Below are 143,541 nucleotides of genomic sequence, written 5' to 3'. Positions count from 1 at the left end.
CTGCATGTGTCAGACGCTGCGCTGACGCGGCCCCGGGGCTTACAGCCCGGGGGGACAGCTTGTTGTGCGAGCTGAGATCTGGGAGCCGGTGGCAGGCGGGGGCGGGGGGGGGGGTCGCGCAGACGGCTTGTTTACAGTTGCGCGGGCGGTGGCTGACACTGCTGCCGATCCCCGTCGGCTTCTCTCCGGCCCGGATAATGAGCTCTCGCTCCGCTCTTCCTCTTCCTCTCCTCATTGTTTCCCCCCTTCTCCAGTGAAAGTGGCTGTGGCTCCGTCACCGGCACAGATCCGCTCTCCGGCATCTGCTGGCCCCTTCTACCGCGGCTTCCTCTGCACACCAGTGTTCCGTTCTGCGATTGGCTGCCGGTGCCCCCCTTGCTTTTCAGTCCTGCTTCTTTATTCTGGCCCCCCCTGCCCTCGTGCTGCATCAGAGTGAGTCCCATTAGTCTGGAGGCTCGGCGGACTGTGACAGGCTCCAGCCACGCTGCTGCCATGCTGGGGGGGGGAGGCTTCCATTAAGGCTTCTAATATTGCGATGCCCGGCTCATACTGCCATTACGCTCCTACGCGGGCGAGCGACACCGCGCAGAGGAGGGAGTGCGTTCGGAGTCCGCCTGCGCTGTCAATCCCATCACAGGCTCACCCGCAAACTGTGTGTGTGTGTGTGTGTGTGTTTACGTGTATGTGTGTGTATGTGTTTGTGTGTAACAGGACACTTCATGTCAGTGTGCTTTCATGTGTGTGAGTGCAGATTGTGTATATAGTATGTGTGTATGAATGTGACAGGACAGAGTATGTATGTCACAGGAGAGAGTATGAGTGTAACAGGACAGAGTATGTGTGTAGCAGGACAGAGTATGTGTGTAACAGGACAGAGTATGAGTGTAACAGGACAGAGTATGTGTGTAACAGGACAGAGTATGAGTGTAACAGGACAGAGTATGTATGTCACAGGAGAGAGTATGAGTGTAACAGGACAGAGTATGTGTGTAACAGGACAGAGTATGAGTGTAACAGGACAGAGTATGTGTGTAGCAGGACAGAGTATGTGTGTAACAGGACAGAGTATGTGTGTAACAGGACAGAGTATGTGTGTATGAGTGTAGCAGGACAGAGTATGTGTGTAACAGGACAGAGTATGTGTGCTTGAGTGTAACATGACACTGTACGTGTGTGTGATTGTAATAGCAGTGTGTGCGTGTGTGTGTCACAGGAGAGTATATGCATGTAAGGTTCTGATTGGACTGTTTTCTTTCATAGGGTGTGATCATATGATTTACAGCCCACCCCCCCCGACCCATGCACTCACATCTCACAGGGAGTGTTTAAAGGTTTGTTGGAGGAAGATAAGATTCGAGGAGGGGGGGGGGGGGGGTGCCAAGTGAATTTCATCAAAGATCAGTCAAGCTGCTTCTTACTGCTGGTGACAGGAGCAAAGAAGCGCTTGTTTGGTGTGATCACAGACTACGAGCTCAACAGCTCTGCTACCCCCTGTGCATAGACGCAGCTTTAATTTGACACTGAAAAGCTTGTTAGGAGACATCACAACAGCCTATCTCAGGAGAGTCAACATTGTTCAAAGATGGGGCTTGAGAATCGTGTCAGGAAGCAGAACATGGTCTTTATGGTCAACAAGATGAATATGCAGCCAGTGGTAACTTTTAGGCTGGAGCGTAGCCTCGCTACATCATGGTCAGACACGTACACTGACAAGGTGGACACCTCTGGGGGAGAGCTGGGCAAACACAGTTACAGCTCAGCTCTGTGAAGCATGGTCTAGGAGACTGGGCTGTAGTAAATATCTCTGGGCCTGGACGGAATTCTGAGGATGAGCAATGAGAATAATCATAGAAAGAGCCAGAGCTGTGCTGAAAGCATAGAGAGGCAGTGTCAGAAGGTAAAATATCACATCCCAGTGCAGCTTCAGAGCAGACAGATTGATAACAGCCAGACTCTGTAGAGGAGAGAGGGGGCAAATGAGAGATGGCAATAAGCAGGACTGCAAGCGGCTCGGAGGGACCGGCCGCTAACCGGCTAGCGGGAATCGCTCCCAGCACTGCGATGAACATTCCCTGGAGGCCGCCATTCAGTCGCCCTGACGCCTTAAACAGAACATTTTCCAAATTAATTGAGAACATTTTTTCTGAGACAAAATGGCTCATGTTTCAAGTGAAGTGCCCTTGGAATGATGTTGGGGAAAAACGTCCCCATAGAGGATTTCTGACAGCCTGGAGACGGTCTCCGCGTGCGCTGTTCGCTGCGGTAACTAACCTACAGCATGGCCACCATGCGGTCTGCTTCCTGTCACCTAAATATAACCAGAAACAGAAAAAGCGCGAGCTACACTCCACTGCCACAAGGAAGACGGGTATAGGGTAGGGTGAGGAGCAGGCCGACTGGGGGTGGAGTTGGAGAGACAGCAGAACAGGTGGAGAGATGGGGAAGTGCGAAAGGGTCCAACAGAGAGAGAGACTGCAGGTCCCACAGGCCTTAGTGCTCGCGGGGTGATTATCATCCCCTGAGATGGCTGTTTGGACTGAAATACGGCGCTCAGCTCTAATAAGTGGATTTCAATTACATCTGTCATGGGCAAATAATATAATGATGTATTGTGGGATATTAAGCCTATGCTAATAATGTTGCCTTATTATTGTTTTTTTTTTGGGGGGGGGGTTATGAGAGAGGGAGAGGGCTTTCGAAGGCCCTACGGGGTGTGGACACACTTTCGCTCACAGTTTTGATTCTGATTTGGAATGTTAATGGGGAATTAAAGGTGCTAATTAGTGAGGTCTGCTAAAACTACCCTGTGATTGTCAGTTACTGCGCAGAGCTTTATTAGCAATCAGAGGTGGGCAAACAATTCCACTCCATTTTTATTTTATCTTTTCTGTTTCCTGGTAAACAGCAGATGTGAACAGCTGTTGTGAGTCAGGGCTGGATGTGTATCTGTACAGTCAGCACAGGGCCTGACAAGAGGTGATTCTGTCACTTTGACTTTAGGCTCCATGGAGGAAGGTGCTGTTTAGGAACGGGGGTGCGCAACAGAAAAGTTTCTTTTACTGTAAATTTGTCAAATAGCTGAGCACCAAGCACAGCATAACGGGTGTTTGATAACTTACAAAAACAGGCTGTCAAAGGGACCCCGGTAAATAATAGATAGTGGCTTTGCTGCTCTGCCTCTCTGTCAGCCGGTGCGTTTAAAAGCTGCCGCCCTTTTATCCTGCGCCTTATTGCCATCTCCTTTGTTCATGATACTCACTGTGTACTGTGTATCCTATTTTTACAGTATAGTAAACGGATGGAAATGCTGTACTGTACAGTATGTTCACCAGAACTCCTACACCCTCTAACATCCCGCACACATTCTCATACACTCCTACACCTTCCAACATCCCACATACATTCTCATACACTCCTACACCCTCTAACTTCCCGCACACATTCTCACACACTCCTATGCCTTCTAACATCCCACATAGATTCTCACACACTGCTACACCCTATAACATCCCACAAACATTCTGACACACTCCTACACCTTCTAACATCCCACACACATTCTCACACACTGCCACACCTTCTAACATCCGACAACCATTCTCACACACTCCTATACTCTCTAACATCCCACGCACATTCTCACACAGTGTTACACCTTCTAACATCCCACACACATTCTCACACAGTGTTACACCTTCTAACATCCCACACACATTCTCACACACTCCTACACCCTCTAACATCCCACACACATTCTCACACAGTGTTACACCTTCTAACATCCCACACACATTCTCACACAGTGTTACACCTTCTAACATCCCACACACATTCTCACACACTCCTACACCCTCTAACATCCCACACACATTCTCACACACTGCCACACCTTCTAACATCCCACAACCATTCTCACACACTCCTACACCCTCTAACATCCCACACACATTCTCACACACTTCTACACCCTCTAACATCCCACACACACACATTCTCACACAGTGTTACACCTTCTAACATCCCTCACACATTCTCACACACTCCTACACCCTCTAACATCCCACACACATTCTCACACACTGCCACACCCTCTAACATCCCACAAACATTCTCACACACTCCTATACTCTCTAACATCCCACACACATTCTCACACACTCCTACACCCTCTAACATCCCACACACATTCTCACAGTGTTACACCTTCTAACATCCCACACATATTTTCACACACTCCTACACCTTCTAACATCCCACACACATTTTCACACACTGCCACACCCTCTAACATCCCCCAAACATTCTCACACACTCCTATACTCTCTGACATCCCACACACATTCTCACACACTCATACACCCTCTAACATCCCACACACATTCTCACACACTCCTACACCCTCTAACATCCTGCACACATTCTCACACACTCCTACACCTTCTTATGATCCCTCACACACACAACTAGCATAATAAAACACACAATAGCACAGTCCTGTAAGTCACATCACATTATTCTCTGTTCATAGATATGTGACTCACCCTGAGTCACCCCGGTCAAAGGTGGAGGAGCATCGCAAGTTAACTGTGGGGGAGTGAACAGTGTGGGGGTGGGGGATATATCCTCCTTATACCCTTGTGCCAGTGGTGAGGCAGGTGGGGGGTGGCCAACCCCACTGCACGGCCTGGTGCTTCTCCAGCACCTACACCTACTCCAGCCATCCCCCATTCATCACCTGTGCACAGAGTGGCGGCCATGCACATCCGCCTATCATTACAGCCCCCGCAATGCGATCCGTGCGGCTGACCCTGCCTCGGCGCTCCGGATTAACAATATCTCTTTCAACCTTCACACTGTGATAAATAGGCGTGAGGGGAACAAAGGCAGAGGTGGGGGGGAGGGAGTGAGGGTCGGGACGCCTTTTTGGAACGACAGCTCGGGAAAGGAGCCGCGGCGGCTGTGCTGCGATTTCATCAGCCCCGCGCGTCCGTGGTATTTTTAACGAAAATAACGATGTGGCTTAGAGAAACATGCACTCACAAATACAAACCTGATGTCGAGTGCAGCACAGAAACAGAAAGAACATATGAACATATTTCACAGTCTACAGGGCAGCAAAGCCAGAGGAACAGTATCACACTGTACCAGAGCGTGTGACAGCTCTCATCTTAATATTCACTGACCTGTGGGGGCTTCACAGAAAGTGACGAGATGGTTCAAATGGACACAGCAATTAACACATGTTGACAGCATAACATTGGCAAGACACTGGACGTATGATTCCAAAGCTGTCATTAAGGGATATCAGGCTGTCCTTAGCCATGCCATTATTTGAATGAGAAATAGCGATTCAAGCATGGTGATTAAGATTACAGTGCAGGTCCAACGACAGCCAACAACCCACCAAAAACAGAGAGAAACACAGGCACAACCTCACATGATAATTTGCTAACAGACACAATGACCCCCTAAATATACCGACACAGGCCATCAGTGTGTTCCCTTTGCTGCCTGGGACCCTGAGCAGGATAAGTGGTTAGAAGATGGACGGATAGATTGACTGACATACACAACAACCCGAAATGATCCACACAAAACCTCACATGACTGTCTGCTAACAGCAAGAGAAAGACAGACAAAATGGAACTTGATAATGGACTAAAACACAGACACAACACCCCTCTATTAACACAGAGTGAAACACAGATACAACACCCCTCTATTAACACAGAGTGAAACACAGACACAACATCCCTCTAATAACACAGTGAAACACAGACACAACACCCCTCTATTAACACAGAGTGAAACACAGACACAACACCCCTCTATTAACAAAGAGTGAAACACAGACACAACAACTAAAAACCACAGACAATAACGCAAACACAGCCACCTCAAATCACCCTCCACTCATTATAAGTGGGAGATGATGGAGGGAGACTGTGATGGAGGTGTGGAGAGGATGGAGGGAGGCTGTGATGGAGGTGTGGAGAGGATGGAGGGAGACTAATAGAGGTGTGGAGAGGATAGAGGGAGGCTGTGATAGAGGTGTGGAGAGGATGGAGGGAGGCTGTGATGGAGGTGTGGAGAGGATGTAGGGAGGCTGTGATGGAGGTGTGGAGAGGATGGAGGGAGGCTGTGATAAAGATGTGGAGAAGATGGAGGGAGCCATGCCTCAATGGTGTCAGCAGCCGGCGCCTTGGGGCTGCCATACACGCTTCTTCCCGCTCTCTCCTCCTGTGTGATTTAAGAGTCACTCGCCCAGCTTTGACAGTAAGGCATTTCTATTGCAGCGATTATAACTCACTGCCTGTGATTATTCAGCTCCGATGGCCGCGGCCCCAACCGCATTTAGGCCAGGCGTAATATCCCTCATGCATACATTATCCGTCTTCCTTATTATCCAGATTCATTTCGGAATTAAATTCCAGCCTTCCAATATTGGCATGGAGAAGAAGCTGCTTTATAAGGTAGTCAAAGGTTAAAATACCAATCAAAATAACCCCGACAATGTAGCCAGACACTTTAATATTCGCAAAGCTGATAATTGTGAAAGGACATCATATTTTTTCTCCTTTCCGATGATTTTGCCAAAGGCAACATATACTTGGCCAGTGAAGAGAGCAACAGCAAGGGCAAATGGATTCCAGTGGGGCTGGATGGGTGCCAGTGAGTGTGGTCGTGTCCAGGTCGGTGTGGCCAGGTGAGGATGGGTGCCAGCAAGTGCCTTTGTGTACAGGTGGGTGTGGGCAGGTAAGTCAAGTGCAGGTGAATGCAGGTATGTGCAGGTGGGTGTGGGCAGGGGAGGACAAGTGCCAATGAGTGTTAGGCATGTGGAGGTGGGTGTGGGTGGGTGAAGACGAGTGCCAATGAGTGTTAGGCATGTGGAGGTGGGTGTGGGTGGCTGAAGACGAGTGTCAATGAGTGTTAGGCATGTGGAGGTGGGTTTGGGTGGGTGAAGACGAGTGTCAATGAGTGTTAGGCATGTGGAGGTGGGTGTGGGTGGGTGAAGACGAGTGTCAATGAGTGTTAAGCATGTGGAGGTAGGTGTGGGTGGGTGAAGACGAGTGTCAATGAGTGTTAGGCATGTGGAGGTGGGTTTGGGTGGGTGAAGACGAGTGCCAGTGAGTGTTAGGAATGTGCAGGTGGGTGTGGGTGGGTGAAGACAAGTGTCAATGTGTGTTAGGAATGTGGAGGTGGGTGTGGGTGGGTGAAGACGAGTGTCAATGTGTGTTAGGCATGTGGAGGTGGGTGTGGGTGGGTGAAGACGAGTGTCAATGTGTGTTAGGCATGTGGAGGTGGGTGTGGGTGGGTGAAGACGAGTGTCAATGAGTGTTAGGCATGTGGAGGTGGGTGTGGGTGGGTGAAGACGAGTGTCAATGTGTGTTAGGCATGTGGAGGTGGGTGTGGGTGGGTGAAGACGAGTGTCAATGAGTGTTAGGCATGTGGAGGTGGGTGTGGGTGGGTGAAGACGAGTGTCAATGAGTGTTAGGCATGTGGAGGTGGGTGTGGGTGGGTGAAGACGAGTGTCAATGTGTGTTAGGCATGTGGAGGTGGGTGTGGGTGGGTGAAGACGAGTGTCAATGTGTGTTAGGCATGTGGAGGTGGGTGTGGGTGGGTGAAGACGAGTGTCAATGTGTGTTAGGCATGTGGAGGTGGGTGTGGGTGGGTGAAGACGAGTGTCAATGAGTGTTAGGCATGTGGAGGTGGGTGTGGGTGGGTGAAGACGAGTGTCAATGAGTGTTAGGCATGTGGAGGTGGGTGTGGGTGGGTGAAGACGAGTGCCAATGAGTGTTAGGCATGTGGAGGTGGGTGTGGGTGGGGTGAAGACGAGTGCCAATGAGTGTTAGGCATGTGGAGGTGGGTGTGGGTGGGTGAAGACGAGTGCCAATGAGTGTTAGGCATGTGGAGGTGGGTGTGGGTGGTGAAGACGAGTGCCAATGAGTGTTAGGCATGTGGAGGTGGGTGTGGGTGGGTGAAGACGAGTGTCAATGTGTGTTAGGCATGTGGAGGTGGGTGTGGGTGGGTGAAGACGAGTGCCAATGAGTGTTAGGCATGTGGAGGTGGGTGTGGGTGGGTGAAGACGAGTGTCAATGTGTGTTAGGCATGTGGAGGTGGGTGTGGGTGGGTGAAGACGAGTGCCAATGAGTGTTAGGCATGTGGAGGTGGGTGTGGGCGGGTGAAGACGAGTATCATTGTGTGTTAGGCATGTGGAGGTGGGTGTGGGTGGGTGAAGACGAGTGCCAATGAGTGTTAGGAATGTGCAGGTGGGTGTGGGTGGGTGAAGACGAGTGCCAATGAGTGTTAGGCATGTGGAGGTGGGTGTGGGTGGGTGAAGACGAGTGTCAATGTGTGTTAGGCATGTGGAGGTGGGTGTGGGCGGGTGAAGACGAGTGTCAATGAGTGTTAGGCATGTGGAGGTGGGTGTGGGTGGGTGAAGACGAGTGTCAATGTGTGTTAGGCATGTGGAGGTGGGTGTGGGTGGGTGAAGACGAGTGCCAGTGAGTGTTAGGCATGTGGAGGTGGGTGTGGGTGGGTGAAGACGAGTGTCAATGTGTGTTAGGCATGTGGAGGTGGGTGTGGGTGGGTGAAGACGAGTGCCAATGAGTGTTAGGCATGTGGAGGTGGGTGTGGGTGGGTGAAGACGAGTGTCAATGTGTGTTAGGCATGTGGAGGTGGGTGTGGGCGGGTGCAGCTGGGTGTGATGGATGACAGTAAATTGGTATTGGTATAGGAAGGTGCATGAATGTTGATGCCTGGGATCTCATGGCTGAATGTGGCCATAAGTGCTGGGTGGAGGCTCGCACTGACAACCTGGGGCCACCATTCCTTCCCCAGAGGTGCAGCTTTTTAAAGGCTGAAACAAAAGTGATTCAAGCAGCATATCTGTGCTGAAGCTTCAGGCTACTTCCATAACTATCAAAGCTCCACAGCCGGACAGGGAAGACTAGCCCCCCCCCCCCGATCCTCCAAAGGCATCAGTCACAAGCTAAAATAGTAACAGTTAAAAGCGTAAGAATCTCCTCTTCCTTTATTTATGCATGGGCATGTTCTCGGTTTAGCAAATATCTGATTCCTAACTCAGACTTCATGGTGGTACATACTGTCTGCAGAATCTTGCATAATCTATGTCCCAATTTAATTAAATGCAACTGGTAATTTTCACATTTCTTAAACATCTCATTGATCATTCAAATATGAATTACTCAAGCCATAATCCTTCCCAGTAGGATAATTTAATATTTTCTATTGCTTTTAAATTACACTTTCTTTTCAGATAGAAGCAGTGAAATAATCAAATTAAATGTTTTTCTTCTGCAAAGACACCAAATATTTGGAAGCACATGAATACATGCAGATGATGCCACAATGACCAGGGACAGACTGTAGGGGTGCCGAGGAAGGCCGGCTTTCACCAGTGTTGAAGGGTTTGACATTGCAAGCCACAGCTCTGCCATGCGTTTAATTACAGCCTTGGTTAATTACTCACACCATTAGTTTATTGCTTTTATGTATTTGTTGGCTATTAGCTCTCAAGTCAAAGTAAAAATCCATGCAGAAGGTGCTTAATTACTGCAATCAGCCAGGGCTTTGATGGGACTGAGGGTTGATGGTAGGTGTGGGAAGATGTGGCAGCCAGAACCTTCTGCAGCAACTGTGTGTCATAAAGTCAAGATTGCCAGCATCCCCGAGCATCTCCTCCCGATGCTGAGGACTAGTGGGAGAAGGTGCTGACATGCCACATGGCCAGTCCTGACAAACTCACTACCACTTAAAGGATAATTGCGCTTAATAAAACTCTGGTGGTGGTCATATGTCTGGAATGCTGTTATAGCTCTATATATCTCTATATATATTACTATTATAATCATAGCCATTAAATATACGCTGCTTCTACACTTTGGTGTATTTATATTTGTGAGTGATATGGAGGACTGCTTCCTGCGCCTGCACCCTGTGCCTACTTCCTACGGCTGCACCCTGCACCTGCTTCCTGTGCCTGTACCCTGTGCCTGCTTCCTACAGCTGCACCCTGCACTTGCTTCCTGTGCCTGCACTCTGTGCCTGCTTCCTACGGCTGCACCCTGCACCTGCTTCCTGTGCCTGCACCCTGTGCCTGCTTCCTACGGCTGCACCCTGCACCTGCTTCCTGTGCCTGCACCCTGTGCCTGCTTCCTACGGCTGCACCCTGCACCTGCTTCCTGTGCCTGCTTCCTACGGCTGCACCCTGTGCCTGCTTCCTACGGCTGCACCCTGTGCCTGCTTCCTATGGCTGCACCCTGCACCTGCTTCCTGTGCCTGCACCCTGTGCCTGCTTCCTACGGCTGCACCCTGCACCTGCTTCCTGTGCCTGCTTCCTGTGCCTGCACCCTGTGCCTGCTTCCTACGGCTGCACCCTGCACCTGCTTCCTGAAGGTGCACCCAGCTGTACCCTGTGCCCCCACCAAGCTGCCCAGTGCCTGCCAAGGAGACACACCCGGCTGCATCCATTCCTTTATAAGATGCTTACATTTGGCCTAAATATTTCCCCTGTTGTCTCCGCTTCGATTTTTTTCAACTCCACAAGGACTTGTTGATAGGGAGCTTCTCAGGGTGTGAACCCCCATCTGCCTGATGCTTAGCATCTAGAGGCACCTTTTAGACCTGAAATAAAACTCCTGTTAATACCTCCAGTTTAATTACGCATGGGACATATTAACCGAGGCACATGAGAAAGCGGACATGTTTATGTTTAGGAATCGTAATTGGTGACATTACAGTGCAGCCTTCTGCCGCCCCCCTCCCCATGTCTGCTCCCAACTGTCCTTTTATTTTTGTATAATTGCAGCTGCAGAAACGACCCTGGCAGTCTGTGTGATGGGAGGAGGCTGCAGTTCGGGGCACTGGACAGAGTTGCTTAGGGTGCCCCCTCCCCACATTCTGACTGGCTGCAGAGGTGAGTTAGCAGCCTTTCCTGACCTCTGATGGAGGCAGCAGCTCCAGCCCAGCCTGCAACCCTCCTTATCAGCCAGTGCTGCTATCTACAAAAACACAAAGGCCACTCGCACCAAGAGCGGTAATAAAATGGCAGATTAGCGGGGAAACAAAGAGATCGCAATGCAAATCACACTGAGGTCCCACCGTGTGGTAAGGAGACAGTAAGCATCCTCTTTAGTTGTGCTGTGCTTCTGAGATGAACCTGTTGCGGGATGTGAGCAGCCAGCATCGACCTGTGTGCACCCAGGAACAGCGGACAAATAAAACAGGCTGACGGTTTTATCAAGTGACCAGAGGCCACATTTTTTATGAGACAGCTTTTATTGTTGGGGGGGGTGGGCCAGCTTCAGGGGAGATGTCAGGGAGGCCCTGATGCAGCCTGCCAGCACTTCTCAGGTCTCCCTCACGTGGGCCTGAAGCTGAGGCTTCCTGAGCTTCACACACGTTGTGCTCCACCTTGCTTCAGTGGTGCAGCTTTCTCTGCCGGTGTCTAGCCCACATGTCTGTGAAACACCTTCTGGATCTTTCTGGGCCGTTCTTCCAAGGCTGCAGACAGAACCAGAATGGTTTTCTACGGCAGCATATGATGTACAGTTAAGTGAATTGAGTTCTAAACTTCTCACAGCCTGTGTTCCGGTGGATGTGTGTGTATGTGTCCCACGATGGACGAGCATCCTATCAGAGGCTTATGTTCATACTATATCACCTGGGTATAGTATTCTATGGTGCCCCCTCACCTGGGTATAGTATTCTATGGTGCCCCCTCACCTGAGTATAGTATTCTATGGTGCCCCTCACCTGGGTATAGTATTCTATGGTGCCCCCTCACCTGAGTATAGTATTCTATGGTGCCCCCTCACCTGGGTATAGTATTCTAAGTTGCTGCATCACTTGGGTACAGTATTGCATGGGTCCCTATCACCTAGGTAGAGTATTCTGTGGGTCCCCTTCAGCTGAATTCAGTATTGTATGAGCCCCGTCACTTGAGTAGAATATTCCATGGATCGCCATCACCTGAGTACAGCTGAGTCATCTGCTGCCATTAAAATACCTCCGTAAAGAAGGATTCATGAAAAAAATTTTCAAATTCTTCTACTACAAAAACCTTTCTAAGCATACTAAGCAAGGATGTTTGCAGGCACCTGGTGCCACTGCTTAATTCTCATTCTGTCTTCTCACTTAGCCCTGTGTTTACTCTCATTTGGATGCATCTTAGTGGACCTGCTATCATTAAAAGGGGATAGAAATGAATTGTGCTGAAGATGCCTTTTCATCAAACAGATCTTTATCTTAGACTGTGGCTGCCACTAAACTGTGGTGCTTTGCAGACGGATGAAGACACTGTGTCCTCTGCTGCATCCTTAGCTCCGCCCACCGGCATGGTGCACGCGTATAGTACAGTGGTCGGGTTCGACGGATGCTATTTGATCTGCTATACCTTCGGCATGCTGTGAACACATTCTGTCTCATATATTCCATTGCATGTCTGGAGTCTCTGCTTTGAGATTATTCAGACAGGCCTGCTTAATTGTTTTCATTCTGGTTCTTAATAAAATTTCTACATTTTAGGCCATATAGTAAGAAAGTCATACAGTAAGAAATGTGAATTAAATATGAGTTGAAGGCAAAACAAATTCTCAGAATGCAAAGCTTGAAGAGTTTGCAGTCCTTTACACCACAACACTCTGAATCCACACACTGTAATCCCGAATAAGTTGGCAAAACTCAAAAAATTTGAGGTAATCAGTTACGTCAAATTGTTTAAGTTGTGAAATTATAATTTTAAGCAGAAAAATCTAGTTTTGAGTTTGTTGTACTCATGCAAAATAATTTGTTCTTACTTAAAATACCCAAGTTACCCTGTTTATACATTTTGAGATCAATTAACTTATTTTTTTCAATATCTCCCAACTTTAAATACTTAGTCACACTGCTTATACATTTTGATAGCATTTAACTTAATTCTTTTAATTTCTCCCAACTTTAAATACTTAGTCACCCAGCTTATACATTTTGATTGTAATAATTTTTTTAAATTAAATTTTCCATTTTGAGTTTCATAAATGAAATTAACCAAATTCTAAATCTGTAAACACTATAAATGTATGAAAACGCATCTGTAATTTCAAGCAAACACACAATACCATTTTTAACATTTATTTTTAAACAAAAAATGTCCAACAGGTAATACCAACATGAATGTTTACAGTAAACATGCCTTCTATAAACATACAAATTTCTCAAAACCTTTAAAACAGTTTGTCAGTAACAGATTTACAATAAACACTATTTTAAAATGAATAAAGTATGCCCAGAATGTTAATACAATGAAAAAGAATAACAATACTTTCTATGGTGTTCTATTTGATATAACAAATCAACATGACACCTGTAAAGTAACCCTTTAAAAGGGTGAAAATTCTCAGGGGAAAAAAACATTCAGGAAAAAGTAATGCATAAAACCCAGTATGACTTGTAACAAAAAAATATTTTTGAAGAATTATTTTGTAAAATATTTTTTAACAGAATTTTACATGACCAACTTTGTTTAAACATGAGCTTCAAAAAAAATGATTTAGTTTGACAAAATTAAATATCCTGATTTTTAAAACATACATTAAGTCATATAAAACTTAGTCTTGCGGCATTCATAAAAAGAAATAAAAATAGTGCATTCTGGTAAGTGACTCCTGTGTAGTTTAAACTACACGTACTGACATGTTTTTAAGTTACTGCCCCAGTGCCAGCCTTCATTAAACGAGAAAAAAAAAGTAGCTCTACATCAACTCATTCTTTAATGTTTGCACGCTAGGAGACAGTTTTCCGTCATCCATGCCGAGTAAAACTTTTTGCACAAATTCAAAAGTTTTGGCAAGTCCTTTAGGATATTTTAAGTGAAGAGCATACATGAATCCAAACAAGACAAGAAAGGCCTCTGGAAGTTGGCTATGGGTGGTGACCACTTCATTCTCCAGGACAACTGAGACCCTCACTGGATCGTAATGGATTGGAGCAGCAGCATTTTCATGAACAACTGTAAGCAGGGACACTGGAGCATCCTCAGTCAGTACTTCAGGATTATCAATCTAAAAAATATTATTCAGGGACATGTTATATTCATGTTAGAACATTATCAATATGACTGAGTCAATATTACATGATTCATCAACTAGTGATAATTACAAATATATTAGTAAGTAAAGGTTGCTCCTCAACCTTCACCTTTGCAATAGAACATGCATAATTGTAAAAACAATGAATGAAGGCTTACCAGGGTGGTCCTAAAAAATCCTATGTCTTTGTCACGCAGCAAAACTGGAAGACCTCTGATAACGGTAGTCCGTCGTGAATTTACATCATGCAGTTCCTGTAAAGATGAAAAACAAGAAGAAAAAAAACAACATCTAAATATCTGAAATAAAGAAAAATCTAATTACATTTTAAAGAATACTTCATCTTATGACAACAACCATACCTGCTCATCATGAACTTTCAAAAGATTAGCCAGGGCATCTGCTGTCTTGCCTGTCTTGGATGCTTTTTGCCTTAAAATGGTCATCAAACAAGGTAGGAGGTAGTCCAGTTGTGCATAGAATTTGTTGGGCAAATTCTCATTTGTAACACGTTGGTACTCTGCAAACAGCTAAATCGGACAAAAGAGAATTTTATAAAACAAACCCACATCAGAAAATATATAATAATCACTAGAAAACAATTATTATTATTATTATTATTTACCTCAGATGTTATACGCAGTGCAGGCCAGAGATTCAGAAACTCATTCACAGATGGGCTTCCGCTAACAATGTTCTGTCGTCGCAGAGCAAAAGTTCTCTCCATGTTCTTGTGGATGAGACTAGTATTTTTTTCTGTCTTCTGGACTTCAACAGCAATTTCCTGTCTAACTGTTTCAAGAGATGCTTCATCCTCACCTTGAGGAAAGTTTGGCAAATAATTAACCTCAGAACGTCTTGGTTTCTTGATTTTAGAATGTGATGGTTCATTCTCAGGATGGCCTTGACTTCTTTTCCCAGCATTAACAGTTACCTCAAGACATCCAATTTTCCTCATTTTGTTTCTCAAGTTGCCCATCTTGAACTTTAAACTGGTTTTCCACCCATTCCAACCTGTGTCAGAGCCTGGCTCCTTCAAACAAGGATGCTTTGTGACAAGGGCCTCTGCTACTTTTCCTATCTGTTTGTCGTCTGGGTACGCCTTAAAATCATACATGGTTGAGCCAAGCTTCTCCAGAATGTCATGCTTTTGGTCTCTTGTCAACTTTAGACCCTTTCCGCTCTTCTCAAATTCATCATTTCCCTGTCTAAGCCTTAGCTCAACATCATAGGAAAACTGTGGAATTGGAAAATCACGAGGCCACATCTTAGAACGTTCAGGATTCGGTTAATGTTAATGTTAATGATTAATGTTCGGTTAACGAACGGCGGTTGTCGGTTGGGAAAATTAACCGAGATGAACATCCCTAGTTATACATTAACTACGTAACGTTACTGAACAGCGTGTAACGAGTCCGATCCGCCATTGAAATTAATATTATATAAATAATATTACACCTTTCAGCTGAGAAGCCGCACAAACGAAGTATTTCAAAATAAAACTCCATGTTGTGGATAACGCAGTTTTAAAAATAAGTGCGGCATAAATGTTTTAATTTCAATTTTACCTGAATTTATAAACATTGTGCTGGTCAGTAACAGCTCCCAACACTGAACTAACGTTAAAAGTTTCTTATTGACCAACAAGCTACAGCGCGGGATGAGGAGCTTCCTCGCCTCAAGATTTAAACAGGGCTAAACGCGTACTCTGTAATGCAACACATCTAAACGCATCTACATTACTTTTAAATGTTACTGTGATTATATGGATTAAAACACTTGCTTAAGATTCATTGGATTTGTATATTTCAATATTTTACTTACTGTAGTGTCAAGCGAGGCCGATCCGCCATCTTGAAAAAAACGAACGAGGAATAAGCGCGGGCAAGACAGTTGACGTGAACCTGGATGACGTCATACGCAAAATCACAAGGCTGAAAGATTTTGAGTTAATAAAACTTTAAAGAGACATTTTGTTTAAATTAAACCAGCAAAATTTTCCATCTTACTTGAAAGGTTTAATTTTTACAAACTCATAAATAAGAAAAAGTTCTAAATACTCATAAAGGTTAATTAATATAAACTAATTGTAATTATTTAAGTTAATACAACTCAGTTCAATCAATTAGTTACAGCATTAGGGTTTACAGTGTACATGAACACTCTAATAACACTAAATATCTCTAATCTCAATGAAAACATAGAACGCCTAAACTTTCCATACATTAACACAAAATACATGTACAATCCATGCATAAAAACACTTGCTTGAATACATGAAAAAGCTGAATACCTGCACTGACCACATACAAACACACTGAATACCTGCACTGACCACATACAAACACACTGAATACCTGCACTGACCACATACAAACACATTGAATACCTGTACTAGCCTCATAAACACACTGAATACCTGCACGGGCCTCATAAACACTCTGAATACATGCACTGTGCACATGGAAGCACACTGAATACGTGCACTGGCCACCTGAACACGATGAATACCTACACTGTTCACATAGATTTTGGATACCTGCACTCCACGTAAACACACTGAATACCTGTACTATCCAAACATAATCACTCTGGTTTCTGCCTCAGGAGTTAGATACTATGGTGTACGTGGTACATGATGCACTTATTTGTTCAACTCTGTGGCCTCCAGCTGTCAGACGCTTCTGAAAAAGTGCGGGTTGGGTTTGGGGGGGCTACACCAATCCCCATGAAAATGTAAGTGTGTTCCAGTTAATTGGCCGACCCCTGGGGTCAAGCGAGTGATTCTCCACTCCTGCATAAATATTCCATGAACCCATCAAAGTCGTATGGCCATCCTGTCACCCCCCCGCCCCCCCCCCCCCCCCATCTCAGTGTGCAGTAAGGGAACACGCTCACTCTCATGAACATGTGCATGACGTGCACATAGATACAAGGCCAAGAAAACTGAATTCTGAAAATATGATGCAACTTAACGACGAAAAGAGGTTAGATCTTAATGATAATTGGAAGGCTTTGACTGAAGGAGATGCTCCGGTAGGTCTCCACAATATCTATTTTTCATGACTTATCCGTATGTTGACATTACAGAAGAACATGCATACACATACAGACAGGGAAATGAAACACAAATTGCACATGAATTATTTTGTAGACAGTCTGAATTTGTCGTACCATTAATATGTTTTTATTGTGTTTCACTCTGTTTCATGCCAATTTGTGAGTTCTGAAGGCAGGAGATACTCGCCTACAGAAGCATCCTTTTCTTACCCCTTGAGAGTTTCATTGTTGATCATTGGTGATTTATTTCCAAATAAACTACAACAAAATGTACTGTCCATTCCAACACCTAGTTGTTTTTGTGGGATTCACAGTCTGTTAAGAAGAGTTATGTACCAATGAGATTTTATACCCCATATCCTGGAAACAAGACATTTTTCTTCACTGACGTGTCAGAGACTTTTATAGAGGGTTTCAAACGTACATCCATATCATAGTTTCAGCTTTACCATGGGCGTCTTTGACCAGAAATGGTGGTGTTTTATTTTATTGACTGCTGGTTATTGTACCTGAATCAGCTAAGCAATTAGAGAGGGAGGCCTGTGCCAGACACAGCCACACTGACCAGAACTCTATGCCACACATGCACAGTGGCCAGCAGTCTGTGCCACAGCCAGAAGCACACAAGGACATGCACACACACACACATGCACACACATGCACACACACACATGCACACACGCACACACACACACACATGCACACACACACACACATGCACACACAGTGACCAGCAGCCTGTGTCAGGCACAGAAATGCACACACACAAGGTGACCAGAAGTTTCTACTAGACAAACACACACACAGTGACCAGCAGCCTGTGGCAGACACACACACACACACACTGACCAGCAGCCTGTGGCAGACACACACACACAGTGACCAGCAGCCTGTGGCAGACACACACACACACAGTGACCAGCAGCCTGTGGCAGACACACACACACACACACACACACAGTGACCAGCAGCCTGTGGCAGACACACACACACACACACAGTGACCAGCAGCCTGTGGCAGACACACACACACACACACACAGTGACCAGCAGCCTGTGGCAGACACACACACACACACACAGTGACCAGCAGCCTGTGGCAGACACACACACACAGTGACCAGCAGCCTGTGGCAGACACACACACACACACACACACAGTGACCAGCAGCCTGTGGCAGACACACACACACAGTGACCAGCAGCCTGTGGCAGACACACACACACACACAGTGACCAGCAGCCTGTGGCAGACACACACACACACAGTGACCAGCAGCCTGTGGCAGACACACACACACAGTGACCAGCAGCCTGTGGCAGACACACACACACACACACACACACACACACACACACAGTGACCAGCAGCCTGTGGCAGACACACACACACACACACAGTGACCAGCAGCCTGTGGCAGACACACACACACAGTGACCAGCAGCCTGTGGCAGACACACACACACACACACACAGTGACCAGCAGCCTGTGGCAGACACACACACACAGTGACCAGCAGCCTGTGGCAGACACACACACACACACAGTGACCAGCAGCCTGTGGCAGACACACACAGTGACCAGCAGCCTGTGGCAGACACACACACACAGTGACCAGCAGCCTGTGGCAGACACACACACACACAGTGACCAGCAGCCTGTGGCAGACACACACACACACACACACACACAGTGACCAGCAGCCTGTGGCAGACACACACACACAGTGACCAGCAGCCTGTGGCAGACACACACACACACACACACACACACAGTGACCAGCAGCCTGTGGCAGACACACACACGCACACACAGTGACCAGCAGCCTGTGGCAGACACAACCATACAATGACCAGAAGCCTGTGCCACACACACATACAGTGACCAACAGTCTGTGCAAGACACACAGATATGCACAGTGACCTGTAGCCTGTGGCACAACCAGAAACACACAAAGACACACAAACACACACACACACACACATACAGTTATCAGCAGCCTGTACCACACATGCAGATACACACCCAGACACACACATAGTGCCAGTGTAGACCGAGGTTTCGGGGCTGTACTCCAGGTATATGCTGGTCAGAACACTGGGGAGACACGCTGGTGATCACCTCCTCCCATCCGGATACTTTAACATACCAGCATCATAACCCCCCCACCACACACACACACCTCCAGCCGTCCCCAGCCAACCCCATTCTAATCAGGCCTGACAGATCATGGGGGGGTCAGGCTGTTTGCAGTCAGCACTGTTTTTGTTTCATAATTATTTTAAGAGTGTCACACCAGTGTCAACCCCCCCGGCTCGCTGGCGACAGGCTGCCTGGGGGGGGGCTCGGGCTGTCACCACGCTTCAGCGTTAGCCACTTTGCTCAGCTGCTCCCCCTTTGTGCTGAATGATAGTGGGGGGCAAGCTTTACAAGGCTTTCTGAGCCCCCACCTGCCTGTAAACACAGGTGAGTCTCCATCGTCAGTCACACGCACCTCGACCTGACAGCCTGAACAGCAAAACAGCAAATAATAAGGACCCAGGCCTTATGTTATTAAAATGTGAGTCCACATCTCAGTGGCCCCCGCCTACCTAAAAACATCAGGGCATCAGTCAGTAGCCACCCGTCTTACATGACTAGGGTACGCCCCAGACAGGACACCGGTCCATCACAGGCGATGGGAGAGGGGGCACCCCGGACAGGACACCGGTCCATCACAGGCGATGGGAGAGGGGGCACCCCGGACAGGACACCGGTCCATCACAGGCGACGGGAGAGGGGGCACCCCGGACAGGACACCGGTCCATCACAGGCGACGGGAGAGGGGGCACCCCGGACAGGACACCGGTCCATCACAGGCGATGGGAGAGGGGGCACCCCGGACAGGACACCGGTCCATCACAGGCGACGGGAGAGGGGGCACCCCGGACAGGACACCGGTCCATCACAGGCGATGGGAGAGGGGGCACCCCGGACAGGACACCGGTCCATCACAGGCGATGGGAGAGGGGGCACCCCGGACAGGACACCGGTCCATCACAGGCGACGGGAGAGGGGGCACCCCGGACAGGACACCGGTCCATCACAGGCGACGGGAGAGGGGGCACCCCGGACAGGACACCGGTCCATCACAGGCGATGGGAGAGGGGGCACCCCGGACAGGACACCGGTCCATCACAGGCGATGGGAGAGGGGGCACCCAGGACAGGATTCCTGTCAGTCTATCAAAGAGCACCGCACAGTGGACGCAGGTATGATAGTTTGCTCTGGGTGTTGAAGCATCACAAGCTGAGCAGAATCTCTAGATGACAAGAGGATTGATGTCCGCATGTTGTTTTTTAATGTGATGTTTTATCTACAGAATTCTGACTCATCAGATGTGTAACAAAGAATCTGCTGGTAGTGCAACAGGAAGAGGTCATGTGACAAAATAGATTGATGCATATATACTCTCCTGCACCTCCAAACCCCTGGAAACCCTAAATGCCCCCCCCCCCACTTACACACACACCCAAGGAGCACATGCTTTTGGAGTCGGTACCCTAAATAGTATTGATATACTATATAAAAATAAATACTATGTTGAAAATTGTAGCATAAGTGCTGGGACTTGTCGGAGGTGGGGGGAGTCAGCCCTCAGTGGACCTCTGACAGGCCCCCCAGCCCCGTCTGCCGAGAACGTGCTCCTGAACAGCAGCAGCATGGCTATGAGCAGCCCAGCGGTGCGCAAGGTCAGTCATGCAACATGCTGCTCTGCTGATTACCTGTGTTTTCCTCACTTTGGGGTGGGGCAGCTTGCCCGTGTGTCTCATGTTTACCCCTGATGGGTGCCGTGAAACACTCAGCACGCTCGCTTAATGACAGCCATGTAAGAAAGGATAGGTTAAGCCAATGAGAGAATAGGGGCGTGGGGTCATGTGACAGGGAGATGTCGGCCGGGACAGCCCTCTCCAGGACGTGGTTGTCATCCTCACCGAAGCAGCATTTACATCCTTCTCCAGGGTCACATTTTATCAGTTAAATTTCAAAGCACAGTCTTGATATTTCAGTGCCTGAAGATCAGCCCTACACATTCCCCACCTAAAAGTTAATTGCCCCCTGAAACGGTTAATGTTTCACACTTGTCTGGAGCCATTATGGATGCCCGAGTGTGGTGGGGGTGTGGGGCTACATGCTACTCGGTGAAAGCTAAAGAGGAGCGTGACAGCTCCGAGCATTTCCACGGAGCCGGCTGGGCGGTATAGGCACCAGAGCCTGTTGTCATTCTCTGCGGTGTCTGTGCTTGGGGGGGGGGGGGCAGGGAAGCAATCAATGATTTAGACAATAATGTGCCTCTCTGTATTCGGCGTCACACTCCTGCCTGTGCCACTCCGGAGAGTGTCACGCACTGTCACCACAGCTGGCTCCCCACCACTGCTGCACCTCACCGCTGACGGAGGGGGGCCCCCCGGGTCGCCCCATGTCAGTACCTGCCCTCCCGCTCCACCTTGCCACTGTTGGAGGGGGGCCCCACCAGGTCACCCCATGTCAGTACCTGCCCTCCCGCTCCACCTTGCCGCTGTTGGAGGGGGGCCCCCCTGGGTCGCCCCATGTCCTGGGCAGGTGTGAGAGTTAGGGTGTCTTGGAGTACCTCCACCCAGCTGTTTCTTTCTGCTCCACACTTGGGCCCCCAAAAGTGGTTCCTGTCCCAGGACCACCCAAGCACGCCCCTCTGGCAGGGGGGGTTTTACTGGGGTCGCTCCCGTAAACGCCGTTCCTCCTGGGTACAGTAGCAGGGCCTGTCTAGCCTGCCAGGGTGCCAATAAAACAGACTGTGATTCTCAGGAGCCATAAAGCACAGTGAGGGCATTATTGAGTCATGTTACACTGTAAATTACACACAGCCACAGACGGGGAGGGGCTCGCATTTGTTAAATATGACACGAGGCAGAAAGGAAGCAATGGACACATAACATCACCCACACTCCTCCGCTGGCTGTCCCATGTCCCAATGACAAAAGTGGCTTATTGCTGGTGTCACAAGGCCATAGGGTCAGAGGTGAAAGGTCAGTCCTGCATTGCCCAACATAATAGGGCAGACATGTAAACAGCACACCAACTTCATATGTGCTTCTCAAATTATTTAGTAACAGAAAAAAATTATTTTATCATTAGAATAGACTTTTAATTATGAATACATGAATATGCTGAAGCTGCTCGTTAGGAAGTTAAGCTCTGGCGCTTCAGGTTCACTGCAGGTGTTTCATGCAGCTACTGGATTACAGTGGGCGCAGAAAGAGGTGACAGGTGAAAGGTGGAAGGGTGGCTGCATTCTTATGAATAGCTCAACATATGCGACTTTGGCCATTTATAGACAGAACTCACTCCAGCATCAGCCTAACAAGCTTCATTCCTTCTGCCTACTTAACCCAGTGGTGTGTGCTGCATGATACCCCCTCTCAAAGACATTAAAGTCAGCAATTAAACTCCAATTACATGTAATGACTATCTGGAACTTCATGCACTAATTAAGTTTTCTGTTTGCGCTGAAAATGAGCCGGCTTCCCATTGAAATCAGTTGATGTACCTGTTGGGCAAAAATTAACATTTCAGAGAGTTAATATATTGCAGGGTGAGGGCAGTATTTACTTTTTTATTTTTTAATTTACCTACGGTAATTAGCAGGCACGAATGCCAAAGTACTGCAGGAATTCTTCCTGAAAGCTAATATTAAAATACTGAACTGTAGCTGAAGGACATTGTGAAACAGATACAGCGTCAGACAGATAAACGCTCGCCAAAAATGCAGGCCTCGTACGCAGATAAAGAATCAGACAGATAAACGCTTGCTAAAACACAAGCCTCGTATGCAGATACAAAGTCAGACAGCTAAACACACGCCAAAATGCAGGCCTCACACACAGATACAGTCACACAGCCAAACATTCGCTAAAAAGCAGGCCTCACACACAGATAGTCACACAGCCAAACATTCGCTAAAAAGCAGGCCTCACACACAGATACAGTCACACAGCCAAACATTTGCTAAAAAGCAGGCCTCACACACAGATACAGTCACACAGCCAAACATTCGCTAAAAAGCAGGCCTCACACACAGATACAGTCACACAGCCAAACATTCGCTAATAAGCAGGCCTAACACACAGATACAGTCACACAGCCAAACATTCGCTAAAAAGCAGGCCTCACACACAGATACAGTCACACAGCCAAACATTCGCTAAAAAGCAGGCCTCACACACAGATACAGTCACACAGCCAAACATTAGCTAAAAAGCAGGCCTCACACACAGATACAGAGTCAGACAGCTAAACGCTCGCTAAAACGCAGGCCGCCTGCGCTGACATAGAGTCAGACAGCTAAACGTTCACTCGGATGAGCCCCCCCTCCCCACTCTTGGTGTTCACCCCTTCGTTGCCCAGCCTAACGGTGTTACAGTTTTGAAATGAAACGTGCTCCAGTCATAAATCCTGGGTGCGAAAGGCGTAGGCTCCCCTGGGCCACAGTGGGGCCATGTTTAGCCCACCGGGTAGACATCCTTTTGATTGTGGAGCCTGACCAGTGTGGCCTTCGCCATGCCATCTCATACCTGTTACTTATCTCATACCTGTTACTTATCTCATACCTGTCACTTATCTCATACCTATCACTTGTCACACCACATAGGGAACATCTTGTTTTCAGCAGTATGGCAAATGACACTTTCTGGTGTTCCTGACATAGACAATTCAATGGATAGATTCCTGATGACAGGTTGGTGGCCATATCCTGGACCATCGCCGTGTTTGAGTGCCCTCGCCTCTCCTATCTGCCGTCCTCTGCTCCCCTGCAGTTTGCTGTGATGCCTGTAGGGGGCACTTCATGGCAGAATTCATTGTGCTTTCAGTAAGTCCATGATTTGAGCCAATGGGATGAAAAGAATGAGCCAGTGAGGAGCGAGCTGTCTGCTTGGTGATCCCGCCCTCTCAGGCCAACCAGGAGACCAAGCTAAGACTGGCAATTCTAGTTGGTTACAGACTAATTTTCCATATGGGAGAATGAGGCTGCACGTCCCAGGACATCCCGCATTTCTGCACCCGCCTGGAGGTGCCTGCAGTGTGGCCCTCATGTGGGGGGCATCTCCCAGCTGGCAGAGAGGTTTGATGGCCTGCTTTCAGCAGCTGAAGCCTAGATCAGCATCAGCGCGGTTGATTCAGCTTCCCGGTTGGGCATGAGGACATGCTGAGAGTGGAGCGGGCCGGGGATCGGAGAGGGGGGGACGGCCGGTGCCTCTCTGTCACATTACATATTAAAAACGAGAAATAAAAATCATTAAGCCGCATCGTTAAACAGATCACCACTCAAGGAGCTTCAGAAACATCTTTGGGGGAAAAGACGTCCATTTGCAAGGACAAACTCCGCTCCCAGACATCAATCTCGCCGGATCAATTTTCCACAGAGGGCTTTTTGGAACCAGGAATAATGGTTATGGGAGGTTAATATAAAGGGATTCTTTCATCATTAATTATAATTTTTCTAAAACCCAACACCTGTTAAAGACTTACTAAAACGCTAATCAAAACTGATGGCGGTCCAATGTAAAATAATTCATTATGGCATTTCAAAGCACGTTATTCCCGTATGTTGGAGCTTTAAAGACAGATTATGTCTCATATGTGAGATATTAGTGAAAACAGTGCAGAGCGTAACATGTATGTCAGTACAGGGAGGGATGCATCCTGCAGCGTAAACCCCATGTTTCTGATGCATTAAAAGCCATTTAAAACTGCGGTTAATTTCTTTAAGTAAGTGAGACCGATGTTCATTGATATGTCCTGCAGAATTTCACTGTAAATCATTATTGCACATTTGTGCTTAAAACTTCTTATTAGCAGTTGCAATATCCAGTGTAATGTGACATTGTGTTAATGTCGCTGCAAACTGTACCTGTCAGTAATAATCAGCACAGCTGACATCTCTCAGTATGGACGTCCCAGGGGTGGGGGTGGGGGACAGCTGTGAGGGGCTTCTGCAGGCAGTCACACTCTTTTCCTGATGACACGGCAGATCACGATTCATCTTTCTCACTGGAAATTCACGTCATTAAAAGAAAAATACCAGAGGAGCCATTAGAAAGAGACATTAGAGGGGTCTGCCTTCAAATCTGACCACAGTGTATTAAAGCTGATCAGTGTTAAATATATGACTGTGAAAATGGCACTATGCTGGTCTTTAATGCAGCAAAAGGATGTGAAATCCTGGACTTTAAAAACAGAGAAAGGATGTGAAAATGCTGGGCTTTAATGCAATAAAAGGATGAGAAAATGTTGGGCTTTAAAACAGAAAGAATGTGAAAATGCTGAACTTTAAATGGCAGATGGACACACAAACCTGTGGTAGTGGGGGTGGGGGTGGGGGTGGGCAGCACACACATGTCACTTTCTGGGAACCATAAGGGGATGACAGCCGCCATTGCATCCGATTGGATCATCTTCATGCTCATAGCAGACCTGTGACTGTGTACTTGACCTGACTCTCCAGCTTGGTGGGGGGGGAGATCATCTACTCTGAACAAGAATGGGCCCCCACCTGGTCAGTCACACACACACATACATGCTGCCTGTGCAAATCCCAGAATAAGAAGGAAGAACAAAACCAAACCCAATCTGTGTGTTGAAATCCCAAAATAATTTGGAAGAACAGAACCGAACCTGACCTATGTGCAGCTTAGGCATCGAACACTGGCTTATTGCAGTATTCCCAGTCCAGCTCTGCCAGTATTCAGTGCCTTCTGGTTTATCCCAGTGCACCCAGTCCAGGTGCTTTTGCCAAGGTTCCCATGAACGTGTAACATTCGTAACGTTAAACAGAACCTCTTTGGTTGCCTCAAACAGACATTCAGGAAAGTAACAGGAAAATAGATAGTGGAAATATCTGAAAATGGTGTGATCCGAGATCACTCCTCAGACAAACGACAGTGATTTTGATTTAAACCTGGGGTCACTGTATAATTTATAGGTGGATGAATTTATGGCTGTGCTGAGAAGCACTGCAAGATCTGAATGGCCAAATAATTAGATTTTAGTGCAAAGCTTATGAATTATCTCCTGGTCGCTGAGGCCTGTTTGTTAGCCGTCTTGAGCTTCAGGTCATCGGTGGCATTTTCCTGTTCGCCTTTTAATTGTTGAGTTACATTTAGACAGATGAGCTTTGATGCCCAGCATGTGTCTGTCTGTGTGTGTGTGTGTGCGTGTGCGTGTGTGTGTCTGTGTGTGTGTGTGTGTGTCTGTGTGTCTGTGTGTGTGTCTGTGCATGTCTGTGCGTGTGCATGTGTGTGTGTCTGTGCATCTGTGAGTGTGCATGTGTGTGTGTCTGTGCATGTCTGTGTCTGTGTGTGTGCATGTGTGCGTCTGTGTGTGTCTGTGTGTGTGCATGCGTGAGTCTGTGTGTGTCTGTACGTGTGCATGTGTGCGTCTGTGTGTGTGCATGTGTGCGTCTGTGTGTGTCTGTACGTGTGCATGTGTGCGTCTGTGTGTGTGCATGTGTGCGTCTGTGTGTGTCTGTGTGTGTGCATGTGTGCGTCTGTGTGTGTGTTCCTCAAGAAGACGACATCAGCATACTCACAGGCAGTATGGTAAGAGACTTGCAGTCACATGACTGCTCACACAAAGCTTGGTGCCTTTGCCCCTGTTCACAAAGCAGCTGCTGTTTACCAAATGAAGATGCTGGTTTGTTACATCTGCTGGCTATGCAGACCTTCTTAACGAGGAGATCAGCCCTGGTGGACAGGCATCCAACCCTAAGGAATGCACACATATTCTGTGTATTACTGCAGTGTCCTTTGGACTGCTGCAGCACCTTGTACATAAAGCATCATTCAAACGGCACCCCCTGCCTGTCCTTTTACATAAAGCATCATTCAAACGGCCCCCCTGACCATCCTTTCACTTGCCTTGCAGTGTGATGCCATTCTGTCAGGTTAAATCCGCGGTGATGTGAAAGGCCCGCAGTCTCTAGCTTTGAACCCAGGCCTGGGCAGGCAGTGTAGCTGTCTGGCTGTCTGTAGACAGGCGGGATGTGCTGTACACCGGCTGTGCTTACATGCTCTGACTGGAACACGCCGATCCGCGTGTGTGTTCACGGTAAAAGCAGGCGGACAGCTCAGGTCAGCCACCTATTTTTAGCTGGAGAAGATGCCTGTGTGTGTGGACTTTGAAGGAGAGCTGAACACGACCACAGACAGCAGGATCCCTAAGACCCAAGGCCAAGCCCACCCTGTAAAGCACCATTTATCCTATACAGGCAGGGACAGCCAGGAGAAGGGCCATGAAGGACCGTGAAGGACTATGGGGGACTGTGAAGGACCCTGAGGGACCCTGATGGACTGTGAATGACTGTTAAGGGACTGCTAAGGACCATGTGGTCAGGCATCAGCGAGGCTTAGCATGTTCTACACACATTTCATTTTAAACCTTTAAATTTACCATGCTTTCATCATGAATGACTTGCAAATAGTTGCAGACACGGTTGGTTTCAGCAGGATCCGCTCAGCCTGCTGGCATCGCCTAGCGCAATGTCTCTGACGTTTTGCTTCTGCAGGATCTGCATGGTCTGCTTGCATCGCCTAGCGCAGTGTCCCGCACGCTCTGCTTCTGCAGGATCTGCATGGTCTGCTCGCATCGCTTAGTGCAGTGTCCATCACTATCTGCTTCTGCAGGATCTGTACGGTCTGCTTGCATCGTCTAGCGCAGTGTCCCTCACGCTCTGCTTCTGCAGGATCTGCACGGTCCGCTCGCATCGCTTAGTGCAGTGTCCATCACTATCTGCTTCTGCAGGATCTGCACAACCTGCTTGCATCGCCTAGCGCAGTGTCCCTCATGCTCTGCTTCTGCAGGATCTGCATGGTCTGCTGGCATCGCCTAGCGCAGTGTCCCTCATGCTCTACTTCTGCAGGATCTGCATGGTCTTCTGGCATCGCCTAGCGCAGTGTCCCTCATGCTCTGCTTCTGCAGGATCTGCATGGTCTGCTTGCATCGCCTAGCGCAGTGTCCCTCATGCTCTGCTTCTGCAGGATCTGCATGGTCTGCTGGCATCGCCTAGCGCAGTGTCCCTCATACTCTGCTTCTGCAGGATCTGCATGGTCTGCTTGCATCGCCTAGCGCAGTGTCCCTCATGCTCTGCTTCTGCAGGATCTACACGCTCTTTTCTGGATGCACTCATATTCCGGCAGCATCACCTGCCAGCCCAAATGATCCTCAGCTACAGCATAACTGCTCTGCATGGCTAGGACTGGGCTGCAGGTTCTCACACCTTCTCATACTCATGATGGAAAGGTTATGAAGATGTTACACATGCCCCTGGTTACACACCCCTCACAATGGGTTCCTGTCCAGACTCAAAATTGCAGAAAGCCTGGACCCTTCTTCTGTGACATTCACAAGCTCTTCTGTGAATGACCTGATTCATGTAATTAATAGCTGATTGAATCTGTAATTGTCCTGGGCGACATTCTGACCCGAGCTAAGCTGAGCAGTTTGTTGTTTTGCCGTCTCACTGTGTTTATTTATAGATGTTTTCACCGTACATGTGAAGTCTTGGTAACCAAAACCACAGCAGTAACTGAGCTGCCAATTTAGCTGAGCTCACATAAATCTTCGACACGTTAGATACGGTGAGGGGTGCGCCGGCCTCTCACTGTGGGTGGGGGCTGGGGGTCAGGTGGGCTTTTTCATTATACGTTAGCCCCCCCGCTGTCCTGGGAGCAGTTAAGAGCTGGTGAGGCAGACCGTTTGATGTGGGCACCTGTGGAGACGCCTGTGAATCCGCACTGTGCCTGTGCATGATGACTGCACTCACGTGGGCTTTATGTTGCCACGTATGTAATGAAACACCTTTGCCAGGCTTCCCGTGGCCAGCATGTTCCCAGCAGCCGCCTGCACAAGTACCCAGGTAGCGGCACCTAGGCGGAGTACCTCCCTAATGAGCGGTGCCCCCAATTCCCGCAGGAATACTATACATGTGGACTGGATTAGTGGCACTTTAAACACCACCCCGATGAGCCAATACCAGAACCCAGCTAACTGGGAATCCGTTTGCGAGCCGTTCTTCAGGACTCCCACTTCCCTGGACCACCAAAAAACAAAAACGAATCTGTTGGGGACGATCTCCTACAGGCTGTAATGAAGTGTCCTGATACGGAAAGCCAGTGACGGAGTGACTGGGGCAGGATGAGCGGCATCCATACTCACTCCGGCCAGCGGCCTCGCCGAGCGCCATCCGTCGTCCCTGCCGCCGTGTCGCAGAATACTGATCACAGCCTCTTCCGCCTCTGCCGTCCCACTTGGGCGTTTCTCATTTTTCTCGCTGGTCCATCTCTCTGTTTTGCTTTCCAGACGTATGTGGCTGCATTTTACAAACTCACTTTATACTCGTGTGCAGCAGAAATAGTGACACGTCCGTAACTGACATGGGAATACCAGATCTATCACCTGTGTTTATTGTGCAGAGTATCTCCTATCGATGAGCCCCCCCCCGCCCCACCCTGCACATAGCTTCCCTTCTCACTGGTGACTGTAATGACGTGTCCATTAATATTTCCCAAAGCTGCCTGCGGATGCGAAGGTGATTAAAAGTCAGACACCGTGTCATGGGCTGTCTTCCGGCATGTTCCGTCGCGCCGTTCTCGGTAGCGCACTTCCAAAGATAAATGACGCCAGGGGGTGTCACCTTAAACACAGGCCTGCCGGCGTCTTTCACGGCATTAAACAGGGCCTGGGAATATATTGTCTGTTACGCTGCTGTTGTGCACAGTCCCCTGGTGTGCGTTTAACTGTGTCAATATCTAAAACGCTGTGAAAAGTAATTATTCAGCTGCAGTGACATCAGTAAATTGCGTTTACACTGTCATATTAGCTGGGGTACTTGACAGGAGAGTAAGGACATGAAGAGATGGATAAAACCTGGGTGGAGAGATGGGGAAGACACAGGTGGAGAGATGGATAAATGGTGGGGGCAGAGATGCAGGAAACGCAGGTGGAGGAATGGATAAAAAGAGGGTGAAAAGATGGATAAAAGGCAGGTGAAGAGATGAATAAAATGTGACTGGAGAGATGACGAAAATGCAGGTGGAGAAATGGATAATGGGTGGGGAGAGAGATGGATACAATTCAGGTTGAAAGATGTATAAAATATAGGCAGAGAAAATGGATAAAACACAGGTGGGTACAGAGATGGATAAAATGCAGGTGGAGAAATGGATACAATGTGGGCTAAGAGATGGCTAGAAGGCAAGTGCACAGAAGGATAAGAGGTGGGTGGAGAGATGGATAAAAACCGGGTGGAGGGCTTTGACTCCTTGGTCAGGAATTCTCCTACAGTGTGAATGACATAATTGAGGCCAGCTTGGAGTCAGATCAATAAAGGCGTGGAGGGAAAACAAAAAACATCAAAGAGGCAAAAACAAGCAGAGAGGGCAAATTTCAGTTCATCCACAGATGGCCAGCTCTGACGCAGCGCCTCCCGTGGCCCGTGTGGGTATTGCAGGTCTGCACTAACCATTCCGTGACAATAACCCATCCTTCACCTTTCACACCATATCTGATCGGCAAGTATTCTGCTGATTTATGTGAGTTTTGGCCCAGTGAGTAGATGAACAAACACATCTCTTCAGAGGAAAGTAAATGATTTTATCCTATTCTGCATCCACGCAGCTTTCTTTTCCATACATTTTTATTGATTCTACAGTTGACACAAACTGTTGCCGTTTACCATGTAATGCAATGTTTTCACTGCCTTTGAAATGAAAAAGCTGAAATTTAATGTAGAATAATAAAAAGCAAGAGTAGAACCTCTCCAAATGGTGGGTAAAAACAGCACTGTAGGCTGCAGTAGCTTAAGAGGGGGCCACACTGAGGGGCTACACCTGGTCGGGCCTAAGCCTGCATGTCCGGGAGGGACACAGCTTCTTCATGGAGATGTGTGCAGGCAGCCTGCCTGTCTCCTCGCCTCACACACAGACTATTGGAGACCTTGTGTCTCGCCCCAGCTCTGCGTGCACAGTGTTTATGTGAACTGTCCCTAGTCTTTGTCCTGGACTCTGAATGGACAATGGATGCAGTGTGTCAATGCTGAGGGTGGGGGCCTAGATGGACTGTGGGCATGATGTGTTGGTGCTAAGGGCGTGTGTCTGGATGTACTGAGGGTGGGTGTCAGAATGGACCCTGGACGTGGCGTCTCAGGGCTGAGGGTGGGTGTCAGAATGGACCCTGGACGTGGCGTCTCAGGGCTGAGGTGGGTGTCAGAATGGACCCTGGACGTGGCGTCTCAGGGCTGAGGGTGGGTGTCAGAATGGACCCTGGACGTGGCGTCTCAGGGCTGAGGGTGGGTGTCAGAATGGACCCTGGACGTGGCGTCTCAGGGCTGAGGGTGGGTGTCAGAATGGACCCTGGACGTGGCGTCTCAGGGCTGAGGGTGGGTGTCAGAATGGACCCTGGACGTGGCGTCTCAGGGCTGAGGGTGGGTGTCAGAATGGACCCTGGACGTGGCGTCTCAGGGCTGAGGGTGGGTGTCAGAATGGACCCTGGACGTGGCGTCTCAGGGCTGAGGGTGGGTGTCAGAATGGACCCTGGACGTGGCGTCTCAGGGCTGAGGGTGGGTGCCCAAATGCCCCCCCCCCCATTGTCACATTAGTCACTGTGGAAATCCTGATATATTTGCACTTGCCATTGTTGTTATTATTTACACCAATCAGCATAATTTAATACTGCAACCTCTGACCTGATGCACAGAGTGACCTTTCCCTGTTGTGGGGCCCCATTGATGTCCCTGTCATGTCAAAGTACTTCTGTACAGAGTAATTAGCAACTGGTCCGGTTATCTTTGTGTGATTCGATCAGGTGGTCAATTACAGCACATCACAACAACAGACGGGGTACCTAGGCAACAGTGACATGGACCGTCCCTCCTGCGCACGGCAGGCAGACACAAAGCCGAGCGTATCCACGGTGACATGGTCTCAGCACCTTATCAACAGTAAAAAAAGGGCCGCAGGCAGCTCTGATGGCAGGTGACCCTTCCTTATTGGCTATACGTGCGCTTTCCTCTCTGCTCTCCTCGCTCTATGGGTATCACATCAATCTGGGGAATCACATCTGACCGTAACCCACATAAAGCCATGTGCCGTGCGTTCAAAACCCCCAGCTTCCATCCAGAAGTCTTTATAGGCATGACACGATTGTGTGAAGTGGTGTTGGGAGGATGATTAGCGGAGAATAGCAGCACAGGCAGTAACGGGAGCAGCGTCAGGAACACTAGCGGATTGTCCGTCTTTTGTTTAACACCGGAAAAGGCTTCACCTCTGCGTTTCCAGGCGTGAGATTGCAATGAGATCGAGCCGTGGATTCGGCCTCCCAAACATGGTCATTTTCCTATTTATGGTGAAAATTGTATTTAATGTTTTTGTGTGTAACACGGAAACTGTTAAACATGCCCTAACTGGTATTAATTGGCTGGGAACATATGTTTCTTTGTTCTTGAACAGGCTGGCAGTGTGGATGAAGGCTTCAGCGCGGTCATCATCTGTGCGATGGAAATTGCACGTCACATTAGATTATTGCTGAGGAGCCTTCGGACTAGCTGGGGGGAGAGAGAAATTACATTAATGAAAAATTGGAAGTTTTACAAAGAACTTTAATAAAAATAAATGATTTGATCCATATATCTGAATCACTCAACGTGTGCTACATGGCAGGAAATTTGCTTAGCAAAACAAATGTGTTTGTTCTGCTTAAAATACCACTAGTAGCTTTTACACAATTTTACTGCAGAATAACAGCAAAATTGTTCATGCAGGTTAGCTAAAGCAGAGGGTGTCGTCATACATGCGTATAATGAGTCGCATGCCAAAGATGATCATCTTAGGGTAGTCAGGGAACATCTCAGTCCCTGTGAGGTGGAAGACACGTTGAGCATCATGCGATGTGCAAGAAATGCTTAACTTCCTATTATATGTAAGAAACGCTTAACTTCCTGGCATGTGGCAGTGGGGGGCATGGTGATGCGTTGGTTAGTGCTGTCACCTCACACCTCTGCGACCAGGGTTCAAGGGTTCCATGTGTGTGGAGTTTGCATGCTTTCCCTGTGTTGTCATGGGGTTCCCTGTGGGTACCTCAGTTTCCCCCCACAGTCTAAAAACATGCTGAGGTTATTTGGAGTTTCCAAATGGCATGTAAGTGTGTCCTGTGATGGGTTGGTACCCCATCCTGGGTTGTTCCCTGCCTTGTGCCCTGTGATGGGTTGGCGCCCCTCCTGGGTTGTTCCCTGCCTTGTGCCCTGTGATGGGTTGGTGCCCCATCCTGGGTTGTTCCCTGCCTTGTGCCCTGTGATGGGTTGGCGCCCCATCCTGGGTTGTTCCCTGCCTTGTGCCCTGTGATGGGTTGGTGCCCCATCCAGGGTTGTTCCCTGCCTTGTGCCCTGTGATGGGTTGGTGCCCCATCCTGGGTTGTTCCCTGCCTTGTGCCCTGTGATGGGTTGGTGCCCCATCCTGGGTTGTTCCCTGCCTTGTGCCCTGTGATGGGTTGGTGCCCCATCCTGGGTTGTTCCCTGCCTTGTGCCCTGCGATGGGTTGGTGCCCCATCCTGGGTTGTTCCCTGCCTTGCTCATGTACTTTCTAGGATGGGCTCTGGACCCCCTGCAACCCAGAATAGGACAGGTGGTTACTGAGAATGGGTGGATGACGTGTAAGAAACATTTAACTTCCTCTGATGTGCTAGAAGCCACTACTGGTTATGAGGCATTGGGCTTTCAGTACCATTCCGGCTGTACCTGAGTGTGATAGATCAGCGGCCTTCTGTTCCACACCAACCTAATGAAGTTATAATGTAGTTGAATCTGTAATTGTCCTGGGCGACATCCTGACCCGAGCTAAGCTGAGCAGTTTGTTGTTTTGCCATCTCACTGTGTTTATTTATAGATGTTTTCACCATACATGTGAAGTCTTGGTAACCAAAACGAGCTCCCGTAAATCTCCGACACGGTGGACATGGTGGGGGAGTGACGGCCTGGGTCTAGACCGGCCGGGCTGGGCCAGGGGGTTCACTGCCACAATGAAAGAGAGAGGGACCACCGATGGCCCGGTTCCATTTCAATGAGATACAAACAAGCAAATTAGCAAGACAAGGGGTGATAATGGCTTTGTCATCATACTGAGATCCACCAGTAGTGCCCCCGACCCCCAGCAACTTGAAGCAGCAGCTATCAAAGGCACATGCCTTCCATGGTTCTGGTTCTGCTGGCCTGGCACTGGCCTGGCACTGCCTGCCACGCTTTCGCTGCATTCCTGTTTGCCCTTTTTGGGCTTAATTCTCAATGTGAAATGACAGCTACTCTCTTGTTCTCCTTGCTTTCTCTGTGTTCCTGTGCATTTCTGCATTAGCCAGAAGGTAAAAGAGGTGGTGAGATTCAGCAGCCAATCACGGCTTTTCTCTATGGTCCCACTTAGGCGAGCAATAAGAAAGGCGGGAACCTCTGGCAGGAAGAGTAGCCTTCCTCAGAAAGAGGCCTTGCTGGCTGCTCGCTGCTGCTCATGCATCATAATCACACATATTGCTGCTCATGCGATCACTTGCTGCCAGACAGATTCTCACTGTGCGTGACTGAACCTGTTTCGCACAACAGTGTTTAAGCGAATCTCTGTGCAGAAACTGAATTCAGCAACAACAGCCAAAATCGCTCAGACAAGCATAAACATATACAACATGATTAATTAATGACAAACTAGGATCAGGTCACCCTGAACAAATATGATTTTTTAAAGGGGAAGCCCAATTCATGTAGTTATATTGTTTAAAATAGTAACGGGCCTTTTGGATTCCAGGTGGTCCAGGAGCAGGATGACAACACAAGCATTTCCCTTTAAGGAGGTCATGCTCCTGTTATTAGTCATGCTGTTCAGATCCATAATGAAAGTGAGATCTAGATATCATGAGTGACACTCGAGACCTTGTTGGAGACCAACTGTGATGCTGGTGCATCCAGACCTCCTGTCATTTCACAAAAACAGACCACCTGCTGTTTCACAACAACAGACCACTGGGATGACCCCTGACTATAACACAGTTGTGTTGCATCTGTCTGGTGTGAGTAAAGGCCACCTGTCATTTTACAAATGTAGACTGCCTGTTATTTCACAAACATAGGCCTCCTGTTATTTCAGAAACACAGACTACCAGTCATTTCACAAAAACAGACCACCTGTTATTTCAGAAACACACACCACCTATTATTGCACAAACACAGACCACCTGTAATTTCACAAGCACAATCACGCCCCCTGTTTCTGTAACATGGTTTGGATATAGACCACCTGTTATGTCCCTAAACACAGGTATCATAAAGTATGAATTGACTTTGGTTTTTCCATCTGTGACCCATTTCTGAGTTTCCCCACAATGACTGTGTTATGCATAACAAACAAATGAGTACGCAGGGAAACCTCGATCCAACGCATGGCCCTGCACTGTTCTATAGTAAGAAAATAACTATTGATTGGCCCCAGGTCCAGTGGGAAGAACACTGAACAAACGTGGGATCTGGTGCATTTGGGCTGCCTTGGAGAACAAAGGCCTTGGGCCACTGGCCTGACACATTGGCAATCGCTGGGGCAGGCTCACCCTGCGAACACTGTGATCGACATCAAGGAAATGTTTCAGTGCTACAATTTATATTTGCTCTAAAGAAATAACCTCTGCATTAAATGTGTCTGTGCTGTATTATGCCTTGAAAACTGGCAAGGAAAAAAAAACAAGATTTAGGAAACATATAGTGTGCACTTGAAATTATATTGGAAAATCCCTTTATTTTTTATTTTTAATATGTATATATGAACGTCTGTTATTATTAATATTATTGTTATTGATAATAATAATCATGATGATGACGCTGATGCTGATGATGTTGATGATGGGGAGCAGCAGCGGCGCGTGGCCGTTTAAGAGATGACGTCTCCTGCAGCTCCGTCGTTCCTCGCAGGCGGCCGTCAGCTCTAAGCGGAGGTGGCAGAGCCGGAGCTGTGGGCTGGGCTGTAATTTGACTGGCCCTCAAACACTCCTTGTTGCTCTTTGGTAAACATTAATTGCTGTCAACCCCTATGGACTCTACCGAGCTGAAGAGATGTTATCATCAAAGGGAGTAAATCCCATTTGCTCCATCTTCTTAAGCTGAGACAACACAATAAAGACATACTTGGGCCATAGGCCGAGCGATAGACGGCTATACTAAGTGTTATTGTTTACTACAGTGGCTGAGTGACCAAACTCGGGATGTTAATCCGGACAAAACCTCCTTCAAAAGATATGAACAACCGAGTCATTAAATTTCGCCGGAATGAGCACCGCGCTGCGATTCAACGGCTGTCCAATAGGGGGTGTAGCACGGACCTGCCCGGACCAGTGGTAGCTTAAACATCACCGCTGGGGCACAGCCGTCAGTGTGCTTCATAACGGCAGGGCACCGCAGCATAGGTGCATGTTTGCTCACCCTAAATCACTTTCAGTTTTACTTTCGGCCAGCTCGAAGGACGTGAATGTTTTGGGGGTAAAAACGGATTTATGTTGGTGTTTTTGGGAAGTGCCTTGCGGGACTAAAGCTAAATAAACTTGTCTGAAACAAACATCGCTTGCAATCTGCTTTAAAAAGTTGTTTTTCCCCCTTTATCCGTCAGTGTTTCCACCTAAAGCGCTACACACAGCACTACTTGTTTATTTATGCTTATTAGCATCCGTACGTCGTAATATTAACGACGCTTCGCTTAAGGTTTCTTCGTTAAAGGGTAACTCCTCAGGTCAAGTATAACATTATCCACCGGTCAGGGGTTTATAAATCGCAGGCAAAAAATATAAAATGTTTTTAAGGTGAGATGTTTTGCGTTGTTTTGCCGACACATTATTTTCCCTGAGAGCATTGGCTGGGTTTTCACAAAGCGACAGAAAGCCCCGAAGGGAAAGCCAAAGGTGGGAAGGCGCAGAGGACGGGGGGAGCGTGTCAGTCAATGAGCGGATCCGGCGCTGAGCGGCAGCACTGCGCCTCACACGCACCTCCGAGCTCAACATCCCATCTCTCTCCTTTTCTTCGCTTTTCTGCTTCTCGACAAAAATTCCTCCTCATCGGTGAATGCCGCTGATAGCGGGTCCGGCACACAGGCAAGGCACAGCCTGATCTAGCGCACAGTCAGAGCACAGCCTGATCCGGCACGGCGGCGTCCAGAGCCGGGCTCTCACTCTGCTCCGTGTGCGCCAGGATCAGGGGCATCCGGGGACGTCCGGAGGGACTGCTTTTTAACACAGTAAGTGCTCCAGAAAGGCTTCACATGGGCTACATTTTCAACTGTTACCGCTTAACTTCTATGGTGATTTTAATGTGCAAGCCGCAGTTTTACTCAACCCCGTTACACAAATAAACGCGTTTTGCGTGTTTCGCCATTAAGTTTAATTCAAACTGGCAGTTGAACTATATCTTTAATTAGCGTTTTCATTTTCGTATGGATAGGTTGTCGATAGTTGTTACTTTTGATCATTGATCCGTATTGATACATTTAGATGTTCGCTCGCCGCACAAAGCTTTGTGACACATCTGGAATATTTAAATCCTCGAGAAGTACTTTCAGTATTTGGCATATAAAAGCTTTCGTCCACTTTCCTCGCCTCTGCCTGTGTGTGTGTTGAGTATTTCGGTTGCTATGGATGTGTCTTCGGAAACTTTGGCAGAGTTTTCAACTCTGCGTTTCCCCCAAACTTTCATCACGCGCGTCTGACAGTCGAGCTTAGGCGCTTAGTCTTTTAGGCAAATGTAACTTTCACACGTGTTTCCATCTACATAAACGGGAATTCTTTTGTGCTGTCATAGTGCACCGCAAAATTAAACTAGTAAATGACAACAAACATCGAAGTAAAACATACCGTAAATTTTAAACATGGAGATCACTATTATTTTTTGTGTACATTTAAATAGTAACAACAATATTCCATGATTTATGGCTAATTCTCTTTCTTTCTGTAGGCTAACTATAGTAGTGATGTAATTTATAAATCCACACATCTAAATAAATCCACGCATTTAAATAAACCCAGTCACATATTATGAGTCACAGTATAAAACTGGAATCGGTGTTTTGTTTTAATGGCACTAAAGCTTTGCAAGCGGTTTAACTTAGATTTGATTCTAATTCAAAGGGTCTGTACATTTGGGAGAGATTTTCTTGATGAAATGATGCCTAAACCCTTATACATTTTCACTATATTTAATATATAATATTATATACATGTGGAATTTGTAGCATATATGGATTATGTTTAATACAAACTGGACGAATAATTAATTATCTCCTCTGATTTTTTTTTGATTGATTCTCGTTTGTTCTGTTTTTCACCGATTGTTCGTGTGTCTTATCTAAGTGCCTCACATCTCCATATTCAAAGGACTTAATATTTGTAAATGTAAGGTGCAGGTGTCAATGTGCAGTTTTGATTTCCTCGGGTGACTGTTGTCCTGCAGTTGCGGAAACACCTGTTTAGTGCGGCTGAGTACAGTTTACATCCGGCCTGCAGTCACTGGACATGATTTAGCCGTTTTCCGCTGAAGTGAAGTTAAGGAAGCGGATCCCAGACGCAGGCTATTCGGCAAAAGCGGGCAAATATTACGCCGGGAACAATGAGCAAGTTGCTTAAACGAAGAGATTAACCGCACACGAGTTGTTCTGCTGCTCGATGTTGTCGGCAAAGTAAGAACGCTATTTAGAATTGTATTGTAACCGATTAATTATTATAACTGATATTTTTGGACAAGAAGCGTAATTAAACGGCCGTGTTTGAAATTGCCATAGTATCCGATTCTGCTTAATATATTGGAAGTGACTTTTTAGACTGGATCGTTTTAAAGTTCAAACATTTCTTTGCACGCAGATTGAAGCTCTTGTGAACTTGTGAACATTTAATCTTTTTTATCGCACGTCGCTGCTTCCCGTCCTCAAGTTTTTATCGCGCACGTTGTTTCCGTAAAGCTCACGAGCTTAATTCCCCTTTGTCACACGCGTAGTTGGTACAGGATGTTATCTTGTTGCATGTCTAATTTTAATTTGTGTAAATGAATGAACAATATTGCTTCTTACATGTTCAGAATTTCCCATGGAAATTAAGAGCTCTTGTAAGGGTACAGAAACGTTATATACTTTAAATTATTCGAAATTATTTAGATTTTAAGAGTAAAACGTGTTTAAGATTATTAAATATTTGAAAGGCTGATATCCGAGTATTAGCCATTACACACATAGAAATATATATTGTCTGGTCTATTCAATTATGAAGAAAATAGTTATGATATAAACGAATCTGCTCTTGGATGGTTTAAAATATCTCTAAAATCCCTAAATAAAAATATAATAACCGCTAAAATATTAATATATTTGATCAGATACCTGTAGGACTTTTCCAAAATATCATTTGACTCCGGTTTTGTAGAAACTGTGGGGAGTCGGTCTAGGTGTCGATTTTTGATTAAATATTGGCTTATGAACAATGTTTTATTTCTCATAATTATATTTTTACAGTCTGATCTGAGTAATTTTTGTATGAAACCGCACAGAAATACTATTGCATTCTGTCGCCTTATTTTTATTAAGGAAGTGCGTTTTATTTGTAGCGCCGAACCATTAATTTAAGCTTTACATTCTGTGACTGTAGCAACTACCGAATAGTATTTTTTATACACGACACATATTGTTCATTGAAATATCCCCCCTTTGGTGTGGTATATAGCGTTTAATCACAGGCCAGCAAAACCACTAAATTATTGCCTGTCAAACGTTTGGTAAGAGTTAAGCACATGTGTTAATTGAGAATTATTATTGGAAGGATCAAGCCAACGTGAATTATAACATAATTATGGGAAGATGAACGACAATAGTGGACTTGAGGTATTACAAAATTATTAGTCAATAGAACCGTTTTTATTTGTAACAAACTGCATTTATCAACTGATGATCCGTGGCGCAAAGTGTTTTATGGGGCCTGTCATGGAAGGAATTTCAAGTTATTTTTTACTCGTAGAAAAAAAAGAAAAAAACCTTGCAGCTGATTACTTAATTGAAGTAAGATGCATGTGATTTATTCGAGGAGAGAATCCTCTCTGAATCCTCCCTTTCTACGCGTTGCAGAACAGCGGTCGCGCCTGTTTGCTGTGTCTGTTTTTCCCCTCAGCTCCGGATCATGGCCACCGAGGTCTGTTTGTACACATCCTCCAGCACCTGATCACACAAAGTCTGCTCTTCAATTTGTTTCCTCCTGATAGATTTCCCCACCGATGGCCTTATAGCAGGAAGAGACTACTCGTCTTTTGGTTTCGGGTTCCCGGTTTCTGGCTGCGAAAAGACCAACAAGAAACTGGAGGGCGAAAGAAAAGTAACATGATTTATTTGGCGGCGTTTCGATTTCCACGCCGTTCTTTCCTTTCTGCTCTTTTCAGTAGCGATGTCGGCTGTTATTGGTCCCCATTGATCCCCGCGCGAAGTGAGAAGTGAACTAAAATTAATGTCGATTCCAGTCTCTGGATCAATTGCCAGAGTTATTTTAATCTGGATTTGTGCAGAATTAAAAATCGGAGAGCGAGGACTGGGACCTGAACGTTTTCTTTTCTGCAGAACAATTAGAAAGGCTGTGGATGGTGTTCAAATGTGAGCAATGGACGCGTGCATAGGAAATTAAAACTGTATTGACGTACTAGCTTTAACTTACAGTAGCTTTATGCCCGCACACAAACCCAACAGGCACTTTGACGCTCACAGTAAGTGTACATGTGCACGCGGATATTCCCGTGCGCTTGTGCGCTGTCGATGCGCCAGCGAGCACTTCACTTAAAGCGCATTTGTCATGCAGATGAAGCGGAATAACAATTCAAACGCTAATAAGAAAGTCATGTTTAACTTTACATATTTTACATATGCAGAGAAAATGCGTAAGGTTACTTATGTATGATTTCGTCCTGAAGTTTTTATTGACGTAAACCGGCAGTCGGGTGTTTGCGTCCGGTTTGACGTGCGGCTGCTGCCCACACCTGTCACCCGACGCCCCGGCTTTTAATCAAGCTGACTGTGCGCTGCTCGTCGGCACCCGTCTCCTGGCTACTACCTATAATCACCCGGCAGGACACTCTAGTCTTTTTACTGCTTTTAATGCAATATTTTAAAATGCAGTGCGTCGCATTTGTATTGTTTAAATATTCATATTTGAATACGACATACATAAGACTAGGCATTATTTTAAAATAACATTTAAACAGTACATTATATTTGAATCTTTTTTTTCTATTTTCCGAAAAAAATTAAAGGGTGCAGGTAGAAAATAAAGATGAGAATAAACATTTTTTTTTATTACACAATGTGTCCGATATAAGCTTGATCGTTTTGCTTATACTCCAGTAAGCGAATGCATCCTGTATTTAAGAATAGCCTTTCAATGTATAAAATGATTTAGGCAATATAATAAAACAATGAACAACATTTTGTCAAACAAATGTGAAATATTTGATATGTCAAACAAATATGAAAATTCATATTTGTTTGGTATATGTTATTTTGCCGTTAGTTCACGGCTGTTCGACGGGCCACGTTAGAGGAAATGCAATGCCACGACGCGGCATCTTTGCTAACCCTTATTTTACTGTAAAAACTTTTTTTAAAACAAACAAATTAAAATTCAATCCAAAAAAAGTATTTAACTTTGTATTTGACATAGTATTTTACTTTTAAGGAAATAATATTTTTTAAGCACGAGGAGATCAAGGAGGTTGTGTAGTTTTGATTTACTGTGTATTGCATTACAAACTTCTCGAATAGGCATATTTCTTACTACGTGTGTGTGTGTGTATATATATATATATATATATATATATATATATATATATATATATATATATATATATAAATTCATTAGGGCTATAATTTCATCAGAATACATCGTATTTTATAGTAAATTTTAAGGTGTAATTGTATAATTTAAGGAATCTGAAATATATTGGACCTGCACCAAAGCCTCAAGGAAGAGCTGCCATTCTTTTCGTTCCATAAATCGTGTATTTGTAAAGTGTAAAATGGACTGGTTTCATTTTCACTGTTTCCGGGCGGCGCAATCAGCGCGTTGGCAGCTAATTCCGCGTTACTAGGGGAATGTGCGACGAGTGCAGCATTTCCCACCTTTTTCTGCGGCTTCACGTCAATTCGGCATTTTATCATTTGAGGAAAACAAACTCCAAAGGATTTGTTTGTCTTGTTACAGTATCTTTTCCTATATCTTTACACACGGTATGAGTTTGCCGTTAGCTGTTTGTGTTGAATGTCTTGTATTTCGTGAATCGTTTAGCATAAAGGAGCAGCTTGAGTAACGAACCCCCCTCTCCATTTACATAGGCAAACAGAGTGAAAGCTGCTCGCTCCTAACTTTCTTCCCGCACATGAATATTAAACGGAAGCGCTGTGACTCGCGCTGTCCGGGCTGCAGCGCTCCTGAACCGGTCTATGCGCTCCGGGCCAGCAGGTCGCCGCTAAAGATGCAATGGTTTGCCAAACGGTTCAGTCTGGGAGCTCGGAGGAGAACGGGAGATATCTCGCTTCCCCCCCGTTTCGCAGAGTGATGATCCTGTATGAGGCCGAGAGGTGGTGGTGGTGGTGGTGGGGGGGGCTTCTGTAGTGTCTGCTGCCTTTGAGCTCCAGAAGCCAGACACCTTACAAATAATCTGTGCTTAGCCTGGAATTAGGCCGGCTCAGGTGCGCCGCTGTGCAGCGCCTGGAATGCGGAACCGGAGCAGGTTAGCAAACTCTGATAATGATTTAGTCTGCAATGAATCAATTTGCTCGCCCGCTTTGCCTGTTTCTGTATCGTTCGATATCGTTCCCATTGGCTGCTGAAGCTGACAGTCTCAGCGTGGCGCTGTGAGGGGAGGTGGAGATGGTGCCACTGTGCCGCTTCTGCGTCTTCCCCCACCTCTTTCTGGCCGTGATATGCCGGTACTGGCGTCATGTCATTGGCTGCTGCGTGGTCAGCGATTCGGGGTCTTTGCTGGGTGATGACCGCACCCCTGTCCCCATCCTGTAAGTAGCCACGCCCTTTACACAAGTGTCAGCGATTCGGGGTCTTTGCTGGGTGATGACCACACCCCCGTCCCCATCCTGTAAGTAGCCACGCCCTTTACACAAGTGTCAAGGATTCGGGGTCTTTGGTGGGCGATGACCGTACCCCGTCCCCATCCTGTAAGTAGCCACGCCCTTTACACAAGTGTCAGCGATTCGGGGTCTTTGCTGGGTGATGACCACACCCCCGTCCCCATCCTGTAAGTAGCCACGCCCTTTACACAAGTGTCAAGGATTCGGGGTCTTTGCTGGGGGTTGACCACACCCCCGTCCCCGTCCTGTAAGTGGCCACGCCCTTTACACAAGTGTCAGGGATTCGGGGTCTTTGCTGGGGGTTGACCACACCCCCGTCCCCGTCCTGTAAGTGGCCACGCCCTTTACACAAGTGTCAGGGATTCGGGGTCTTTGCTGGGGGTTGACCACACCCCCGTCCCCGTCCTGTAAGTGGCCACGCCCTTTACACAAGTGTCAGGGATTCGGGGTCTTTGCTGGGGGTTGACCACACCCCCGTCCCCGTCCTGTAAGTGGCCACGCCCATTACAAGAGCATCAGCTATCTGGGGTCTTTGTCACACTGCCGTGTGGGGCTAGGAGGTGTTTAAACCACATCGATGCCTGTCAGGAATCAGTAAGAACCTGACAAGCGGCAAAAAGCCTTGTGACAGTCACACACTGGCGTGTGATACCCGGGTCACGTGACAGGCTGTCAGGCAGCTCTGACAGAGTCCATTTGTTCTCCAGCTGACACTGGCCCTTCAGAACAGGAATATTTGGCTTACATCATGCAGGGGGCACATAACGCCTCAGGAATTACAGATGTCACAGCAGTCATACTCAGAAAAAATGTACGCTGTGAAAATACATGTGCACATTTCTGTAACATCTCAGATGGGGATGCATTAAACTGTCTCGTTGCATGTAAAACTGCCAGGACAGTGTGGGGCCTGCGGGCCTGTGGGCGAGGGGTCTGCTCTGGGGCGCCTCCTGGAGAGTGGGTTCCCAATAAGCACGTCCTGCCGGCTCCCGCTTCCCCGCGAGGGGAGATCCGGTAGCCTTTTATTGGATTGTCAGTTTCATGTGGACTCAGTGTCCCAATGGCGACTGTAATACCACTGAAATATCTGGGCACTTATTACTGTGTTTGCTGTCTGTCAGCAGCTGCCCAGCTCGTATCTGACTGGCTATCTGCTCATCACATGGTCACGATGAGCATGACCATGCCTTTTATTATTCGCGGTGATTTTCCAGCTTCTAGTTCTGGGGCCGCGGCGAAGGCCGGGGGGCCGTCTAGTGATGCACTGATTCTGCCGGGTCACGCTGCACTGTGACAGTTTGTTTTGGACAGATGGGGCAGCATGTGTTCACATTTCCTGCTGGATTTATTCCAAGGTTATATTCCCAGGTATTAGGATGCTGGGCCAGGATTTCAGGTAATTAGGGAATTTTCTTTTATTCTGAGCACGTGACTTGAAGGCCTGACAGGAAGGCACACCCTTACCATGGCTCTCAGATGATCCTCACTGATCGGACTGGTCCACAGTCCTGGAGTTCCAGCTGTGTGCGAGGTCCGCCTGATCTGGCAGGGTTTGGACGCAGGCCTTTCACAAACCCGCCTCCCTCCAGCTGTTTCAGGCCCTGAGTGGTCAAAGGTGAAACGTGGCTTATTTACTCATCCAGTCTGGTTTGCCGTGCAGATGTTGGTTGGCAAAGCCATCATGCTGTATTCAGGGACGGGATACATAAACACTCACATGAATTGTCTCAGACTCTTTTCTGATGTGGGATGGTGCCGTTCATCTGTGGGCTCGGCCTCGGCTGAGGGACGCCGGTGGCTTTGCACTCCTTACTTAATTGCGCCCCTTGTCCCTGCAGAGCACACCCTCCTGAGGATGAGCCAGCTGTGAGCTGTGAACCTCTCCAAGCTGTGTGGACCATTCCCAGGATCGGCAAGGCCGCCTCGCCGGAGCTGCCTCGCTGCCTCACTGGAGCTGCCCTGCTCCCGTCTTCTCTCTGTTGCAGGAGGCTTCCCTCAGCAGCTCATGGACCTGCACCGCGCCGCCTTTAAGATGGAGAGCTCCTCCTACCTGCCCAATCCACTGGCATCGCCTGCCCTCATGGTGCTGGCCTCCACGGCTGAGGCCAGCCGCGACGCCTCCATCCCTTGCCAGCAGCCGCGCCCCTTTGGTGTGCCTGTATCCGTGGAGAAGGAGGTGCACCTCCCCTTCACCAATGGCTCCTACACATTCGCCTCCATGTACCACCGGCAGGGTGCCGTGCCGGGTGGATTTCCCAGCCGGGACTTTCCACCCTCCCTGCTCCACCTGCACCACCAGTTTGCCCCTCCCAACCTGGACTGCACCCCTATCAGCATGCTGAACCACAGTGGTGTGGGTGCCTTCCGGCCCTTTGCGTCGCCCCCAGAGGAGCGTGATGGTGCCGCCGCCGGCTACCAGTCAGCTTTCACGCCCGCCAAGCGCCTGAAGGGCTGCCTGGAGGCAGAGGCCTCCCCCCACCTGCGTTATTCGGATGCTGAGGGGAAGGAGTATGACTACGCGGGTACACAGATTCCATCCAGCTCGCCGGGAGCCCTGAAAGCTGTGGAGGACGCTGGAAAGAAGATCTTCGCAGTGTCGGGTCTGCTGTCTGACCGCGAGGCCTCGTCTAGCCCAGAGGACCGCATCGAGCGCTGTAAGTAGCCCATATCCCGGCCGCCCACAGTGAACACTGTAAGTTATCCATATCCCGGCCGCCCACAGCGAACGCTGTAAGTAGCCCGTATCTCGGCCGCCCACAGCGAGCGCTGTAAGTAGCCCGTATCCCGGCCACCCACAGTGAGCGCTGTAAGTAGCCCGTATCCCGGCCGCCCACAGCGAACGCTGTAAGTAGCCCGTATCCCGGCCACCCACAGTGAGCGCTGTAAGTAGCCTGTATCCCGGCCGCCCACAGCGAACGCTGTAAGTAGCCCGTATCCCGGCCGCCCACAGCTAACGCTGTAAGTAGCCCGTATCCCGGCCGCCCACAGCGAACGCTGTAAGTAGCCCATATCCCGGCCGCCCACAGCGAACGCTGTAAGTAGCCCGTATCCCGGCCGCCCACAGCGAGCGCTGCAAGTAGCCCTTATCCCGGCCGCCCACAGCGAACGCTGTAAGTAGCCCGTATCCCGGCCGCCTACAGCGAGCGCTGTAAATAGCCCATATCCCGGCCGCCCACAGCGAACGCTATAAGTAGCCCGTATCCCGGCCGCCCACAGCAAACGCTGTAAGTAGCTCGTATCCCGGCCGCCCACAGCGAGCACTGCAAGTAGCCCTTATCCCGGCCGCCCACAGCGAACGCTGTAAGTAGCCCGTATCCCGACCGCCCACAGCGAACGCTGTAAGTAGCCCGTATCCCGACCGCCCACAGCGAACGCTGTAAGTAGCCCGTATCCCGGCCGCCACACAGCGAACGCTGTAAGTAGCCCGTATCCCGGCCGCCCACAGCGAGCGCTGTAAGTGGCCCGTATCCCGGCTGCCCACAGTGAACGCTGTAAGTAGCCCATATCACGCATAGGCCGCGTGTCAGGTGTTTCCAATGGCCTGCAGTGATCACTCATGCCACCTAATTGTATACAGAGAATGAGAGCCTCAGGAGGACACAAATGCTCAGCCTGTAATACTCATAGCACGCTTATGCCAAGACTGTGTCCTCTGTGGTCGTGCCATGCTGCTGTGCTGGAGGTCACATGACCTTATCCTTTGTGCTGATTGGGAACTGGTGTGTGGGAAGACTGGAGGGGTGTCACATGACAGTGGGGTGACAGGAGCAGTCAAACGTTTTTAGCTGCCATACCTGACTTACGACACTGCCCCCCCCAAGATACTTGTGCCTTGCCTGTGGCCCTTACACTGCTCACCCCCCCCCCCCGCTGTTCCCTCCCTACACTCCTCTGCCCCCACTGCTCCACCCCTCGCCACCACTCTGCCCCCACTGCTCCGCCCCTTGCCACCACTCTGCCCCCACTGCTCCGCCCCTTGCCACCACTCTGCCCCCACTGCCCCCCCCCTTGCCACCACTCTGCCCCCACTGCTCCGCCTCTCAGCACCGCTCTGCCTCCACTGCTCCGCCCCTTGCCACCACTCTGCCCCCACTGCTCCGCCCCTTGCCACCACTCTGCCCCCACTGCTCCGCCTCTCAGCACCTCTCTGCCCCCACTGCTCCGCCCCTTGCCACCACTCTGCCCCCACTGCACCGCCTCTCAGCACCGCTCTGCCTCCACTGCTCCGCCCCTTGCCACCACTCTGCCCCCACTGCTCCGCCTCTCAGCACCGCTCTGCCTCCACTGCTCCGCCCCTTGCCACCACTCTGCCCCTACTGCTCCGCCCCTTGCCACCACTCTGCCCCCACTGCAGACCATCAGAGCTGCAGGTGGAGTCTCTTTGCTAATGGAATGTTAGGACAGGTCATCCCGAAAGTCACACATGGCAGTATCATGGTCATCTGCAGCCCATGTCCTGTCCCCACGGCTCCCCGGCAGACCTGGGGGGGATTGAGGTGTGGGCCCGGTGGGTTTCTGGCCTCGTGCACACTCTCACTGGATCTGGGGGAGCAGGATTTTAAGGCTGGAGCTGCTTTCTCCCTTTCAGAGCTGGATCTAATTAGATTAAAGCCCAGCCCACAGAGCCTTTAATGCAATTGAATTTCACCACTTCTGTGTAAGAGACTTAACGGGTTCCTCTCCACTGGCTCCGGCTGAGTAACAGCGTCTCTCCCGTCCTGCCTGGGCCACACCAGGCATGCCTGGCCTCCAGCCCCCTAAGCCGCCTCCCCAAGGCCCGTCGTCATGACGAAATATTACTCTGTGTGTGTGTGTGTGTGTGTGTGTGTGTGTGTGTGTTAATACGGAGACTAAGAGCATCTAGTCTGTGGGGGCAAGTAAGGGGCGGCAGGGAGAGATAAAAGCAATAATGAAAGCAGGGATGAGTGTGTCGCTGCTTTTGAGTTGAAATGCAGAGACCCACTGCCTTCCTGAGCAGCCGGAATAAAACAGAAAACCCTCAAGACAACAGATTGCGTCCACGCGCGCTTCCTTCCTCCATAAATCCCCGCTGATTTACGCCACCCCCCCCTAACCCCCACGGCCCTGTGAGGCCCGGCTGCTGGCATGCTGGCCGGGGGGGGGGGGGGGGGGAGTTTGGTGCTGCCCTTTGGTGAGACTTGGAGCTGTCGTCGTAATGACCTTTCAGGGACAAGGGGGCCTGCGGGTTGCTTGCTCTCCGGACAAGACAAGGGGCTCTACAGCCAGTTCTCTGATGTCACTTCTGGCTGTTTACCGGGGGAACAGCAGGGTCTGTGTGCAGCTCTACGAGATTATGCTCCCTCTGCCTGTCTCTCTGTATGTCTGTCTGTCTTTCAAGGTGTGTATCCGTCCATTTATTTGCACCCCTAATTATCTGCTGGCTTTGTGCAGGACGTCAGTGTGAGTAACTCTGTATGCCGTGTTTTCAGTGGCGTCTCACAGATGTGTCAAAGCCAGGCCGGCTCACTGCGCTGTTCCTTGTGTCTGCTGCTGCAAGGCGCAGTGCGATCTGACAGCTGTTTAAACATGCCGTCTTTTTCAAAGAGCAGATGTCTTCAGCTGAGGCCACACCGTGCTTGTTTTTCTTTGGGGAGATACTGGAAACTTCGGGGAGCAGTTATGGAGAAGAGAAACAATCGCAACGCTGGGCGGTGAACCCTGATCCTTAAGGTCTGCAGACAGACTGTGGGGGAGGGGGAGGAGGAGAGGAGGAAGAAAGAGAGGGGGAAAGAGGGAGGGGAAGAGAAGAAGAGGCCAAGTCAGAGAGACAGACAGAGTAACAGAGAGACAGAGAGAGAGATGGCGAGTGAGACAGGCAGAGAGAAGGAAAGAGAGACAGACAGAGTGACAAAGAAACAGAGAGAGAGACAGGCAGAGAGATGGCGAGTGAGACCGGCAGAGAGTTGGAGAGGGAGACAGGCAGAGAGAAGGAAAGAGAGATGGAGAGAGAGACAGAGAGATGGAGACAGGCAAAGAGATGGACAGTGATGACATTTTTTTTAATTACACTGTTAACACTTCCAAACAGAATGAAAGTTATTTTGAAATGTACTGAGGGAATGAGGAATGTCTGAAAACGTCTGTACATGTCTAGAGCTTTGGGGCCAGTGCTGACCATAGCCTTGTCCAATCAAGTGCAGCAGAGCCGGTCACAGTGCTCCGGCTTGCATCTACAGAAAGTGGACGATCCCTCACAGTGAAACAGGTCGAGTGAGATTTTTCACTACAACATTATCAATGGCCAAATGCTGCTGTAACATTTATCCTGCACTGGGAGGCAAGGAGTTAAACAGAGAACGCCTCCAAGGAGACAGACACCGTCATCCTCAGCCCCCCCCAAGCCCCCGTTACGGTCTGGTGGCGAGGTTAAGTTAAGTGAGAGTGTTCTAATGATTACGCAGCCTCTGTGGAGCAAGGCTGTGCACCCCCAGATGTTAAAAGGCTTGCCCCCCGCCCCCCCAGCCGCTTGTCCCAGCATGGCTGCCTCTGCCTGCCTCCCTGCCTCTCAGTCGCCCTCGTGGGCCTCGGAGACTGATCCTCTATTCAAGCAGATTTTACTTTCTCTCTGTGGCCTTTGCCTACAGCTACAGATGCCACCCTTTTCTGGAAGCTTCCTGTTTTTCACTTGGACTGTTTCGAGTTTGTTTCCTGATGCTCGTCCTCTATCTTCAGCACAGTTGGTGTGGCAGCAGGTGGCTATGAAATGGTTAAGGGCTAGCAGGCCGCCCCATTGTGACCGATTAACGCTTCCTGTCTGCTCTTTGTTGCCTGGGCCCCTTGCCCTGGATACCGATTGGTGGGCGACTCTGACGACTGAAATGCACCACGGGATCCACTGTTAGGCAAATGAGTGGCGAGTCACATGAGCACCACGGCTTGCGGAGTGACGGGGACGCAGACGTGTCTGCGAGGGGAGAGGGCCACCCGGAGACGTAGGGATACCCGCAATGCCAACCTGTCTGGGGCGCTGTTAGAACACCAGTAAACAAAGACGTGTTCAGGCAAACTACTGGTCCTGAGCACAGAGCCTCACAGCAGCCCCTCACTCCATCCAACTGCGGCGCCCGGGGCACCTTCCCCCTCCTGAGCCGCGGGTCACAGTTACCCCAGTGGCCTGACAGACAGGCGGACAGACAGACAGACAGACACTTTCAGTAGTGATTGGGGCCCTGAAGAGCGTAATTACAGTTTAATCACTAGCCTTATGGCTTCCGGACAGCCGGTCTGCACATGCTCAGTGAGGCTGCGTGTCTCTGCGTGGTCGGGGTGGGGGGAGGGGGACTCTGACACACGTTTTAAAGTGTTGCTACTTCCCCTGCCTGCGTGTCACTGGCTGCCCAAATCCTCGCAGTCCAATTAATAATTTAGCAGCTTGTATCATCTGTTTACCTTAGTAATCTATCTGTCAGCTCGTCCATCGATCCAGGCCTGCTTCCTAATCAGCCACCCTCACCCCCCCCCCCCCCCGCCCCCGGCTCATATTTAAATTCAATATCTGTCACTCCCTCTCTGCACATTAAGGCACGTTTGTTCCATTCTGCAGTCCCTGGACCTTGCCGGAACCCTGGGGGGGGGGGGGGGGGGTTATGTTGTTGGCTACTCCATAAGATCCCTCTATCTATCTATCTATCTATCTATCTATCTATCTATCTATCTATCTATCTATCTATCTATCTATCTATCTATCTATCTATCTATCTATCTATCTATCTATGTTGCATATAAAGGCATTAGTTCTGTTGCAGTAGATTTCATACCTTTTGAGGGGAACCCGGGTTCTGGGGGCTGGGATATCTTACTGCGGGCCTGGAGGGTTCCGTATGTGTCCGACACAGCGTGGCTGTGCTGCTATTATCATCTTAACTATTATAAGCTACCTTATTGTCTAAGGGTGCTGCTAATGGCCCTCATGGGATTAATACTGAACTTTGAGATAGCATGCAGTCAAACACTGTGTGTGTGTGTGTGTGTGTGTGTGTGTGTGCGAGAGCAGGTATACCCTTGATGAATACCCTTATGGGGACAAGTATCCTGAGAAAACTCAATTTAATAAAAATCTGTGACTGCAATGAAAAACTAAAAATGCAAAAACTCTTTCTTTCTTTTTCTGTTTTGCTTGGGTACTAATGGTCAGGGCGGGATGGGGGTTAAGGTTGTCATAGTTAGCGTTAGCATTTTTCCCATTGAAATGAATGAGCGGTCCCCATAAGGATATGCCTACGTGACGTGTGTGTGTGTTTGTGTGTGTGTGTGTGCTTGGGTGGGTGGGTGGTTGTCTGTTGCTGCTGCAGATGTTCAGCGATCTGTTGGCTCTGCTGGTGAAATGGGTTGGGGCTGCGATCAGTAAACACTCAGCGAGTTAATGGCATCAATCAATGACCTCTTAAAGCAGCAATTTGATAATTAGAGTGATGAGGGTGCAGCACGGCGAGCATGACTGGGCCCCATCCGCCACACACCCTGACCGCCTCACACTTTGCCTTGGCTTGTACCCCTACTGCCTCAAGCCATGCCCTACATCGTACCCTGCCCTGCCTTGTACCCCACACCCCACCTGCCCTGTACCCCACCCTGCCTCGCACCCCACTCCTCTCTCGCTTCTTACCCCACCTTGCACTCTGCCCTGCCTGCCTCGTACCCCAACTGCCTCTCATCTTGCCCCACCTCACACCCTGCTCAACCTCGTACCGCACACCCCACCCTCCTCTTATCCCACCCCACCTTGTACCCCGACTGCCTACATCTTACCCCACCTCACACTCTGCCCTGCTTTGTACCCCACACCCCACTCTACAATGCTGCTCCACCTCACACCATACCTCAGCACTCAACCCTCCTCGCACCCTGCCCTGCCTTACACCCCGCACTGCCTCGCACCCTGCCCTGCCTTACACCCCGCACTGCCTTGCACCCTGCCCTGCCATACACCCCGCACTGCCTTGCACCCTGCCCTGCCATACACCCTGCACTGCCTTGCACCCTGCCCTGCCTTACACCCTGCACTGCCTCGCACCCTGCCCTGCCTTACACCCCACACTGCCTCGCACCTTGCCCTGCCTTGCACCCCGCACTGCCTCGCACCCTGCCCTGCCTTACACCCCGCACTGCCTTGCACCCCGCCCTGCCTCGCACCCTGCCCTGCCTTACACCCCACACTGCCTCGTGCCCTGCCTTGCACCCTGCCCTGCCTTACACCCCGCACTGCCTCACACCCTGCCCTGCCTTGCACCCTGCCCTGCCTTACACCCCGCACTGCCTCGCACCCTGCCCTGCCTTACACCCCACACTGCCTCACACCCTGCCCTGCCTCACACCCTGCCCTGCCTTGCACCCTGCCCTGCCTTACACCCCACACTGCCTCACACCCTGCCCTGCCTTGCACCCTGCCCTGCCTTACACCCTGCATTGCCTCGTACCCTGCCCTGCCTTACACCCGACACTGCCTCGCACCCTGCCTGTGAGCCTCGTCACCCCTCGTCATGGGATCCTTATGAAACATTGCCAGTCTGTAACTGTCTGCTCAGAAACGACCCCTCAGAAGAGCTCACAGAGACTGCAGCTGATGGTTGGTGGCCCGCGTGTGGGGGGCGGGGTTCACTTCCATGTGAGTTGTCTAATATCGCATCCTGGTGGCAAAATGCATGGAATTCACCTCAGCCGGGGGGAGGGGCACTTGAAGAGGAAATCTGTCACTTCTCCCCAAGCTGGCGCCCTTGTGACCTCCATTCAGAGAGACATTGATTTCAGGCGCCCTTTTTAAAGTGTGTGGGGGGGGCAGCTTTACTTAAACACATATCCCAGTGTCCTGTGGGGCGAATCAAACACAGTAACAATCTGAGAAATGCACTGTGATGTCAGCAGAAAGCCGTGCGTGCCCGTTCCTTCCCTCAGGCACCTCTTGTTTTTATGTGCTGCTTCTGCTTCTGGTTCTGGTTCTGCTTCTCGGCCGTAGTGTACTGGGTCCATGGGTCGCCCAGTTCTGGTGTGGAGTTAAGCAGACACCCTGAAGAAGTGTACAGTCTGCCTTTCATAGCCGTCGTGGTGGGGCTTTCTCTCTCCCTCTATCTCCCCCTCTCTCTGTTTTTCTCTCTCCCCCTCTCTCTTTCCCTCTCTCTCACTCTTTCTCCCTTTGTCCTGCTTTCTTCATCCCTCTCACTTTCCCCCTCTCCCTCTCTCTTTCTCTCTCTCTCCCTCGCTCTCCCCCTTATTCAGCCTGTCCATCAGGACCTTTATAAATAATTCATTGCCCTTTCCCTAGTGCCTTGTCACCTTGCCCTCTCATTTGCCACCTAGGCTTCTTCCTGCCCCCCACCCCCCTACCACCATCCTTGGTGTGATGGACCCCTACAAGAGTTTCTGCCCCCCCAGGACCACACAGTGGCAGCCTCTCACGAACCCCCCACCCCACCTGGGCTTCCCCTGTCTGCCACATTTGGCCTGTAAATCTTCTGAAGTCATTAAGCCCTTTTTACGTTGAGTCGGCTCTCCTTGCGAGGCGCTCTCCCCTTCTCTGGGTGGAAGTGTGCGGCAGGCAGGCCTCATTCCGTGCCTCCTGCCTGTCTTCACGGCCATCCGTCTCCGTGTTTTGTCCTCTGGCTTCTTCAGCATAGTAAAGTTTATTTGATGCTGCATAGAGAATGTAATCCATTAAACAAATGAGGGTAAACTGATTGTTATTGGTCTCGGGAGGGCCCGCCTGCCTCTCGACACAGACGTGTTTCGCAGCGAACCCAGACTTACGGGCTCTTCCCTCCGCCCTCTCCGCTGAGCCAGCAGGGCCTTATGGGTAATCCACTTCAGAGCCACAGAGAGCTTCCTGCAGTGGAGCTCAGATGCTCACAGAGCGACACTTCAGGCTGTCGTCAAGCGGGAGGTTTCTTAATATTCAGTCGATTTTATTCAGTTGTGTCACTTCGCAGTGACTCAGTAAGGAGTGAATTGTGGGTCAGTGATGAATATTATTAGAGAACAAGGTCACAACAAACAGGTCGACTCGTCCTGAACACACAGCGCTGTCCCCAGCCCCCTTGGCCCTTGGCGCTCCCTCTGCTGGTACCCGTGCCCCACCCTCCCTCTGCGCGATTGATAGATTTTAGAGATGCCCCCCCCATCTCTGCCTGGCTTGTGGCACCAGCTGAAATCAGCAGCAGTCTTGGAGAAATAAGAAGAAGATCAATCAGGGAGGAGCATGATGAATTAAAAGCTTCAGCAGAGGGGAGGGTCCAGGAGTGCCTCATGCAGCCTGGGCACGTCCACTCATATAGGACACCCCCGCCCTGCCCTCCCTCTGCTGGTACCCGTGCTCCACCCTCCCTCTGCTGGTATCCGTGCTCCACCCTCCCTCTGCTGATACCCGTGCTCCACCCTCCCTCTGTTGGTACCCCCGCCCTGCCCTCCCTCTGCTGGTACCCGTGCTCCACCCTCCCTCTGCTGATACCCGTGCTACACCCTCCCTCTGCTGGTACCCGTGCCCCACCCTCCCTCTGCTGATACCTGTGCTCCACCCTCCCTCTGTTGGTACCCGTGCTCCACCCTCCCTCTGTTGGTACCCGTGCTCCACCCTCCCTCTGTTGGTACCCCCGCCCTGCCCTCCCTCTGCTGGTACCCGTGCTCCACCCTCCCTCTGCTGATACCCGTGCTTCACCCTCCCTCTGCTGGTACCTGTGCCCCACCCTCCCTCTGCTGATACCCGTGCTCCACCCTCCCTCTGTTGGTACCCGTGCTACACCCTCCCTCTGCTGGTACCCGTGCCCCACCCTCCCTCTGCTGATACCTGTGCTCCACCCTCCCTCTGCTGATACCCGTGCTCCACCCTCCCTCTGCTGATATCCGTGCTCCACCCTCCCTCTGTTGGTACCCGTGCCCCACCCTCCCTCTGCTGATACCCGCGCCCTGGCTTCCCTCCGTGGTCAGCCGCTCCCCGCCTTTTGCGGGACACCCATGCCCCCCCTTCTCACCCAGCCCTCCTCTCCCCCCTTCTATGGGACACCCACACCCCAGCTGGGCACATCATCTGTCTGGGATTTTCGTCCTTTGGTAACAAAAATGCAGATGGTGGGCAGTGCACCTGCACATCAGGGCAGCATGCTGACCCCTTAAACTGCCCCCCCCCCCATTTTACAGTTTGCACAGCTGGACCATCTCGCTGACATAACCCCTCCAGCTTAACATCCTATGCTAATGATTGCTGCTTACAAGTGGAGCAGTTTGGGCATCTAGCCAATCCCTTAACCACTGCGCCATCTGCTGCCACATGCAAAGCACAGCAGGCTGTCTGCAGGCTGGAGTGCAGCTTTCCCCGACACTGCTTGGCTGCCCTCCCCCCAGCCTCCCTCTCGACACAGTGGGCTCCACTGGCTGGCTGACATTAATTCAAGGCCCTCCTCGTTCACCGGCTCCTGTGATAAATTAATCGTAACGATGACGGCCTCGTTATGGGCCGGCCGCCTTGTTTGCTTGTAATCTGTGCGACAGTTTTAGGACCTGTATTATTTAAGGCATCCGGTAATTACGTGGGTGTTAGCATATGTAGGAGGAGAGATATGATTCATTCACCAAGTGGGAACCGGGAAGGAAAAGAAAGCGATGGAGAGAGAGAGGGAGGGAGAGAGAGAGGGAGGGAGGGAGGGAGAGACAGATAGCGAGAAAGCGGCAGCAGATAAAATAGGAGCAGCGGGTAGCTACAAAATCGCGCCCTTATTAGAGCTCATTAAGGCGGTGGTGAGATAAGGCGCCGTCGCCGTGAAGAAGATCTACGGCCCGCGTTCGGCCGCAGCCCCCGCTGCTACTGTGAGAACTTGTTAGGTGCTTTTTGTAACTCTGAGAAAAATAATGTCTCCTTCTCCATGGTGACCCCCCCAGCACCAGGAGCGGTGCGCCTGAACGATAGCAGATAGTGACGAGCCCCCCTACACTAATTAGGGGACCTTTTAACAAGAACAAAAGGAGAGCGGCAGAGTGGGAAAGTGACAACCCTTGTTAATCTCTGTCCATTGTTTGAGCAGCAGGGCGGCGCTGTTGAACAGTCACATGGGAGACTGCAGTAAATCTCCCGGTGGGGGCTGATTCCACCGCCCCCCCCCCCCCCAGCTAGGCCTGGAGGTGCTCATTTTACTCTGCATGTGAGAATCACACATCATGCCATCGTTCCCCTCGGGTTCAGGGGTCCACGGGTCCCTCAGACCCCCCTGGGTGACACTGGATTCTGGCCTGATGCAGCAGGTTCACAGGCTTGTTTGCAGAGGGAAACCTCCCACCAGCGGGGGCAGATTAGCTGGGCAGGACACAGTCTGGCATCTTTGTACTCAGATAAATGACTTAGTGTCCACATGATTCACTGGGGTGGCCTCCTGACAATCGGTAATTTGCTGAAATTAAAACTTAATCAAGCATGCGGTGCTCCTGGTAGGGAGCAGCTTCATGTAGATGGTAGGACAAGAATGGGGAGGGAAACAGCAGCAAAAGGAACAGCTCAGTATGGATGGCAGGACGGGGACTGGGACAGCAGCAAAGGGAACAGCTCAGTGCGGATGGCAGGACAGGGACTGGGGATAGCAGCAAAGGGAACAGCTCAGTGCGGAAGGCAGGACAGGGACTGGAGATAGCGGTAAAGGGGACAGCTCAGTGTCTAAGGCAGGACGGGGACTGGGGACAGCAGCAAAGGGAACAGCTCAATGCAGAAGGCAGGACGGGGACTGGGACAGCAGTAAAGGGAACAGCTCAATGCAGATGGCAGAACAGGGACGGGGACTGGGGACAGCAGTAAAGGGAACAGCTCAGTATAGATGGCAGGATTGGGACTGGGGACAGCAGCAAAGGGAACAGCTCAATGCAGAAGGCAGGACGGGGACTGGGACAGCAGTAAAGGGAACAGCTCAATGCAGATGACAGAACAGGGACGGGGACTGGGGACAGCAGCAAAGGGAACAGCTCAGTATGGATGGCAGAACAGGGATGGGGATTGGAGACAGCAGCAAAGGGAACAGCTCAGTATAGATGGCAGGATGGGGACTGGGGACAGCAGCAAAGGGAACAGCTCAGTATAGATGGCAGGATGGGGACTGGAGACAGCAGCAAAGGGAACAGCTCAGTATAGATGGCAGGATGGGGACTGGGGACAGCAGCAAAGGAAACAGCTCAGTATGGATGACAGAACAGGGATGGGGACTGGGGACAGCAGCAAAGGGAACAGCTTAGTATGGATGGCAGGATGGGGACAGGGACAGCAGCAAAGGGAACAGCTCAGTATGGATGGCAGAACCGGGACGGGGACTGGGGACAGCAGCAAAGGGAACAGCTCAGTGCGGAAGGCAGGACGGGGACTGGGGACAGCAGCAAAGGGAACAGCTCAGTGCGGATGGCAGGACGAGGATGGGAAGGGTCTTTGTGTGTTACACTGTGTGAATGCAACCAAAAAACTAAAAATGCCAAAAGTCTTGTATTTAGTTTGGTTACTTATGGGTAAGGTTAGGGCTGGGTAGGGGTTAAGGTCGTCATGTTGGTATTAGGGTTATGCCCTTAGAAATGAATGGAGAGTCCCCACAAAGATAGAGGTACCTAATCTGACTGTGTGTATGTGTGTTATAGTTTGTTCGTATATCTGTGTATATATTTGTTCATAGGCAATGAATACATGCTCAGGTTACAGGGTGAATAGTTCTGGCGTTAAATAATTTTAACTTTAATTAAAATTTGATAATGAGGACAAACAAGGTGGAGGACGTGGCTGAGCATGCCGCTTGCACACCGCAGCCTCTCCAGCTCTGCACTGTGGTGGAGAGCCGTCCTGGTCACTTCGCTATCTGCACTTTGTGGACACAGCTGTAAGCCGGCCTCGTCCTGGTCGGCCCACTCTCCCGGCCCTCGGCATCCCTGCTCTCCCAGCCCCTGGCCCCCCGGCTCGGTGCAGCCGTGCCTGTCCGGCAATTCCTGTGAAAGCCGGGTCCTCTCTCATGCTAATGAGAACGGCTGACGCGAAGCACTCCTTTGTGGGGGCCGCAGACTCACATTTTATTAAGTACTCCTTAGAGAGGGAGTGAAAAGTCACCAGACTGCATATTAACGAAGGTGCGGGGGGGGGGGGGGGGGCGGGGGACCGTGAGAGAGGGGAACATGTCCAGCCCTTCTCAGGATGCCGTGTTCATACTGTGTTCGGACGTCACACCAAAGCCACGTATTCCGTCGAAAGGGACTCCTTGCCTTCAGGGACTGTGGGTTGCTGGCATGAGTGGTTCTGTAGACTCTGAGCGAAAATGACAGTTGTGAGATGAGCTAACCATGGTGGGGACCTGCAAGTTGGGCCACATTCTGCTCAATTCAATTCAATTTCTTTTTATATAGCACCTTCCACAACAGAGTCCTCCCAAGACGCTTTACATGGATGTGTTCTGATGCATTACATCATTAGAGAGAGTAATACAAAAGGTCTTACTACAGCTGGATCTCTCTGCCATGATTCAGCTATGAATTTGCTATAACTCTGCCGTGACTTGGCTGTGACTTGGCCGTGATTCAGCCATAACTCCACCAGAACTCGGTTATGACTCCTCGGTGACTCGGCTGTAACTCTGCTGTGACTCAGCTAAATCTCCACCTTGCCTAGGCTGTAACTCTGCTGTGACTCAGCTATAGCTCCACCTTGCCTAGGCTGCAAATCTGCTGTGACTCAGCTATAGCTCCACCTTGCCTAGGCTGTAACTCTGCTGTGACTCAGCTATAGCTCCACCTTGACTAGGCAGTAACTCTGCCGTGACTTGACCATAAATCCTTAGTGACTCGGCTCTGACTCTGCAGTGACTCCTCAGTGACACCCAGTGATGCTCTCACGCTCCACGTCTGCAGGACTAGCAGAGTGATGCAGGGCTCAGGCGCATGTGAAAAGTGGTACATGTAGAACATTGATGTGGAAACAGAGGGAGATTTATGATAGGAAGAGCATGGGCTCTGGGTGGGCTCTCGCCACCCGCCCAACGGTCTCCATTCTGCTACCGCGCTTCCTGAGCTGTGAGATGCAGTTGTGTAACCCCTGTTCGTTTAACGGTATCCTCCTGATCCAACTCAAAGAAGTGAGTCTCCATCATGTGGTGCGTTGTGGCGTCTCGGCCTGGGCCAGTCTGGACCGGCCACTTCATTTTCCCGGTGCCGAGGTGCGGCAGGGAAGTGGGCTGTCAGCAGCCTTTACACTTAAATAACATTTTTTCTTTTTTGCCCGTTCTGGGAAAAAGCCATTGCGGAACGACATAAAGGTTAGGAAATTTACTTTGACTCGGGGATCGTTAAGAAGGCTACCATCACTCAGGTCTGCCGTCAGTGGGCCAATTACCCCCCCTGGATGGATTTCAGGACTTTGTCTTAATCGGAACAGTCTTAGGCGGAAGATGACTGTGGCATGAAGTCACCAGGGAAGCTGACAGGGAAGCAGCCTGTGGACGCTCCTCGCTGGTGGGGGTGGGGGGCACTGACATATGTGTGTTAGTGTGTGTTTGTGTGTGTGGGAGGGAGAGCAGGGGAGGGGGGGGGCATCAGGGGACCTTGGGAAAGAATGTCGGGGGCGGGCTGCTCAGCTGAAGGGGCGGGCAGCTCAACAGTGCCACCCAGTCTGCCGTGAAATCACAGATGCCAAATCGACAAGGGCCCTCCCCCAGCCACCAAAGCTGTCCTCGCCATTCCCAGAAGGCGCGGCCTAGGCACTCTCTGAAGGGCGTGGCTTAGGCACTCTCTGAAGGGCGTGGCTTAGGCTCTCCCACAAGGTGTGGCCTAGGCACTCTCTGAAGGGCGTGGCTTAGGCTCTCCCACAAGGTGTGGCCTAGGCACTCTCTGAAGGGCGTGGCTTAGGCTCTCCCACAAGGTGTGGCCTAGGCACTCTCTGAAGGGCGTGGCTTAGGCTCTCCCACAAGGTGTGGCCTAGGCACTCTCTGAAGGGCGTGGCTTAGGCTCTCCCACAAGGTGTGGCCTAGGCACTCTCTGAAGGGCGTGGCTTAGGCTCTCCCACAAGGTGTGGCCTAGGCACTCTCTGAAGGGCATGGCTTAGGCTCTCCCACAAGGTGTGGCCTAGGCACTCTCTGAAGGGCGTGGCTTAGGCTCTCCCAGAAGGCGCGGCCTAGGCACTCTCTGAAGGGTGTGGCTTAGGCTCTCCCAGAAGGCGCGGCCTAGGCACTCTCTGAAGGGCGTGGCTTAGGCTCTCCCACAAGGCGCGGCCTAGGCACTCTCTGAAGGGCGTGGCTTAGGCTCTCCCACAAGGTGCGGCCTAGGCACTCTCTGAAGGGCGTGGCTTAGGCTCTCCCACAAGGTGTGGCCTAGGCACTCTCTGAAGGGCGTGGCTTAGGCACTCTCTGAAGGGCGTGGCTTAGGCTCTCCCACAAGGTGTGGCCTAGGCACTCTCTGAAGGGCGTGGCTTAGGCTCTCCCACAAGGTGTGGCCTAGGCACTCTCTGAAGGGCGTGGCTTAGGCTCTCCCACAAGGTGTGGCCTAGGCACTCTCTGAAGGGCGTGGCTTAGGCTCTCCCACAAGGTGTGGCCTAGGCACTCTCTGAAGGGCGTGGCTTAGGCTCTCCCACAAGGTGTGGCCTAGGCACTCTCTGAAGGGCGTGGCTTAGGCTCTCCCACAAGGTGTGGCCTAGGCACTCTCTGAAGGGCATGGCTTAGGCTCTCCCACAAGGTGTGGCCTAGGCACTCTCTGAAGGGCGTGGCTTAGGCTCTCCCAGAAGGCGCGGCCTAGGCACTCTCTGAAGGGTGTGGCTTAGGCTCTCCCAGAAGGCGCGGCCTAGGCACTCTCTGAAGGGCGTGGCTTAGGCTCTCCCACAAGGCGCGGCCTAGGCACTCTCTGAAGGGCGTGGCTTAGGCTCTCCCACAAGGTGCGGCCTAGGCACTCTCTGAAGGGCGTGGCTTAGGCTCTCCCACAAGGTGTGGCCTAGGCACTCCCAGAAGATGTAGAAGACATTGTCTAGGCACTCCCCGAAGGGTGTGGTCTAAGCACTCCTGAAGGATACAGGCAGTAGTGTGAGGGCAATGGCAGCCATGTTGCTCTGTGGGGTGCCCTCTTTGGCAGGGAGAGCAGTCCAGCAGTGTGACATCCCTTGATGGGGTAGACTCCGTTAGCCCACCTTTCTGCCAGCAGTGGAGTGATTGAGAGAGTGTTTGACTGTGTGTGTGAGTGTGTGAGAGAGAGAGACAGAGAGAGAGAGAGATGTGGCGGGGGGGTCCAGTCAGTTTGTATTACAGCAGGGTGGGTCTGAGCCCAGGGAGGTCAAGTGACTTGGCCCCCGCTTGGGTGACACCCCGCCTCTGGCCGGGACACCCCCCCCCCCCCACTCCTCCTTATACTTCCCTTTTCATGCATTCTGCACATTGTTCCTGTAAAGAATTTAGTGTTCGGCAAACGGATTGGCTGCATAATGCCCCTGGGCATTCTGCTTAGCGTGCCTTGCCCGCGGCCGCTTCCCGCAGCCTCTGCACGGCTGCAGCGCCGGTGTGTACAAGCCGCTATCACGCCCTTTCAAATACCGCTGCTCTTTTCTTTCTTTGTGAAAATTCAGGGTAAAATGCAGGCTTGTGCAGGGACATATTTCAAATTTGCACATAGAAACAACTGCCATGTACCACGATGTAGCAAAATCCACCCATCCATCAATCTTCCATTCACTTAGCCTCTCTAGCAATTGGTCGCTAGACACAAGTGAAATTTAGACATTTTAATGAAGTTTAACTTTGCCTGCAACAAACATTTCACTGTTAACCTTAATTGGGAGGTCGCGGTAATTCTATAAACACGATTTAATCGTGCGTAACACACGTGTGGAATGTAATACAGGATTAAAATTTTAAAAATCGCATAATTGCTGGCGCCGAGGGAAAACGCAGACATGGGATTTACGGTCCTTCAGGTGGTCCGCGTTTTCGGTGAAACTATTATAACCTGATAGCCTTTTGCTATTAATCTTTATGAAATTGCGAAGAAACTTTTTTAAAAGACCAATATCAGATCAACTTTGTAAACTTGAGGAGCTGGTGAAACATAAGTATGCATGTTAATTATAGCGAAGTATATCGGAAGCAAAGATAAATCGTTTGGAAAGTAGAGGCATAAAACATGCAGTGTCATAATAAACGTCCATGGTGTGGCACAGAAACGGAGCAGGGCCGGTGCTGCGCGCGGGTATCCGGCAAGCCGCGCACGCGCCAGCTCCGCGCCACACAATAAAACATTCGCTCCTTAATTAAAAGCCATTGGCTTCTCTTTTAGTCGTTGACCTTGGTGATATTTTTTGGAATTACACCATAAGGCGGAGTTTTTAATGGCTAAAAATCGAACATATGCCTTGATTTAATTAAATTAAACTAATATAAATGTTCCGGCATCCGTCCAAATTTTAAGAACGGTAATACCAATGTAAGTTGATAGAAATATGCTAAACTGCGCATTATTTAACGTTATGTTTTTAAATTGATGCATGGCTCTCTCGTTATGCCAATATTATTCCTTAATGAATTCATTAAGTTCCGTAAAGGACGGATAATAAACTAACCGAATCAGATATGATCGGTATAAATGAATTTTAAAAGATGGCAGTCAGATTGGCACTTTCTTGCAGACTAATAATTAAGTTAATACGGTTTGCATCCGTTATTGCATTTCATGCTTTCGCTTTGAGATTTTATTCTGTCTGTTCGTAATACACGAATGATGCTCGCTGAGGGGGCTGATAAGGGCAATATCAGTATTATAATGACAATGTGGTATTTTATTTATTCCGACGACCGCTGGAGGCCGGTAATCCCGGCGCTGCAAACGGCCGCCACTTCAAGATTTATTAGCCTATAATAATAATAATTATTATTATTATTTTGTTATTATTATTATTATTATTATGTTGCGGCAGTAAAGATTAGCGCGGCACCCCCTCGTTTGTTACGAATACGGACCTCCTCAAAGCGCCACATAAAGGTACCTCATTAACACTCAATTAAATTACACTGGATGCAAATTAACGCTGTTAACGACGAAGCATGTTAAATAGAATATGGCGAATTGTGAAACAAGACTACTAATGCATATTTATCTCATGCTAATTGGTTTGTGAGAATAAAGGAAGAAGTTTAATTAATTGACAAGGATGGTATGTAAATGAAAGCTGCACTCGATGTGAAGTGGGAACAGGCGAGGGCCGCAAAGTCACGGATAAACGGCGCAGCAGACAGTAGGAGGCTTCAAAGTACGAGTCAGAAACTTGCCATTTTCACCGTCGGTTTTATTAAGAAATCAGGGCGCCGAGTTGCTGTGTGTGCTAAAGCGTGGTAGGTGATGATGCACGTTAGCTATGGATGCATCATATATCACCGTATATCACCGAGTGATTCGTACGCCACCCGAAACACACGGAACTTCTTCCAGTGCCACGTCTTCCGGGCATAACAGCAGTTTAAACAAATACTTGATTTCTGCCTGAAATGTATTCAAATGATCGTGTCCCCTGCAGTGTAAATGGATGTCACTTGGAAAATAATGCATTTTTAATGGCTCGCTCCAGTGCTGAAGTGGGCGTGTTCCTGGTACAAGAAGAATTTCTCTAGGCGATCAATATGAAGGGAATTTGCTACCCCGGACACGGTGACCCTGAGTAAATGGCAACCGCGAGTCCGCGGCCGCCCTAACATTGTTTCAGATCAACAGAATCGAGACGGTTTCGCTGTAATGTCGCTTCCTGAGTAAGGACAAATTTTACCTGGAAAGTCGAAATTAAATATGGGCTTAAAAAAATCTATTAAGTGACTTTTTCTTTGCATATTTTTTATAAGATTGTTGTTGGTCTGTCCTTCACTCGTTTTATATTATTCCCAAAAGCAACACAATTAGCGTAACCGACAATGAATAAAAATGGTTTAAATAGACACCCTCTGCAATCATATAACAAAATTAACAGAGCTAATGTATATTTTTAACGTATACATTTTAATATTATAAATTTAATGCATTAAAATGCTTATATATTTGAATGCTTTTCAAAATATATTAATCCAAGCAAAAGGATATAGAGATGTTGCGTTTATGTGCGCATCTTAGTATGTTATCCAGTAATTAATTTTTATGGTGTGTATTTTTTTTTGTTTTTAATAATTGTTACTATTATTTTCGGGCGGGTTACATTCGTGTTGGGGCTTTAATGACGCACTAATAGCTAAAAGTTCGTTTTAATTTTCTCGGCGGCTAATTCCATTTCTTTTTAAAACGTTTTGTTACTCAAATTTCTATGTCATGCCAGTTTAGCCCGTGTAATTTGTCTTATGTGCGGCCGATTGAGAGTGTAGGATCTTTTCACGTTTATTTGTTTATGGCCTTTATAAATTACTGTTAGGTTTATACCCATTCAGCGCGACTACCGTTTTGTGAAAAATGTAGGAGCTACAAACCCCTCATCTATTTAAAGCACAGATGGCGTTTTCAATGAGCAGGGGCTGCGACTCGCGGGGGTGAGCGCGCTACTTCTCCCTCTTTGTGTCTGCACTTTCTTTGTGATGAACTTTCTTTTGACTCCTCTGCCGGGGGCCGAGTCCGCTCCCCTCGGCTGTTTTCCGCCTGCCGCCTCTGAGAGATGGAGTCCGATGAAGACCTCAGACGCCGATGTGTTTAGCAGGTAAAGGATGGATGCTGCCTCCACCGAATCAAATAAAGGAATAAATCCGGCCCGGGAATACACGTTTGTTAAAGCGTGCCTTTAATTAAAGACGTTTATCCGACGGACACCAACGATAATTATAATTATTTAAAAATTACCTATCTATATCAACAGTATGTTGCAATATTATTATTATTTATTATTAGTAGTATTTTTATGATTGATAATAATAAATAGCAATTTGTTATTATTATTATTAATATTATTATTATTATTATATATTATTATTATTTGCTTTAACGGTAGTTTTACGCTGCCTGGCCCAGCTGTGGATTTGATGCACGTAGTCATAATTTGTCTTAATTTACAAGCTGTAAAATTAGGATCTGTTGCTAAAAAATCACGATGTAGCGCACAAACGGTGCTGGGTTACTTAACATGGGGCGTTTTCAAAACGAATGGATAAAAGAAACATCAATCAAAATAAGGCGTTTTGGCCGTATTGACGAGTTAAGATTACATTTAAGTTATTAGGATGCGGAGCAGGAACTGCACATATGCGCAGGCGCCAGATGGGAGGCCAGCATTGTGCTCCGCTAAACAAAAGTTTAGTTTATCTGCTTGTACGCCTTGTAATGACGCTTCTCTTCAATGACCTTTAGTGAACTGTATCCTGGAGAGAAATTATACGCAGAGATCTTTTAAACTAAAGCAGGAAACGCGGATCGCAACGACAGGCTACCGTTTAACTGCTGTCTGCCTGCAGCACGAAGGTGCAAATTATAAAATGTCACGTATTTCCTTCCGAAAAAATAAAATGCAATACGTTTATTGTAAATATATCATCACAAACATAACTTATTAGATTTTTTTCTTTTAAATTCCCGAATGAATTCGGGAACATGAAATCGTGCAACAAGCCGTATTTTGGATTTCTTTTCTTTTTTTTTTTTTTTTTTTACAAAAAAAAGTCTAATTTTTGCCGTGCGTTAAGAAAATATTTTTTTGAGTTCTGGGAAATTGTGGCAAATTGTATGACTTAGTACTAACAATTTAAGAGACTTTTTATGGTTGGTGGTTTATTACAGCTACCCATTTAAAACACTTCTTTTGTTTCTACTACCCTGTGTGGTCTAATTTGTGTCTGGCGGTTGGTGTGGGTTACACTGCGCCCAGGACGGTAACTGCATCATTAAACGTGAGGCCGGCAGCTTGCCTACGCCGCCCCGTGTTCTGTCGCTGGGTGCCTGAGTGTCGGGGGCCAGGCTGCTGTTGGGGCCCCATGCGGTCGTTGGCCCTTTACCAGCTTTTTCAGCTTGTCCGCCATTGCTGGCCAGTGTAGCCGTGTTAATGTCTTGTAGCGTAAAAATCGCTGCCGCTATGGCTATTAGGTGCGGTGCTGAGGGCCGGCGCTCTGTCAGGGCGCAGGGCTGCTTGTCGGGCCACGGCACTGCTGGCTGGCGGCTGCCATCAAACGCCGCCGTAATTGCTTGGCTGTGAAGGGCTGGCCTCCTCTCTTTGCTGGGCTCTCCCTGTTTTGTGTGCATGATTTGTCCCTTAAGCCGGCGTGACCGTGTGGAGAGGCTGCAGAATGTGAGAGCAAATTGGAGGCAGAGCGTGAACAATGCAACATGAGGAGTGCGGGGGATTCCACAGGAGGGGGACGGGGGCTCTGCCGCACCCTGCCCGCCGCCATCCCCTACCTACTGCACCCCGCCCCGCCGCCGCCTCCTACCTACTGCACTCTGCCCGCCCCCTGCCCACTGCACCCTGTCCCGCTTCTGCTCCTTACCCACTGCACCCTGCCCCTGCACTCTGCCTGCTGTAGCTCCCTACCCACTGCACCCTGCCCACCGTTGTTCCCTACCCACTGCACTCTGCCTGCCGCTGATGCTCCCTACCCACTGCACCCTACCCACTGCACTCTGCCTGCTGCCCACTGCACCCTACCCCACCGCCGCTCCCTACCCACTGCACTCTGCCCATTGCACTCTGCCTGCTGCTGATGCTCCCTACCCACTGCATCTACCCACTGCACTCTGCCCACTGCACTCTGCCCCGCCGCTGCTCCCTACCCACTGCACTCTGCCCACTGCACCCTGCCCACTGCATCCTGCCTGCCGCTGCTTCCTATCCACTGCACCCTGCCCACTGCACCCTGCCTACTGTCGCTCCCTAGCCATTGTAACTCTGCCTGCCGCTGCCGCTCCCTACTCACTGCAGCACCCTGCCTGTGAAAGGGGAGATCCTAAAAGTCGTGTCCAAACGTTGTCTGGTTGTCTGGGAGGCAGAGGATGCACGGCTTCCCCAAAAACAGCACGCAGACGTGACCAGGAGCGGGGCTGCACTGCTTGTATCACTTACAGAAAGGCAGCGGCTTAGGAGGGACAAGGCTCGGCTTCTTTTTGATGTTTAGGGGGCTAATTTGATTTTTCACCTCCCATTGTTTCAGTGTTTTGCCCCCTAATCCACTTTAAAGTGGATGCAGCTTTCATCTTGGCAGGGGGGGCTAGCAGCAATCGCTGCTGTTCCCCCCTCCCCAGCTCAGAGGGAAAGTGTGAGTAAAGGGTAGCTGTACTCCTGGGCCCCCCCTCCCCACCCCCCGGCCCCCGCTTCTCCCTTCCCATTTTGTAGTTAAGTACTCAGGGGTCTCAATAATAGCTGGGGTGCCTTAGAGCCTCTTGCGAAGACCTGTTAGACCCTGGTGGCACATTAAAAGGAAAGAAAGGCAGGAGGAAGAGAGAAAGAGAAGCTGGAAATCACCAGCGGAGTCTGCAGCAGAATGAGCAGCTTGGTGTGAGGCTTAATGTGCCCTCGCCTGTGACCCCAGAAAGGGCCACACAAAACTGGGAGCTGCTGTTATCTGGGCGTCTTCAAAAGAGCCACGCAGAAATGAGCCCTTTGTGTTAATTCCTTCTCCAAACCATTGACTGCGTCTGTTTTCACCCCTTAAATCTGCTCGAGACCCTGGAGAAAGAAAGAACGTGTGAGAGAGAGGAGCTCAGAGGGGCAGAGCCGTGATGTCCTGGGTGTGGCATTTCGGGGCCATCTGTGGCGGAGCTGGGGCAAGACGGGGCAGTTGGAGGGGGAGAGAGAAACAGAGAGATGGAAGGAGAGCGAGACAGAAGGAGGGAGAAAAACAAGAGAGAAAACAGAGGTAGAAAAACAGATGGATAAAGAGATAGGAGAGAGAAAATGGAGAGAGAAAAAGATGGAAAAAGAGCAATAGGAGGAGGGAGAAAAACAGACAGAAAAACAGAAAGAAGAAGAGAAAATGGAGAGAGGGGAGAGTGAAAAACAGATAGGAGACAAATAGAGATATTAGAGAATACAGACAGAAAAAAACAAAGAGATAAGAGAGAGACTAGCAGAAGGAGAGAAAAACTGAGATGAAAAAACTGATGGAAAAAACAGGGGAGAGAAAAACAAAGAGAAGCGGACAGAGACGCAAAAAGATAGGAGAAAGAAAAGCGGAGCGATATAATGAGAGAAAACAGATAGGAGAGAGACAAGGAGAGAAAAACACGAGAGAAAAATGGAGAGATAGAATAGGTAGGAGACACAAAACAAAGATGGAAGGATGAGAGAAAAAGAGGAGAGAAAAAGAGAGAAGGAGAGAGAAAAACAGATAGTGAGAGAAAAATAGAGATAGGAGAGAAAATCAGATAGAAAGAGAGAAAACAGAAGAGAGATTGAAAAACGAGAGGGGAGAGAAAAAGAGAAAAACAGAGAGAAAAAGGGAGAGATGGGAGAGAGAAAAAGAGAGAGGAGACAGAAAACAGAGACAAACGGAGACATTGAGACCAGTGTCTTTTCACAGTGGTATAAATAAATGAAGCTGCTTTATCTCCCTGTCTGTCTGCACTTGTTTCCTTTTTGTTTTGTAATCTTTTACTGGATATGAGGTATTATCTATTTAACATGCCGTTGAGTAATAACTTTAAAAGAAGGGGTTCATTTAAAATGACACCTGCTGGATCTTGCTTTCCGAACGTAACCTTCTGTTTCGGCTCTCGCAGCAGCAGTGCCTCTGCGGTGGCTGCACTTGTAACTGTGTTCCACCCTCATTCTCATTTCATTTCCACACTATAGGATCCTCCCTCCATTTCATCACTTCTCTGCTGTACCTGACATTAGAGTTAGTTGTACCTGAAAATGCAGATGCCTGCCGGTTTGGTCTGATGCTGATTTAGTGAGGCAAAACACCGGCATATTCCGCTAACACCACCTGCTGCTTGTAATAAATGCATCCATCCATCCACGTTGTAAGTGCTCATCCTGGTCAGAACTGTTGCTGACCATGTTTCACTCTGATGGTCATCGTGGTGGCCCTGCTGGGTCTCTCCTCTGTAGCATGTGACTGAAGGCGGGAGCTTGGCATCTGCTCTCTCTGAGACCTGCCAGCACAGGGCTCTTCAGGGCCACCTTCAGACAGGCTGATATCATAGCAGCCATGTTAGCAATGGCATGAAACCACCTCCATCAGCCCCTGGGTTCTGGTTTCCCAGTGGATTGGGGAATGTCGTCGTTCCCGCTCACGCATCCCTCACACTGTCTCTTCCGGTGGATTGGGGAATGTCGTCGTTCCCCGCTCACCGCATCCCTAACACTGTCTCTTCCGGTGGATTGGGGAACGTCGTCGTTCCCGCTAACGCATCTCTAACACTGTCTCTTCCGGTGGATTGGGGAATGTTGTCGTTCCCGCTCACGCATCCCTAACACTGTCTCTTCCGGTGGATTGGGGAACGTTGTCGTTCCCGCTAACGCATCTCTAACACTGTCTCTTCCGGTGGATTGGGGAACGTTGTCGTTCCCGCTCACGCATCCCTCACACTGTTTCTTCCGGTGGATTGGGGAACGTCGTCGTTCCCGCTCACGCATCCCTAACACTGTTTCTTCCGGTGGATTGGGGAACGTCGTCGTTCCCGCTCACGCATCCCTCACACTGTCTCTTCCGGTGGATTGGGGAACGTCGTCGTTCCCGCTCACGCATCCCTAACACTGTCTCTTCCGGTGGATTGGGGAACGTTGTCGTTCCCGCTAACGCATCTCTAACACTGTCTCTTCCGGTGGATTGGGGAACGTTGTCGTTCCCGCTCACGCATCCCTCACACTGTTTCTTCCGGTGGATTGGGGAACGTCGTCGTTCCCGCTCACGCATCCCTAACACTGTCTCTTCCGGTGGATTGGGGAACGTCGTCGTTCCCGCTCACGCATCCCTAACACTGTTTCTTCCGGTGGATTGGGGAATGTCGTCGTTCTCGCTCACGCATCCCTAACACTGTCTCTTCCGGTGGATTGGGGAAGGTCGTCGTTCCCGCTCACGCATCCCTAACACTGTCTCTTCCGGTGGATTGGGGAACGTCGTCGTTCCCGCTCACGCATCCCTAACACTGTCTCTTCCGGTGGATTGGGGAACGTCGTCGTTCCCGCTCACGCATCCCTAACACTGTTTCTTCCGGTGGATTGGGGAACGTTGTCGTTCCCGCTCACGCATCCCTCACACTGTTTCTTCCGGTGGATTGGGGAACGTCGTCGTTCCCGCTCACGCATCCCTAACACTGTCTCTTCCGGTGGATTGGGGAACGTCGTCGTTCCCGCTCACGCATCCCTAACACTGTTTCTTCCGGTGGATTGGGGAAGGTCGTCGTTCCCGCTCACGCATCCCTAACACTGTTTCTTCCGGTGGATTGGGGAATGTCGTCGTTCTCGCTCACGCATCCCTCACACTGTTTCTTCCGGTGGATTGGGGAACGTCGTCGTTCCCGCTCACGCATCCCTAACACTGTTTCTTCCGGTGGATTGGGGAACGTCGTCGTTCCCGCTCACGCATCCCTAACACTGTTTCTTCCGGTGGATTGGGGAACGTCGTCGTTCTCGCTCACGCATCCCTCACACTGTTTCTTCCGGTGGATTGGGGAACGTCGTCGTTCCCGCTCACGCATCCCTCACACTGTTTCTTCCGGTGGATTGGGGAACGTCGTCGTTCCCGCTCACGCATCCCTCACACTGTTTCTTCCGGTGGATTGGGGAAGGTCGTCGTTCCCGCTCACGCATCCCTAACACTGTCTCTTCCGGTGGATTGGGGAAGGTCGTCGTTCCCGCTCACGCATCCCTAACACTGTCTCTTCCGGTGGATTGGGGAACGTCGTCGTTCCCGCTCACGCATCCCTAACACTGTCTCTTCCGGTGGATTGGGGAACGTCGTCGTTCCCGCTCACGCATCCCTCACGCTGTTTTCTGGCTGCGTCTTGCTTGAAGCCCTTTGTTCCAGGGTGGGGGGAGCTGGGCGGGCCTGGCTATGAATGGCAAGCTTTATGCCGACCTGACAGGGGGGTACAAGGGGGAAGGAGCATGACATCACTCAAGGAGGTGTGTCTTGCCCTGTGGTAGGTCTCATGCATGCACACCCAACCTCTCTCTCTCTCTCTCTCCTCTCTCTCTCTCTCTCACCCACACACACATACATAGACCTGTACTCATATCTTTGTGGGGACTCTCCTTTGATTTCTATGGGCAAAACCTTAACCCCTACCCAGCCCTAATCTTAACCATAAGTAACCAAACAATATACATGAATTTAGTTTTTTTCATTGCAATCACAGATTTTTAAGTCCTCTTGTGGGGACTTAAAAAATGGTTCTCACAACATCAAAATAAAAGGTTATCACATTGTGGGGGTCCCCACAGTGTAATATATACACACCGCCCCTCCCCCCACCCTCACACACATGCACCCAATGATGTGCTTGTGGTCCCCGCTCTTGTGAGGTCGGTGAGCTGCCTGGTTTGTTGACACCCCCAGCCCCCCATCCACACCGAGCGCCTGTCATTGCCTTGGGGTCTTGGGTGTATTGGGTGGGGGGTGTTGACTTTGCAGTCGTTCCACGTCTGATGGGCAAAAAGGGAGCAGATTTAACAATTTGCCCGCTTCTCCTGGCCTGATGGAGCAAAAGTGACGGCAGATTATAGGGCCTGGCGGGGGGGCGTTATGGGGGGCGTGTCCGTGCATGTCGAGCCCCGACATGATGGAAGCCTAATGGTCGTAATTGGACCCGCTTTGACAGGCCCTGTACGGTATCTCGCAATAAACAGCCGCTGTTTTTAAAACCAAATTTACACAAAATTACACAGCACCTTTTGAAACCATCGGCCCCCGCCCGCTCCGACACCTGCCCGCTCAGGCCCACGCATGCTCTGCCCCCTCCCACTTCAGCCCCCCCCCAGCTCTGGCTCCATCCCACCACTGTCTCAGCCATCCCCGCCTGCTCTGGCCCCCACCCACTTCGGCCCCTCCCGCTTTGGCCCTTTCCATTCCGGCCCCGCCCGCTCCAATCTACCCCCCCCACAGCTTGGGGGCCTGTTTAACTGCTTTGTGCTGGTCCTATGTTGTACTCACCTTCCCTCTGTGTCCTGAAGGCTTTAGAGACGTGCTTCCGGCCTGGTGAGATAGTGTCCCCTGCAGGGACACCTGGAAAGAGACACACTGTCCACATCTGTTCATTTTGGTCTTTTGTTTTAGATCTCTGAGTATTTCATTCTGGGGCCTTAATTGGGTCATTTTTCAATTCATTGATTTTTGATTGCATCATTTCCTGATGGCTAAGCCGGGTGCTTCTTTGAACCGGAATAAAAAGTGGACAGGAGTATATGTGGAAGCACAGGCCCTTCCTGTTTCTCAGGTGGGTCGGGCGTCTCCCCCGCTCCCCGTAGCTGGGTGCCCAGAGGGGCCCTCATGACGGTTTTTGAAGGAAGCAGCCTGTGAGACTGGGGGGCGGAAAAGGCCGTCTAGGGCTGGGGGAGTGGGGAACATTATTAAAAGAGCAGACAGAGAGCTTCCCTGCACCTGATCGACCGGCGCCATGTGTGCCAAACGCGCTCCTCTGATCTCAGTTCAAAGACAGCAGGGAAGGGACTCAAAGCATTCGGGGGAGCAAGGGCTTCGTTGGCTTACCACAAAACGACACATCCCCTGTCTCCGGGGCCTACAAATCATTCAAGCAAATACGAGGCAGGGAGGGGCGGCAGGGCGAGGGGGTGTGTGGTAGAGTAGGGTTGGGGGTGTAGGGCAGCTCTGGCCACTTTTTGAAAAGCGGTGCCGTACTCCAGACCCTTCCTGTCCCTCACAGCCATCTACTGCTGACCAGCTTTGTGTGTGTGTGTGTGTGTGTGTCAGGTGCGCTGTGTGTGTGTGTGTGTGTGTGTGTGTTTGTGTGTGTGTGTGTGTGTGTCAGGTGTGCTGTGTGTCCTTGGCCTGCATTTTAAAGTCCTCAGTGAGGATTGTTGGCTGAGCCTTGGGATGCTGATTGCCTTAACAGTAAAGCTAATGGTGGAAAAGGGATATAGCGAACCCCCCCAGCCTGATGTGGCGGTGGGGCTGCGGGGGCTCGGCCAGTAGCATGGGGGTCGGCAAATAAATATGGCGGCGGTGATTCGGGAAATGCCACAAGCAGTTCCTGCTTGCGGGTGGAAAGAAACTCCACAGAGAATGGCAGCAATGGGGGACAATGGAGAGTACAGGTAAAGGATACTGGATATTCAAACAGCGGTCACAGTGCACTTAGACAGCAGTGAAACAACTCTCACACAGCAGTCAGTCAACAGTCAGATAGCACTCACATAGCGGTCAGACACAGCACTCACACAGCGGTCAGTCAGCAGTCAGACACAGCACTCACACAGCGGTCAGACACAGCACTCACACAGCAGTCAATCAGCAGTCAGACACAGCACTCACACAGCGGCCAGACACAGCACTCACACAGCAGTTAGTCAGCAGTCAGACACAGCACTCACACAGCGGTCAGACACAGCACTCACACAGCAGTCAGTCAGCAGTCAGACACAGCACTCACACAGCGGTCAGACACAGCACTTACACAGCAGTCAGACACAGCACTCACACAGCAGTCAGTCAGCAGTCACACAGCACTCACACAGCAGTCAGTCAGCAGTCAGACAGCACTCACATAGCGGTCAGGCACAGCACTCACACAGCAGTCAATCAGCAGTCAGACACAGCACTCACATAGCGGTCAGACACAGCACTCACACAGCAGTCAGTCAGCAGTCAGACACAGCACTCACACAGCGGTCAGACACTGCACTCACACAGCAGTCAGTCAGCAGTCAGACACAGCATTCACATAGCAGTCAGACACAGCACTCACACAGTGGTTAGACACAGTGGTCATACAGCAGGCAGACACAGCACTCATATAGTGGTCAGACACAGCACTCACACAGCGGTCAGACAGCTCTCACATAGCAGTCAGACACAGCACTCACAAAGCGGTTAGACACAGTGGTTATACAGCAGGCAGACACGGCAGCTAGATGCAGTGCTGACACATCAGACACAGCTCACACAATACTCACACAACATTTACACAGCACTTGCACACAATAGTCACATATAGCTCACAAAATACTTGGAGAACGTTGGCACGAGGTTAGCCATTTGCTCCATTCTGACACATGGCAGGAGTATGAGTTCAGAGTAATATTTCTGGTACATTTCACTTATAATATAAGGTCAGATTGTGTGCTGTATTAAATTGACTGATTGTCGAGTGCTGGTGTTAAAGGCGAATCCGGTCTGATAATGGGCTTTGGGACCCTCGTGGTTATTAGCAGACCATGGGACCAGGTCTGGTAGACTTGTCGTCCTCGCAGTCGACTTGGGACCAGGGGTACAGTGGACATGTGCTCGTGACGGTCATTACCGCTCCTCAGTACCAGGAGGAAATGTGCTCCCCGCAGTCATTAACAGAACTTGAGTCCAGAGATCCAGTGGAGAGGTGATCCTCATGGTCATTAATGGACCTTGGGTCTTGTGGGTCTTTGTCATTATTAATAGACCTCTGGACTGGGTACAGTGGACATGGGCTCTTTGTGGTCATTAATGGATCTCGGGACTAGGTCCAGTGGACATGTGCTCCTCGCAATTATGATGGACATTGGGACTAGGTGCAGTGGACATGTGCTCCTCGCAGTTATGATGGACATTGGGACTAGGTGCAGTGGACATGTGCTCCTCGCAGTTATGATGGACATTGGACTAGGTGCAGTGGACATGTGCTCCTCGCAGTTATGATGGACATTGGGACTAGGTGCAGTGGACATGTGCTCCTCGCAGTTATAATGGACATTGGGACTAGTTCCGGTGGACACATGCTCCCGCGGTCATAACGGTACATATTTGCCCTAAGATGTATTGTCGACCGCTTGTGTGGTGCAGGCAGAGGCTTCATATTTGTCTGATGATCTCCTTGGTTTAAAGCACTCTACACCTGGATAAAGGCTGGTGTTTGGGGGGGGGGGGTCTTCTCACAATAGGCCTTTCTCTAGGTCTTCTCTGAATGGGGGGGTCACATCTGGGCAAGTCGTTTGGCTAAGCATCCCCCTGACATCTGCCACTCCAGTGACTCGTAGCACTGCAAGCTGGGTGTCCTAATTGTCATTCCATCCTCTGGCCAAGCGGAACACTCCCTCCCCCCCAGGGTGCTGCTTCTGAAGTCCGGATTTATTGGCCCAGGTGGGTTGTGCTGATGGAGCTGTTCGAAAGGACACCTCTGGCTAGCTCAGGTAGCACTCAGCATTCTGAGCAGGTGGGTCCAGTCAGGACGACCTCATGCCCAGGATTTTGTCTTGGAGGAAGCTGGAGGTTCCTTTCCTAGCTGGAGGGCTTGGCCAGGGAACCCGGGGCACCTTCTGGCTGCCTGTGGCTCCATCCCTGCCAGCCAGTGGTGAGGTGACCCTCTTACATAAGCTCACCGTCAGCCATCTTAGGCAGCAGATGGGAGCATGTCTGTGTATGAGTATCCCCCCCCCCCCCAGCCCAGGATCACCCCCTCCCTCCTGCCCCGTCCCAGGCTTCCATCTCTCTGGGAGCTCACAGCTGTTTAAGCTGCTGATGTCTGAGTACTATAAACCAGGGAACCTGAAGAGAACAGCACACACACATAAAACACCCATAACGCCACCCACTGCCCACCCAGCTCCTGCAGGAATTTGTGGGGTGAGGGTGGGTGCATCCTAATGCCCTGTAGGATAGCTGCATCATCCTGCATTGGTGTCCAAGTGCACCAGACTACCAGAGAGCTTAAAGAACATCTCGCATCATTCACAATGTTGTTGCTCCCCATCTAGGCCCGGCCACCTCAGGCACGTCCCCACAGATGCATTAGGTTTATGCAGTGGTTCCTCCTGAGGGTGACTTTTTTGGTGTGGGGGGGGTGGGGCAGCTGCTGTTGACAACTCAGAATTCACCCCCCCCCCCCCCCAGCTGAATGTTAACAGCAGAGCCTGAGACCCGATATGGACAGGTGTCTGGGCCTGTTATTCACTCTCAGGCACAGTAATTAGTGGACCCCTTTGAGCAGTAAAGCCCACTTCCCATCCGGAAGGCCAGGCGTTTATGGGGGACAGGGGGTAGTGGGGTGCCCCCACTCTGCCCTGGAGCGGGTCCGGCCTCTGAGGGCTAGGTTTCTTAAAGCAGTTTGTGCAGGAACTTCAAGAGCTGCTTTTCATTTGGGTGCAGATGTATCCCTCAACACTGCACATATTGATTTATCCCAGGCAGTCTCTGTGGGGCATATTCCTCATGCTTTCCCACTTCCTCTTCCTCTGTGTGGGTCCTTCTTCCTACGTGTGGGTCCCTCTTCCTGTGTGTGGGTCCCTCTTCCTACGTGTGGGTCCCTCTTCCTATGTGTGGGTCTTTCTTTCTGTGTGTGGGCTCCTCTTTCACTTCCTACGTGTGGGTCCCTCTTTCTGTGTGTCGGCTCCTCTTTCTATTTCTATGTGTGGGTCCCTCTTCCTCTGTGTGGGTCCCTCTTCCTGTGTGTGGGTCCCTCTTCCTGTGTGTGGGTCCCTCTTCCTCTGTGTGGGTCCCTCTTCCTACGTGTGGGTCCCTCTTCCTCTGTGTGGGTCCTTCTTCCTACATGTGGGTCCCTCTTCCTGTGTGTGGGTCCCTCTTCCTATGTGTGGGCCTCTCTTTCTGTGTGTGGGCTCCTCTTTCACTTCCTATGTGTGGGTCCCTCTTCTGCTTCCTATGTGTGGGTCCCTCTTCTGCTTCCTATGTGTGAGCCCCTCTTCTTCGTCCTGTCCAAGAGGCCTTTGTTGCCATGAGGCTTCTCCAAAAGTTTAAGACTGTTTCTCTCATTTGTAAAAGTGCAAATTGACTCACTTGGCTTGACGTGTGAAGTGACCCCCCTAGTCACCTCTCTTTCTCCCCTCCATCTCTCGTCTCTATCACCTTTTTTCCCTCTCTCCCTCCCTCTCTTTTCTTTGTTTACTCGGCCTTACTAAATGCTTTGGCCTGCTTGACATTTCAAAGACAGCATGTCAGCAGCACCAATCTGGCCGTCGTTAGCAGCCTCTGCAGGCCGCATGCTGCACAGGTCTCACTGGGTCAGGGTCTGCCTGGGTCGGTTCTGGGAGACGGGCTGATTGGTTCTCGCATTAAGCCCATGTCGTGTCCCCTTCAACCGGCCTTTCACACCTCAGATGAATGTCCCACATGTCAGGCAGAGATGGGGAGGGGGCGGGGGGCACTAACCTCATGTAGCTCTGCAGGCGTAGCGGCATGGAAAATTGGCTCTGATTTGATGCCGTCCCGTAACGACCACAGGGTAGGGGGGGCTGTCAGGGAAGGGGGCATGTCTGCAGGAGAAGTGGGGTGCACCTCTGATTCAGGGGACACGGCAGCTGGGCTGAAGACGGCTGTGCACGCTTACACACGCCTGTACAGACGTGTGACGCTTCTGTAATGGCCTCTAATGGCCTGCAATTAAGGTCACTCTTAGATGTGTTTTCACACAATTGGAGATGAATCCATCATGCTGTGTAGGTAGGTGGGGGGGAGGGCATGGCCTGACAGGTTTGGGGGGGGGGGTGCCCAGACTGTATGTTAGGGAGTGTCACCTGACCTGCCTACGGAGAGGCTGTAGTAAGGTGGGTGGTTTGTATGTGGAGGGGGCTGCCCTGAGCTCAGACGGTCATGGGGGGGTTTTGTCATGCCGTGTGGCCGGTGTGCGTGCGTGCGTGAGCCCCCTTGATATCACACCCCTCATTACAGAGGAGTGCTCGCTGCCCCTGCTGATTCCTACACACACCACAGCAGATCTATAAAGGTATCCCTCAGCGCCTTGGACACGGAGGCGATTCCGTCATCACTGCGTCTCCCTGACACCCCCCACACATACGCTTTGAGAGCCCGGATAATTGTAGTAAATGATGTGCCTGTTATGCTCCCCCCCCCCATTATTTGGGCCTTGCTGAGGCCAGCCTCCCACCCCCCCCCTAGATGACACGGTCTAGTGTGACACTCTGCTGTAAACCGCACTCCCCCCAAGAAACTAATCCCCCCCCCCCCCCGCCATGATCCCTTGGAGAATTCCAGGCCACCTTGGTGATAAATCAGCGCTCTGTTAATTGGTGGAAAAACAACACTTGTGCAGTATATAATGTTTAATGTGTCTTTCATGTCGCGCATTATAATAGTGACGAGCAGACCGTATATCAGCCGCTCAGCACGGCTCATAAGCTCCTTGGCGGCACCGGTGCCATCGCCAGGCCATTTCAGCTGCCGCACAATCAGCACTGCGCTCATTTGCAATCCGTAATTAGTATGCTAATTAGCCCAGGGGACCACACAAGTACCAGTGTATTACAAGGGGCTGATTATGACTCTTCAGGGCCTGGGACATGGGAGTGAAGCACAGGGAGGCTGGCGGGCCACCATCCACCCGTCCCCCGTGCTGGGGGCCCACGTGAGCTCTCTGCTGCAGATTCCTACGTGCCTTTGCAGCCACGCATTTGGGGACATGCGCCTTTAAATCGGTTGGGCCTGTCAGACTCACATTGCGTTATGAGTCACCTCCTGCACTCCCTCCCCCGGCTCACGCCGCTGCTGACCCATGAGACCTGCATGCGAATGAGGGCCTGCTTCTCAAAGGGGCTGCTTGTTTTCACTCGGCTCTTACGCTTCTGTCCAGCTCCATCCTCGATTTGTCTCTGGCTGCTGAATGACAAAGGATGGCTGGGGCAGCAGGGCCTGGAACCTGGAGCTAGACGCACATGTAGCCTTGGACCGACATGCAGCACTGTGTACATTGAGCACTCGACTGCACTGAGTGACTAGGAGCATACAGAACGCTGTGTTTGGATTCAGGAGGATGAGGGTCTCAGGAGGGTGAGGGTCTCAGGAGGGTGAGGGTCTCAGGTGGGTGAGGGTCTCAGGAGGGTGAGGGTCCTCACGTTGGGAAAGTTGCACCGCTTTCACCTTCACTTTGAACAAGTTGCTTCATAAGAACATCTTCTTGTACAAACTTGTGGTTTGGCAAACTGCTGGGTAAGGAGAATGCCAGGCAGGCAAAACCTGGCAGGCGCACAGAATCCTAAGGAGCCAGAAGTCCCCCCTTGCCAGGTGTGTCTCACAGCCTCTTGTCGTCAGAGTGGGGGAGCAATTCAATTTAATGCCAAGTAACCCTGTTCCTGATTTGCTTTGTGACTTGATTTAACAAGAACAGAGCCAGTGGGATCTATAGCAGCCGGCCCAGGTCAGACCTTTGTTCCTGAGCACAGTCAGCTTGGACGGTTTGGCCATGAGGATTACGGGCGTATTGACGGGCTCTGATTAGCCCAGCAAGGTGATGCTCTCACCACAACTACCCACTGTGCCGAGCGTGGCTCCGACTCTGGCCTGGTTAACCCGGGAGTCTGTTGGTCGTCACCCATCACTGGAAACACCTTTTGGGCTGGCCGCTTGGCTTTGGAAGTGCTACTGTATTTGTGTGGTGTAGAGAGGAAGCAACTTGCTGTGAAGGCCCTTCCATGTTTCTGTGATGTAGAGAGGGAGTGGCTTGCTGTGAAGGCCTTCTGTATGTTTGTATGATGAAGAGAGTATTTTGCATATGTGAAACACTTTAATCAGTGGAAGTTATTTTTGAACTACTATATAAATAAAGTTTACTTACTTAATTGCTTATTTACTTACTTACGGTTTCCAGTCAAGGCTTTTTCATGTGTCTCCAGTTTCTCCTGGTGGGTTCCTCCTCCCTCCAGTAAACTGCCTGGTGTCTGGGGTCAGAAGAAGTTGACCTGCGAATGCATCCGCACAGACACCAGCTCTGTGTTTCCACCACTGTTTCTGTGTCTGGGAGAATAGGGCAAAATATTAGGTGGAGGCACACAACACAGGAGGAGAATGGGTGGAGGCACACAACACAGGAGGAGAATGGGTGGAGGCACACAACACAGGAGGAGAATGGGTGGAGGCACACAACACAGGAGGAGAATGGGTGGAGGCACACAACACAGGAGGAGAATGGGTGGAGGCACAGCGTCCTTTGGAATGCAGTGCTTCGCATGCAGGGAAGACAGAAAATGGCACTGAGTGACAAAGTACAGTTTGACAGCCATAATTGGTTGGCAAATTAAAATAAAAGCAGGAAGAGATTGTGGAGCACCCCTTCCATCCTTAAAAGGACAGCGTGTCAGAAATGTGACGTTTGTCCCCATCAAGCACGGCAGCTGCGATGGCCACAGTGATGGCAATGTGCAGTTTGGACGTGCTGATTGTAGAGGGCTGGGTCTCTGGGTGGGACATGTCGGCAGCGGAGGGCTTTATCTGTAAATACGGGGAAACACAGACATGCGTGAGGCCGGGGTCATGCCTCAGGTCACGCCTCAGGTCACATGGTAGCACCAAGAGCGAAGAGATGGACCAGGCAAGGCACAGCCTGGCCACTCTCACAGCTTCTGACGATGCTCCTTTAAGGCGGCTGGCTCCCGGGGGGTCAGTGCCAGGAGAGAGATGGACACCCACAGTCCAGCCCCCACTCCTTCCCCCTTTGGCCGGGGGTCACATTGTCTCCTTGGGCAAACATTCCCACAGAAAGGAGAAGCCAGAAGTCCCCACTAGCGGCTGGTGGGGGGCCCCCCAGGCAGCAGCTGGACATGACGTGACAAATTGGAGGATTTGTCTTCTGAGAGGGGGCGTGGGGGGGGGGCAGCACCATTGAAGGATCGGCCTGCTATAGAAACCATTGTGGCCCCCCACACACAATGCAAATTGCTCCGTTTAAAGAAATGTAAAATACTCGACCTTATCTGGACAAAAGTGGAGCTGTGCTCTTTCTTCCCCCCCATGGCGTCCCTGAGAGCGGCTGGGGGGGGGGGGGGGCACGGCGGCACACGTTCGGCACAGAAACGGCGGCTCGATGCATAGCATTCGCCGCAGAGTGGAGAGCGGGACCGGGCGAGGGGGGGTGGCCATGCTGTGTGGCAGAGGCGGCAGGGGGCGGGGCAGCCGTGCAGTGGGATGGAGGTGGGGAGGGGGGCTTCCCCTGCAGCTGTTCAAACCAGCCTCAGAAACGTGGGGGAGAGACATCAGCACCCCTCCCCGGTGACCCCAGGGTGAAAAAGGGCCACGTTTGACAGAGTCCGCCTCTTAACTTGTTAACTTGCTAATTGGCCGGCGGTCACTTGAGGAGGAGGACAATGGGCTGCAAGCTGAGCAATGAGCTTCCTGTGGGGGGGGGGGTGGGGGTCCTGATTGTTGTGTGTGAGGTCCTGCCTGGTCACCAAGGAAACGAGATGCTGATATATTAACTGTAGAAGCACCAGACTGTCCTGGGCTTACGGCATGGATTCCTGCCATGCTCCCTCGCCTGGACCTACCTGTCTTAGGCAGTGAGTACAGAGTGGGATCACACAGGCTGGAGGAGCAGGGTGCAGCATGCCTGCAAGTGTGAGGGGTGGGCACCGCGGGGCGCAGGCAAAAAAACACAAAACAAACGTCTGAAAACAAAGTTTTACAAGAGGTGGCGGGCTGGCCCTGTCCTCAGCAGGAGGCAGCGTGCTAAAGAGACGCAGAGGGGAGCGGCCCATGTGCTCACCATGTTACAATAACAAGGCCGTTACCCGTTTCCCTGGCAAGCTGTGGCCCAACAGCATGCATTCGCTGTGGGCCCGCTCCCCAGGCGAGGCCTAGGCCCCTTGCTGGGCCTTGTATATTTTCCCGTCCCTGTTTATACACCATCTGGACCAGCAATACTTTTCATGCTGCTGGGGTGTGTTCCCTAATTCCTCTTTTTGCCAGAGGGCCTATCCACGCTGCCTCTGTCTCATGTCTTGTTTACGCTGTGCGGCCTTGGGGGGGGAGGGGGGGGACGTTTATTCATGTTTTCTTTTTCTCAGTTCATTTGCATGATTGACGTGTCCATTCCGTGCCAGTACACGTGTGGCGGGCCGTGACCTCATGTGTCGTACAGACCCATGGACTCCAAAATCGGTGTTGGGCCAAAATGAGACGTTTGCATCTGCACCCCAGAAACATCCCAAATGTCCTGTTTTGTCTGCAGAGAGAGCAGGTGCAGGCAGCCTGTTACAGATGCCTGCCTTAATCATGGTCCCGCTGAAGGCCCCCCCCCCCCTTTTGCTGGGCATATTCTTGTGTTTACCTGCTGACCTCTGACCCCTTCTCACTGTTCAGAGGAATGAGTGATTACCCGGTCAAGGGAAAACAAGTTGAGGCAATGGTAACTTTGCCCTTCTGGAACCTTGCATGAGTCAAGCATTTCATTACCCCAGACACAGGCACCGTATATGTGAAAACACACAGGCACATGTACGGACGCCCGTATATGTGAAAACACACAGGCACATGTACGGACGCCCGTATATGTGAAAACACACAGGTACATGTACGGACGCCCGTATATGTGAAAACACACAGACACACGTATGGACACCCATACAGGTGAACAGATGCAGGCACCTATATAGACACCTGTACTGGAGAAACAAAGCATAAAGTACCAAGGGACCCTCCTGCCCCCCCACACCGATTGTCGGCAAAAGTCCACCTCTCCTCATTGCCCTATATTCCCCCCAGTGTCTGCCACCCTTCTGCTGGTGTATTCACTACATCTGAGCGTACTGGGGGGGGGGGGGGACTGTTCTATCAGGCCACCCGTGTCAGACAGTACAAATATGATCTCTATATTTGGAAAGGCACCGTGCTCGCCTGCCCACACCGTACCGCAGGGACGGCCCAGGAAACGTGGCCAGTGGCGCTTAAAGCTGCTGACCTGAAATAATAAATAAGACCGTTAGCGCTCGGCACTGGCGTCGATGTTAGCTCCGTGCTCGCCGGAGTCCCTCCCCCCCGGCATCTGTTAAGCCGCTGAAGAGAAAGTTGTGTGCTTAAAGCGGCCCGTCCTGCTGGGTGGATTTGAACAAGCACACGCCTGTTCTACCTCGGTGACCTATGAAATGAGAAAATCAGCCAGTGTGATGCCGACGGGAGAGGCCGCACGTGATAAATCTGACTGGTGTGTTTAAAGTGCGTCGCTCTGTGTGTGTGCGTGAGCACACTCATCTGAGCGTGAGTGTGTGTCCGTGAACGCAGTGACAAGATTCCACGATTTGATTTCACGGCGCCAAAGATCTGCTTCAAAAACCCATCACTGTCACTTCATTAAATTAACAAATTAAAAATGTGTTTGCATTAATTCTTAAGCTCCAGTGATGTGCATTTTTAAACCTTTGTGTATTTTTCCCTGAGATTTCATTTCCTTCGCAGATAGAGGAGCTTTTTTTCAAGCACAGGACTCCTCAAAAATATACGATTAGTGGTTGTTCAAAGCGCTAATTAAATATTAATCCTGAGCTCTGCTTCAGTGTTGGACTCGGTGCTGTTTGTGTCTGTCGAGTGGCTCTTTATGTAGGTGGTTGTTTGGGGCTCAACGTCAAACAGAATTTGCTGAGAATCTGAGAATGAGGGCAGCCTGAGCACCCAGCCAAAGACCCGCCCCCCCACGGTGAAAGAATCCAGTGACACCATCTGAGGGCCGCAGCTGAGCAGGCCTTCCGATCTGACATGTAATGGGACGTAAACAGCTCTGGGGGGGGGGGGGCTGGCGTTGTCATGGATCGGCCTTGGGTGCTTCTCCCAGGCTCTGGGCCCGCAGCGGAGAAGGTGGCATCTTTTTATCTCTTATGATGGGCATGATGCGGTAGGTAGCACTGCGATTGCGCTGGATCGTCAACGTGGTCCTGAAGCGGGCTGGACCAGGACAGCTGGGCTGCAGCACCCGGAGATCCCCCGTCATGGGAGGCATCAGTGTCCCCAGAAAGCCGCTGCTCTCTGTAGGACTTCCTGAGGGACGTCTCACTGTAATGTTGAATTTACGGTTCTCCATGACTAGATTCAGCGCTTGAAGGGGGTCGCCGGTCCTGTCTGCTTCCTGCTTTGTACTGAGTGTTTAGCTTGTAAGAGGAGACTTGGAGTTCCTCCAAGTGTCTGAGTCCAGCTCCCAGTAGGCCGCTCTGCATCCCCAGCCTTGCCTGGTCGACCCCCACCTGCCACCTTCCCAGCGCCAGCCAGTCTTCTCACTTCACCCCTTTAATCCATCCGAGCGCCAGCTTGTATTGTGACTCCTGACAAGCCTTCCAATTTGCCGAGCCGTGTGAAGATTTGTGCAGCCATTGAAAGCTTCTCTTTTTTGAATTATTGAACCTTGTGCTCAAGTGTCAGACCCACTAGGCTCCGAGCTGCCACCCCCCGCCCCCGAGCCCCCTCTCACACCCCCACCACACTCGCTCCCGCCATCGTGGCTACTAGCCCAAGACAGCGTCACCGAAGTCACCACCTCCATTGATCTCCAACAGGCTCATGAACACGGACGCTCCATCAGGGCGGAGACAGGCACGCACAGGAAGGGGCTGTCATTAACGAGGCGTCCCTGTAGCCCCCTGTCCCCCATCTTCCTCAGAGTCCATATAGCAACAGCATATTAGTACTCTTAGCCCTGTTAAAACTCTAAATTAATTAAAATATCAGCCAATGCTAACACAGCCTTGCTAATGGCCAGGGTGCGAACCTCAGCCCTGTGCTAAGGTGGGAACACAGAGCGGACCCTGGGTAACTGGGTCAAACTGGTAACACCAGTTAGGAACTCCAGCTGTGAAGAAACAGGAAGCTGCTCTTTGATTGCTCTTGGTCTTGCCACTGTGGCGGATTCCTTAAAACCTGATCCTGTCTGATTTTCAGGCTGGCCTCATCGATTTTCACGGCTGAAAATAAGAGGAAGAGAGAGCGTGTTGGATTCTGTGGAATCAGATCCAATCCATTAGGAGGATCAATATCCAGCCGGCGAAAGGGAGATAGGAGTGATCTGAGTGTTGACAAAACCGAATAAATATAGATGCACAAGAGGGCAGGAATGAGATTACTGTCAAAGAATCAAAGCACAACACTTTTAACCTGTAACCTTACAATCTGTGTTTACACCACAGCGGGGGCCGTGAGGCAGGGAGGGGGGCACATAGACTGATGCTGCAGCTCCTGTGGGGCTTCGGCACCCAGATGCACGTCACTCTTATGACCATCAGTGATCATATGTGGACACAACGCTGTCTGCATGTCGCCTGCTAACCTCGCATCTTTTCTCTTTTTCATGCCGGATGCCTCACTCTCTCCACCCCTCTTCGCCACTGAAGGTAAGTTCATTTCCTTTCTTGTTCTTTAGGTCTCTGTAGCTGCCCAGTGGCACCTGTTAGCATGCTGGGGTGGGCGGGGGGTTACCGGGGGATGGCGGACAGACAGCCTCACGGTGCCGAAGGAGGAAGCGCCAGAGCTCAGCCGGGCCCTGAGCTGGTGTACACCGGGCCGGGACGGGATGGCGGCCCGTCTCAGGGTCTTACCCGTCGGTACAGGCCCGCTGTGGTTAAGCGCTGATCTCAGCAGTCGAACACCATATCCTGAGACAGCATAAAGCAGCAGCAACCAGGTGATTCCCATCGATCCTGGCAGCACAGGCGTGTCGTCTTCGGGTGTAAACATGCCGGGTCGCATGGAAGGCCCTGGAGTGATCTGGGGTATCGGGTAGCGGGTCAGTTCAATAAGCCTCCTTCTGGAATGGGCCGCGCTGCTGGGAGGGGCTGAGCTCACAGTGAAAATGGCTATTCGTTTTCCTGCTGGGTAATTGCATTTCCCCAATCTCTGCCTTTTAATGCCTGTAGATATTGGCTTGTTGTGCTTTAATTGTGTAATGTCCTCTTTCCCATCGGGTATCTCCGTGGTTTTTAGACTGCAGAGTTATATTTCCTGGATGGTGCCGATTTATAGGTGCTGAGTGGTAATCCATAACTCAAAACTGTAAGCTGAGCTCTTGTTTGAAAAATCAGATGCTGCGTTTAAATACTTCCCTCTGTCCTGCGTGCCCCCCCAGCCTCCTCCCAGATTAATGACAGCTCCCATTAGCTCCTGGGGGGTTATGGGCCAACTCTCTCCTGGGGGGTTATGGGCCAGCTCTCTCCTGGGGGGTTATGGGCCAGCTCTCTCTCGCTCTCTCTGTTTTCTACGCTCAGCTCTAGGTTCGATGTGGAGGCAAAACATCTAGCTTCCCACCAGGAAGTAAAAAGCAGAACCTGCCCTGCAGAGGCTTCAGACCTGCGGGTCTCCTTTGCGGGTCTCCTTTGCAGGACTCCTTTGCGGGTTTCCTTTGCAGGACTCCTTTGCAGGACTCCTTTGCGGTTCTCCTTTGCGGTTCTCCTTTGCGGGTCTCCTTTGCGGGTCTCCTTTGCGGGTCTCCTTTGCGGGTTTCCTTTGCAGGACTCCTTTGCAGGACTCCTTTGCGGTCCTCCTTTGCGGTTCTCCTTTGCGGGTCTCCTTTGCGGGTCTCCTTTGCGGGTTTCCTTTGCAGGACTCCTTTGCGGTCCTCCTTTGCGGTTCTCCTTTGCGGGTCTCCTTTGCGGGTCCCCTTTGCGGGTCCCCTTTGCGGGTCTCCTTTGCGGGTCCCCTTTGCGGGTCTCCTTTGCGGGTTTCCTTTGCAGGTCTCCTTTGCGGGTCTCCTTTGCGGGTCTCCCTGCTCTCCAGATCCCTGGATCCTTGGATCCCTGGATGTGCTTCACCTGCTCCCATTCTGCTGGGGGGGCCGGCCCCAGCTTCCTTGCTGTCGTGCCATCAAATGCAGTCCGGGGGGTTTTATCCACAGTCCCCCAGCCTCTAATTGGCACCCGGCCGACGAGAGTGTTGCGGGGGGGTGGCAAGAAGCTATTAATGTTCGGTAATCATTGGGCCAAGTAATAGTTATCAGTGTTTTAGGGGCAATCTTATTACTATGTAACGAAGGGCCTGATGAGTCTATTAGGGCCTCACAGTGGCTGCCATGACACTCAGCCCCCTACCCCCCCGCCCCGGCAAGGCCCGTGCAGAAATCAAATTATAACAGGGAGCGGACGCTTAAATCACAGAGTCCCCACCCCATCTGACATCTAAAAAATTGCCAAGGGGGGGTCATCTGGAGTTCAGGCTCCATAATGAAACTGGCACAGAGGTAATAGCAGGGGGAGGAGTGTTATGAGAGAATGGAGGAGTTAAAATGGGGGGGGGCACGTCTGTGCGGAGCAGGGCCCCCGCCCTCCGCGCCTCGTTAGCCCGGGTCTCTTAGCGGTGATCGACGGCGGCCTGATGTGGATCCACCATGACGACACTGGCGTGTAGCGTGTGCTCCATGTCCTCCCACGTCGCAGAGCGCACACACCTCACCGCTGCCCTTTTACCGCAGCCGCCGTTCTCCAGTTCCTGCCCGTTAGATGCCTGTTTTCAGGCAGACCCACAAAGACAAGCGCATTGCAGTTATCAGGACCTGTTGCTTTTTCTGAAAGTTAAGCTCCCAGTGGTGGAGCTGTGGGTATCGGAGAACACATCCTCCCAGTCTTTTTTGAGCGATTGACCTTATGAGTTGTGGGCAGTGGTGGCTTCATGGTTAGGGACTTGCACTTGTAATTGAAAGATTGCAGGTTCGAATCTCCAACCAGCAAGGCACCTCTGAGGTACCCTGAGCAAGGCAGAGCCCCCAAGCACTGCTCCCCAGTGCTGAATTAGCTGCCCCTGCTATGTCACACTGTCACATATGGGTTAAATGCAGAGGACACATTCTGTTGTTGTGCACTGTGTGCTGTGGTGTGTCAACAATGACAATTAATCACTAAATTCTAGTTCCATGGGGTGTTGCCTGCCCCTAGTGGTAGAGGTTAGAAGTGCTTGCTGTCTGGATGCCTTCCGCATTTTTGAGTTCAGTGTTGCTGTATGAGGGGACGTAGCTGTGAGTGACAAGCCACTGCAGTCCGGCACTGGTGCCCGAGTGACAGTGTGCCAGGGTGGCTGGCAGGGCCACCTGGTGGCACATCTCCCCCCCCCCCCCCCCCCCCATGACCTTGGTCCTTGTGTCCTCGACACTGTGCGGGCCTCTCGTTTGACTACTGCAGACTGAATGAAATAAAAAGCCTTTAAGCAGACGGGGGGGCAGCACTGCAGCGGCTGTTGACTGGCTTTTATTGGCAGGGGGATGAAGCTGATGTGTTCATCTGCAGCCGCAGGCGGCAGTGCTAACACGGGCGCTAACCGCCGACGCGCCCGTTAAAGAGCGCGACTTACGCCAGCCAGGTGATTAGTAGTAAAATTTTAACAGGGACCTATACGTGCTCACTCTGTCACCTTTACAAGGCGATTTACGGCTTGGGGCCCAGGGCCAGGGGCCCCTTAAAGGCTGTGGGAGCCCTGAAAAGAGGAGCGCAAGAGTGGCTGTCGAGCGTAGCCAAGGTCCGGCCCGGCCGGAGCTGCGGGCCCGTCTGTGGGAGCTCGACAAGAACGTAAATATATCATTACTTGATTATTACATATGAATAGCGTATATAATGACGTCTTATCAGTGTAATGTTCTGCAGCACGAGTGTGTAAACAGCACATGCTGACACTTAAGGGCGTGACCACAGCTAGGATGCCGATCCCCCCAGCGTGCCAGGCCAGGCGGTGTGCTTATCAGCCCACTGGACTTCGGCATACTTCCAGATCTGTCATCGCGTGGCTGGACGGCCGCTGCCCTTACATGGCTTATCCGCGCTGTTATCAGGCGAGGCAGGGTTTCTGGCGCGGGTTCGAGGGAGGGGAGCCGGGGTCAGAAAGGCAAAGGCCCTGTGGAGGTGAAGGCAGGATCGATATTCAGGGTGGTAACAGCGTTACGCGTGTCACACCTGCACCACCACGCGTCACCGAGCTGCACTAACCAGATTAGCAGCGGCTAACGGCCACGAGGAGCTCCTCGGTGCTGCCCATTCGAGCTGGGGTGGCGCGCGGCCCAGCGGGGGGTGAGCCCACATGCGGCTGGGCCTAACGCGATTACCGGCACCAAGCGGGAGGTTAAGCTGAGGTTGCAGTCAGCTGGACGGGCCCCGGAGCAGAAAGGCGGCTCAGATTAAATCAGGGCAGAATGACTGAGGGGGGGGGCTCCTTCGAGGAACCGCCGGGTGGACCCCCACCCCGTCAGAATTTAAGCTAAGGGTGCTTTTGCTACTGGGTGGGGGGGATCAGGCAGGAGATGATGGTGGCCCCCGTCATTGTGGGTTTTGGTTTTCTCCAGGAGATTTAATGTGCTCATTACTGCCAGACTCACCTGTTGGCAGAGCTGGCCGGCAGGGTGAGGCCATGATGGCTGCTTGGATGCAGTGACAGGCCCGTTATACCATCCCGTTGCTTCCGGATCCTGCAAGTACTCTTAAGTATTTCTGAAGCAATATCGCCAGTGGCTTCAGCAGTCTTCAAGGTCGATACCCGTTATTTAATTCACCAGAAAGTCACCAAAGATGATGGGTGACCTGAAAGGAGGTGGCCCTCGTGCTTTACCCAGAATCCCCTTGGTGGCCCCGTTAATGACGGTTTAGCCGTGTGCATTCTCTGCTGCCTATTGATCTGACAGAGTGCGGCACGTTCCGGAAGCCGGCCCCATTAGCTGGCCCATTCTTGTTTGTTTTCGATAATAATAAAACTGCGATTGGTTCATTTTTATCTTATTGTCGGTAACTGTAGCCCCCTGTGGCCAGGGTAAAAACCAATCCTAATTTGGTTAGGGAGCCACCATCAGCTTTCTTAATGTTTCTGAGGCGGGAGAGGAGCACACGGCCCTCAGGCCACACGCGGCCCTCCCGGCGAAATGCTAAACCCCAGCTCCCCCCGTCCACCTCAGCTCCAGCAGCGACATTAGAAAGGACTGTGATTGGCTAGAATTTATGGCCGATGTAAGTGTATTTGACGAATATGACTGTTAAGAGCAAGCAGGCCTGCGATTTATCTTTGCTTAAAGACGGGCTCTGGGTGGATCACCCTCATCGTCCTCAGCCCTCGGCCCCCGCATGGCTCCAGCCCCACTGCCGTGAAAATCCTGCTGTGTGTGCGGGCGTGCAGCCCATTCGTGGTACTGGCTAATGTGGTTTCTGTTTGGCCACTGCCCCCCTGTTGTAGGTCCTGTTGTGATCATGGTGCTGGCTAACACAGTGTCTGTCTGGCTGCCGTGGATCCCGCGGTGTGTACGGGCGCGCAGGCCGATCTCGGTCCTGGTTAACACAGCTCCCACCAGCCTTCCGGCTTGTGGCCGTGGATCCCGCGGTGTGTACGGGCGCGCAGGCCGATCTCGGCCCTGCTTAACACAGCTCCCACCAGCCTTCCGGCTTGTGGCCGTGGATCCCGCGGAATGTACGGGTGTGTTGGCTAACCTCACTGGCTGACAGTTCACCGCTTTATCTGCTAACCAATTACCCTCATTTTGGAGCCCTGCTGATGAATCGCTATTGCTATTGTCAGGCTCCGCAGGCACTGCCCATAATACCCTTTTGATTATTCAATAAATAACCCATAATTCGACATTGATTAGGTGGCGGGGGAGGGGCTGGCCGTATTGACCCCGTGGCCGGCGGGGTCACTCCTCCACGCCACTGTGACCTGATTAGTGGCTGCTGCTCCTTGCCTAATGGGACCCGCTTAACAACTTTTGAAATGATTCCACCGCTTGTGGAAAAAGCTCCATATCTGCTTGTCTAATGTGAACAAGATGGAGCTCTACTGCTGTTTTGCCCCCTGCCCACCCTCTCCTACTGCCCCAGGAGGCCCTGGTGCCTCTGCGTTTTGCCCCCTGCCCACCCTCTCCTACTGCCCCAGGGGGCCCTGGTGCCTCTGCGTTTTGCCCCCTGCCCACCCTCTCCTACTGCCCCAGGGGGCCCTGGTGCCTCTGCGTTTTGCCCCCTGCCCACCCTCTCCTACTGCCCCAGGAGGCCCTGGTGCCTCTGTGTTTTGCCCCCTGCCCACCCTCTCCTACTGCCCCAGGAGGCCCTGGTGCCTCTGCGTTTTTCCCCCTGCCCACCCTCTCCTACTGCCCCAGGGGGCCCTGGTGCCTCTGCGTTTTGCCCCCTGCCCACCCTCTCCTACTGCCCCAGGGGGCCCTGGTGCCTCTGCGTTTTGCCCCCTGCCCACCCTCTCCTACTGCCCCAGGGGGCCCTGGTGCCTCTGCGTTTTGCCCCCTGCCCACCCTCTCCTCCTACCCCAGGGGGCCCTGTTGCCTCTGCGTTTTGCCCCCTGCCCACCCTCTCCTCCTACCCCAGGGGACCCTGGTGCCTCTGCGTTTTGCCCTCTTATCGTGCTGCATGTTATACACCATCGCTGCTGGTAGCGCTCTCTCGTTAGCATTGTTAGCCTTACAGATGTTTATTAATCTCCTTTTCCTGAAAGCGCCGTGCTGATCTGGCCGAGGTGCACAGATGTTAATGGGCGGTGCTGACTGCGCCACCTCGGTGGAATCCCGCTGTAATCACGGACCTGTTCCCCAACCTTCCGGCGTGTCACTTTGGTAACGCTCCTTTGAAGCTGTCACCCAACGTGCTGTCGATTTCACGACGGGCCGCCGTCCATCAACCATAACAAGCTCTCAGCTAACGAAAGCAGCCGCTATCGCTAATACGTCTCCCGGAATGACAACTTGTCAGTGCTGAGGCGGACGGCATGTGGGGGGGGACAGGGGTGGGAGGGGTGCTTTGAGAGGCAAGCCGCTGCCTGCCTGCAGGTCGTTACTGCGTCTCCCTGCCTATTAAATACCTCCCCTCAATGGCCCATTATTTCCTCCAGTAAAACAACCACGGGCTGCATTTTTTTCGCCATTTTGTTTCGGAAAACATGTTTCAAATACAACACAAAGGCCCCTAATGAAATTAAATGTTTGATGTTTTAAATAAAAAGCAGAGCTACTTTGGGTGGCATGGGGTGGACCATAGGTGTGGAAAGTGCTCTCCCAGAAAAAAAGCTTTTTGTCAGAAATCCTGCCAAAAAACATTTAGTAAAAAGGAAAAAAGTCTAAGATGTCGCCTATTATTTTATTGAAAGGGAAGGTTTACAGGCGGGGGAGTGGGGGGAGCGGCACACATGTACCGCTTGCCGTGGTTAAACAGCAGCAGGTAGGGTTAGGCTGTATCTCTGGCAAGCTGAAGCCCACCCAAGCTTCGGGACGATGGCACAGTGCAGCGAGGCCTGAGCCACCAAACCACCACCAAGCGGCCGCAAGAAAGGGTGGAAATAGGGTGATTAAGAATTATTGCCATTAGGCTTCTCTGCCTCACAGACAGAGAAAATCATTCCATTTATAATTTACATCCTCAATTACTATTAATAAAGAGATCTATCTGCTGGGAAACACGAGCAGGGTATTAAAGCTGCTGTTTGAACGTCTCCAGCCACAATTTCTCACCGAGTTAATAAGAGGGATGATGCCTCCTGACTTTTTTATGAAATTATTATATGGATATGATATTCTAATCTATCAGCCGTGTTTAATGTATTTGTCTGCTTAATTGGGCCCTCTATGTGAGGCAGAATCTGATGTGAGGTCCTGCTGGAAGGGTAAAAGCGGGGGGTGTGGGTGGCCATTAATCTGTGTCTGCAGGTTTGCTCCTCTTACGAAGGCCGTGTCCAGGGTCAGCTTGCTTCAGGAGGAGGCTGGCTTCTCTTACCTCGGTGCCATTGGCCCAAGATGATGTTATTTAAACAGTAGTGCTGCCACCAGATCCTATTGTGGCAGTCAGCCCCGCCTCTTCCTGTCCCCAGATCCTGGTGCGGCAGTCAGCCCCGCCTCTTCCTGTCCCCAGATCCTGGTGCGGCAGTCAGCCCCGCCTCTTCCTGTCCCCAGATCCTGGTGCGGCAGTCAGCCCCGCCTCTTCCTGTCCCCAGATCCTGGTGCGGCAGTCAGACCCGCCTCTTCCTGTCTTTCTGCCAGGGAACATTCCCTCAGGTTCTCCCTCAACCCAACTCTAGGAAGCCCTGCGGCCTCTAGATCTGCCCATTACACACCTACCCTCTACACACCTGTCCCTCATACACCCTTCTCTTACACATCTGTCTGTTGCACACTGATCCCTTACACACCCCTCCCTTCCACACCTATCCTTTACCCTCCTGTCCCTTACACATCTGTCCATTATGCATCTGTCCCTTTCATATCTGTCTCTTACACACCTGTCTGTTACAGATCTGTTACACATCTGTCCCTTATACACCCATCCCATTCTGGACTAGGCCCTTACACATCTAACCTTTATGCACGTGTCCCTTTCACATCTGTCTTTTACATATCTTTCTCTTACACCTGTCCCTTATGCACCTGTTTGCTACACATCAGTCCATTACGCACCCATCCCTTTCACATCTGTCCATTTTGCACCCATCCTATACACATCTATCTCTTACACACCCATCCATTACACATCTGTCCATCATGCACCCGCCCCTTACACATCTATCTATTACACACCCATCCCTTACACATCTGTCCATCATGCACCCGCCCCTTACACATCTATCTATTACACACCCATCCCTTACACATCTGTCCGTCACGCACCCGTCCCTTACACATCTATCTCTTACACACCCATCCATTACACATCTGTCCGTCATGCACCCGCCCCTTACACATCTATCTATTACACACCCATCCCTTACACATCTGTCCGTCACGTACCCGTCCCTTACACATCTCTTTCTTACACACCCATCCCTTACACATCTGTCCATCATGCACCCGTCCCTTACACATCTATTTCTTACACACCCATCCCTTACACATCTGTCCATCACGCACCCGTCCCTTACAGATCTGTTTCTTACACACCCATCCCTTACACATCTATCTCTTACACACCCATCCCTTACACATCTGTCTATCATGCACCCATCCCTCACACATCTATCCCTTACACACCCATTGACATAGCTTGCAGCACTGCCAGAACTATCTTCTGTCAAACAGGATGTGGCGTCAGTGTCGGCCAAGGGGGAGCCCCAAATGCCCCCCCGCCCGCCCTCCCCAGCCAACATGCACCCCCACTTACGCACGTCTGAGTTCCTCCGTTTTGGATGCAGACAGGGCTGCTAATCCCTGCTTTCCCCTCAAAGAAGCGGCACAGTGATGTCACTCCAGCTGAATTTCGATGAGGGCTCCATTATTCCCATAGAGTGCCGATCCGTCTGCCTCTAATCCCACACGCATTCCGCACTTTTTTCCTGTGGGGCTGCCTCACACCCGCCACGCGGTGGGGTACCAGACTTCAATGGACTCGCACCCGCCCACGGATCTGGCTTCATTTTGAATAAATTACCAAATTCCTGCGTTTTGGAAAACACACTTAAACACGCGCTCCACAAACCCCCACGGGCTAGGGAGGAGGCCTGTTTTGAGTAGGGGGGTGGGGGCTAGATCCAGCAGGGCAGTTTGTAGGACTGGGCTAAGCACCAGGTACTGATCCTAAAAACAGATGATGGCCATGGAGACTAGCATGGCCTCCCAACACCAGGGGGCGCTGTTCCAGAGGCAGGCTAGCTTCCTGGTTCTCTGCTGCGTTTTGAGGGCAGAACACCGTCTATTAGTGTCCTTTTCTTGGTGAAATTATTGCAGTTATTTTACAGACTTGGCACGTGCTTTGCTCCTGCACTCATTTTCAGAGGTATCCTACTCTGCCTTCTGTGGCCAACGAAGTGTGTGTGTTTAAAGGTGTCGTCCTGGGTGGTGCTAGCGCTCTCCTCACACAGCACATCTCAAACACATCAGCAAAAATCCCCCCCCCCCAATTCCCAGCAGCTGCATCTGCAGTCTTTATAGACACCCAAAAAAGTGCAGCCACATCGCAAGCTGTTTCCAATGAGCCCCAATTACAAAGACCCATAAGACTGGAGTGCGTGGCGCGGACATTAAAGGCGTCTGCTTCAGGCTGCCTCCGCACAGCCGGGTCTCTCTGCATCAGCACTACTCCTGTGCAGCCCGTAAGGTTCCTTTTTATAAGGGAGACAAAAATTCAGCAGCAGCTTTTAATAAACAGTGTAAAACAGTAAACTTTCAAAAAAATGTAAAGGCCTATGAGAGTTGTGTAAGTGGGGGGGTTCGTTACGGCTTCCTGACGCGCTGTAGCTCACAGAACTTACCATCGTTAGAGCTTCATCGCTCCGCTTGCTCTCTGTCCTAAACGACTGCAAAAGAAAGTATTTATTTGCAGCCTGGAAAAGTAGAGCAGCATTAATCAGCCTGATTTACCAGACACATCGTTACACAGGCCTCCATGTCTACTGGCTTTCCTGATAAATATTAACACGCAGGGCAGGTGTAGGTGATGCTGGGGGAGATATGTGACCCCACTGTGGCTCCCAGCTAGCTCTAGTATTACCCATACTGTTGATTCTCTTATTGTTACTCCTACTGCTACTGCTACCCCTACTGCTACTGCCACTATTACTCTTATTATTACTCATACTACTATTGTTTCCCCCACTGCTACTACTGCTGTTACTCTTATTGTTACTCCTACTTCTACTGATACATTTAGTCCTATTGTTACCATTACCCCTACTACTACTATTGCTGTTACTCCTACTGCAACTGTTACATTTAATCCCATTGCTACTGTTACTCCTACTGCTACTGCTGCTGTTATCCCTGCTCCCACAGATACTTCTAATACTGCTCTTCCTGATATTGGAATTTGAAGCGGTATCTCAACACGTAATATTCAAGCAGACACTGTCTCTGGAAAAAGATGAACATCTGGAGTCTGTGTGTTAAGACTGAAGTGGCGCTTTGCCATTGGAAGTACTTAGGGAGGGAGATCTGGGTGTTTTATCTGCTGGGAGATGGATAGCGACAGGCATCACTGATCCAGGCTGGCGAGTGTAAAATGTCCTCTGACAGACAGATGTGCTTCTCAGGGATGGTGCTGGATCAGCACACGAGCGGCACAAGCACACCCACGGCAGACATGAATTTGCCATCTCCGTTTGGCCCTGAATAATAACATCTTAATTATTATTTTTGTTCCGTACAACATAATTGTATGGTATAATGATTTTTTATGCCCCTGACATATTGTCAGAGTGTAACGTAAAACCCTGCTGACATGTGACATTTCGGAAAGGTCAGTTGGCCCATCCCGGCCGCGTCTGTCTTCATAAGGCTGGCACATGTCACACCGGGCTGGCACGGCTAATCTCAGCCTGCTGCCGCGCTGCTTCCTCTCCACTCTTTCTCCACGTTGCATCAGGGATTCTTTTTTTTCCTTTTCGCTTGGAAGTAAAAGAAGAGACTCGTTGCTGCAGGGAAAGTATGGCTGACACGTTCCTTTCTGGCCCCCCAGGACCAAAGCGGGGGCTCGGCCACCCACTCTGCTAGGTGTGACAGGAGAAGGGGCCCTGCTAATGTGATAAATATGTAGGAAGCACAGGGCTTGGGGACAGGGCCGTCCTGTACACCCCCCGAGCGGAACGTGGCGGGCTGGTCTCTCGCATTGGCATGGGCTGCTCTTCCCGCCCTCTGCCTGTCACTGTCAGTCATCCTCTTAAGCAGTGCCTGGCGCCTCCCGTATGACATCACAGGTACGTCCTGTCTTGTCCACTTTCCTCTTCTATTTGTGGATAAAGCACACGATCCGCTGCTTTGCCCTCCACCATTTACGCTTCTGCTGAAGCAGGCCTTGTTCCCCGCCGTCCACAGGAGTTATCCCACAAGGCTGAGCGGCCACCCTGGGCCGGCGGGGCAGGCGCCGCGCGTGTGAGCTGTAACACTCGGCACTTACACCCTGACAGCTTTAATGCTGATGGCCATATTATAGAGAGAGGGCAGCCAGTACCGGGGGGGCTTTATAAGCGTCGTCCTGACACCCCCGCTAACGAGGACACTTGGCGCTGGCCGCAGACGCCGCTGCAGATGAGGTCTGCCTAATTAGGATCAGTGGCTGACTGATGAATCCCAATGAGAAGGATGATCACGCGTCACGCGGCTGAGGACCAGGGAGGCTGCTGTGTGCAGCAGGGGGGCTTCTTCCTGCCCCCTCCCGCGTTCCTGTGTTCAGGCTGATCTCAGTGAATGGTGTCCTCTTCCAGGAAGGCTCAGCAGGCACCTGCCTGGGCGTTGCGCTGAGGAAAACGGGGGAGGGGTGTAGTCTCTGGCTGTGGTTAGCGACCAGCTAACGAACACGTTTCAGCACAGGTACAGCACTTCCTTTTCCGGCACCAGGCTGCCACCACCACCCTTTCCTGTAGGGACCCCCCGCATTCACCTGCTAAGGTGCCCAGTCTGAAGGCTGGAGCCTCAGCTACCTGAGCTACTTCACCAGGGGCAAATGGGTCAGCCAGTCAGTAAGGTCTCACTCTTTGTTGGAGGCCTCTCCTTCACCCAGGCACGCTCCCTCAGCTGCACTCATGATGCATGGCATCCTTCAGATCTGGGAAGTCGGCGCCTCGAGCGGGTTGCATGTGAGATGTGAGTGCCGTCAGTCACAGCAAGATATTCTCATGCTTCAAAGGCATCAAGCAAAGACACGCCTTTCCACAGTAGCTTCTGATTCGTGCAGACCTCAGTGACCACTGAGTGGCGCTGGTGCTCACTCCCATCTCGGCAATTTTGGCAGCCATATTCCCAACTCCAGAAACAGCAGTGGGCTGGACCTCAGTCCCGACGGCCACCTCATTAGTTTTTGATTCAATGCATAGATATACACAGATGTCTGCTTTTTTTCTTTCTTTGCTTTATTTAGCTGTTATATGTTCTATTCACACACACACACACACACATGCATACACACACACACACACTGGCGTTTGTGTGCAGGCATTTCAGGCTCCTGCCTGCTGCTGGGGGCTTTGCTCCCGATAAGCGCGGCTCCGTGCTGATTGATTTTGTGATTCGGCACTGACGCCCGCAGCCTCGCCGCCCTCCTTTTAATCTCAGATAAAGACCCACAGCTGTCTGTTGTTTGCTGTTGTCAGGCAGGTCTGTCCCGCCTTATTTGCCAATTTAATATGACAGACTCTAGTCGGCTTCCTGCGTCTCTTTCGGCAGCGGTGCTCGTGAAACTCCTGTGTGTTCCTTCTAATGGGTACGAGTGACTTTATGGTGTTATTGGGATTTAAACAAAGCCTGTTATACTTTTAATTTAATTAATGTCCCTGTACCCCCCCCCTTTCCACAGCCTCTGTTGCTGAGCTCTACATTTCTGACTTTTCACAGTTTACACCCCAAAGGGAGAATGCAGAAGAAAGAGCCAATCTTTGTCTGCAATGTTCTTATTATTTGTCTTGAAAGGAACAGGGAATGCCTTTACATTGCCATTTCATGCTTTCTTACTTTGTTGTCACACTGCTGTAGCATTGCCCTTACCCAGTTTTTTACAGTGTTGTCACACTGCTGTAGCATTGTCCTTACCCAGTTTTTTACAGTGTTTTCACACTGCTGTAACATTGCCCTTACCCAGTTTTTTACAGTGTTGTCACACTGCTGTAACATTGCCCTTACAGTTTTTTACACTGTTGTCACACTGCTGTAACATCGCCCTTACAGTTTTTTACACTGTTGTCACACTGCTGTAGCATTGCCCATACACAGTTTTTACATTGTTATCACACTGCTGTAACATTGCCCTTACAGTTTTTTACACTGTTGTCACACTGCTGTAACATTGCCCTTACAGTTTTTTACACTGTTGTCACACTGCTGTAACATCGCCCTTACAGTTTTTTACACTGTTGTCACACTGCTGTAGCATTGCCCTTACCCAGTTTTTTACATTGTTGTCACACTGCTGTAACATTGCCCATACACAGTTTTTTACATTGTTATCACACTGCTGTAACATTGCCCATACACAGTTTTTTACATTGTTATCACACTGCTGTAACATTGCCCTTACAGTTTTTTACACTGTTGCCACACTGTTTTAATCACAAGGGGTCAAAACCAAAGGCAATAAGAGATTCAAAAGGAATGGACTAGGGCTAATCTGAAGAAAAGGGGAAATCTAGGGTAAATAGCAACAATAAACTTCAGGGCTCACATAGAAAGCCTATAGAACAGCACTAATGACCGAGCTAAGGAGCATGGAAAGGGAAGGCACATATATTCACAGAAAGAAAGTCATTAACAAGAGACAGGTGTGAGTAATTGACACATTAGGGAGAAAGGGGATGGCTAGTGACATCTGCTGGCCAGAAAGGAGCATGACAGAGACAGATCCTGACTGCTGTTTTTTACACTCCCAGTGTTTGCAATGTTGCTATTTTTACGGGACTGTTTTTTTTTGTTTGAAATTTTACACTACTGTCATAGTGTTTTTACACTACTGATAGTGTTTTTCCGCAGTTCTGCTTGAGTCTTTTTTACACTACTGTTAGTGTTTTTTACACTGCCATTATAGTGTTTTTTACACTACTACTCCTGTCAGAAGAGCCAAGCTTCTCAGTTCTGACACAAGCCTTGTGGTTTTCTGGTGTGACATATGAGATGGACGGAGAGATAGACGTCTCCTACTGGTCATCAGGTGTGGTCCGGCGTGGCTTTGCACCCTTACCCCTATAGCTGGACTCCTGGGCCTGAAGCAGCCTCTGCCCTGCTCTAATCTTGTTTGTTGGAACTAAAGGGCTGCTTCTGCTAGGTGTGTTACCGCCTAATGAATTTATGACCTGATAACGGGCCCAGGAATTGACAGGGGTCATAAAAAAGGCAGGAAAAAACACAAATGTACGTTTATTAGCTGCAGTGTCGTCTGCAGCGGGTTAGGTTAGACTATGGATAATACCGCAGGAATCAATTAATTTTTAATAATCTCTGGAGAGATAATGGTGCCTCCCAATGAACTCCAGACTGGCTGGAGTCGGTCAATAAACAGGGTGGGTCATGGCGGAGACTCCGGCTTATCACAGACCTCTGCCCACGGCTGGTGCCACTGGCCCGGGTCGGCCCAGCCCTGAACACGTCAGCGGCCCAACTCACAAGGATCTCTGCTAAGTTGCTTTCTTAAGCAGAGGCTTTAATAGCTCTGGGGGTGGGGGGCGCTTAGTTTGAAATAAGATGTTTGCTGTCAAATAACAGTTGAGATAAAATGTAATCACAGGAGCATTATTCAGCACGGTGCTCTAGCCATATTTTTAACGATGTTGACGCGTGAGGCCGATTAAACACGGGAAGCCTCAGTACGGTGCAGTTACTTTCATGTCTATCCCCACCTACTGGTGGGATTTCAGACTGCAGCTGTTCTTCATGCTTGGCTGGGGGGTGCTTGAGGGGATGGGGAGGGCTGTATGGTGATCTGGAGCTCTCATACCTGTGGGGTCACTTTCTGTTTCTGGGGGGGGGGGGGGCATTCAGACACACTCCCTGCATTGGTCTAGAACATCTTCATGTCATGAGGACTGCCTGTCCAAGCCGCTGGGGTGTTTGAGGGTTCAGTGAACACTGATCATCACATGTACTGCATCATTCTTCCATCAGCAACAGAAACCACAGAAGGGTTACATATCAACAAAGCATCATTGTGCATTCTGCTGTGTTTAAACACAAGCTAGCTGAACCCTATCTCTGGGCTCTCCTTTCCTGTCTTCCTCAATAGAGTGAAAGGTAAAGGCCAGGTCATTCTCAAAGCAAATTTTAATTTGATTTCCACAAAAATATATTTACACAACGTATGGTGACAGCAACGTTCACATGGATTGTGATGATAGTAAACATGTTCACATCGACTACGGTGAGGGTAAGCGTGTTCACATGGACTGTGATGGCAGTAAGCGTGTTCACATGGACTGTGATCGTAGTGGGTATGTTTACCTGGACTGTGATGGCAGTAAGCATGTTCACATGGACTGTGATCGCAGTGGGTATGTTTACCTGGACTGTGATGGCAGTAAGCGTGTTCACATGGACTGTGATCGCAGTGGGTATGTTTACCTGGACTGTGATGGCAGTAAGCGTGTTCACATGGACTATGATCGCAGTGGGTATGTTTACCTGGACTGTGATGGCAGTAAGCGTGTTCACATGTTTATAGGCCACTGGCATCACACCATATAGGCTGCTTACCCCCTCTGCCTGTCTTCTTGTTGCGAGAGCCCCTGTAAATGAGCCCAGCCCTCTGGGGAGCAGTGGTGTTACCTCCTCAAGGACACCTCTGAAATTGAGGTGGTCAGAGAAACTACACTGTCACAGTCACCTCATGCGGGTCTGGAGGGGGCCCTGATACAGACCTGGCTTGTCACAGGCACACTGCCCCGGCATCAGACTGCTGGGGGGTCTTTCAGGGCGGTGCGTGCACAGCATGTGTTGGCGGTGCCAGCTAGACGATACCCAGAGCTGCCTTGTTTTCACAGCTGCAGGTTCTGTCCGTACCACATCTCAGCCGGTGCCACAATTGGTCCATTGAGCCCAGGGCACAAAGGCGCCGCCCCGTGCCGCGCCACAGTGGCACCGCCAGTTAGCCCCGTTTCCCACCGGTGACGTCGTTTCTGTGAGGTTAGGGTTGGTGAACATGTGGAGGACCAATCCATGTGTTGCTCTGAATGGGAAGCGGACCGCCTGCCGGGGTGTTAACGTGCCACGGCATGCTGTAATTCAGGCTCTGTGCTCCGTGTCCTGCTCCTCCCCTGCTCCTCTCCCCCCGGACATGTCGCTGGGCTCTGTTCGTCACCCTGAGGTAGGAGTGATAAATGTCTCTTATCGCCATTGTCATTGTAATGGGCCACAGCAGGCAGGAGTGGCGAGCGGTTTGGACTTATCGCCCGGCCTGGAGGGAGAGGAAACAGAGCAATCTGCCAATCAGCCCCCCTGGAAATTGCTCTGAGATTTCGGTCTCCAGACAGGCAGCAGACATGCGAAGCCCCCCCCCCCCCCCCCCCACTGCTATTACACCCCCATATTTCTTTATTTTCCCTCTCTCTAATGTGAAAACTCCTAAACACCACCATCGCCTGCCAATCACATGCAACTTTCCCCCTCCCTGCGTCCACCGCTGGTGAAACAGCGTCCCAGATGGGAAGGGGGTTCGTGACGCCCATGACTGTCTGAGTGGCTTTTCTGGGAAAGTGCATGTGTGTGTGGCCCGGGCTGGGGGCTCCAATCCGGCCAGCAACGACACAGATGAGCAATCACTTTAGCTTCTTTTAATCCTGTATTGATTGGAGCAGCCACTCAGAACAGCCCCATGGCCCACAAAGACTGCCACGTTGCCCAGAGCTGCTCGCAGAAGCATGCGCTGTGCTCACAGTGAGCGGGGGAGGGGCGGGAACATGCACGCCCAGGCGAGGTTACCGGAGCAGCTCCGATCCGCTGCGAGGCAGGTCCACAGGTGCTGCTGACAGACAGCACAGCATCAGCAGGATGAATATGGATAATGGTGTTCGGGTTCTCCCCAGGGCCCAGAGGGCGGCGGCATATGTGGTGCAATAGCCAATGTTGACCAGCAGGGGCCTCAGAGAGGCAGAGGTGCCAGTTGCAGTGTTATGATTTCTTCAGTTGCCAAATGCAAACAGGGAAATGAAGTGCATACAGAAATACATACATGAAATGCTTATGCAAAGTATATGTCAAGCAAAGGCCGCTGAGGCTGGATATGCGCTGGCGTGTGTTTCATCCCAGAAAGTGGGAGGGTGTCAGATGACGTCGGCACATGGCATTGGCTCTGAGTGATTACATCATCAGCACCTGCTGACAGGGGATAAATCACTTCCTGTTGTGCGAGAGATGGCTGACTAAGTAGCAGCGGTGCTGTTATTTCCCTGCTTTATTGTCCCCACTCCTGCAGGCCATAATTCTGGAGCTCAGTGGTGCTGACAGAGATCCTCTGGACCACTGTGGCAGTGGGAGGCTGGGCCAGCACAGGGTGGGGGGGATTTGTCCTGCTCGCACCCCCCCCCCCCCCCCCCACCCATGCCTTTGATGCCTGACAGGTTCCGTGTTAACAGCCCGGTGAGCCAGAATCATTCCGGAGGGGGGGCTTAGGGTTTAAGTGGTTTGGGCGATTGAGGTGTTACCGGTGCCAGCGCGGTGAGGGGCTGACGGATGGGGGGGACTCGCAATAGGAAATGCCGGGACCTCTGGGCAGAGCTGAGGGGGGGTCTCCGGGGAGGATAGACGAGGCGGCTACCTGCTCGCTGGGGCGTTCCTGTAATTTTACACCCAGCGGGAAAGCAGATTGTCGAGAAGCTGCAAGGAGGAACATGTGGAAGGGAGGCCTCGTTGCAGCTGCTCGTAAAGCCGAGCCGCTCTTCATTAAACCCCCCGAGGCTCCATGGAAATCGCAGTCCTGCACCCCCCTCCCCCTGCAGCAGCACGTGAAGATCACCTCCATCATGGAAAATGCCCCATTAAATCAAATGTCCCAATCAAAAAGTCGAAGTCCAGCTCTGTCCCCAACCCAGAGAGAGCAGAAACTCACCGGCTCTGTCCTCTGGGGGGGGGCTTTGTCTGGGGTAAAGTGGGACCTGTAGGCGGGAGCTTGTGGAGGAAGGATTAAAGTCCTGCTCCGCCGTGGAGCACTCTTTCCTGCAGGAAAAGCCCAGAGCATTTGGCAGGACCTGCGGTGCCAGAGGAGATCCATCAGGCGGCTCGGTGAGCTTTGACCCTCCCCACCCTGAAATCATTAAGCCTCTGCGCTATTATGGCTTTTTATACGCGGGGGCCTGTTCACTGGGTCGGGATTACCTTCTTGAGAAGTTCTCTTACCTTTTAATAGAGCAGAAAAGTGCAATCCTGACCTCCCTGTTATACGCGGGAGATTCCCGGGCCTGGGTACAATTACCCCATTGTGGCTAAAACACTTTGGTTCTGATTAAAATTCCCATTTCTGCAGATTATTTTTCATGCTGACAGAGTCATTGTTACTTGACCTTTTAGAAAAATCTTTGATCTGCGTCATGATGGTGTAAATGACTAAGGCAGTGTCTGGCTTGCAGTAATTACGCACTGAGGAGCTCGTCTTTGGCTGCTCCTCATACTGTGCCCCCCCCGCCTGAGTGAAACTGCACATGCCCCTTTGTCTGAGGGCTAGGCAGGGGCCCAGTGCCAACACAGACAGATCTGGGCAGCCCACTCCCACCTCCCCAGAGTGCCACCCACAGCCCCACACTCACTATTCAATTAACTCCATTACCTGCTGTTGTGTCACCATTAGTGGTAATTAGTTAAAACATCCGAGTCTAAACAGTAAATTGGCTCCGGTAATTAATTCCCCCACGTGGGCATGAGAGCCAGGGAGAGGGCGGGAGTACAGATGCAGGAAGCTGGGGGGTTATCTGGAGCACATGCTCCCCATCCGAGTGCCACCATGAGGACAGCCTGGCTCAGCATCACACAGCCCCCTCCTCCTGACAGGCGATGCCGTGTCTCTACGTTGGGCCAGGCTGTCGGGCAGAAGCTGCCCGTGGGTCTCCAGGCTTAATCTGGGGCCCAGCAACGAGGCCGTGCATCACATGGAACTGGTGGCAGGCAACTCTGGGTTACCTGCCTGGACCACTGTATCACTTCCACTGAGTCTGAAAGAGTCTATGTCATTTCACCAGTACAGAGTCTGACAGAGGGTACACATATCACCGGTACAGAGTCTGACAGAGGGTACACATATCACCGGTACAGAGTCTGACAGAGGGTACACATATCACCGGTACAGAGTCTGACAGAGGGTACACATATCATCGGTACAGAGTCTGACAGAGGGTACACATATCAATGTTACAGAGTCTGATAGAGGGTACACATATCACCGGTACAGAGTCTGACAGAGGGTACACATATCACCGGTACAGAGTCTGACAGAGGGTACACATATCACCGGTACAGAGTCTGACAGAGGGTACACATATCACCGGTACAGAGTCTGACAGAGGGTACACATATCACCGGTACAGAGTCTGACAAAGGGTACACATATCACTGGTACAGAGTCTGACAGAGTCTACACCATATCAGTCTGACAAAGGCTCGCAGAGGGTATACTACATTGCTCTGACAGAGTCTCACAGAGGGTACCCCATATCACTTCCACAGAGTGTCATAGAGGGTACACCGTTTGACTCCCACAGGGTCTTACAGCAGCTACACCATATCACTCCCACAGAATCTCACACAGGGTACACTGTATCACGGGTGACTGAGCTGTATCACTCTCACATAGATGCAGAGTATAAGCTTAGCAAACAGGTTGCACCAATCCATATGGACTCATAATGGATACATGAAGAAGCAGGCAGGCAGGGACCCCCCCCCCCCCCCCCAATGTGAGGTGTGTGGCTATGGGGTCTGGGGGGCTTAATCCCGCAGCTGGGGATGGCAGGCAGATAGGCAGAGCTCACCCACTGCCTCACCCTCATTTCCCGGGTCAGTGCCTGGGTAATGGTCTATTAATTTGCTCCATTCTCCCATGTGAGGCAAACTCAATTTCCAGTCCCAGCTCACAGCAAAACTGACGACAAGGTGATTGATTGAACAAACAGCTGTCAGTATGGGAAGCACTGCCCGCCCACCCCCAACCAACCAGCAGCCCCCCTTTCCACACAAACAGACAGACACACTCATACGCAGACAGACACACACACACACACACACAGAGACAGACACACACACGCACACGATGCAAACATAGACGTAGAGTAAGATGCTACTGGCCCAATCTCTGTCTTCCCAGCAGCGTCCATGGCGGTTGCCTTGCACTCTCACCATGAGTCCCCTGCTCCTCTTAGTATGACGTGTGAGTCCAGCCTTCAACATCAGATGTAGCGTCCAAGCATCACTGTGAGGTGACCTGCATATGCGGGGAGGGTCAAAAGCATGTAGGGGGAGGGTCAGGGTGTGTTGGGGAGGGTCAGGGGTGTGTGGGGGAGGGTCAGGGCATGTTGGGGGGGTGGATCAGGGCGTGTTGGGGGAGGGTCAGGGGTGTGTGGGGGAGAGTTTGGGGTGTGTGTTGGGGAGGGTCAGGACATGTTGGGGGAGGGTCAGGGGGGTGTGTAGGGGAGGGTCAGGGGTGTGTGGGGGAGGGTCAGGGCATGTTGGGGGGGGGGTGGATCAGGGCATGTTGGGGTGGGTCAGGGGTGTGTGGGGGAGAGTTAGGGGTGTGTGGGGGGAATGGTCAGGACGTGTTGGGGATGGTCAGGGGTGTGTGGGGGGAGTTAGGGGTGGGTGTTGAGGAGGGTCAGGATGTGTTGGGGGTGGGTCAGGGGTGTGTGGGGGAGAGTTATAGGTGTGTGGGGGGAGAGTTAGGGGTGTGTGGGGGGAGAGTTAGAGGTGTGTTGGGGAGGGTCAGGACGTGTTGGGGGTGGGTCAGGGGTGTGTGGGGGAGAGTTAGGGGTGTGTGTTGGGGAGGGTCAGGACGTGTTGGGGGTGGGTCAGGGGTGTGTGGGGGAGAGTTAGGGGTGTGTGGGGGGAGAGTTAGAGGTGTGTGGGGGGAGAGTTAGGGGTGTGTGGGGGGAGAGTTAGAGGTGTGTTGGGGAGGGTCAGGACGTGTTGGGGGTGGGTCAGGGGCATGTGGGGTTGGGGGAGGGTCAGGGCTTGTGGAGGAGGTGAGGTCTTTGGGAGAGGGCCGATGACACCCCCAGGCTTAATCAAACCACCATCATCTGGTTGTGTTCGAGGATAAAATTTGCTAGTGGGAAAGGCTTTGTCGTTTACGAGTGGTGACATGTTGGGGGTGCACATCTTATGTATGTTGGGAAATTCATTTATGACCCTAGAGGAGATAGGAAATAGGTGAGGAAGGCGCAGGCAGGTAGACAGGGGATGCCAAGGATGGCAGGAGGATCTGTTCTGAAGCATGATACTGTTTGTCCATACCTGTCTGTATGTGTCCGTACCTGTCTGTATCTGTCCGTACCGGTCTGTATCTGTCAGTATCTGTCCGTACCTGTCTGTATGTGTCCGTACCTGTCTGTATGTGTCCGTACCTGTCTGTATGTGTCCATACCTGTCTGTATGTGTCCATACCAGTCTGTACCTGTCCATACCTGTCTATATGTGGCCATACCAGTCTGTATCTGTCCGTACCTGTCCATACCTGTCTGTATGTGTCCATACCGGTCTGTATCTGTCCGTACCTGTCTGTATGTGGCCATACCAGTCTGTATCTGTCCGTACATGTCCGTACCTGTCTGTGTGTCCATACCGGTCTGTATAAGGTCCGTACCTGTCCATACCTGTCTGTATGTGTCCATACCGGTCTGTACCTGTCCATACCTGTCTATATGTGGCCATACCAGTCTGTATCTGTCCGTACCTGTCCATACCTGTCTGTATGTGTCCATACCGGTCTGTATCTGTCCGTACATGTCCGTACCTGTCTGTATGTGTCCATACCTGTCTGTATGTGTCCATACCAGTCTGTACCTGTCCATACCTGTCTATATGTGGCCATACCAGTCTGTATCTGTCCGTACCTGTCCGTACCTGTCTGTATGTGTCCATACCTGTCTGTATGTGTCCATACCAGTCTGTACCTGTCCATACCTGTCTATATGTGGCCATACCAGTCTGTATCTGTCCGTACCGGTCTGTATCTGTCCGTACCTGTCTGTATGTGGCCATACCAGTCTGTATCTGTCCGTACATGTCCGTACCTGTCTGTGTGTCCATACCGGTCTGTATAAGGTCCGTACCTGTCCATACCTGTGTGTATGTGTCCATACCGGTCTGTATCTGTCTGTACCTGTCCATACCTGCCTCCAGGTGGCCCTAATCTTCTTCCAGGTTTTGAGCCTTAGGCCCTTCAGAAGGAGATGAGGCAACTGAGAGAGGAAAGCTGGGAGGAGGGCACGAACTGCACTCAGTGCAGGTGCAGGCCTCCCAGATGGGGTCTGTTAAAATCCATCAGACCTTTATAGTACTGGGGCTCAAATGACTCAAACGGTCATGTAGCTCAGTGGGTTGTGTTGCTCAAACCTGGTACCCAACTTACATCCTTCAGAGCAGCAATGAGGAGAATCCTGTGAGCCTGAGGATCCCGTGTGTCCCTCCCTTCCTCCCCCCCTTGCTCCTCACCCCTCATCTCTGCACGTTGTCTACAGCAGTAAAACACTGATTTGTTTACAGTAATTAGCGCAGTTAAAACAAAGGAACGCACTCCAACACGCAGGCGGTACGGCCTCTGGTTTGTTAGTGAAACAGATGGTGAGCTGATAATTAAGGGGCCCCATGGAGGTGGCGGGGGGGAGCTTTCAGTGTGGCTCCAATGAAACAATCCATCATAGGGCATTAGGAGACGCGGCGCCTCCTCAATCAGCCCTGTCAGGGCCAGAAAGCTGGCATTTTGGTGAGCAATCGGAGCACTAAAAAGTTTTGTCAGTGTGGCCTCCTCGTTATCACCCCCCGCCCCTGCAGATTAAAGAGCCCCCCACCGGCTGCCCGCACGCACACGTGCTGAGGGGTGCAGGCTCAGGGGCTCCGCACATTAATCATCTTTAACGCGCTGACAAGCATCGCTGCGTCTCCTCCCAACACCGGCCTGGGATTTATCTCCTCGTCTCGCGATCCTCATCACTCACCGTCTTGGGAGATAAAGTGAGAGACATAGAGGAAAATGGTGGCTGGAGTATGAGGGGGTCAGAGGGTGTCGCCCAGAGGCGAGGCAGACTGTGGCTTGCAGTCGAGAGGGAGAGCGAGGGAGCAAGAGCCAGAGATGACAGAAAATGCAGGTAAAGTGACCAACTCCCTGCCAGGAGTTGCTCATCAAGGACCAGCACTAAGCCCATGCGTCACTGGGGGGCCCGGGGCCAAGACAGCCAGAGAGGCGAGAGACACTTAACTTTGAGGAGCAGATTTCAGGACGAGTCCAATGAACAGGATACTGACGTAGGAGGAAGAGTGGGTGTGTGAGTGGGTGTGTGAGTGGGTGAACAGACGGGTGTGCAGGCGGACGAGCAGGCGGGCTGCGCAAGGCCCGTCAGGCAGCGGGAGATGGACAGGCAGCGTGTCGCCACGGTGATCTGAGAGGAAGGGAGGTACTGGCAGCGTACGGTGTGTGAAATCACCATGACTGCGGACCTTGTGGGGCTCCGCCCCCACTTATCACGCTTCAGCTGCGCGCCAGGCGGAGGACGTTGGGGGGGGGTGGTCCCACGATCCTGCCACCGCTGTGCTGCTGATGCCTGTCACTGGCCTGACAGCCCCCCCTACACCCCTCCCCCCTGCTCTTCATTAGTGCCCCGGCATCACTGCCATCCCTCCTGCCGGCTTGCGATGATGTCGGGGGGAGGGGTGTGCCAGGAGTCACATGCAGTGGGATGAGTGGTATAGTGTGCTCCCACCCACCCAGGCAGCATCATCTGCATGTGTGATAAGGGTTGGGCCAAATGCAGATAACCTAGTGTTTTAATTAGGGGTCTGAGTGCCAGTGCACCCCCCCCCCCCCCCCCCCCACATGTTTACCACAGTACGGAGGTGTCAGCTGTGAGGTGTTTGACTCCAATTACATGCAGCTAAAGTTGTCTCTTCTCCAGCTAACAGGTAACTAAATGCAGGTAGTCAGAGGTGAGGCTGCGCTACCTGACAGGAAGCGAGCAGGGTGATTAGGAGTGAGCCGGGGGGCTCTTTCAGGCTGCTCTACTGTCTGTGGCAGGATCTGCCAGGAAATGACATCTCAGGAGCATAGAGGAGACCCAGGGGGTGCAGCTGCTGCAAATCAGTGCTGGTGTCCACATGGCCAGTAGAAGTAACATAGCTCTGTGAGCTCTGACTCCGGGTTATACACCATGAGAGCTCTGACTCCTAATTACACACCACAGGAGCCCTGACTCCTGATTATATATAATATGAGCTCTGACTTCTGATTTCACACCATGTAAACTCTGACTCCGGGTTATACACCATGAGAGCTCTGACTCCTGATTACACACGACAGGAGTTCTGACTCCTGATTATATATAATGGGAGCTCTGACTCCGGATTTCACACCACAGGAGATCTGACTCCGGATTTCACAGCATGGGGCACTGACTCCTGATTACACAGCATGAGAGCTCTCATTCCTGGTTACACACCATGAGAGCTCTCATTCCTGATTACACACCATGACAGCTCTCATTCCTGGTTACACACCATGACAGCTCTCATTCCTGGTTACACACCATGAGAGCTCTCATTCCTGATTACACACCATGACAGCTCTGATCCTGATTATACACCATGAGAGCTCTCATTCCTGATTACACACCATGAGAGCTCTCATTCCTGATTACACACCATGAGAGCTCTCATTCCTGATTACACACCATGAGGGCTCTCATTCCTGATTACACACCATGAGAGCTCTCATTCCTGATTACACACCATGAGAACTCTCATTCCTGATTACACACCATGACAGCTCTGATCCTGATTACACACCATGACAGCTCTGATCCTGAGTACATACCATGAGAGCTCTCATTCCTGATTACACAGCATGAGAGCTCTCATTCCTGATTACACAGCATGAGAGCTCTCATTCCTGATTACACAGCATGAGAGCTCTCATTCCTGATTACACAGCATGAGAGCTCTCATTCCTGATTACACAGCATGAGAGCTCTCATTCCTGATTATACACCATGAGAGCTCTCATTCCTGATTACACACCATGAGAGCTCTCATTCCTGATTACACACCATGACAGCTCTGATCCTGATTATACACCATGAGAGCTCTCATTCCTGATTACACACCATGAGAGCTCTCATTCCTGATTACACACCATGAGAGCTCTCATTCCTGATTATACACCATGAGAGCTCTCATTCCTGATTACACAGCATGAGAGCTCTCATTCCTGATTACACACCATGAGAGCTCTCATTCCTGATTACACAGCATGAGAGCTCTGATCCTGATTATACACCATGAGAGCTCTCATTCCTGATTACACACCATGAGAGCTCTGATCCTGATTATACACCATGAGAGCTCTCATTCCTGATTACACAGCATGAGAGCTCTCATTCCTGATTACACACCATGAGAGCTCTCATTCCTGGTTACACACCATGAGAGCTCTCATTCCTGATTACACACCATGAGAGCTCTCATTCCTGATTACACACCATGACAGCTCTCATTCCTGATTACACACTATGAGAGCTCTGATCCTGATTACACACCATGAGAGCTCTGATCCTGATTACACACCATGAGAGCTCTCATTCCTGATTACACACCATGAGAGCTCTCATTCCTGATTACACACCATGAGAGCTCCCATTCCTGATTACACACCATGACAGCTCTCATTCCTGATTACACACCATGACAGCTCTCATTCCTGATTACACACCATGACAGCTCTCATTCCTGATTACACACCATGAGAGCTCTGATCCTGAGTACATACCATGAGAGCTCTCATTCCTGGTTACACACCATGACAGCTCTGATCCTGAGTACATACCATGACAGCTCTCATTCCTGATTACACACCATGACAGCTCTGATCCTGAGTACATACCATGACAGCTCTCATTCCTGATTACACACCATGACAGCTCTCATTCCTGATTACACACCATGAGAGCTCTCATTCCTGATTACACACCATGACAGCTCTCATTCCTGATTACACACCATGAGAGCTCTGATCCTGATTACACACCATGACAGCTCTGATCCTGAGTACATACCATGAGAGCTCTCATTCCTGGTTACACACCATGACAGCTCTCATTCCTGATTACACACCATGAGAGCTCTGATCCTGATTACACACCATGACAGCTCTCATCCTGAGTACATACCATGAGAGCTCTCATTCCTGGTTACACACCATGAGAGCTCTCATTCCTGATTACACACCATGAGAGCTCTCATTCCTGATTACACACCATGACAGCTCTCATTCCTGATTACACACCATGAGAGCTCTCATTCCTGATTACACACCATGAGAGCTCTCATTCCTGAGTACATACCATGAGAGCTCTCATTCCTGATTACACACCATGAGAGCTCTCATTCCTCATTATACACCATGAGAGCTCTCATTCCTGATTACACACCATGACAGCTCTCATTCCTGATTACACACCATGAGAGCTCTCATTCCTCATTATACACCATGAGAGCTCTCATTCCTGATTACACACCATGAGAGCTCTCATTCCTGATTACACACCATGAGAGCTCTCATTCCTCATTATACACCATGAGAGCTCTCATTCCTGATTACACACCATGACAGCTCTGATCCTGAGTACATACCATGAGAGCTCTCATTCCTGATTACACACCATGACAGCTCTCATTCCTGATTACACACCATGAGAGCTCTCATTCCTGATTACACACCATGACAGCTCTCATTCCTGATTATACACCATGAGAGCTCTCATTCCTGATTACACACCATGACAGCTCTGATCCTGAGTATATACCATGAGAGATCTGACTCTGAATTACACACCATGGGGCACTGACTCTGGATTATACACAACAGGAGCTCTGACTCCTGATTAAACACTGGTAAGCGTACAGGGATGAGAAGATGTGTTAGGTAAACAGGTGCACAAAGACACAGGCAGGACCTGATGAGCACTCGGTATTTGCAGGAGGTGCGGTCTGTCCAGCAGGGTGACACTGAATATCCATTTCAGACCGGCAACATCCTTGTACTTCTGATGTTGGGTTGCTCAAAATGCATATGATATTAAGAGCATTAAGCAGCCGTGTCTCTGTAGTAAATATAATTCAGCATGTATCCCTCAGATGTGGGGGTGGGCTTTGCGGTGCAGAGCAACACGGTGGCGACAGCCAAGGAACTCTGCTTCTGCCGAGCCGAGCAGACGGCGATTGCTCTGGCAGGACTCAAATGATCTTGTCAGGGCAATAAAGCTGACCAGCGCACACAGGAAAGAGAGGCAGAGGAAAGGCAGGACACAGAAAAATGGGACAAATGAGGGAGAGATGAGAGAAGAAGACAGAAATGAAATGAAGGATTGGGATGGAGAAAAGAGCGATAGGAAGACGTGAAGAAAAGAGAGACAGAGCAAGCAAGCAGGAGGGAGGGAGGGAGCAGGGGGGGCAGGAGAGGACGCGTGGAATTGTAATCGATTACCCATTTCTCAAAGTCACTTAAAGTGTCGAGCGCGTGTGGCTGTTAAGTGGCAGAGCCGGGAATCGCATTCACGTATGTATCCGCACGCCCGCCAGCCGGGGGGGCGCTCGCATTGACCCTGCAGCTCCACACTGATGAATCAGAACTCCTGCAGGAAGCGGTTGTGGCAGGACAATATGTGTGTGTGTGTGTGTGTGGGGGGGGGGGGATACGGCCCCCCCGGGGCCAGCTCGGCATGCCCGCCTCTCTGTTTATGTCTGCTTGCTGCCCCTGATCCATCACCCTCTGGAATTACGGGCTCATCAGTGCAAACAGAGCACGGCCCGTCCTGAGTCAAGGACACAGCTGAGCCCCCGGACAGACATGCCGGGGTGCGGCTCGGCCGAGAGGGCCCGACCTGTCACCGTGGCGATGGCCAGTCCATCCAGGACATCCTGCCGCTCGGCCGGCCTATTGTTTCAGGGGATATAAATAGGGCTTCCAGCTGGCAGAACCGCTGGAACAGGTCAGGAAGCCAGCTGGGAATGTATTTTTACTGAGGGGTGTTCCTGCTCTGGAGCCCCAGGCCCTTTCTTAGGGCCCTCAGTGATGTCAGCACACTCTATTTTGGGCGTGGCCCAGAAGTCAGGCAGGGGATGACCTGTGAGGCTCCTCGTCATGGCGGCTGCAGGAGTCTGAGAGCGTCATGCTGTGTGTGTGTGAGTCCGCCTCTTCTAGCTATGTAAGGATATGAGGAGTAAATGTGATACAGTATGGGGCTTTGCTCAGCGGCTCCAGCGCTAACTGTCTGTTAATGAAGGAAAGTGAGACCGGAGGAAGAGCCTGCTTCTGAGAGGGAGAAAGCCAAGCAGCTCGGCATACAGGCCAAGGGCAGCGGCCGGCCGCACACTCTCATCTCATTCGCACCATCTCTCTCCCTACAGGTAAAAAGAAAGCCTCACTCTACGACACACAGGCCCCCGTCTGCCCCATCTGCCAGGTCCTGCTGCGCCCAGGGGAGCTGCAGGAGCACATGGAGCAGGAGATGGAGCGGCTCACTCACATGCATCTAAGGTACACAACCCCCAGCCTCTGGGCGGGGCCAAGTCTCAGGGTGGGGTGAGCCTCTGGGCGGGGCCATGTCTCAGGGTGGGGCCAGCCTCTGGGCGGGGCCATGTCTCAGGGTGGGGTGAGCCTCTGGGCGGGGCCATGTCTCAGGGTGGGGCCAGCCTCTGGGCGGGGCCATGTCTCAGGGCGGGGTGAGCCTCTGGGTGGGGCTATGTCTCAGGGTGAGGTCAGCCTCTGGGCAGGGTCATGTCTCAGGGCGGGGCCATGTGTCATGGTGATGTCAGCCTCTGGGTGGGGCCTTGTCTCAGGGCGGGGTCAGCCTCTGGGTGGGGCCATGTCTCATGGTGAGGTCAACCTCTGGGTGGGGCCAAGTCCCAGGATGGGGCATGTCTCAGGATGGGAACAGCCTCTGGGTGGGGCCATGTCTCATGGTGAGGTCAACCTCTGGGTGGGGCCAAGTCCCAGGATGGGCCATGTCTCAGGATGGGAACAGCCTCTAGGCGGCGCCAAGTCTCAGGGTGGGGTCAGCTTTTGGGCAGGGGCCATGTTTTTGGACAAGGCCATTTCTCAGAGCCACATCTCATAGATGCGATTGGAAATCCAAATGGTGCAGGAGGCGGAATGCTGTAGAGCTCAGGCCATTTCTAAAGGACAAGCTCATTTGTAAGACTAGCAGACATTTGAGGTATTATCAGGGGGCTTGGTTCAGACAGGAGCAGACGTTACAGAGGGGGCTGTTTATAAATCAAGCTGCGCTGCCCCCCGGTGACGTGTGATGGTGGGGCACATCACGGAGATGAGAGTACACAGGTGTCCTGACACTAAGACAGATGCTGCCGCCCACTCGCTGTGCTTGATCACTGGCTGCCTGGAGGGGAGGGGGGGGGGTACTGCACCGCTGCTTTGAGGTACTGATGTGGTGTCTCACTCTGGGGGGGGGGGGGTGGCATGCCCCAGAGGAAGCCCCGCGGCAGACCGTTTGGCTGAGGTGGAGGGATATCTATCACACCGTGGTGAGAGTCATCATTTAATAATTAATAAGGGCCGCTAGGTGCCATCCTATACTCTGCCTGACGGTGGCGCTCATTTAAAGGGACAGTATCAGCTTCCTCGCTGCTCCCTGAGGGGTGCCATCGAGAGCCTCTCCTGCCTTTCACCATTCAGGGAGAGCTAGGGAGAAGCGGGAAGGTGGAGCACCTTAGGTCTCCCTGGGCAGCACCTCCATCAGACCTGCCACAGGGAGGAGGGGCTGCCTGGGGGGCCAGATGAATGTCTTTCCATGTGGAAATCACTAGAAAGACATGGAGCATCAGGAAGCCTATCTCAGTGCCTCTACCTGCTTCACATTCTCCATACCGAGGGGGGGGATTATGGGAAATTGACCCTGGATGTGGAAATGCGGAAAGCGCATATGGGGGCACCTCCACTTGCCCTTGGACCCCCTCCCCTGGTCCAATCAGGCCCCCGCCTCCCTGCCCGCATTACTTATGCATGAGCGTCATTGGATGTGACGTGCAGAATCCGTGCCAATTTGTGGTAAATCTCCCTGTAATAAACCAGTTTCATTTTGCCCAAATGAGAGCTGAATGCATGTAAAACAGAGGATATTTAAGATGGAGCATTACGCTGGGGGGGGGGGGGGGGGGATTCAGGAGCCTGCGATTTGCGCTGGCCCACCTGCAGGCTTCACTCCTCATCTGGGGAAATTGAAATCTATCATGCCCTTTTCACATCAGCCTGGGGGGCTCCACACAGGCCACACAATCTACATACGCTGCGTAATCAATTTGCTTCTGTTGGAGCCCAGCAGGCGGGAGGGGGGGCTGGGTGAGGCACAGAAAGCAATTTTTATCTGCAGCCTTCTGGTGAGGGGTGGCCATCCAGGGTGATGATGCACTCAGGCGTAGGGGGTACATGTTACGTCTCGTACCTGCACCCGAGTGAGGAGTCAGGGCCTGATTTAAACACCGTCATCCGCCAGGGAGCCTTGCAGGAATCTCGTTCTGAGGGGCCCAAAACCAGCTGGGGATGCTGGAAACTGTCAGGCCTGGCTGCACCTCCTCCCCACCCCGTCTCCCCCAGCTGCATCCCCGGCAGTGTCACTCATTTTAAAGCAGCCTCATTGGCTGATAGACAGGCAGGCAGTGCTATGACAGGCCCCCACCCTGTGTGCTTCCCGCTCTGTCCCACAGAACCTCGGGCGTGTCATATGATGGCTTCTTACAAAGTTAGTGGCTCCCTGTGCATTTTGTCAAATGCAGGAATATCTTATGAGCGTCCGCACAGGAGGAGAGGACCTGCACATGGGGAGGGAACCTGCACATGGGGAGGGGACCTGCACATGGGGAGGGGACCTGCACATGGGGAGGGGACCTGCACATGGGGAGGGAATCTGCACACGGGGAGGGGACATACACACAGGGAGGGAACCTGCACATGTAGAGGGGACCTGCACATGGGGAGGGAACCTGCACATGGGGAGGGGACCTGCACAGGGGGAGGGGACATACACACAGGGAGGGAACCTGCACATGGGGAGGGAACCTGCACATGGGGAGGGGACCTGCACAGGGGGAGGGGACATACACACAGGGAGGGGACCTGCACACGGGGAGGGGACCTGCACATGGAGAGGGAATCTGCACACGGGGAGAGGACATACACACAGGGAGGGGACCTGCACAGGGGGAGAGGACATACACACAGGGAGGGGACCTGCACAGGGGGAGGGGACATACACACAGGGAGGGGACCTGCACAGGGGGAGGGGACCTGCACAGGGGGAGGGGACTTGTCTAGTGGTGGGAGGCTGCCTGTCCTGCAGGCCAGGTGAGGCAGGGGGAGGAGAATCACCTGGTTACGGTGATTTTTGGCAAACAATCAGACTGATTAAAGGCCCCCTAACTTGCCAGCCCACTGCACTCTTTGCCCGGTGTCAGCTGGGGGGTGGGGGGGGCACACGGTCTGAATCCCATCACAAACCCCCTAGGCATGCCACCAGGCTGCTGCTGGTGCTACTGGTCCAGATTGATGGCCGAGAACCAGGGAAGCAGAGGCGCAGTGTGGACAGCGCCGATTACACTGGCGGCGAGGGGATTTACGGCGGAGGGGAGTGTGTTTATTATCTCACAAACGGCCGGCGGCCCATGCTGGGGATTTATCTCCTTCTCAGGGCCTGTTCCTGATTTGTTCAGGCCCTCTCCTCCACATCAGATCAATCACAGTGCCTGGGGGTGAGCGTTGGCCCTCTGTAACTTATTACCCCCCAAGGAAGCCCCTCGGCATGAAACAGGTTTCACCTGCCCACCCCCTCCCCCCTCCCCCCATGACGACTCCCCTGAGGCTCCTGGACGATCTGAGAGACAAACCCAAAGCTCACATACACGGAAGGTCGTCGCAGGATCGGCGACGGAACACACAGACAGGGAGAACTTTCCAGAAATGTGTTTCTCCTGTCAGCTAGAGGTTCCCACAGTTGTTCAGGAAGGTTATGCACGGTCGTCCTTATCCCTGTGACTCTGGTCCTTGTCACTTCACTTGCAAAACTCCGTCCTCCCTGCTTCCGATCTTCACCAAGCCTCCCTGCCCTCACCTCCCGGCTCAGTTCATGTGCTCTATCATGCCAGATGGCACTGAAAGGAGGTTGGAGCGTGACAGAAGATGCAGGGTACGCCCTGCAGCTCATCGATATTCAGGCACATAAATGCATATCTGTGACCCTGGCCAGCAGAAAGGAGGCTCGGAGAGAACAGCCAGGAGCCTAGCTTGGCATTCCTGAGGTGCGAAAGAAGCTATAAACCGTCCACAAACAGCAAGACTGAGCACAGAACACAGGGAGAAAGGCAGGGAATATCCACCCGCTCTCATGGGACCACTAGGCACAAGCATGTGAAACAGAGGTGGAGCAGAGAGTGAAGGAGAGAAATAGACAGAGAGTAAGAGAAGCGGCAGGCACATCTACAGGAGACACGGGATGGGGGGGAAGGGGCTCCTGATCAGTCACCCCCGGAAGTGGCACGTCCGGGCCTCTGATCTGATGTGGTTAGAGAGCCGGGCTCCTCTAGGGGGCCCTCCAGGGGGGGCCGCGCTGCCATGTTTACAAGCCACCGCATTGCTCTTAACATATTTCATGGACCTAAATGCCCAGGGCACCTCACTGACAAATCAAATCAGAGGCAAATCATTTATTTCCTCCAGACGCTCGCTTCAAGAGGGACGGGGAAATCCAGAGAATGATTACTTCAATAAAAAAATTATATCCCAAATCTGCTTAGTTGTCGTACTTTGGACAGTAATTGTTTCAAATTCTCTGTGGCCCCTGGGGGTGGGGGGCGTTAAATCTGAAGGCGATTAAATCAGCCGCTGCTCCCATGACGGTGTGTGCAAGAGCCCGGCACTAAGGTGCAGGGACCCCACAGGACAGCACCGCCCTGTAGAATACTTACCATTGCCCTTCTCTCCATTACAGTAAGAACCCTACACACAAGGATGTGAGCACAGCACCCGGCACGCCCAAGGTAAGGACCCATGCTCAATATGGACCCAGATGCTCAACGCGGGTGCTCAACACAGACACTTAATGCATGTGCTCAACATAGACGCTCAATGTGGACGCTCAACATGGACACTTAATGCATGTGCTCAACACGGACACTTAACGCATGTGCTCAACACAGATGCTCAACGCATTTGCTCAACACAGACACTCAACACGGGTGCTCAACACGAAGACTTAATGCATGTGCTTAACACAGATGCTCAACGCGGGTGCTCAACATGGACACTTAATGCATGTGTTCAACACAGTTGCTCACCATTAGCACTGCAAGCCGTGTCACTCATCTCAGTAAAGCTGCCTATGAGGCACTTTAAGGTGATAAAAACCATAATTATCATCATCGTGCAGGCACAGTCTGGACAGGTTATAGGTGTGTCATTAGGACAATCCATTCAACAGCACTGACCTGGCTGAGATTGAGCCTATCACAGCATAGGTTAGGGGGTGGGAATCTTAGCCACTAGACCACGCAACCACTAGAGGGCCCTCTCTTAGATGTCACCTTGCCATTGAACTACACTCCTTCAGATATCTGGTCTGAAGACCTGAAGTGGCAAACAGGCACCATGCAGAAGAGAGAGTCCCAGCTGATGTTGGGGTTTGAGGGGCAGAGCTACCAACTTCTGCGCTGCTGCACAGAGGGGGACAATTTCCAAGGGAAGACCAATGTTTTCCCTGAGAGCAGAGGGAGGGGACAGAGTGACGATTGATGGGCCTAGTGCCATTAAGAGCTGCCCGGCTGCCCATGGCGACTCTCCTCTCAGAGGGCAAACAAGCCATGAATTATTTTCTTAAAGATCTGTCTCCCCTGATGATTATTGCACCTTGTAAAGGCCATTTTTTATGAGCTAAACCACTCAAAAGTCACCCTTGAATATGACTATTAGCTGTTCTTCCCTGTTGCATTGAACTGTGGAACAGGGTCATGTGTCTGAGCCCCCCCCCCCCCCAGGGCTGGATTCTCAGCCTTAAACATGGCCTAGCTTGCTCCACAGCCAGAGCTCTAGGTATCTGAGCTACCCAGCGGGACAGAAAAGGGAAGCCTCAGAATCTAGCATGGCGTCCAAAGGTGTGGAGGTGCCAAGTCAGAGGGGGTGCTGCCGTACGACCCTGCACGTGCTGCAGACGTGCCGATGGGCAGACAGCCGTGCGGTGCTGGCCCTAGGAGGATTAACCTCACCCACTGCTGCGTGAGCGCCCCCGGCACCTCCTCCCAATCGCCATGGTGATTCCACGGCTGCCGTTGCCCCGGGTAATCCCGGGGCACCCGGAATGCGAGCGTGCGTGCCGCTAGGCACTCTGAGCGTGCACCAGGACTCTCGCATGCCGTTCAGGCATGCTGACATTTCATGTGGCACACGTGTGCTGTGACCTGCTCACACCGCACTGACGGCAGAAGTCGTCGACGTTAATGCAGGATCCAGAGGAGAGCCAAAAGCGTTTGGGTCATGGGACAGACTCATGGCACAGGCATTGGGACGGAGCAGGGCGGCCCCAGGCAGTCAGCAGCCCGCAGGACAGCCCCAAACACACACACAGATAAATTATCAGCTGACCTTGTGGTACAAAAGCATAAACGGCCGTGAATAACACTTAATTTACTGTCCCCACAAAGGAAGCTGACCATTTCTCACGTATTAATATTAGATTAAGCCTTGGTGCCTGTGAAGCGCTGCTCTTCGCTCTCGCTTTGATTAATTGAGCTGTATTGTAAATACAAATATTTTACACCAGAACCATAAAAAGTGGCCCATAGATCAGGGCTTCCTTAGACAAGGCAATATGTCTCCACTCTGCTTCTGCCCACAATAAAACTCATGTGAAGGATGGAGGCACAGAGACTCTCGGGCAGTGGGACTGTACAGTGTGCAGGGCTGAGTGACATGCGTGTAGGACACCCTCACAGCCAGCTTAACGCTGGCTCCATCTGACGGCCTCTGTCCCCCCAGTCCTTGCTGCTGTCTGTGCACATCAAGCGCGAGGGGGAGTCACCCGTGCTCTCGCCCCTGTCCTCGGAGGACCTGCATCACTCGGACAGGTACCAGGTAAGCACGGGATCAGGGAGCTCGGCAGCCCTACGGGGATGGGACATGCTACACACACATACACAATGTTACAGGGAACCTTCTCCACAGAGATTAACGTGTCCGGCATCACGACTGAGCAAACACGGCTAGAGGCTGCCACCTCAGGGGAGAGCTGAAACGTTACTATTCTGTCACGTTAATATTCTGTCCAGGGATGTTATATCTTTAAATAGCCCTTTGCTTAATTCCTGCTTCTCATTCATGGAGCTCCTGTTTCTCTACCTGTGGCCCCCATGTACTCGCAGTATAAATGAATCCATCAAGTCTGCCCCCAGGCTAATTTGTAATGCTGCGCAGCCAGCGTTATCAGCCCGGCTGTTCACAGTGTCCTTGACTGCTGAGATGTTTTCATGACCAGCTCTGGCTGAGCCGAACCGGCTCCGTCATCCCCGCCTTAACTGATGGACTGTGCTTCGTTTCAAATCCAATCTATTACTAAATGCTTATGCTATCGATGTAGACAGACAATCCCAAATCACATGCTGTTTTCCCGTAATAAAGATTCCGCCTTACCTACAGTTGCGAATCTTGTATTCGATAAATAAAACTGATAGTGAAAAATTTCATTTTACAACTGCCTTTCCTTCTTTTAAAGCGCGGCGGAGACTGACATTAAGATTGATCAGTGTAGCCTACAGGGAGAAGTTTCATTTTAGAAGTGGCCTTATTTTTCTATTAGGAGCCATGGAAAATATCATTATACAAGCAGCCGGAACCTTTCGGTAAAAGTGAAAATGTCAATTAAGCTTTTTAGTTTAATCCGTAATCAGGCTTTTTGTTAAACTATCCATCATGTACGGCAGATGAGCACGACCACGGCTGCCCGGTGCGCATTTTATACCAAGACTCACCCAGATTAATGCTCTAATATCTAATATCATGTTACCGAGGACAAAAGCGGCTGCAGTGTCACCCTTATGTTTCAAATCATGTGGTGTTGAGGTTAAACCGCATCTTAAACAGATTAAACTGGAAGGCTGCGGTCCCTTGCAGTCGCCTGCAGATGGACCCTTGAGAAAGCCGCGGACTGAATTTAGCCAGTAAAGAAACAGCTGTTTAAATGGATACAAAGCTGTAAATCGTTTTGGATTAAAAAAATCCTCAAATCTGCAACAAGAAGTGAAAGTAATACGGAAATGTTAGTTACTCGCGCGCGGTGCTGTTCGCGCTCTTGGCGTCCCCTCGCGGCCGCTTGTCGAATCACGCTGGCCTCATTTTCAACTTCCGGTTTGAGACCGCGCGCGTCACGTGATGCGGAAACGCAAGATGGCGGCTGTGGAATGAGCGCCTGTCGCGCTGAGGGGCCGACTCTCAATCTCGCTGCATCCTCCTGAAAACCCAGAAGGCGGACTCCCGAACTACGGTGGCCTCAGCGTCGGCGGCCCGCGCCGCTCTGTGCCGCAGTGAGTTTGGGGAGCTGCGGGAGCGCGCAGGAGAAGCGGGTACGCGCGTGTAGCGGAGGACGGGCCTGTGGGGGGAGGGCACGAGCCTGCGGGGGAGGGGGCGGCCTGTTTGCTAACGTGTGCCGTGTGCTTCCTTGTGTCCCCAGACTTTCCTACGAGTGAGGGCAAACAGGCAGACCCGGCTGAATGGTACGTACGCCTACGGCTTTCTGAGCCCTCTAGCGCAAAGAGGTGCCCCGACACGACGCACTTAGAGCTCACGGTAATCTCACAGGGGCCCCCGGCGGGGGCTCCAGCGGCCGGCCGGCCACCCGGGCGCCCCCTCCGGCAGAGACCCGTGCCATCACCCCGCACATAGAGCTGTCTGTAACATGTGTGTTTTGTGGATGGGTGATTAGAGCAGGTACATGTGCAGCATCCTTGATAAAGAAATGACAGATAATTACTAAAGAGAGGTATCTAGTTTTATGCCTAGGGTTATGCCTAGGTTAGCTAAAGGTTAGGTCTGGGGTAAAGGCTTTAGCATTACGTTACTCCAAACCATCCAGGTCCCCGCTATGGGTTTTTGAGCAGCCCAGCCCCCCCCCCAAATCGATGAGTGAGATCACACACACCCCCCTCCTTCCAAGATGCCGTCTCTCTTGTGTGGCTGGTTTTAGCTGGGGGGTGTTCTCTGGTTTAGGTGCAGGGTGTCCGCATGTGTGGTGCCCCCCACTCCCCCCCGCCCGGCCTAGCGCTTTCACAAGCAGAGGATCCGTTAACCCTTGCCTTCTTGGTATGTTAACAGTCGATGCCCTCTGCTGGTGCAGGCGCTACGCCAAGGAAAGTGTCAAAACTACCCCCCCTCAACCGCACAACGGAGCCCCCCTTGCCCCCTGCTGCAGTCGCCACGGTAAGAGCATACCCCATCCATCCGCAGCCCCACACTGATGTCAGCGCCCCCTGGGGGTGTTTGGAGGTTAGCAGCCAGTGTTAATGTCAGGGCCAGTCCAGTATGACCCCCCCCCCCAGACACACACACACATAGGTCTGTCTGTCCGTGGCTCTGCCTTCGTTCTCTGCTCCGATAAGCGCCTTTCTGCCTTCAGCTCTGTACGGCGGGGGCCGTCCTGCGCGTTGCTAAGCCCCACCCGTTCATCTTTATTACCTCACATCAGAAGTTGGGCTGATTTAAAAGGATGGAATAAAAATCTTTTTGTGCCTAATTAATCTGGCTTTTCTTTCTCAATTTAACGGCACCGTCACCGTTACCATGGCGCCATCGTGCAAGGGTTATGATCCGCCGCCATTATGGCCCCGCCCCCCCATCCCAGCCCCTAAAACTTAATGTCCCCGTGGCCCATTTGCAGTTAAGAGAGAGGCCCGGAGAGTTACGGCCCCTGGCTCTGTCCCGCTCTGTTAAATTCCTAATTATGTCCCTGAAGTCGGGGTGAGGGGGGGGGCACTCCCTCTCACAGGTGCTACACCCCCTCACATGATGAGAGGACTGTGTGGGGTGGGGACACTTCCTCTTTGCCCAAATAGTGCATGCTGGGATGGCGGCTAACGTGCTTCCTGCTTCCTGTGTGTCCTGCAGCCCGCATCGGGAAGATGAAGCGGCGGAAGGCGGACGATGGGCAGGTATGTCCGCTGTGCAGCCGCCCACTGGCCGGAACCGAGGAGCACATGAGTAGGCATGTGGAGGAGTGTCTGCTCCAGGTAGCCTGGGAGCGCCGCAGCCGGCCGGCCACCCCGCTCTCGCCCCCCCTCCTTCCCTCTCCGTCTGCACCTCTGCCTTTGGGGCTGCACCCCCCCCCGGCGCCTATTCTTCTTCACTGGCTTGGAGCAGTTTCTGACTGTTTTTGAGGCCCATGGCTGATCCAGATGTTCTCTGGCCCTCAGGAGTGCCTGTGTAGTGGGGTGGGAGGGGACATTACAGACCCTGGGGGTAAGGACAGCTTTTGCACTTCTTTCAGCCCAGTCCTGCTCCTCATGGCCGCCGTGTTCAATCAGGGAACCTCGGCACTTAAGTAATCACAGCGCTGAGTCTTATTGAGTTAATTAAGGTTGTTTAGCGAGATGAGGTTGTTCCTGCTGTAGAGTGCCAGAAAGCACTGGTACTGAACACGGTCCGGCTGACCTGTGCCGTCATTTATGGCTGTGGGGTGGGCTTGATGGATACCATGATACCATTGAACCACACGTGTGACCGGGTAGCGCTCCCTAGCTTCTGCCCGAGGACTTGCCTCTATCTCTCCTCCATCTTGAATGTCTCTTTCCTCAGCCTATTTTCGTCATCCCCTCTTATTGCTTCTCGCGCTTCCTTTAGTCTCGGCCGATTTGTTCCAGATGTTTCTGAAGATGCCTGTGTCTGTCATTCTCCACACGGCCTGAGCAAGGCGCTAACGGGCTCTGTCCTGCAGCGGGAAGGTGCATGCCACCCTGACGACGACGCCGCTGACCTGGACGGCGAGAACGGCACGCGCTTCGAGGAGTATGAGTGGTGTGGCCAGAAGCGGGTGCGAGCCAGTGCCCTGCTAGAGGGGGGCTACAGAGGTACGCTGCCGCCTGCTCGGACGTCTGGGTTCTGGGTCTGCTGTAGCCTGGTCGGTCTGGTTCATGGGCACCGCGTGCTGCTTTGCTGCTGCGTGGGCTTTCCTGCGACGTCTCCGGCCTTCTCAGCTCAGATGCCAAATCCCCTTCTGTGTTTGATCTGGTAACCTTCCGAACGTGTGATTTACGCCAGGATCAGGCCAATCACCATCTCAGAAGTTCACTTGGTGACCTGCGGCCGGCTCCTGTTGGATGTGGAGCTATAAGTTCAAAGTGCTCTTTTCTTCCTGAAACACGCTTTAAAAGCATCGATTTTCCTCCCTGAAGCCTCACGGTTCAATTCCGCCAGAAGCAGAATCACAAAGCCGGAATCTGCAGGCCTTCTGTCGCTGTGAAGCCCGGCCCGACTCGAGGTGTCACAGATCAATTTTTCATCTAGATTGAACTGTTTGCAGAAACGATCCGTCCATCCATTCATCTAATGAGCAAAGGAGGCTTCTTCCCGGCCTGACGGGGGCTGTCTGATAGGATCCAGATAAGGGAGGCCCTCCTCTGTAGAGGCACGCGCACACTTAAAAGCCCCCCCCCCCCCAGAAAAGGAGGATTTGCCTTGAAAGACAGGGAGCCCTCCTGGGACCAGCTGCCCCCCTCCCCTCCTTTGAGGCCGTGACTGGGGGGGACCAAAGAGAGGCCTTTCTGGTGGCCTGGAGAGCGCCCCCTACCTGCCTCTTTTTAAAGATGGCGTCCGGCTCAGATTGACACCTTGATATTTGCCGTCATGCCCCCTCTGGATGGGCTGCTTGCCACCTGTGCAGCTCAGAGTTAGGCTGTGCTATCCTGCTGTGGCTTGTTTGTCAGCCAGACTGGGGCATCGTGGGAACGCGCATGCATAATGTGACTGAAAGGCGCTTAGAGTGGCCCTGACCTTTCTGGCAGAGCTCGGATTGCCTGCCAGGGCTGGTTAGATGGAGCGATGGGCGCTGATCGGGGAGAGACCCTGTCCGTCGCCTCCGTCAGCCTTGGGGGGGCCGCCCTCAGCTCCCTGGATGCCGCTTAATTACCGCTGCACTGCCCTCTGCTGTCCAATTAAGGTGGGAATTTGTTGACTCTGCCTGGGTTTGTTTGCTGGCGCCCCCACCCCCTCCGCCCACAGAACACGTCCCCTTTGCTGGTGTCACCTCCACGTCCATCTCTGTCCCCATCCCTATCATCCTAAGCGAGCGTGACACGCGCTGACTCCTGTCTCCGCAAGGGGTAATTGTGTGTCCGTGGGCCGGCAGCTGTTGTCTCATTGGCTGCCTGAGTGACGGCTTGTTCGGGGGCAGTGTGCCGAGCTGCCCGCCTGACAGCCGTGTCCCGTCATGCGCTCCGGCCATGGTGATCATGCCTGTGTTCCTGCCTGCTTGTCTGTGAGGGCCGCCCTTGGGGCCTTTCCCAATCACCTGATTAAACAAGCCCGCTTAGCACAGGTTGTAGTGGCGTGTGCCCCCTGTTGGGGGGCTCCTTCCCGTCCCGGCTGTGCGGCATGCCGGCGGGCTGCTGCTCACACATGTGAGGGAGAGGCTCTGCTCTGCTCAGCTGCTAGCACCAAATAAAACTTGAAAGGCCTCTTTTATTTGATGGCTGAAATCCGCGGTGCCGTCTGTATGAAGCTGCTGTGTCTGTGACGTGTTTTACCCGCGACGCTGGTGGGTGAAACTGGATCGCACACGTGCAGTATTGCCGCTGCCCCCTCCCCCTGTAAGACCCTGTCTCTCCGCTGCCCCCTCCCCCAGTAAGACCCTGTCTCTCTGCTGCCCCCTCCCCCAGTAAGACCCTGTCTCTCTGCTGCCCCCCTCCCCCAGTAAGACCCTGTCTCTCCGCTGCCCCCTTCCCCAATAGACCCTGTCTCTCCGCTGCCCCCCCTCCCCCAGTAAGACCCTGTCTCTCCACTGCCCCCCTCCCCCAGTAAGAGCCTGTCTCTCTGCTGCCCCCCCTCCCCCAGTAAGACCCTGTCTCTCCACTGCCCCCCTCCCCCAGTAAGACCCTGTCTCTCCACTGCCCCCCTCCCCCAGTAAGAGCCTGTCTCTCTGCTGCCCCCTCCCCCAGTAAGACCCTGTCTCTCTGCTGCCCCCCTCCCCCAGTAAGAGCCTGTCTCTCTGCTGCCCCCTCCCCCAGTAAGACCCTGTCTCTCCACTGCCCCCCTCCCCCAGTAAGACCCTGTCTCTCCGCTGCCCCCTTCCCCAATAGACCCTGTCTCTCCGCTGCCCCCCTCCCCCAGTAAGACCCTGTCTCTCCACTGCCCCCCTCCCCCAGTAAGAGCCTGTCTCTCTGCTGCCCCCCTCCCCCAGTAAGACCCTGTCTCTCCACTGCCCCCCTCCCCCAGTAAGACCCTGTCTCTCCACTGCCCCCCTCCCCCAGTAAGAGCCTGTCTCTCTGCTGCCCCCTCCCCCAGTAAGACCCTGTCTCTCTGCTGCCCCCCTCCCCCAGTAAGAGCCTGTCTCTCTGCTGCCCCCTCCCCCAGTAAGACCCTGTCTCTCCGTTGCCCCCCTCCCCCAGTAAGAGCCTGTCTCTCTGCTGCCCCCTCCCCCAGTAAGACCCTGTCTCTCTGCTGCCCCCTCCCCCAGTAAGACCCTGTCTCTCCGTTGCCCCCCTCCCCCAGTAAGACCCTCTCTCCCCGCTGCCCCCCTCCCCCAGTAAGACCCTGTCTCTCTGCTGCCCCCTCCCCCAGTAAGACCCTGTCTCTCCGTTGCCCCCCTCCCCCAGTAAGAGCCTGTCTCTCTGCTGCCCCCCTCCCCCAGTAAGACCCTGTCTCTCTGCTGCCCCCTCCCCCAGTAAGACCCTCTCTCCCCGCTGCCCCCTCCCCCAGTAAGACCCTGTCTCTCCGTTGCCCCCCCTCCCCCAGTAAGAGCCTGTCTCTCTGCTGCCCCCTCCCCCAGTAAGACCCTGTCTCTCTGCTGCCCCCTCCCCCAGTAAGACCCTCTCTCCCCGCTGCCCCCCTCCCCCAGTAAGACCCTGTCTCTCTGCTGCCCCCTCCCCCAGTAAGACCCTCTCTCCCCGCTGCCCCCCTCCCCCAGTAAGACCCTGTCTCTCCGCTGCCCCCTCCCCCAGTAAGACCCTGTCTCTCCGTTGCCCCCCTCCCCCAGTAAGAGCCTGTCTCTCTGCTGCCCCCCTCCCCCAGTAAGACCCTGTCTCTCCACTGCCCCCCTCCCCCAGTAAGACCCTGTCTCTCTGCTGCCCCCTCCCCCAGTAAGACCCTGTCTCTCTGCTGCCCCCTCCCCCAGTAAGACCCTCTCTCCCCGCTGCCCCCTCCCCCAGTAAGACCCTGTCTCTCCGCTGCCCCCTCCCCCAGTAAGACCCTGTCTCTCCACTGCCCCCCTCCCCCAGTAAGACCCTGTCTCTCTGCTGCCCCCCTCCCCCAGTAAGACCCTCTCTCCCCGCTGCCCCCTCCCCCAGTAAGACCCTCTCTCCCCGCTGCCCCCCTCCCCCAGTAAGACCCTCTCTCCCCGCTGCCCCCTCCCCCAGTAAGACCCTGTCTCTCCACTGCCCCCCTCCCCCAGTAAGACCCTCTCTCCCCGCTGCCCCCCTCCCCCAGTAAGACCCTCTCTCCCCGCTGCCCCCTCCCCCAGTAAGACCCTGTCTCTCCGCTGCCCCCTCCCCCAGTAAGACCCTGTCTCTCCACTGCCCCCCTCCCCCAGTAAGACCCTGTCTCTCCACTGCCCCCCTCCCCCAGTAAGACCCTGTCTCTCTGCTGCCCCCCTCCCCCAGTAAGACCCTCTCTCCCCGCTGCCCCCTCCCCCAGTAAGACCCTGTCTCTCCGCTGCCCCCTCCCCCAGTAAGACCCTGTCTCTCCACTGCCCCCCTCCCCCAGTAAGACCCTCTCTCCCCGCTGCCCCCCTCCCCCAGTAAGACCCTCTCTCCCCGCTGCCCCCTCCCCCAGTAAGACCCTGTCTCTCCGCTGCCCCCTCCCCCAGTAAGACCCTGTCTCTCCACTGCCCCCCTCCCCCAGTAAGACCCTGTCTCTCTGCTGCCCCCCTCCCCCAGTAAGACCCTGTCTCTCTGCTGCCCCCTCCCCCAGTAAGAGCCTGTCTCTCCGCTGCCCCCTCCCCCAGTAAGACCCTCTCTCCCCGCTGCCCCCTCCCCCAGTAAGACCCTGTCTCTCCGCTGCCCCCCCTCCCCCAGTAAGAGCCTGTCTCTCCGCTGCCCCCCTCCCCCAGTAAGACCCTGTCTCTCTGCTGCCCCCTCCCCCAGTAAGACCCTGTCTCTCCGCTGCCCCCCTCCCCCAGTAAGAGCCTGTCTCTCCGCTGCCCCCCTCCCCCAGTAAGACCCTGTCTCCCCGCTGCCCCCCTCCCCCAGTAAGAGCCTGTCTCTCCGTTGCCCCCTCCCCCAGTAAGACCCTGTCTCTCCGCTGCCCCCCTCCCCCAGTAAGAGCCTGTCTCTCCGCTGCCCCCTCCCCCAGTAAGACCCTCTCTCCCCGCTGCCCCCCTCCCCCAGTAAGAGCCTGTCTCTCCGCTGCCCCCCTCCCCCAGTAAGAGCCTGTCTCTCCGCTGCCCCCTCCCCCAATAGACCTTGTCTCTCTGCTGCCCCCCTCCCCCAATAGACCTTGTCTCTCTGCTGCCCCCTTCCCCAGGCACTGGTTTCGCAACTTGCAGTACCAAGGAGAGCCATGACAGTGATGCCGACCTTGATGTTGACGGTGACGACACGCTGGAATACGGCAAGGCGCAGTATCCTTACAGTCCCTGATGCTGGCTCTAGCCCTCCTCTACCTCTGTGCTCTGCCTCCTTAGCGCCCCCTACAGGTACACAGAGGCAGACATCATTCCATGCTCTGGAGAGGACCAGGGAGAGGCCAAGGAGCGCGAGGCCTTGCGGGGTGCCGTGTTGAAGTAAGCCAGCACCCTTTGGCCCCACCCTGGACTCATTGTCCCCCACCCACCTATATAACCCCCTCTGCTTTCTTTCATCTCACAGCGGTGGGACACCGACCCACAGAATAACCCCTGAGTTCTCCAAATGGGCCAGCGACGGTAAGGCCTCCTTCCTTCTGCGGAGTCTGTGTGCGGCTTCCATGTGCGTGAGCAGTTCTCGCATGTTTGCTGACCCCTGCTCCCTGACTTCTGCTGCTGTCTCTCCCCCCCCCCCCCACAGAAATGCCCTCCACGAGTAACGGAGATGGAGCCAAGCAGGACAGTAGTGGGGCCTCGGGTGCCACTCCCAGGACTTGCAAAAACAGCGACATTGAGAAGTACGGCCTCGCTGAGCAAGCTGTCAGGGGCTGTGTGTGGATCTGTGGGCTGATGGGCTCTTACTGGGGGAGGGGGGCAGCGGAGAGACAGGGTCTTACTGGGGGAGGGGGGCAGCGGAGAGACAGGCTCTTACTGGGGGAGGGGGGGCAGCGGAGAGACAGGCTCTTACTGGGGGAGGGGGGCAGTGGAGAGACAGGCTCTTACTGGGGGAGGGGGGCAGTGGAGAGACAGGCTCTTACTGGGGGAGGGGGGCAGTGGAGAGACAGGCTCTTACTGGGGGAGGGGGGGCAGTGGAGAGACAGGCTCTTACTGGGGGAGGGGGGCAGTGGAGAGACAGGCTCTTACTGGGGGAGGGGGGCAGTGGAGAGACAGGCTCTTACTGGGGGAGGGGGGGCAGTGGAGAGACAGGCTCTTACTGGGGGAGGGGGGCAGTGGAGAGACAGGCTCTTACTGGGGGAGGGGGGCAGCGGAGAGACAGGCTCTTACTGGGGGAGGGGGGCAGTGGAGAGACAGGCTCTTACTGGGGGAGGGGGGCAGTGGAGAGACAGGCTCTTACTGGGGGAGGGGGGCAGTGGAGAGACAGGCTCTTACTGGGGGAGGGGGGCAGTGGAGAGACAGGCTCTTACTGGGGGAGGGGGGCAGTGGAGAGACAGGCTCTTACTGGGGGAGGGGGGGGCAGTGGAGAGACAGGCTCTTACTGGGGGAGGGGGGCAGTGGAGAGACAGGCTCTTACTGGGGGAGGGGGGCAGCGGAGAGACAGGCTCTTACTGGGGGAGGGGGGCAGTGGAGAGACAGGCTCTTACTGGGGGAGGGGGGCAGTGGAGAGACAGGCTCTTACTGGGGGAGGGGGGCAGTGGAGAGACAGGCTCTTACTGGGGGAGGGGGGCAGTGGAGAGACAGGCTCTTACTGGGGGAGGGGGGCAGTGGAGAGACAGGCTCTTACTGGGGGAGGGGGGCAACGGAGAGACAGGCTCTTACTGGGGGAGGGGGGCAACGGAGAGACAGGCTCTTACTGGGGGAGGGGGGCAGCGGAGAGACAGGGTCTTACTGGGGGAGGGGGGCAGCGGAGAGACAGGGTCTTACTGGGGGAGGGGGGCAGCGGAGAGACAGGGTCTTACTGGGGGAGGGGGGGCAGCGGGAGAGACAGGCTGTTACTGGGGGAGGGGGGCAGCGGAGAGACAGGCTCTTACTGGGGGAGGGGGGCAACGGAGAGACAGGCTCTTACTGGGGGAGGGGGGCAACGGAGAGACAGGCTCTTACTGGGGGAGGGGGGCAACGGAGAGACAGGCTCTTACTGGGGGAGGGGGGCAACGGAGAGACAGGCTCTTACTGGGGGAGGGGGGCAACGGAGAGACAGGCTCTTACTGGGGGAGGGGGCAGCGGAGAGACAGGCTCTTACTGGGGGAGGGGGGCAGCGGAGAGACAGGCTCTTACTGGGGGAGGGGGGCAGCGGAGAGACAGGCTGTTACTGGGGGAGGGGGGCAGCGGAGAGACAGGCTCTTACTGGGGGAGGGGGGCAGCGGAGAGAGGCTCTTACTGGGGGAGGGGGGCAGCGGAGAGACAGGCTCTTACTGGGGGAGGGGGGCAGCGGAGAGACAGGCTGTTACTGGGGGAGGGGGGCAGCGGAGAGACAGGGTCTTACTGGGGGAGGGGGGGCAACGGAGAGACAGGCTCTTACTGGGGGAGGGGGGCAACGGAGAGACAGGCTGTTACTGGGGGAGGGGGGGCAGCGGAGAGACAGGCTGTTACTGGGGGAGGGGGGCAGCGGAGAGACAGGCTGTTACTGGGGGAGGGGGGCAGCGGAGAGACAGGCTGTTACTGGGGGAGGGGGGCAGCGGAGAGACAGGCTGTTACTGGGGGAGGGGGGCAGCGGAGAGACAGGCTGTTACTGGGGGAGGGGGGGCAGCGGAGAGACAGGGTCTTACTGGGGGAGGGGGGCAGCGGAGAGACAGGCTCTTACTGGGGGAGGGGGGCAACGGAGAGACAGGCTGTTACTGGGGGAGGGGGGCAGCGGAGAGACAGGCTGTTACTGGGGGAGGGGGGCAGCGGAGAGACAGGCTCTTACTGGGGGAGGGGGGCAGCGGAGAGACAGGCTGTTACTGGGGGAGGGGGGCAGCGGAGAGACAGGCTGTTACTGGGGGAGGGGGGCAGCGGAGAGACAGGGTCTTACTGGGGGAGGGGGGCAGCGGAGAGACAGGCTCTTACTGGGGGAGGGGGGCAGCGGAGAGACAGGCTGTTACTGGGGGAGGGGGGCAGCGGAGAGACAGGCTGTTACTGGGGGAGGGGGGCAGCGGAGAGACAGGGTCTTACTGGGGGAGGGGGGGCAGCGGAGAGACAGGCTCTTACTGGGGGAGGGGGGCAACGGAGAGACAGGCTGTTACTGGGGGAGGGGGGCAGCGGAGAGACAGGCTGTTACTGGGGGAGGGGGGCAGCGGAGAGACAGGCTGTTACTGGGGGAGGGGGGCAGCGGAGAGACAGGCTGTTACTGGGGGGGACAGGCGCAGCAGCAGTCCGATCAACTGTTACTTCACATTGGCCCGTGTCTGCCCCAGAGCATGCTGGGTAATATCCCAGATGCCTCCTAGCCGATTGCTGCCCCACCGGCTCTTACTTCACATTGGCCCGTTTCTGCCCCAGAGCATGCTGGGTAATACCCCACATGGCGACAGGCACCTAGCCGATTGCTGCCCCACCTGCTCTTACTTCTCATTGGCCCGTTTCTGCCCCAGAGCATGCTGGGTAATACCCCACATGGCGACAGGCACCTAGCCGATTGCTGCCCCACCGGCTCTTACTTCACATTGGCCCGTTTCTGCCCCAGAGCATGCTGGGTAATATCCCTGATGGTGACAGGCACCTAGCCGATTGCTGCCCCACCGGCTCTTACTTCACATTGGCGCGTTTCTGCCCCAGAGCATGCTGGGTAATATCCCAGATGGCGACAGGCACCTAGCCGATTGCTGCCCCACCGGCTCTTACTTCACATTGGCGCGTTTCTGCCCCAGAGCATGCTGGGTAATATCCCTGATGGCGACAGGCACCTAGCCGATTGCTGCCCCCACCGGCTCTTACTTCACATTGGCGCGTTTCTGCCCCAGAGCATGCTGGGTAATATCCCACAGGGCGACGGGCCAGTCAGGTTAAATTGGAGTGCCCCAGTCTGTGTTCATACATCAGGGTTTTCCTTGGTCATTAGTGGGACTGGCTGCACCCCCCTGCCCCCCCAACATGTACACATACACACACACACACACACACACACACGGAGCCTGCCCCCCCTCAGTCCTGCTTCCTGTCCTCATCCATATTCCGCCACAGGCCTGCAAACAAACCTATTTCCTGAATGTGTGGGGCCCCGCCCCCCAGACTGGTGTGCCAGGCCGCCCCTGTGGCTGCTGATTGGGGTCATCGCGCATTGATGGGGAGGCAGTGTGGGGAGCAGGCCCTGCCTGCTTCATTCCCACTGTGAGGGCCCCGGGCCTGGCGGCACACTGACGGGCCCCTTGATCCCAGTGACAGTCTGGCCGATGCCGCACATATTAAATATTGGTGCAGATAACTGGCCAGCAGGCGACTCCTCCGCGGGGTATCGATCCCCCCTCCCATCTAGATGCTTCCGGAATAGATAAGAAAATGTCAGAAGGGGTGTCTGTGTTTGTGTGGTCTATGTGCGTATCTGTGTGTGTGGTCTGTATGCATGTGTCTGTGTGTGTATCTGTGGGCTGTGTATGTCTGCGTCTGTGGTCTTTGTGTGATCTGTGTATGTGTGTGTGGTGTCTATGTCTGTGTGATCTGCATGTCTGTATCGTCTGTATGCGTGTTTCTGTGGTCTGTGTGGGATCTATGTATGTCTGCTTTTGTGTGCGAGATATGTGTGTGTGGTCTGTATGTCTATGGTCTGTGTGTGGTCTGTGTATGTCTGGTCTGTGTGTATTTAAGTGTCTGTGTCTCTGTGTGCGTGTGCCTGTATCAGCCACAGGAGGCAGTGCTGTGTTTCCAAGTCACCCAACGGCAGTCTGACAGCTAAGATTGATTCATCTGCTCTGGCGGAGTTGCCCCCCCCCCCCTTTCCCCCCTTCTGCGCAGAGAGGGCTTGCTGCGTGATGGGGGGGCGTTTAAACACGTTAGTCCACTGGGGCATGAATCACTGCAGCTGTCTGATGTCAGTGGGAGAGTAAACAAGCCGATTGGCCCTGATTTAGCGTTATTAGCTTAGCGTGGCCCAGACTTGACACACCCATATTTATCTAATACCGTCTGTAATGTGGGTTAGGGGCCGGCCTGTTTACCACACCGCTATCTTTGCCCCGCAGAGGACCCGGGGCCGGCCTTTTTACAATGTCTCTGTCTGTGCCCCGCAAAGGGCCCGGGGGCGGCCTGTTTTCCACATCTCTGTCTGTGCCCCGCAGAGGGCCCGGGGCCGCCCTGTTAGCCACACTGCTGTCTTTGCCCCGCAAAGGGCCCGGGGGCAGCCTGTTTTCCACATCTCTGTGCCCCGCAGAGGGCCCGGGGCTGCCCTGTTTGCCACATCTCTGTTGGTGCACCGCAGAGGGCCCGGGGCCGCCTTGTTTGCCACACTGCTGTCCGTGCCCCGCAGAGGGCCCGGGGCCGGCCTTTCTCCACATCTCTGTCTGTGCCCCGCAGAGGGCCCGGGGCCGCCTTGTTTGCCACACTGCTGTCTGTGCCCCGCAGAGGGCCCGGGGCCGGCCTTTCTCCACATCTCTGTCTGTGCCCCGCAGAGGGCCCGGGGCCGCCCTGTTTGCCACACTGCTGTCTTTGCCCCGCAGAGGGCCCGGGGCCAGCCTTGTTTGCCACTTCGCTGTCTGTGCCCCGCAGAGGACCCGGGGCCGGCCTTGTTTGCCACATCACTGTCTGTGCCCTGCAGAGGGCCCGGGGCCGCCCTGTTTGCCACATCGCTGTCTGTGCCCCGCAGAGGGCCCGGGGCCAGCCTTGTTTGCCATTTCGCTGTCTGTGCCCCGCAGAGGACCCGGGGCCGGCCTTGTTTGCCACATCACTGTCTGTGCCCTGCAGAGGGCCCGGGGCCGCCCTGTTTGCCACATCGCTGTCTGTGCCCCGCAGAGGGCCCAGGACCAACAAATCTCTCCTTAGACCCCCTCTATGCCGATGGCGTGTGGGTGCTTACCGTGTGTGTTTGCGTGTGACCCCCCCCGGCCCCCACCCTGCCAGGGTAACGATCTCACTCTCTCGCTCCTTCCACACAAGATAAATGATGCTGCCCGTGTCGCCAACGTTATTGCTGCTAAATTTCATGCTCAGCTTGAAACGATTGTAGAGATTTCCATGTAACCGACAAATAATTGAATCTGTCCTCAATTTATAAATGACGACTGGTGATGCCCCCCCGCCCCTGCCGCCCACAGATCAACTCTGTTCCCAGATCGGATTTGCAGGAAAGGCACTATGGGAATTCGGAACGTTGTCTGCTGAGCTGCCCGGCAGATTATGCCAGGCACGTTTCAGGAGCAGAGGCGGGAGAGGAAATCCCCCCCCCCCCCCTCCTCCCCATTCAGAGGTTCTATTCGTCACACGATGAGCCCTAATAATTTTCTGGTGGGGGATGGCCGGGTTAAGGTGAGAGGCACTGGTTTGCCTGTCCCCACCCTTGCACTGCACAGCCCGCTTTTCACTGCATGCACCAGGCTCACAGTGAGCTCTGCAGTAAATCCTCGACAGACACAAGTTAATCAGCAAGCGTGAGTCAGAGAGCAGCCCTGCATTTCTGCTGCCGCCCTGCTGGCCGTCTGGCCGTCAGCGCTGATTTATGGACTTGTAAAGAAAACAAACTTTATGTCGCTTGGCACACTGGATGCTGAGCTGCACGCCGTTACTGGCAGGCCGCTAATCAAGGCTAAATGTTTCTTTTACAAGGTCCACACTAATAAGGAAAGATATTAAAGGTTTATGGGGATGTGGGGCGGTCATGCTCTGGGCGGCACCACTGATGAAGCTGTTGAAGTAGGCGTGTGTGTTCACAGACACGCACACAGACATGCTCACAGACACGCACACATTGTGTCTGTCACCTTTGGTCTTTGTAATGCAGGATCGCGCTCCATTGGACTTGGTGTATGGCTATGGCGGGGCGCAAAAATGAGCGTTGTGATGCCCCCCGGTGGCTTTGAGCCCTCAGGGTCCGCTAGCTAATCCCTTTGGGCCTCCCGACAGACATTGTGTGAGATGCTGGCTGTGCCTCTCTGCTGATGTTCCTGATGATGATGCTGATGTTCCTCACCCGGGTCCTAAGCACCCCCCCCTCCCCCAGGCTGACCAGTGGGTTGCACGCAGTGGAAGCACTGGTGTGATGGGAAATCAATCAAGTTTCTTCCAGCCAGAAAATGACCGGCTCAGCTGCGCAGTCGATGCTGGGATCTATTGATTCCGTTATTGCGTCTTCATGTGCTGCAGACACTGTTAAAAGCACATTCACCACATGGGGTGACGAGTTACCGCCTGGGTCACGTTGGCACGGTAACAAAGGCCTGGCGCGTGATCGTCCATCCAGGTGACACAGTAACCACTATGGGGTTAGAGTATGCGGTCTGTTGGCGATGGCAGGGCAGTACCCAGAGCTCTGTGGGGGTCACAGAGGGCCGGGAGGAGTACCTGTATAACTACAGCCACCTCTCCCCCCCACAGGATTACGGAGGAGTCCACCATTACCACTTTCGAGGCCCTGAAGGCTCGCATCCGGGAGCTGGAGAAGCAGGTTCTGCGTGGAGATCGCTACAAGTGTCTCATCTGCATGGTGAGGTGCCCGGTGGGAAGAGCTCCAACCCTGTGGACCTCCCGACTTCTCCTGTCCTGTCCTCTTCCCTCCGCTCCTGCCCCCCCCACCCCTGCTCTCCTGGCCCCACCCCCCTGAAATCCACTCGGGCCCCGGATCTCTGGCCACGGGCTCCGTCCCCAGAGCGTGACCTTTGACTTTCTGAAACGACAGCAATTAGTGCCACGTCCGCTAGCAGAAGGTCAGCAGGAGCCTGCAGTGATGGTGGCCGCCCGCTGTCCATATTGATCGTGAAGCTTCCCCGCATCTCCTGGGGCGCTTTGGTGGACACCGAGTGCATGTAGATCACGCCGCCATTTGCGGCGAATCCGCCGCGGCCATCAGGGCCCCTGAAGACGTTTTAAACGCAGTGCTGCTGTGCGTCGTGGAGCCTTGGCAGTCTGCTGTGAAAACGTTACCGTCTTCCTGGGTGCCGTGTCTGGTGGATCTGTACTGCCCCCTTGTGTTCCTCGGAGGTATTAATAGTGGCTGGCTCTCAGTTCTCAGTCAAGCCTTGTGAGCAGAGTGATTCTTCAGGAGACGACTGTTAGGTGGCCAGCTTCTCTGTGATTTTAAACTCTCAGAATTGTCTAGCAACATGGCAGCAGCTCCACCCCCCTGCATCTAGCAGTGTCACGCTCTGTTCTGCTCTTGTAGAACCTGGACTCCAAATGTGAGCGCATGCTGTGCTCCTGGACTGTGTGTGTTTGTGTGTGTGGGGGAGTGAATCCCAGCTCATGCCCGCTGTCTCCCCCTACAGGACTCCTACACGATGCCCCTGGCCTCCATCCAGTGCTGGCACGTCCACTGTGAGGAGTGCTGGCTGCGGACGCTGGTAAGCCCCCCCCCCCACCCCATCAGCCCGCAAGCCCAAAAATAAAAAATCAGACATTTACGGATTTTCAGGAGTGTTGGTCCTGTTCCTTGCCCCCGCCAGGACACACGCTCCGCGTCCCCAGCCCATGGGACCGCCTCAGATTAGCCGCTAACACGTAGCGCCGCCGCTGCGCACAGCAGTAATTAATAAGCAGGCTGTGATGTGCTGGCCAGGCCTCTGGGGAGCGCCCTGCCCCGCCCTGCCCGCGGTGGCTGAGGCAGCAGCTCATTACTAATGTGGCCATTAAAACGTTGCCTGAAGACAGCAATAAAAGGCGCAGCGGGCGGCGTGCACCATCAAAGCCAGCGCTAACCTCGTTAGCTAATGCGGTGGCGGCGGCCTGCCCATGTGAGGGCCTGCCTGTGCCCGTGCTGTGCTCATTAAAGCCTGTGAGGGCGGGGCTTCCAGAGTCCTCCTGGTGAAGCAGCTGGGAAGCCCCGCTTTCGACCAGGGTAGGGGGTTGGAGCCCCCCCAGTGATCCTGTGATTAGACTCGCTCACTCGTGGTTGCCTTGGCTACTCAGGTCCTTCTTGGACCTGGAACTTTATACCGGGCCCTCTGGGTTACAGGTCCAGCCGCCAGTCCCACGATCCCTCGGCCAGCCTTGCTCCTTCTCACTTGTCTGGCTGTTTGGGCGTAAAAGCTCAAGCTAGAGGTGTGAGCACCACCCCCTGGTGGATGCACAGGGGTACCACACCCAATTGTGACCCCCCCCCGTTAGATAAATGCTTCAGGACCCAGTGGAAGTCAGCTGCCGTGTGATTGGAAACTGTTGCCTCCCGAGGTGGTGTGGAGGCCCCCGTGACTCATCGCTGCCCCTTTGTCCCTCTCATTCACCCCATTCCTTGTTTCTCAACCTGTCCCTCTCCCCAAACCTTCTCTTTCATCCCCCATCCTCACCCCTGTCCTCAACCCCATCCCTGTCCACTGTCCCTCGTCCTCTGTCCCTCATCCCTGTCCACTGTCCCTCGTCCTCTGTCCCTCATCCCTGTCCACTGTCCCTCGTCCCCTGTCCCTCATCCCTGTCCACTGTCCCTCGTCCCCTGTCCCTCATCCCTGTCCACTGTCCCTCGTCCTCTGTCCCTAAACCCCACTCCTGTCCACTGTCCCTCATTCCCTGTCCTTCACCCCCACCCCTGTCCCCCGTGCCCTGTCCCTTGTCCCTCATCCCCTTTCACTCACCCCTGTCCCTCCCATGCCCCAGATCACTGTTTCAGTTTGCCCTTTGCCTCTCTCTCTCCTGCAGGGGAACAAGAAGCTCTGTCCACAGTGCAACACCATCACATCGCCCGGGGATCTGCGACGTGTTTACTTGTGATCATCTGTCCACGGCTCCATAATTCCCCCTACGCCCCGCGTCTTTGTCAGTGTGTTTTTGTGAGGGTGAGGGCGGTTGTCAGCATGGATTTTATAGGAAGTCCTTCCTGTTTTAATGAGACGGGACTCGTGTTTGAGGGACTCTCAGAAGAGGGAGAGCAAGAATCCTGGCTGGAGAGGCAACCAAAGCAGACTACTATCATGGCAGCCCTCTCCCAGCACCTCTGCTGCCCCGCTCTACACACCTGTACCCCCCCTCCCCACCACCACCACCACCACCACCACTGACCGCCTCCGCTGCTGCCACCTAGTGGTGGTGTGATTTGAAGTATCAGGTACTATTGTGTGTCCTTGCCCTTGCTCTGCCAGACCAGTGCTGGTCCAGTCCCCAGCACCTACATGACCCCACACCGCCTCCTAGGATGTCCTTGCGTCCCCCAACCCCATTGCTGTCTTTGTGGAGTCCTTCACCCCGGTCGGACATGATGGCTGCGCTGAGGGCCAGCGTGGGCCCCACGTGGGAGAAGGCGCCTCCGCCCGTAGGTCCTTTGCCCCCCTGGCCACATGTTCACCTCTCTGTTTCTTTTTCGTGGTGTTATAGTGCTGTCGTTAAGAGACCAGGTTCAGGAAAAAGCCCCCCCCCCCCACTGAAACAGCAGAGCAGGCACATGTAATATAGTCTATGTATGTTTACAGTGTTGTGTATAAATGACATGGAAGCTGGACACGCCCACTCACACGTATATATACGCGCAGGCCTGACCGCCAGCGCTTCTGCCAGGGAGCGCCCACTTTTCTCAGGCGTCGGCCTCTCAAGGCAGAAGCTGCATTTCATTGTACAGGAGAAGACTGAGGTAATAAAGCTGGGAAGAGTTAGAGTGTACATTTTGGTTTGGATATACAGTAATTGTAGTTGCGTTCCTCCTCGATGCCGCTCTTGAGAGAGGCTTTCAGACGCTGTTCCTTCCCTGAGCTCTGGAGGGCGCCCACGCGGCTCTGCGGATGCTGCTAGAATGAACTACCCTGGACACCTTCTCCCTTAAGTTATATAATATTGTGCTAATAATGGTAGTCGCTTGTGGTTTTAAAATGTCTCACCTTTGTCATTTGCTGTTGTCACTTCAGCCCTTTTCTATAAAAAAAAGAAAACCAACAATTTTAGTCTGAATGTATAACAATAAAATAGTTACAGAACGGTTATTTTTATCGTCATTTGAAATGGTGAACAGAGCCTTTCCAAATGTAGTTCATTCTGTCAGGTTGCAGCACGCTCACAGCGCAGGCCGCGCTGCTGGACACTCGCCGCTTCTCTGCTCCGGCTCTGAGGAGCAGGGCGCCTCCCTGTGGCCGCCCCCCGGACCTGTGCCCTGCTGCCGCTTAGCGGGATGCTGTGCGTTGTGTTTGTAAAAACTATGTATCCTGTGATGTTTGGTTCAGTGTAAGCAAAAACTAAAAAATATTAAAGGCTGGCGTCCACACGCACGGAGGGCCCCTCTTGCTGTGTGACGGAGTGTGCGTGTGGCCCTTGTATTAACGCTGTATCCTAGGGGTACTTTTTGCGGCTTGCCCCCCTTGTGTTTCCCGGAGGAACGGCTTCATGGTTTGTGTGTGACAACGTTGGCCAATAAACTCTGCCGCTAAACTGTCCTCTGAATGTAGCCTGCGTGCATACGCCCCCTCCGCTGTCCGGGGAACTCATCAGCTAGGTACGGTCTCCTCAGGAAGGTGGCAGAGGAGTGAACCTGCTTTACTGATCACATGATCACTTTACCATGCCTTACGGCTCAGAACCATGTTCTGATTGGCAAGGGTATAGGCTTGGTTTCTACCTTGGTAGGGACCAAGTCACCCCCCCTTTTCCCCAGAACACATAGTGCTCCCGCAACATCAGTAGTAACTTCCACATTGTTCATAGCCAGATCTCCGCCTTGCTCATCGGTGCCTACTTTCTAAACCATTCATGGCTGTTGGTCAGCCATCTGTCATTTACTGGCCTCGTCAGTCTCCCTAAGCAGAAGCCACCACCCATTCTCGGGCCCAGCCTGCAGTACACTATGGGTATGAAACAAGTTGAGGTTAGGGGGCAGAGCACCAGAGCAAATGGGTGTCTGTTTTCAGAGATGAAACATCCAAAGGTGGTCCCCCTTCAGCCTGCCCAACCGGGGGCTTTGAGCAGGTCACAGCTGATCCATGGAAGGGTGCATTAGGAACTCCGGGGGGGCGGGATCACGGCCGGACCCAGAGGTGCGGCCCACAGGAACCGCGCTTCCCAGTGCCAGCAATCTATAAAAATTGCTTTTGGAGGTCAAAGCTGCATCTGGTGGGGGAGGCCATTATTGTCAGTTTACTAACATTTCCCCAGGCCGATCAATAGGACAGGCCTTGCCTCAGTGTTGGCTAATTCCCCGATTGTGCTGCCTGTCTGTTCTGATGGTAATTTACACCACAGCGTGGGAGGGGGCACCGCGTGCCCCGATATCGCAGTCTTCGTCTTCAGCTCTCAGTGTATCGTCCGTGTACAACCCAATTAACAGCTGCCGTCCTTCATGGCCGTTTATGGGAATTGATCCAGCCAGACCAGTCAGGGAAGAAGGATCCGAGAGGAACCCCTGGAGTGGCCACCAGATATAGCAGATCCTGCCTGATCTCCTCATCTTCCTCACAGGGAAGCTGGCAAGGGCTGGTGGGGACCAGTGTCCCCTCGAGGCCAGTTGGGTACTGGGAGGGGGGTCACACAATCAACAAACACACACACACACAACTCGGTGGGGGTACGGACTCTGATTCTAGTGCTGTGGTTATTCAAGGAATGCAAATGCACAACAGGACTGTGTCAAGGGCCCCATTTATCATAGGAATTGTTGTCATTTACAAATCCATATCCAATTAAAGTGCCCAAATGGAGAGAATAGGGGCTGGTCACTGGCGCCCCCACAAGGCGAATTGGTGCCTGCCTGGGCAGGCTGTGCGGAAGAACTCGGCAGCTTGTAACATGACCACAGCCCGGGAGCCGGAGCTCAAGGATGCGTCACATGACCTCAGCCCGGGAGCTCAAGGATGCATCACATGACCACAGCCCGGGAGCTGGAGCTCAAGGATGCATCACATGACCTCAGCCCGGGAGCCGGAGCTCAAGGATGCATCACATGACCACAGCCGGGGAGTTGGAGCTCAAGGATGCATCACATGACCACAGCCGGGGAGTTGGAGCTCAAGGATGCATCACATGACCACAGCCTGGGAACCAGAACTTGGCCACGTGTCACATGACCACACCCCGGGAGCCAGAGCTTGGGCATGCATCACATGACCACACCCCTTTAGCCAGAGCTCGGGCATGCATCACATGAACCACAGCCTGGAGCCAAAGCCATCCAAAATGGCCACATGATCCCACATTTTCAGGTATTATGTACAACAAAACAGGTAAAATCAGTGGAGATTTGCGGTGCACTGAGTACATGGTCAAGTTAGTATGTGGGGTGGTTAATGTGTGGTATGGTGAATGTGTGCTTTGGATACTGTTATGATTTATTTGTGGTTCATACCAAGAGTCGCTGACTGTATATTTAAAATATTACATACTGTGAAAATTCAGATTACAAAAGTCGAAATGAGCTTTGACATGACAGGCCTGAGAAAAGCCAGTGCCACAGGCAGTATGGTGACTGCGATAAGCACATGCGCTGGGAGCAGTACGAGACACGGAGGGGTTTTGCCGTTCGGTAATTACATTGAAGTAAGAAGTGCAGATGAAACTACATTTAATATCTCAGGCATTTGTCAATATCACGAGAGTGCCTTTGTCTGCTGATCCTGTAATTACACTCTTACCAGATTGCTTTCCTGTCTCCGGCTGCCTAAGACACTGGAGAATACCACTGTGGATTTACAGCATGTTTCTTACAAACAGGACCAAAGCCCGTGTATGGATTCATGAGCAGGATTACTGCTACTCTGCGTGTATGCGGGGAGGTGGGGGCTCACCCACGGCTCTGTTTAAAAAGGCAAACGCTACTATTCTTGATCAAGTCCAATTCATCTCTTAAAGGTCCACACTGTACGCTCTGAGCATGTCCGGTTCCTCTCTTAAAGGTCCACACTGTACTCTCTGAGCATGTCCGGTTCCTCTCTTAAAGGTCCACACTGTACTCTCTGAGCATGTCCGGTTCCTCTCTTAAAGGTCCACACTGTACTCTCTGAGCATGTCCGGTTCCTCTCTTAAAGGTCCACACTGTACTCTCTGAGCATGTCCGGTTCCTCTCTTAAAGGTCCACACTGTACTCTCTGAGCATGTCCGGTTCCTCTCTTAAAGGTCCACACTGTACTCTCTGAGCATGTCCGGTTCCTCTCTTAAAGGTCCACACTGTACTCTCTGAGCATGTCCGGTTCCTCTCTTAAAGGTCCACACTGTACTCTCTGAGCATGTCCGGTTCCTCTCTTAAAGGTCCACACTGTACTCTCTGAGCATGTCCGGTTCCTCTCTTAAAGGTCCACACTGTACTCTCAGCATGCCCGGTTCCTCTCTTAAAGGTCCACACTGTACT

General features: G+C 52.2%; 2 protein-coding genes across 8 annotated transcripts; one reads left to right on the top strand and one right to left on the bottom strand.

Moving 5' to 3' along the window:
- Window positions 1–13,123: 13,123 nt before the first annotated feature.
- LOC125717075 (uncharacterized) lies at window positions 13,124–16,198 on the bottom strand. 3 transcript variants are annotated; one of them, XR_007384471.1, is made up of 5 exons: window positions 15,918–16,198; window positions 14,719–14,912; window positions 14,456–14,623; window positions 14,252–14,347; window positions 13,124–14,066 (listed from the first exon to the last, which is right to left on the bottom strand). XR_007384471.1 is itself a non-coding variant. In XM_048990030.1 (5 exons), exons 2-5 carry the CDS (start codon window positions 15,208–15,210, stop codon window positions 13,758–13,760), a joined length of 1,065 nt encoding a protein of 354 aa, XP_048845987.1. In that variant the 5' UTR covers window positions 15,211–15,330; window positions 15,918–16,196; the 3' UTR covers window positions 13,124–13,757. The 3 variants fall into 3 exon arrangements, 2 of the variants coding, with proteins under 2 accessions (XP_048845987.1, XP_048845986.1); XM_048990030.1 differs by having other exon boundaries at window positions 14,719–15,330; window positions 15,918–16,196; XM_048990029.1 differs by lacking the exon at window positions 15,918–16,198 and having other exon boundaries at window positions 14,719–15,911.
- Window positions 16,199–37,191: 20,993 nt separating this feature from the next.
- rnf220a (ring finger protein 220a) lies at window positions 37,192–140,649 on the top strand. 5 transcript variants are annotated; one of them, XM_048989602.1, is made up of 16 exons: window positions 37,192–37,473; window positions 45,177–45,992; window positions 114,085–114,214; window positions 118,677–118,725; window positions 120,716–120,811; window positions 122,403–122,445; window positions 123,044–123,148; window positions 123,833–123,876; window positions 124,659–124,791; window positions 129,398–129,494; window positions 129,570–129,656; window positions 129,742–129,797; window positions 129,919–130,015; window positions 136,674–136,782; window positions 137,561–137,635; window positions 138,924–140,649. In XM_048989602.1, exons 2-16 carry the CDS (start codon window positions 45,344–45,346, stop codon window positions 138,993–138,995), a joined length of 1,842 nt encoding a protein of 613 aa, XP_048845559.1. In that variant the 5' UTR covers window positions 37,192–37,473; window positions 45,177–45,343; the 3' UTR covers window positions 138,996–140,649. The 5 variants fall into 5 exon arrangements, with proteins under 5 accessions (XP_048845559.1, XP_048845557.1, XP_048845561.1 ...); XM_048989600.1 differs by having other exon boundaries at window positions 123,833–123,954; XM_048989601.1 differs by lacking the exon at window positions 37,192–37,473 and adding an exon at window positions 38,812–38,907 and having other exon boundaries at window positions 123,833–123,954.
- Window positions 140,650–143,541: the final 2,892 nt, after the last annotated feature.

The sequence above is a fragment of the Brienomyrus brachyistius genome, chromosome 21, assembly GCF_023856365.1.
Source record: "Brienomyrus brachyistius isolate T26 chromosome 21, BBRACH_0.4, whole genome shotgun sequence".
In the NCBI taxonomy this organism is placed as follows: Eukaryota; Metazoa; Chordata; class Actinopteri; order Osteoglossiformes; family Mormyridae; genus Brienomyrus; species Brienomyrus brachyistius.
The sequence above is the reverse complement of the archived record's forward strand: the minus strand, read 5'-3'. Positions and strand labels throughout refer to the sequence as shown.

Coding starts and splice junctions, on each gene's coding strand:
- LOC125717075 (XM_048990029.1), bottom strand. CDS start 15,360: ATGTGGCCTCGTGATTTTCCAATTCCACAGTTTTCCTATGATGTTGAG. Junction 14,348..14,455: donor TGAAAGTTCATGATGAGCAG/GTATGGTTGTTG, acceptor TCATCTTTACAG/GAACTGCATGATGTAAATTC. Junction 14,067..14,251: donor GATTTTTTAGGACCACCCTG/GTAAGCCTTCAT, acceptor AATATTTTTTAG/ATTGATAATCCTGAAGTACT.
- rnf220a (XM_048989600.1), top strand. CDS start 45,344: ATGGACCTGCACCGCGCCGCCTTTAAGATGGAGAGCTCCTCCTACCTG. Junction 120,812..122,402: donor ATCACTCGGACAGGTACCAG/GTAAGCACGGGA, acceptor TTGTGTCCCCAG/ACTTTCCTACGAGTGAGGGC. Junction 123,149..123,832: donor CCCCTGCTGCAGTCGCCACG/GTAAGAGCATAC, acceptor TGTGTCCTGCAG/CCCGCATCGGGAAGATGAAG.